General features: G+C 34.5%; 6 protein-coding genes across 7 annotated transcripts; 3 read left to right on the plus strand and 3 right to left on the minus strand.

Annotated features, from left to right (window-relative positions):
• The first annotated feature begins 14,121 nt into the window (after positions 1–14,121).
• Positions 14,122–32,150, plus strand: gucy1b2 (guanylate cyclase 1, soluble, beta 2). Its single transcript, XM_056468288.1, has 15 exons — positions 14,122–14,156; positions 14,708–14,781; positions 14,851–14,945; positions 17,044–17,204; positions 19,694–19,793; positions 19,969–20,165; positions 20,458–20,569; positions 22,260–22,363; positions 22,462–22,678; positions 24,596–24,916; positions 25,008–25,156; positions 25,811–25,957; positions 26,124–26,278; positions 26,889–27,079; positions 30,287–32,150. The coding sequence occupies exons 1-15, from the start codon at positions 14,154–14,156 to the stop codon at positions 30,532–30,534; spliced, it is 2,274 nt and encodes a 757-aa protein (XP_056324263.1). The 5' UTR covers positions 14,122–14,153; the 3' UTR covers positions 30,535–32,150.
• Positions 32,151–32,334: 184 nt separating this feature from the next.
• On the minus strand, positions 32,335–43,230 carry plekha3 (pleckstrin homology domain containing, family A (phosphoinositide binding specific) member 3). Its single transcript, XM_056468044.1, has 8 exons — positions 42,887–43,230; positions 39,274–39,390; positions 39,033–39,188; positions 37,346–37,482; positions 36,423–36,593; positions 34,851–34,894; positions 34,639–34,748; positions 32,335–33,320 (listed from the first exon to the last, which is right to left on the minus strand). Exons 1-8 carry the CDS (start codon positions 42,924–42,926, stop codon positions 33,199–33,201), a joined length of 897 nt encoding a protein of 298 aa, XP_056324019.1. The 5' UTR covers positions 42,927–43,230; the 3' UTR covers positions 32,335–33,198.
• A 2,275-nt stretch (positions 43,231–45,505) lies between these two features.
• rpgrb (retinitis pigmentosa GTPase regulator b) lies at positions 45,506–64,395 on the plus strand. Of its 2 annotated transcripts, XM_056468661.1 has the most exons (17): positions 45,506–45,602; positions 46,107–46,232; positions 46,327–46,419; positions 48,761–48,823; positions 50,000–50,158; positions 50,275–50,424; positions 52,722–52,880; positions 52,959–53,114; positions 53,224–53,348; positions 54,630–54,821; positions 55,027–55,168; positions 55,480–55,577; positions 56,309–56,368; positions 61,785–62,012; positions 62,101–62,149; positions 63,575–63,684; positions 63,806–64,395. In XM_056468661.1, the coding sequence occupies exons 1-17, from the start codon at positions 45,572–45,574 to the stop codon at positions 63,992–63,994; spliced, it is 2,130 nt and encodes a 709-aa protein (XP_056324636.1). In that variant the 5' UTR covers positions 45,506–45,571; the 3' UTR covers positions 63,995–64,395. The 2 variants fall into 2 exon arrangements, with proteins under 2 accessions (XP_056324636.1, XP_056324637.1); XM_056468662.1 differs by lacking the exons at positions 61,785–62,012; positions 62,101–62,149; positions 63,575–63,684; positions 63,806–64,395 and adding an exon at positions 57,617–60,739.
• Positions 64,396–64,736: 341 nt separating this feature from the next.
• dynlt3 (dynein light chain Tctex-type 3) lies at positions 64,737–68,244 on the plus strand. The gene is made up of 5 exons (XM_056468756.1): positions 64,737–64,858; positions 65,484–65,525; positions 65,739–65,862; positions 65,973–66,050; positions 67,448–68,244. The coding sequence occupies exons 1-5, from the start codon at positions 64,832–64,834 to the stop codon at positions 67,522–67,524; spliced, it is 348 nt and encodes a 115-aa protein (XP_056324731.1). The 5' UTR covers positions 64,737–64,831; the 3' UTR covers positions 67,525–68,244.
• A 619-nt stretch (positions 68,245–68,863) lies between these two features.
• On the minus strand, positions 68,864–88,014 carry LOC130237482 (cytochrome b-245 heavy chain). Its single transcript, XM_056468427.1, has 13 exons — positions 87,876–88,014; positions 87,658–87,750; positions 86,893–87,003; positions 85,853–85,937; positions 85,066–85,214; positions 82,085–82,266; positions 80,547–80,679; positions 80,369–80,461; positions 77,323–77,576; positions 74,662–74,824; positions 73,096–73,242; positions 70,723–70,847; positions 68,864–70,643 (listed from the first exon to the last, which is right to left on the minus strand). The coding sequence occupies exons 1-13, from the start codon at positions 87,918–87,920 to the stop codon at positions 70,526–70,528; spliced, it is 1,698 nt and encodes a 565-aa protein (XP_056324402.1). The 5' UTR covers positions 87,921–88,014; the 3' UTR covers positions 68,864–70,525.
• A 3,377-nt stretch (positions 88,015–91,391) lies between these two features.
• xk (X-linked Kx blood group (McLeod syndrome)) lies at positions 91,392–106,417 on the minus strand. Its single transcript, XM_056468836.1, has 3 exons — positions 106,068–106,417; positions 101,932–102,194; positions 91,392–92,505 (listed from the first exon to the last, which is right to left on the minus strand). The coding sequence occupies exons 1-3, from the start codon at positions 106,310–106,312 to the stop codon at positions 91,700–91,702; spliced, it is 1,314 nt and encodes a 437-aa protein (XP_056324811.1). The 5' UTR covers positions 106,313–106,417; the 3' UTR covers positions 91,392–91,699.
• Positions 106,418–117,963: the final 11,546 nt, after the last annotated feature.

The following is a 117,963-nucleotide window of genomic DNA, read 5'->3' on the forward strand; positions in this document are numbered from 1 at the left end:
TAGATTGCATAGTGAATTCAGGTTTACATTAAAGGGGAGCTGTTATGCCCCTTTTTACAAGATGTAAAATAAGTCTCTGTTGTCCCTAGAGTATGTATGTGAAGATTCAGCTCAAAATACCCTACATATAATGTTTTATTACACTTTGAAACTGCCCCTTTTAGTTTTTGGTCCTGGTTGTGCCGTTTTGGTGACTGTCACTTTCAATTCAAATGTGATTGTGCTCTTTTTTAAAAGAAGGCGGAGCTACAAATGCCTATGTGTGAGCATAGTGGCAGATTTAAAAATAAGACTAATGAGGAAGAGATCGTCACTAGTGGGTGGGGCCATACCTGTCAACCCTCCTGTTTTTCTTGGCATTCTCTCGTATTTTACACTTTTATCCCTCTATCATCCAGTAAAGGTATTTTCCCGTATTTCTCCCATATTTTCAATCTTTCCATGAAGGGTGGCAATAAACATTAAAGAGCCGATCCTCCCTATATGCAACCCATAGTACTGAACCACTAGGGGACACCCCTTAGTCTTAAATGTGAATCTGTTCAGTGCTTTCATTTTATTTAGGCATGAAAACAATTTGAAATAAATATAAAAACAGCAGAATTCCCTTCTTTTCGATTACAGTGAGTTCGTGTAGCGGTGTGTGACTGTCAGACGGGCTCCATAGTGATAAATAGAGACTGGTTCCCCAAACAGATTCTGTACACATTTGAAGCGGAGCGAAAGTGGACTCTCTGGGTTTTAGGTTTGACCGGACATATACACATAATAATGATAACATCTAAACATGTCAATCTTGGTGGGTTTTCTTTTAAACACAACAAATTTTGTCTTAAATGAGCATAAAGAGTTAGGAAAGCAATCGAATGCTTTCATTAAATATGTGTGCATTTTTAAAGGGACAGCTCTGTTATTTAATGTGATCAAATGAAAAATCTAAATGAGAGATTCATTCGCTGCTCTTTAATTCTAATTTATTTACAGCTTTTTCTAATGTATACTATTTATTCTATCCTTTGTAAATAATGATAGTGATAATAATAAAACTTAATACTGACCTTTCAACTGTTTATTTACAGTGAAACAGCTCCAGATAAACAGATTAAGTAATTTGGAGATTCTATTTTTTATAGGAAAGATATTTTATCTTTAATTGTCTAAACGTCCATGATTTTTTTTTTTTGTTATTTTTTTATCAATCAAAAATCTTGATTGATATATTTTTTGAGTTAGTTTTTTTATATAGCACATTTTTTACAACACAACGTTGCTCAAAGTGCTGAACACAATTAATACTAATTAAAATAACGAGTCATGCAGCACATACATAAGAATTAAAATATAAGACAAACCCCTCAACAATAAAAAGGCTCAAATGTCGTAGTGGTGTATCAAGTGGTGTAGTGGTTAGTGCGTCAACACAAGCACTCCAGTGCTTATGGTGACCCGAGTTCAATTTCTGCCTTGTGGTCCTATGCTGATCCTTCCCCTCTCTCTGCTCCCCACACTTTCCTGTCAATACTCTACTGTCCTATCAATTCAAGATGAAAAAATAATTATTAAAAAAAGGCTCAAATGCTAAAGAACAAAGATGCAGTTTCAGAAGGTATTTAAAAACTAGTAAAGTTGGAGCGTGTCTAATGTGAAGTGGAAGCTTGTTCCAGTATTTTGGGGCGATAACTGCAAAAGCCTGATCCCCACTTCGCTTACACCGGGACTTTGATAAAGAAAGAATAAACTGATCAGATGATATTAGTGACCTACCAGGATTATATACATGTAGGAGATGTGATAAATAAAATGGTGCAAGACCATTCAAGGATTTATAAACAAAAATTAATCATTTAAAATCAATCCGTGACCTAACAGGCAGCCAGCCCATAGAGCAGGGATGGCCAAACTTTTTTTTATGAAGGGCCAAAAACCAAACTTGATTGAGGTTAGTGGGCCAAAGGTAAATATAGCTGCCATGTGTAATTTCCTTATTTAATTAATAATATTTAAAATAGACTAGAAAATATTGCTTTATATTAATAAATACAGTATATTTTTACATTACATTTTTATAATGAAATTATTACAGTAAAACAAAGCATATAATTCACAAAAAAATGGATAAAAGGCACTTTTTGAAATAATCGTTTCCTTCGCATGCAGTGCAGGGACATATTTTGGAGTTTCATGCTTTAGATCTAGATGTATTTTACAGTGAGATCTGTATAATCTTTTGTCTCAAGGCCTCTCTGCACAGTGAAGGTCAAACACTAGGTAGCGCAGAGAGCCTTGAAGTCCTCATTGACTAAGAAAGTGTGTGCTTTGTTCTTGCACTTCTCAATGTCAGCCTGCAGGATAATCTACGCCACACTTTTCTCCCTCTTTTTTACTTGTGCTGTGTCTTCTGCTGATGTAATTACAAATAAAAGTGTGGTCCAAGGCTGCTGCAGAAACACTCATGTAAACTGTATAATTAGGCACGCTCTCTTCACATTTCATACTTTCAGTCTTGCGGTTTTCCAAAGACGCCAGCTGTACGTTTCTACTTCAATCACTTACAATGGAAATTAATAGAGTGAGTTCAATAAGATTTAAAATAATCATTGTTCTGTATGGTTGTATTGTTTTGTATTGCTTTGTTATTCATGAGGTTGTGATATGAATGTAACAATGCAAGCATTTATTTTATTTGTCAGAAAAGAAGATCATATGTAAATGCCACATCTATTTACATATTTGGCAGACACCTCCATCCAAAGGGATTTGCATTGCATTGAAGATACACATTTTTATCAGTTCTGGCTTTCCCTGGGAATCAAACCCACAACCTTGGTGAAAAATATCCTTCAACTTGTTCATGTAAACATCTAAGCATCAATATTTTTTTTTCTTGTGATGGCAAAGCTAAACTTTGAGCAACCACTACTTTAGTCTTCAAAGTCACATGATCCTTCAGAAATTATTCTAATAGGCTGGTTTTCGTGTTGATGTTGTCTTTTTAACTGGCAGTGTGTAAAGAGGTTGTGAAACTTAAAAATTGAGACCTTGGCTGAGTTATAACCATAACCTGACTTCCTTCGAAAGCCAGTCGACTGGCTGATTTCTATGTGATGTTTTATTTTTACCCAACAAAATCAAATGGATGACATTTACGAGATGTTTTATTCCGTTCTTTGACACATGAAGTGGACGCATATGTTCAATGTAATGCCAATAGAGTTTTTTTTAGTATAATGTCAAAAACAAAATATTAATTCAAGCTGTAATGGTCTGATTTGGTTAATATATTCTCGCATATACATTATAATCCAACTATCATAACAATGTAATTGTCCTCATCTGTCAACATGATGTCGGTGAACTCTTTCTTAACTGTTGCTTGTGTCGCACACAGATTTTTCATGTTCATCTAAACTTGGCTTTTAGCACTCTAGAGAGTATCTGGATGTTTGATATCAGTTTACCGTTGGTATATCTTCTATTAAAGCAAAACCTATTTTTTATTGAGTATATCAGTGGTCCTCTGATATAAAACCCTTTTATCACTGCAGACTGGACAATGCTTTGATAATTTTACCGCAGACCGGGGGGAGGGGGCATTTATTTGGGGTGGTGGTTCATGTCTATAAGATGTTGGATTTTGGTTGCCATACCTGACAAATAAATGTCAGTGTTTGACATCAATATGACGTTGGTTTAAGATGTTGGCTCAACGTTGTATTTTGGTCACTTACCTACACAACCTAAAATCAACCAAATATTGACATCATTTGACAATGTTATTGGACGTCAAAATATTGTTGTCCTTAGACGCTGGCTAGACATAAAATTTTGGTCACCTAACCTTATGAGCTTAATCTAACCAAATATAAAAATTTTATGACTTGTGTGCCTGCTGGGTCTATTGACAACACAAAAAAAAATAAGCTTGGCTCTTGGAAAAACTAACACTCCCATTAACAGGTGTCCTTAAATCATCTTTGCTGAATAAAAGTGAAAAACTAATACTAGAACAAAATGTGCAACACCCTGATGAACGGTAGCATTGAAAGTGTTTTGCAAAAGTATAGGCTTTACGTTTCTGCTTTTAAAATTCCTCAAATTATCCACATTCACTTCCATTGTTTAAGCCCCTCACTGAAACTTGTGACATGTTAAATCAGGTGGGCAAGATTTTGCTACAGTTTCTGGATTAAAAGATATGTTTCCTGGAAATGATGTGCAACAGAGTTTGAGAAACAGATTCTCTTGTTTGGTGGGTATGTCAAAAATGTCAGCCCAATCAGCAGCAACATGTATATATAAACCACACACTATTAAAGGGAGCTTACACAATGGGTTTAAGTAAGGTCTGTTTTTCTTTTATTCTGGACAGCAAGGGCAGTGAATGTAATGGAGTGTATTTTGCAGAATATTTATACAGATTTCATCAGGCTTCACAAAAGAATGGCCTTCTCAGCTGCCATTGTTGCAACGTCATATGAGCAGGGTGCTCAACACACCACCGATTCTGTTTGAAAAACTTTTTGCAACATTTTGTCTGGCCTTGGTCTTCCCCATTGTGTCTCAAATGCTGCCACTAGAGCTTAACTTGTATTGAAGCCAATACAGTTATTTAAAACCAATGCTGAAGTCGTGAAGAACATCAAAGCAAATCCAAAAACTGCTCAGCATTTATATATTAATGGAATATGCACAATAAGACCATGATCATTCTGGTTTCATTTACATGTTAGAGTCTTTTTTATGCACCTTTAACTTGCCTGAATTGACTAACAGAGAACAGGGTCCAAACGAGAGCTTCAGCACACTACTAAACGTGGTCTATCTCTCTCTTTTTGTCTCTGCCTGTATCTTTGAAGCATGAATCTGAGCTGTCACCTGTAATAAAACTCATTTGCTGAACTGAGGATGTGAATAAGGACAGACAAGGTCAAGGCTATCGCCGCTGGCGCAGGGGGAGCTTTGTAGCGTACAGTAACATGATTAACTGATCTGATATTACACAGTGTGCGCTAGGCCTTTATTCAAAGGCTTTTCTATATTCATATTCTCTCTCTTTCACTCTCTCATAAAAACGAAGGCATGGAAATAAACACAACGAGAGTTTTGATTAAATTCTCCTTGAAGAAAGTGCTTCTATACACGCAGCCTTGAACATACTCACATCCCTTAGGACAAACGCATTGTAGACGGACCCGGCAAACACAGAAAATTGACATTTTAAGGGAAAAACCTTTTAATGAGTCTGTTTCTCCTTTCAGGCGTGTCCAAGGCTCGATTTGATGGAAGAGAGAAAGAAAACACGGTGGTAATGAGAAGAATGAAAAGGGTGTCCTTCGGTTTGATTTGAGGTCCTCAGTCCTTGCTCTCCTCACCTTTGTGTTAATATCATCTTATGTCTCGGAAATTACTTTATGAACCTATAAAAGACACTTGGGGTTTTTTGCCAGATACCGTCTCTTGGGTCACGTCGACGGCTCAAGCGTTTCCGCTTTGAATTATTTTCTCTGTAGCCTTCGTTCCTTCATGCTGCTGGTCTTTGTGGTCTCCCTGGATTGCCAATGGAGTCCAAAGGAGATTGTGAGTGCCCCCTTGGGATCAAGGCTGGACTTTTGTGCTGGAGGATCAAAATCTTGAAGATACACTTACTGCTACCAAAGGACATACAATCTTCAAAAGCCATCAGAGAGTCTAAAACATGATGTCACACCTTGTTTTTCTGTTATTGTCATGGCTTGTTTTGTAGACCATTTGGATTTTGGCCAGTAAGCAACCAATCGAACACCCTATATGCTTATTTCACGCAGCTGCCATTTTAAAAACAAGGCTGGGGTGGGAAAAACCCGGAAGTATAGGATCAGCACTGTAAACACTGCAGATGTGGTGTAAACATCACTTTAATATCATTCAGTTCAGTTTAATTTAAACAATTACAAACATATTAGGCATCAAACAAAATCACAATCTCTTTAAGAGTAATACGCTGAAGTGTCCTCCTAGTCTTCAGTTCATGGTGAGCAATAAAACAATGCAGTCCCTCGTACCCTTGTGTTGTCTGTAATAGTGTAGTCCCGGTACTGAAGTTTTAAAAACGTCAATTTCCCGCTAACATTTAAGTGCCGCTGAGCACGTTCTTAAACAGCTGATTTGCAAATAGTACTTACCTCCTTTTGTTCCGCAACATGCCAACAATGCATCTTAACACCTCCTTTTAGTTCCGCAACATGCCAACAATGCATCTTAACACCTCCTTTTAGTTCCGCAACATGCCAACAATGCACCTTAACACACCTCCTTTTAGTTCCGCAACATGCCAACAATGCACCTTAACACACCTCCTTTTTAGAACGGAACACCCATGAGTCCAAAAAGTGGCAGAAATAGATTTGCTATTTATACAATGTGGTGCAAAGCGTGAAAATTATGGTGCCGCTGTTCTGAAAATAGCAACAAATCGCGCCAAACACGTCTTGTGCCTTAATGCGCAGGGTGTATGATAGGGCCCAGTGTGTTTTCACTTGAATTTTGAATTATCAGAAATAAACATTCATCACAACTTTTACTTTTATTTCTTAACTAAATGAAAAATCAAGTACATTTGTGTACTTTGACTCAAGTAATAAAAAAATATATATATTTTTCTGCTGGAGTAATATTTTATCAGAGTATCTATACTTTGACTATAGGTAAGGGCCTAATTTGTGTACTTCATCCACCATTGACAATCACATCGCAATTTACATGGCAACCACCACAACACTACAGCAACCACATAATAATAACATGCTAAAGTTACTCACAACAAAATAGTGAAACATGCATTGTAACCACACCAGCACCCTAGCAACCGCATAGCAACCCCCTGGTAAGTACTGGCAACACACTAGAACATCTACAAACTTTTACATCTAAACAGTGTTCTCATTTTCTTCAGTAAATATTTAAATTGATCAACTGAACCCTGGAACCTTTCAAAGTAACACATGTCTTGAATATACAGCGAGTTCCATTATAAAAAAACAACCTTGGACTTCATTATCTTTGCATCGCTCTTAAGCTTTGTACTTGTGGCAAACTTTTATCAATGGTACATAAATCCTCCGACCTCTATCAATATGTTCTTCAGCCCTCCAGAAAAGATGTAAAGCTCTCTCGTTATGAATGCTGCTTGTCTGAGCCAGACTGGTTGTGATTACTTATCCAATTATCTTTCTGCCATCATTTGATTTAATGAGAACCACACGAGAAGTTTAAAGTGACAAACTGGTTTTGTATGTAGACTAATTAGATCATGCCAGAGCGTGAGTGTGTGTGTTCGTGTGTATGTGTGTGTTTGAATCTGAGCTTTTTCAAGGCCTCAATGCAAATGATCAGAGGGGGCACTTTGTATCCCGAGTCCTTGGACCGAACAAACAAACCCCTTATGGATTGAATCTGGCATCCTCAATCCCTTTTTAATGATCTGCCATATTTTTTTACACCATCCTTGATGTGTGAATTCTAATCAATAACTTATTTTCATTTATATTTATGAAACATAGTGAACATGGCCTTTTTTTTCATTGACTTTGTCTTTAAAGAGAGAGCACGCTGTAGTGTTGGTAGATTTTAAATACAATAAAGACATTTTGGGGGGTTAAATATGCTTTTACTAGGGATGAACCGATATCAGTGGTGTAAAGTAACAAAATCCAAATACTCTACTTACTGTAATTGAGTAGTTTTTTCTCAGGAATTGTAATTTACTAAGTAGTTTAAAAAATGTGTACTTTTACTTTCCCTTGGGTACATTTTAGTGCAGTATCTGTACTTTTACTCCACTACTTTACTTCAACCTGCAGTCACTACTTTATTTTTACTTGTCTATGGGGATTAGAAAAATCAGTCTTGTGATTCCTGTCCAATCAAATCGCACATAGTAGGTAAATCGCATCATAACGAACGACCTCAAGACATGGGTGATTTATAATTGCAGCAAACTGTTTGGAAGCATTAAAAGAGTTTAAGCAGATGTCCAAAATTGTAACACACAATCACCCAGAGACTGTTTAGATGCATGTCACTTATGAGATGACAGCTGTTTACTGTATGATGACCGAAAGGCCTAAAACACCCAGCAGGCACAAGACATTAACATGACATCAGATTGACGTTGAACCCCAAAATTGTGAGGACGTTGCATTTTGTTTCGATATGAAAATCGGGTTGACATCAGAACCCAATGTCAGGCTGATGTCTAATATCCAACCTAAAATCAACCAAATATCAACGTCAAATGATGTTACAGCTTGATGTTGTGTGGATGTTACCACTATGACGTCTATCAGATTTTGGATTTTCGTTGCCTTGCCTGACAAATAAATGTCAGTATTTGACATCACTATGATGTTGGTTTAAGATGTTGGCTCGACGTTGGATTTTGGTCACTTTCCAACACAACCTAAATCAACCAAATATCAACGTCTGATGATGTTACAGCTTGAGGTTGTGTGGATGTTACCACTATGACGTCTATCAGACGTTGGATTTTGGTTGCCATACCTGATGAATAAATGTCAGTATCTGACGTCATTATGATGTTGGTTTAAGATATTGGCTCAATTGTGGCCACTTTCCAACTCACCCTAAAATCAACCAAATATCAATGTCATTTCACGTCATTATTGGACATCGAAATAATGTTGTCCTTAGACACTGACTAGACATTGAATTTTGGTCACCTGACATCACAACCTAAATCTAACCTAATTTTAACGTCTTATAATGTTGTGTGCCTGCTGGGCAATAACTAAATGCACAACAGGATGTTATGTTTACACACATCCACAAATTACATGTAAGTGCATCAGCTTTTCCCAACGTAATACTCATTACTCTGGAATACTTTTGAAAGGTCTACTTTTTAGTCATAGTTTGAGTAATATTTACAACAGATCTTTACAACATTTACAACATTCTGTAAGGAGTCTACAGATGAAAAATAGCCATTCTTGGCTAATTCTAGCACATTTTACAGTAATGTTTATTAATGTGCATTGACCGTGTAAACAAATAAACTAAACTAAACTACATACTTTTACTCTACTTGCACTTGCATGTACGTTACCTTCACTCTCTTGACATTGCATCATTATGCAAGGATCATTTTGCATGTTCGGTTTATTCTTCAGTAGCCTATAGACTCATTAATAATGACTAAGCTATTAATTTATAATACAATAATTCACACATTAAGACATTGAAGTCAAATAGGACAACAAATCACATCCATGTAGTGAAAAACTGTTGAGTGGTATCGGTGCATGGTATCGGCATTTCGTGTATGATACAAGTACCAGTATTTTAATGGATAGTATTTTGTATGTTGAATATGTTGTTATGGATGTATGTTTACAACTTCCAGTTTAAGAGGACGCTGCCGCAGTTTAGCTGCCGCTTCTTCACCAGTTTTTGCATGCTTACTCTTTTATGTCTTTTAATTTTTTATTTATGTCATTTTTATACTCTTAAGCACTTTGGGTTTGAGAAAAGCGCATTATAATTAAAATGTATTTTTATTAACCAAGTATCGACCCGATACTGGCATTGGTGTCAGTGCATCCCTAGTTTTTATTATTAAATACGTTTCATTGTTAAGCAATTGAACAGTCAGCAAGCTGCTGTTTGTTTAGATTTTATTAAAAACAATACAATATAATACAGAATATTTTACATACATATCAAACACAAATGAAATCCTGCACTTTACATTTAGCTGCAAACATATAGACAAAGCGAAAATACAGAAAACTACAGAATTCCATCACTGCATAAATGTGTTGCATTTTAACACTAGATTATGCATTCATTAATAAGCTGAAGGCCTTGTTCGTTTTTCAAACAAAGAGTGGAAGCTACAATTTGGATAGATTTTATGGTGAACAAACTATTCTAATGAATATTATTAATATTCATCAGGACTTGCCACAGCGGAATGAACCGCCAACTTATCCAGCATATGTTTTACACAGCGGATGCCCTTCCAGCTGCAACCCAGTACTGTGAAACACCCATAGACTCTTATATTCATACACATACACTATGGCCAATTTAGTTTATTCAATTCACTATATGTCTTTGGACTGAGCCAGCCGGGGCTCGAACCAGTGACCTTCCTGCCGTGAGGCGGCAGTGCTAACCACTGAGCCACCATGTCACCATAACAAATATTTTTATATCAATACACATATCTAACACAACTGGTAAGCACGTTTATAGCGTATTTTAAATTGAACTGTAAACATATAGACATACTGTATCAAAAAATTTGAAAATTACATGTTCAATACTGTATGAAACTGTTAAGACTGGATTAAACATTCATCATTAAGCCCTGAAAGGGACGTTTAAATTATGCGCAGAAGTTGATAACTGAAATTATGATTTTTTTGTTCCCCTAACAAAATACATTTGACCATCTCAAGTTATGATAACATGCTGCAAAAAGCATAATTAAGCAAACAAACAAACAAACAAACAAAAACATCTTGTCAACACTTCATGCATGCTTCATTACAGCACCAGTGACTCATTGCTGCTTTCTGGTGGACATTTAAAGGAACTGTAGATAACAGAAATCACCTGGCAAAAAAAAAAAAAAAAAAACGTAACAAACAACAGTTTTTTTTTTTTACAACAGTTCAAAAGTCCATTTTAAAAGTGCTTTCTGACACAGCAGAGTGTCTCTTCATGCTGGCGTGGAGGTCTTGAATTGCAGGAAGGTCCAGAACTGGAAGATTCTGTTCTTGACTGTGTTTTGCGGTTTACTGCTGATCCTGTGATGCTGTTTGGATGGCCTCTGATGTTCGGATATCCACCCTTCTCCACTCATACCCTCAATGTACACGGTTCTGCCCGATGCAATTTCCACCAGGCATATTGGATCTTTATTTGTCGTGTCACATTCGATGCTCCACAGAGTACTTTCACAAAACATCTAGGGAAAGAAATAATAATAAGTTATTTGCATTGCTGTTTATGCTTTCTTAATCATACTTCAGCAATAGATAAAAAATAACAATCATTAATAAACAAAACTGAATGATGAATTATTGGCACTTACATTTTTAATACCTTTAAAATAAAGTTTAAATACCAATTCCCTCTATTATCTACATCATATTATCTGTTTATTAAGATATTTGCTGTTTATTAGTACTTATACTGTAAAGTATGATCTTATTCTACATCTCTATCCTACCTCACTACCTAAACCCAACTACTACTTTAATTACTAATTATAAGCAGCTAATTGCTAGTATTGAGCTAAAAGTCTTAGTCAAATGTTTGTTGATAGCGAAAATTATTATTATTATTATTATTATAAAACATTTTGTCTAGAAATCAAGAAACCTTTAATAAATCTTATATTATTATATTGATTGTTGTTTTTATGAAATGTTTTAATGTAATATTCTGTATTAATCTCGTAACCACTGGGTGGCAATACGGTGCAAGCTAATAATAATAAGAGTATTGTTTCTTTGAGACAAATGTCAAACAGTCTGAATGATGTTTCTAGTAAATAATCGCTTACTAATATGAATGTAAGCGACTGATAGCAGAAAAATACACGGTGAATCCTTTACAAAATTGAGCATTTAATCAAATCCTTAGCCAACTTTGATTGCAATACTGTTTATTAACACATCTGAATGAAATCAATTTGACACCTTTTTCACACTTAATTTATCACATATTTAACAGTAACTTTATCAAAGTAGCTAATGATTTCAGATAGCAGGAAAACCATGGAAAAATATGGAAAAATAGTGAAAAAATTAATTTCCACTATTAAGTTTGACCTAACGTACTTAAAGAACTTTGTGGAAGTGGAAACTTTCACTACTTTCATATTTGAGGTAGGCTACAAAACAATCATATCTTACCTTAATTTCTTCTGACAGATTTCACCTCGTTCTCTTGTTCGTCAGTGTGTTGAATGGTAAAGCAATCCGACCAGAGTCAGCTTTTAAACGAGATTATATTGCTCGTCTCGGTAGATTCCATTCACAGTTAACCAATAAATGTAAAATATGGAGTGCAAAGGTCCTCTATAAACTCTTAAAAGCGACTCAATGTGTCTTCTTAAGGTACTTTCTCGAGAATATGCCCAAACTTGCAAGCGACCAAGCGCGACTTCAGGTTTTTATAGCCTTCCACCTGCGTGAGGGGTTTCCGCGAAAGTTTCCTCGAACTTCCACATAATTAAGATTCTTCTTATGCACGGTTATTTACATGCCACACAACAAACCCTCCAAGTTCAAAGATACCCCATCCTAAAATATTAGAGGCATTTGCACAGAATATTGTACAATCTGAACAGTGAAAAAATATTTGATAAAATGTATATTATATATTGTGTTTGTTACATATTACTATTGCTTACTGCAATTTTATTTATTTATTTTATTTATTATAACCATTTTTTTATTAATTGCTTTATAATTATAAAAACTATTAGATAGTTTTAATCATTTTTGGTTTGTTTTGTTCATACTAATGTTCATTTATTTATTTATGATAAAATGGTCGATCATTTATATTAATATCTCTTTTTTAATGAATTATTTATTAATTATTTGTAATTTATTTGGCATGTTTATACTTTCTCCCCTAAACATTTTCATGGACTTCATAGCAGATCTATGGACCCCAGTTTGATATTCAACTTATTTAATATCAAGATATACATTTTTAACTCTAAGGACATTTAATAATATTTTTATGCATGAAAATGTTTGTTAATGTGAACAATACCATTCTGTCTTGAACAATGTATAGACTCCAAAGACATTTCAGGTAAACATGGAATAATTCAAAATAAAACTGACCTGGTGTAGTATAAAGCATAAACTGTATTAAAAAAAATTATAATAATGATTAATAATAAATATTATTTTCTCTTGTTTTTTGCAAAGAACTCTTCAACAGTTTACATTTTAGTCTGAAGGCATTAGTATATAGGCATTAGTAGACTAAAGATAAACGAAAATAAAATAATTGACAGAACATTCATTCAGTCAGTCACTATTATATTAGAAAATAGCTAATCACATGTTAAAGATTTATTTCCACTAAATCTGCTCCATGTATATGACTCCAACATCAGTGCTAAATAGGTCAAATAAAACAAACTGCCCACATTTAGTGATTCGCTGAATTATTGGTTATAAAAGCAGTTATGCACTGTACTTTCCATACAGTACATTTAGTCATTGGAGATTAAAGTGAAAGAGAAAGCAGACTTATGAAACGATACTACGTCCGAGGTTAAGGAAGTTCATTATTACCCTCAAAACAAACAAGAAAATTAAGCATCAAAAATCTTAATATGAATATGCTTTATCGATGCATTCAACAAGCAAGTCAAGAACGTTATGTTCATTTTAAACTTAGATGAATTAAATCCAACTTTGATTTCAAACTAAAATGCACGCCTATATCCAGGGGCGTAGCAACCGGGACGGCGGGATATTTCCCCCTCACTTTTAGAGACAGAGTATTTAGAAACAGGTAATTAAGAATGTAAACTTTTGGATTTCATACAGCTGCCCCCCCCCCCCCCCCCCCCCCCCCACACACACACTTTTAAAATGTCCACTACGCCCCTGCCTATATCTTTAATGAGATCCTTACAGTGTGTGTGTGTGTGTCTACCTTATATTCATTAGGTTGTGTATGCACCTTGTATTCCTTATGTAACATTGTGTTTCTTACATTCCTTACAAGTACTGGTTTACTGGTATTTCTATACTTGTGTTTACTGGTATTTACTGGTAATTGGTAAACCGCTCATACATCACACAGGATGAAGTCTATTATTAATGTAAAAATGTAATAATTTAAAAATGCATCGTGATGGTTGGGTTTAGGTGTTGGGATATATACTATAGAGTCTGTAATGATGTAAAAACATCATTATGTCTATGGTGTATCTGTGTGCGTGTTTGTGTGTGTGTGCATTAATATGTAAGGCAGTATGGATAAGTGGGAGTGTCTATGTAGATTAATCTGTGTGATACTACATCATTTGCACACCACAATTTAATATATCTTCTACTTGGTTTGGAAGAGTATAGAGTACAACTTGGGATTACAGCAGATGGTTTGGAAAAATGGTAAGTGCAAGACTTTTTTGGGTGTGTGGTGTGTGAGTGTGTGTTTGTGTGAGTCTAAGTCAAGCATCAAAACAACAAAAATATAACAGCTTGAAATTTAGTTTGTTTACACAGACTATACTGTGGGTTAGAATGCGTCTCGTTTCATTTTATATCTTACATTTTTACAATGATTTATTTATAGAAGACAGCTATTAAAATGTCATTCAGTGTAACACCAGTTTTATGCCTTCAAAAGTCTATTGGTAACAGTAAACATTTATTTGAATAAGTAATATTTGCATATATCTGTTATGCTGAGTGACAATGTAACATTATGTGACGCACTCACACTGAATATGTTTTCTGTGAGTTTCATTTGATGCTGAAACTAGAATTTGACATGTCACCTTTGACCCATATACAGTATATGATTTATATCTGTAGTCTTGAAGTTTACATGTACAGATATTATTACATTTCAACGAAAGATTTTAATCATAATTTTTGCTAAGAAATGAGGGAATCTATTTCAGTGTTTGCCAATTACCAGTGTGTTTTCTTTCTCTCAGTACGGCTTTATTAATACTTGTCTGAAGTCACTGGTGATTGAAAGGTTTGGAGAAGAGACATGGGAAAAACTGAGGTCTGTTTACATCACATATAATATTTAAAGTCTTGCAAGTTTATTTTAAATAATCAAAATTTCTCCTAGATTAATGGCTGGGGTCCAGGAAACGTTCATGACATATGAAATCTACGATGATATCATCACTCTTCGTTTAGTCCAAGAGGCTTGCAAAATGCTGGGTGAGCATAAACAAAGGATGGCATTGTAACCGCAAGCCATTTTTGGATCTTAATGTATTTGCGTTTTGTTTAAAGGGACAGTTCACCCAAAAATGATCATATCCTCACTATTTACTCGCAGTGGTTCTAAACATGTATGCGTTTCATTCTTGTGTTGTACACAAAACAAGATATTCTGAAGAATGCTGGAGAAAAGCAGCCATTAGCTTCTATCCAAAGATGCCAATGGATGGACAAAACTGGACTATCACTATACCTGCCAACATACCTGTCTCCGAAATTCCGGAAGACCGGTGGGGGGTGGCGGTTTGTGTTTGTCTGAAAAACACAGTTGAGAACTGTACTGTGGTGTTAATAACCAGGTAAAGCAGGTTTCAGATGGCCGTCAGCCGCTTCGAATGATATCACTCGATTGAATGGGCATTATCAGTGGTTTTCAGCTGATAGATATGGGACATTAGGGGCCTTCTGCACCTACTGATGTGACCATCCAGATGGTTAATTTGAATCGGTTGCGGCCGTGGAGATCGGATACTATACCAAAGTTGGCGATCCGGGGGGGTAAAATTGCAAGAGTTTTCTGGGAGAAATAACAAAACGGGAGGGAGATGGGTCTGAAATACGGGAGACTTCCGGGAAAAACAGGAGTGTTGACTATCACATAAAACATATGTAAATAAGGTAGAGTCTTGATCCTATGAGTAAAAAAAAAAAAACTGTCACGTCCTGATAAACCAACCCAATTTGTAACTTTTGATTTAGTGGCTAATTTGTATGAATTCATACGATCTAATTTGTACAATTAGGTAAACCCAATGTCAGTTGGGTTTAGGGGCAGGATTGGGTGCCACACCACCATGCCTTTAAACTGAACTTGTATGAATTCATACGAATTAGCCACTAAACTGACATATACGTAAAATAATTACGTTTTCTCATAAGATCAGGCTGGATAAACTGACGCCAAATATAAAAACGAAAAATTAAAAACAAAATTTGCTGCGATAGAAAAAGCCACCATAGGTCTTTTTTCTTGTATAATAAATTATTTGCATCTCAGAAGATGAAACGTAATGAGCACACGGTGGCTTTTGGAGGTGCGAGACCACATTTTGGAAGTGTAGATGCTCAAAACAGTTCTGGGAGGTAATAATAATAAACCACTGAGATGACAGACTTTGGCTGAGAGATTTTACAAAGAACAAAACAATAATTCAAATTTTACAATTTGGTCGGTCTGCCATTTTGTCTACTTATGCCATCCTAATGCACCCATTTTTGTAATTATGAGATCTGCTAAAACCAAATCATATCACTATGCTGGAATTTATTTGATAAATGTGTTTCCATCATAATTTATGCATAAGGATAAGTCATCCTCCTCAGTTTTGTAAAATTTTGATAAGTTGATACGACTTTTAAGCCCATTTTCAAAATGTATGCGCATCCATTAAGCAAATATTATGCAATTTTTCAAAATGCATGTAATAATATGTAGATTGAAACATAGGTCCAGGAACAAAAAATACAATAAAAGTCAATAGCTGTTTTTTTCCCAACATTCTTCAGTATATCTACCTTTGTGTTCATTTTATTGGGTGAACTATCCCTTTAAGTGTGAATTTGCATTTGTTTACACCATATCTATTTGCATGAGGTAAGAAAACTTCTTTTAAAGGTTGATCAGGGACATGATCTAATTCATCAGGAATGTTTCACTTCTTTAAAAAGGCCTGTTTTTTTGTTCAGATCCTCTTTTAAATGTCTGTTATTTTATAAAGAGTTATGAAAAAAGACAGAGCAAGTGGACTGTGAAGGGCTCACAGTTGCCTCACATTCACCATGTCCTTGGAGACTTGCAGACATTGATCAAAGTGTCTGAGCAAGTGCTAACAATGTCCCTGTTGAGAATAGTTGCCGGGCATCAAGACGCTTGTCCTGTCCTCCAGCCTGTCCCTGAGAGCCAGTGGACAAGGACAGGTGTGAATCTCTGAGCCGGTCACACACCTGAACTCCACTCACCTGGATGCAATTCAAATTAAGCAGAAAAAGAGAATTGCAGTCTGAATGTAATTTTCTACATACATTTTCCTTCTAGATGTCTCCTCCGAGGTGGTTCTGAAGCTGTTTGGAGAGTACTTTTTCAGCTTTTGTAAGATGTCGGGATACGACACTATGCTGCGAACACTTGGAGGAAATCTGGTGGAATTCATTGAAAATCTCGATGCTCTGCACAGTTATTTGGCTTTGTCTTATGAGGTCAGAATACTTTCTCAAAATTGTATATTGTGTCTCTTAAAGGAGAAGTCAGAATTCCGTAATTTCCAACTAAATCAAATAAAACTCATTCATTCATTTCCTTCAACACATTTTTATATTTACATTTAGCCATATAGCAGATGCTTTTGTCCAAAGCGACTTACAAATGAGAAAGGCATTAAACGACTTACTGTAATGAGGCAATACACACAAGAAGTACTACTTACGCTGATCTTGTTTAGAAAAATTAAACTATGGTAAGAAAAGGAGAGAAAAATTAGGATGTACTTTTTAGGATGTAATGACACTATGCTGCGAACGCTTGGAGGAAACCTGGTGGAATTCATTAAAAATCTCGATGCTCTGCACAGTTATTTGGCATTGTCTTATGAGGTCAGAATACTTTCTCAAAATTGTATATTGTGTCTCTTAGAGGAGAAGTCAGAATTGCGTAATTTCCAACTAAATGAGATAATTTCCTTCAGCTTAGTCCCTTAATTATCAAGGGTTGCAACAGTGGAATGAACCGCCAACTATTTTGGCATATGTTTTACACAGCAGTACAGGGAAACACCCATACACTGTCACACATGCACTCACACTAGCCATTTTAGTTCATCCAATTTACTTATAGCGCATGTTTTTGGACTGTGGGGGGAAACAGAGCACCCATAGGAACACAGGGAGAACATGCAAACTCCACAATTAACTAAAAACATATGCATTTCGTTGCCTTGTACTTGTACATGTGTGATGACAATAAATTGAATCTAATCTAATCTAAAATGTTGTCATGACTAAGTGATCATTTTTACAGTGTAAGGATGCTAATTTTGATTTATGAAATGGCATTATCATATTTTAGGCTGGAACAGAAAAAGGTCAAAATATGATGCAATATAGATAAAGATTTGACTTTAAATAAAAAATATATATGTTTAGTACAATGAATAACAGATAATCACGTGTCATATTTCATTAAAAGCATCTCAATTTGGCAGAATATACTCTAGCAGTAATGGTTACATTTTACCATAAGATTGTATTAGTTAATGTTGAACAAACAAAGGACAATACGATGTTAGCTCATGTTAACTCTCAGTGCATGTTAATAAGCATGAATTAGAATTTTAAAAATGTATTTAATAGTAAACGATTACTAAATTAGTAAATAATTAATTATTAATAAATACAATGTAGTAGCATTGTTCAGTCGTAGTTCATGTTAGTAAATACATTAACTAATGAAACCTCATTGGAAAATGCGAGCGCAATAATAAAGTAATGCCAAACACATCTGTATAGCATACACATGCATATTTTGGACGAAATGCGTTGTTAAATGTTTATTTACAGTAATTCTCAAATGAACAAATTAAATGTGTTAAATTTCAGTACGTACTGCTTTTTTGGACATTCAGGGTCTACATCAAAAATGATGATGTAGTGTTTTCCAACATAATTGGAAAATACTAGAAGATTAAACTACTAACTTTATCACACTCCATCACCTTTTCGTTTTATATTGGTGGTTCAGACTAACCGCTTTTGTGGACCACATTTTTATATTTACATTTAGCCATATAGCAGATGCTTTTGTCCAAAGCGACTTACAAATGAGAAAGGCATTAAATGACTCACTGTAATGAGGCAGTACACACAAGAAGTACTACTTACACTGATCTTGTTAAGAAAATCAAACTATGGTAAGAAAAGGGAAGAAAAATTAGGATGTAGTCAAGTACTCATAGAAGAGATGAGTTGTCAGTAGGTGTTTGTACTGTATGTTACCAGTGCATCAGTAGTTTGTGTGGGATTGGGATGATTGTTCCACCAATGAGGAACAGCAAAGAAAAAGGTTCTGGAAAGTGAAGGACTTTTTTATTTTTAAAAGCTTAACTTTCTTCATTTTATAACCTGCTAGTGAGACAGACATATTCAAATATTCCAATCTGGAGAAGTTTATATTTTTGAGATGTGCATTCACAGTTATGACGTCAGGTGCATTTGGATGGTTTTCACAATTTTTTAAAAACTCTACATGTACAAAATAATGCCATTTTGAATGAATATTTCATGGAGCTCGTTCTTAATTATTTTAATAAATTTAATACAGACACTATATCCGATTTGTTTCACCCTTTATCTTAAAGAAACTCTCGAGTTTCCAGCTTAAAATTAATCTTTGTTTAAATTCTGACTTGATTTCAAACGGTCAAATGATATCCAGCTCCGATAAATGAATTCAGCAAAGTGGACCAAAACAGATTCTGTGCATCGATATTATAATGATGAAGTAAATATATAGTAGCAACTTAAATTACAAATTAACCTCAGTCCAAATGTAATTAACACAGTTTGATTTTACAATATGCTCTTGATTTTAGTGACATTTGATGTTGGCTTTGTGGTTTGTTTGCACAGTACACATGAAATAAGGAACTATAAACTTTATTGTGGTCTGTAACTTGTCACGCCTTGTTATTTAGGCCATGAATGCTCCATCATTTCGGGTGGAGCGAATGGACGATGGCCGAATTCTCCTCCACTATTACTCTGACAGAAAAGGACTTTATCACATTGTACCAGGTGAGAGTTTTAAGGTGTCATGTACCCATACAAAATACATCTTCAGACACATTTTATATTTATTCGAATAGTTCCCACAGTCCACATATTTGTTTATGTATTATATATTTATTTTGATGTCCTTATTTTAACTGGCTCATCATCGTTTGTTATTATCTTCGTACCCATCGGTCAGGTATTATCGAGGCTGTGGCAAAGGATTTCTTTGACAGTGAGGTTACGATGACCATACTGAATCAATCAGAAGAGGATGAGCGCACCGGAAAAAAGGAACATGTTGTTTTCCACATGGTGCAGAAGGAAAAGGTCACCAAAAGAAAGGCCCAAACAAGGCAGAACAACAGCGATGAGGAAATACAAGAGGAGAAAGAAGTATGTCAGACCAGACTTGCAGGAATACGTTAAAGAGTATCTTGTTGTAATTCAGATACAAGTTTAAAGTGTCTCTTTTTTTACTTGCTTTGGCACACAATAAAGGAGTATTACAATTTCGAGTAGTCTAACCTGCTCAGACATCAGACACTTTAGTCAGCTGCATGTTATATGAGAAGTATGATGAATGGCTAAATAGGTCTAGACACTGGGACTGTCTGATGTCTTTGTGTTTTTTTAAATCCTAAGTAACGTGTGAAAATATGTAACCATGACAACTGCTGTATCACAGGACAAGGAGGAGACAATGAGGAGGATGAAGGCCAGGTATGCAAACCTGCAGCTGTGTCCAAGGAAACGATCTCCATGGGAGCTTGTGAGAAGCATTGTCATGCTGGGCCAAGGTTTGACAGACATCTATTCACACTGTAGCTGCTGTTTTTGACTATGATACTACACAGCATGCTGTATCTGAATGCTTGACAAATGATTCTAAAATATATATTTATATTATGTGCTTTAATTACAATTCTAAATACATATATTCACCGGCCACTTTATTAGGTACACCTGTCCAACTGCTCGTTAACACAAATTTCTAATCAGCCAATCAAATGGCAATGCATTGAGGCATGTAGACATGGTCAAGACGATCTGCTGCAGTTCAAACCGAATCAATTCAATTCACCTTTATTTGTATAGCGCTTATACAATGTAGATTGTGTCAAAGCAGCTTCACATAAAAGGTCATAGTAAATTGGAACAGTGTAGTTCAAACCGAGCGTCAGAATGGGGAAGAAAGGTGATTTAAGTGACTTTGAACGTGGGATGGTTGTTGGTGTCACATAGGCTGGTCTGAGTATTTCAGAAACTGCTGATCCACTAGGATTTTCACACACAACCATCTCTAGGGTTTACAGAGAATGGTCTGAAAAAGAGAAAATATCCAGTGAGCGGCAGTTCTGTGGGTGCAAATGCCTTGTTGATGGCAGAGGTGAGAGGAGAATGGCTAGACTGATTTTAGCTGATAGGATAGCCACAGTAACTCAAATAATCACTTGTTACAACTGAGGTATGCAGAAGAGAATCTCTGAATGCACAACATGTCAAACCTTGAGGCGGATCAGCTACAGCAGCAGAAGACCACACTGGGTGCCACTCCTGTCAGCTAAGAACTGGAAACTGAGGCTACAATTCACAGAGGCTCACCAAAATTGGACAAAGAAGATTGGAAAAACGTTGTCTGGTTTGATGAGTCTCTATTTCTGCTGCAACATTTGGATGGTTGGATCAGAATTTGGCATCAACAACATGAAAGCATGGATCCATCCTGCCTTGTATTAACGGTTCAGGCTAGTGGTGGTGGTGTAATGGTGTGGGGAATATTTTCTTGGCACACTTTGGGCCCATTAGTACCAATTGAGCCTCGTGTCAACGCCACAGCCTGCCTTATTGAGTATTGTTGCTGACCATGTCCATCCCTTTATGATCACAGTGTACCCATCTTCTGAAGGCTACTTCCAGCAGGATAACGCACCATGTCATAAAGCACGAATCATCTCAGACTGGTTTCTTGAACATGACAATGAGCCTCCACAGTCACCAGTTCTCAATCCTGTGTGTGATGCTATTATGTCAATATGGACCAAAATCTCTGAGGAATATATCCAGTACCTTGTTGAATCTATGCCACGAAGGATTGAGGCAGTTCTGAAGGCAAAAGTGGGTCCAACCCAGTACTAATAAGGTGTACCTAATAAAGTGGCCAGTGAGTGTATACATATATTCTAAGTATATATACACAGTATTTGCCTTTACTTTGATAGGACAGTATATCTTAACAGGAAAAGTAGAGAGGGAGGGAATCAGGAAATTTTCTCGAGTTGGAATTAGAACTCAGGATAGTCATAGTAACGTAGTTGCACTATTGTCGATGCACTAATCACTAGACATAGTGCAAAAATATCATACAAAAAAAATTAAAAGTTGGCATAAATGTATATTTAAAACAGTCTAGATCACACTCTAGCAATGTACCTGTTTTGGTAGTTGTTATTAAAATAAATAAGTTTACACATTTTTGCTACTCTTTAGGTAATCTGCGGCAATCATTCACTCCCAGCTACCCAAAAACACTATGGATTGAAGAGCAGGCCTTCTGTAATGCTTTTCCATTTCACATAGTTTTTGATCATGACGTAAGGAACTTTAATTTTGGTTGATCCAATTGTTTAACATTTTCAATTTCAAAATAGTTTTTTATTTATTTATTTTTACAAATGTCCTGTCTTTCTAGCTGGAGGTAAAGCACACAGGTGTCAACATTCAGAAGTTTGTTCCAGGACTGCAGACAGCAGGAATCCGACTGGATGAGTACTTCACAATCGTTCACCCAGAGGTCATCTTCAACATCCAGAGCATCAAGAAGTTCATCAACAGCCAGTTTGTGCTGAAAACCAGGAGGGAAATGTTACCAGAGGTCCAGCAAAACCAGCCCACACTTAAATTGAGAGGTGTTTATTCCTTTAAAAAATTGTATAATTGAGATGTATCATATTTTTAGGTAAACTGGGTAAGGTAGAAAGGTTGCAAGAGTAGACAAATCCAGTCGCAGATCGAGACAAGTGAACAGAAAAATGGTGGAGTTGGAAGGTTGCATGACTATAAATACATAAAGCCACTAGTATATCTAGACACTTGGAGCAAAACATATGTACAATGTATTAGTAGCAGATCTAGACAGTTGCAGAAAAAGTAGTTAGATATAAACAGGTTGAAGGCAGCTCCAATCGGGTGGCATTTGAGCTCCAAGTGGGCCATACAAATGTTTTGGGACTTGGTACTGATTGATTTATTTAATGTCTTGTACGTAACAGAATCCAATGTTGTGTTTTATTAACATCTACACCTATCCCAACCTTAAACCTTAACCTTTATGTGCAGATTCTCAGTAGGTACTGCTCTAACCCTTCTATCCGAAACCCAACCTACTTGTGGCATAAGTCCCTTCCAGTTGTAGTTCTCCGTAAGCATGTATATAAGCATATATACTTGAAAAATACCGGACCATTGCATTAGCAGTAGATCTAGTGTTAGAGCTAAAAACAAAAAAGGTGGAACACTGCATTATTAGGCATACATAAATCAGTAGTGGACAACTGTAACTGGGGATGTGGAGGTTTGAGTACACACACATAAATCTAGGAGTTGAAATAGAAAGGTAAAGCTGGGTGAGGTGGGGGGTTTCACTGAGTGAGTGAATTTAAATAGCTAGCTGTCATTATAGACTCAAAGCTTAAGTTTCATGCTCATATTAAAAAAATGTCCAAGACTATTAAGACAAATTTAAACTGCTTTCGTATGATAAGACCATATATATCTCTTAAAGCAGCGCAATTGTTTGTGCATGCTATGATATTATCACGTATGTCTTATTGTGCAATAATTTGGGCTCAAGCTACTCAGTCAATTGTTAAACCTGTAATGTCACTTTACAAACAAACTTTAAAAGTATTGAATCAGAAACCAATGAAATGGCACCATTGTCAAATTCTTATAAAGTATAACTTGTTAAGTTTTGATGGTTTTTTAAAGTTCTTATTTTTTAAAAACTTGTTTAAGTGTATACATGGTCTTGCCCCTAAAGTAGTCTGTGAGTTGATACATAAATTCAGCAGTGATGGGGCAAACACTAGAGGGACAGTAAGTGGGAATTGTAGAATCGGCAGATGCAGAACCGCTGTGGGTCAGTCATCCTTTTCAGTAAAAGGAATGCCATGCCTGTTGATTTAAAGTTACAATCAGAACTCCCAGTTGAAATCTTTACAGCAGTGTGAACATTAAGTATTATGCTTTCAGGTTGATCAGGTTTCCATTTCCCTTTATGCAGATTGACTTATATTTTATGTTTGTGGCTCTGTATATATTGTTTGTTGTATTGTGGGTTTTTTTCTTGTTTGTTTATCTTAATTTTTTTATTGTAAAGCCTAACCAGGGACGAGGGCTGCAAATTAGCTTTATGCTATGTGCCCTATGTATGCAACATCGGTTATTTTTGTACAACAATGTCAAGTGTATTGTCCCTGTTAAATAAACAAGCAAACAAAAGTATTTAAATATAAAGCAAGCAGTCTCACTGTCTGCACAATATCAGATCCAATCAGCTTGCCATCATGTGATTACTTGCAGACTGCACCATCTAGAGCAGGGGTGCTCAACCCTGTTCCTGAAGATCTACATTCATGCAGAGCTCAGCTCCACCTCTGATCAAACACACCAATTAACACATAGGAAATGAACTTGATAATTAGAGGCAGGTGTGTTTGAAATGGGTTGCAACAGAAATCTGCAGGAAGGTAGATCTCCAGGAACAGGGTTGATCACCGTTGATCTAGAGTTGATCTAGATATGTGTTTGTTTGTATGTTTTAGGACAGATGATGTGGATGGAGTCCCTGAACTGCATGATCTATCTGTGCTCTCCAAAGCTACGAAGTCTACAGGAGCTAGAGGAACGGGGTCTTCATCTGGCTGACATCGCCCAGCATGACACCACGAGAGATCTGATCCTGCTCAACCAGCAGAGGCTGGCCGAGATTGAGCTTTCCAATCAGCTGGAAAGAAAGAAGGAGGAGTTGAGGATCCTCTCACGCAACTTGGAGATCGAGAAGCAGAAATCAGAAAAGCTCCTCTATGCCATGCTGCCGACACATGTTGCCAACCAGCTTAAAGAGGGCAAAAGAGTGGAAGCGGGTAATGAAAGCTTCAAACAGAGCACAGATCTACTATGTGTACTCATTTCTCATGCTTCCCGAAGTTCAGGCTCTTTCTGTTCTTCTTTCAGGTGAGTTCAAAGTGTGCACCATCCTCTTCAGTGACGTGGTCACATTCACTAACATCTGTGCAGCCTGCGAACCCATTCAGATAGTCAACATGCTCAACGCCATGTACTCCAGATTTGATCATCTTACAAGCATCCATAATGTTTATAAGGTATCCTATCTATCTATCTATCTATCTATCTATCTATCTATCTATCTATCTATCTATCTATCTATCTATCTATCTATCTATCTATCTATCTATCTATCTATCTATCTATCTATCTATCTATCTATCTATCTATCTATCTATCTATCTATCTATCTATCTATCTATCTATCTATCTATCTATCCATCTGTCTATCAGTCTAAACAGCAACGTTATAAAATATATACAATTTAATGCTGTGATCTACCGATTTTCAAATTACTCAAGTAAAAATATCTTAATCTGTTGATGCAGTGTTAGTTTTATACAATTATAGTGTTTAATAACATTTCGAGTTAGTTTTTTGTTACTTTTTTTGGTTTTAGATGAAGTTATTAAAATAGTTACTGAATGCTTTTGTTGTTTCTGTTTTGGCTTTAACAACTAGTACTGAGACTAGTGTTAGAATTAGTTTCAGATATTTGCCAAAGCAACATTTAAAGCAAACATTTGTCAAATAAATTTTCAGTATTTATTTTAAATTTTATCTCAGCTTCATTTTTAATAATAAAAACAAGTAAACATTAACATAAAAAACTCTTTTCTTAAAAACACATTATATTTTATCATTATTAATGCTATTAAAATGAAAAAAGAAAGATATTTTCTCCAAACAGGTGGAGACAATAGGTGATGCTTACATGGTGGTTGGCGGTGTGCCCGTTCCTACAAACACACATGCAGAGCGGGTGGCAAACTTTGCCCTCGGTATGAGAATTGCTGCGAGAGAAGTAACCAACCCTATCACAGGACAGCCCATACAGGTGTGTGTGTGTGTGTGTGTGTGTGTGTGTGTGCGTGTGTGCGTGTGTGCGTGCGTGCGTGTGTGTGTGTGTGTGTGTGCGTGTGTGTGTGTATGTGTGTAAATTAAACCTCTGTACGATCCTGTATCATAGTTTGTCAAATTAAATTGATTTATTGTCAATCTAGATTCGTGTTGGCCTGCACACCGGTCCAGTTTTGGCTGGTGTTGTAGGTGAGAAGATGCCACGATACTGTTTATTTGGAGACACTGTAAATACAGCCTCGCGAATGGAGAGCCACGGGGTGCCAGATCACATACACGTGAGCCCCTTCACTTTCAGGTAAACGCTGGTTTTAGACTTTTAATTGAAATGTAAGACTTTTGAACATCTTACTAAAACCATTATGAATGAAATTTAAGACCTATCATTTTGATTTAGATTTTTAGACTGTCGATACCTTGTCACACAGTCTTAATGGACTCTTTAAACAGTAAATATTAACATGTAACATAAAAAAGCAACAGTGACGGCATGTATAGTGTTAAACTATAATTCTATTTCAAACAAATCTTTCTGTTAAACTTTTTATGTATCAAAGAATTCTGTAAAATGTATCAGGACATCCAGAAAAATATTTAGCAGTCCATTTTTCAAAAGTTACAAATCATAACTATAATAATTTCTGAAGAATGGTTTGATTGAATTATATAAAAATTTAATATTTCCATCACAAGATTACGTTTTAAAATATGTTAAAATGCAAGTTAAAGTTTTAAATTGTAATACTATTAACACAATATTGATGTGTTCACTATATTTCATGTAAGTCAAACGAGGTCTTGTCTAAGTTCAGTCACCATTAGCACTCAAGCCACTGACATACTTGATCTCAAACCAAATCTAAGAAAAGAAACGAACAGAACTCACCCACATCACTTCCTCTCTGCAGTGTGATAAAGGACAAAGGAATCTTTGAGATGGTGGAGAGGGGTGAGATCGAGGTGAAAGGCAAAGGCCTGATGAGAACATACTTCCTGCTGAAGAACCTCCAGAAGAGCGACGAACAGATCATGGGCTTGGTTGATGGAGAGACGTGTGTGTACCAGGAAGACCTGGAGGAGGAGACGGATCACCTAAAGGGTGAGGAAACTCTTTCCCTGTCGAAACGCATCCAAATATATATATTTTCCAAGTTATATATATATTTTTTCTAATATTTTGACGTATCAGCTCTTTGTGTTTTTTGTGAAGCTATGCTTTAGGAATGTTACGTTTCTGTCCTGTTAGACAATGGGTTAGGATCTAAGGTCCTGTTTCCACCAGGAATTAGCATATGTTTTCAATGATCTGAAAACAATTGGTCAGCTGAGAGTTATTACTTTTTCCACCTGGCATTAACATGCGTTCAAATGTGTCTCTTGTGTCTCCTTTGAGACCTTTCCCTCTTATATCCTCATGCTCTACACTACTTTCTATAGCAATCGGATCAAAAAGGATTTCGATGTCAACTACAATTTCACAAGTTCTGCTGTTCATTCAGTCATGACAGATAATGGTTATCGAACTTAGCTTGCGGTCCTCAAAGGAGGCTCAGCTTGAGATATGCATTCAAACCCCCCTATGAGTGTACGTCTGAAGAGAAAGAATGCGCGATTAGGAGGATAAGGGGAGGTGGTGGGATGCTGGAAAAAAATTGTCAGCTGACACAGTGGCTGCTGCTTATATACCATAGACTGTAAGGGCATACTCACACTATGTACAGTTGACTTGAACCGGGCCGAAGCACACTTGTCCCCCCTCCTGTCTCCCCCGACGCCCCGCACTCACATTGCATTCACGCCTGAGCACGCTTCGTCATCGATGATGCACTGTTCAGTTTAAGAAGCGCTTTCGCTCAGCACAGAGGAGATTTCTTTAGTTATATCGATTTAGTTGTTTAGGATGCAGTGACAAGCAGTCAAATATTTCGCCGAACAGATCAGCCACCTTTGACGCTCCTAAACAATCATAAAGTCCTCGTGCTCTAGGAATTAGGAGGTTTGCTGAAGGTGCAGCTGTTGTACAGTGAGGGGTTTGCGTTCATTGAACAGTAAGAATGATTAATAAATTCATATGAAACAGTCCCTTAAAAGTCACGTCTCGTCTTCAGTTTCGAGCTCAGGTGCGCTTTGCACTCAAGCCCAAGTGAACTGTGCTTTGGCACACCTCTTTCAACAGGGTCAGGGCCAACCAACTAAACTGTGCCTGAGCCTGATTCAGAGCACTCACACTTCTCAAACGATCCGGGAAACGGGGCTGGGCACTGTTCGGATGGCATAGTGTGAGTACGCCCTAAAACATAATTATATTCCCATGGAACAATGAATAGCACGACTGAATGATTAGGTTCTTCCTGAACCAATGTTGTGAACTTATTTCAGTAATCTGTGTGCTTTGGTACAGATAAATGAAGTTTTGGTGCTCTTTCTAACAACAAATGTGTCCAGTATAGACAGAGAGTAGCTGTCTTTTGTGGCTGTTTGGATGCATTCATTCAGCTACATGATATGGTGACCAGATGTCCTGTATTTCAGCTCTATAGAGTGTCCAGACTCTTTAATTAACTTTTCCTATAGAAATTCTACATTGCTTAAGGCTACCAGTAGTCTTCAGTCACATTAAAATAGCCTAATCAATTGTAGCCAATGATATTTTGAAGAACAAAATGATTATCGGATCACGATTTCAAATTGATCAAGTTGTAATAAGTGATTTCATAGTGTAAATGCTCACTAACTTCAATCCAATCAAATGTGTTTTTGATTTACTTACAGTACCTACATGTGATGCACCTACCTTCTGTTTGGACAGCAATGTTTGTAGGCTTAGTGTGTCCACAGTCATATTGGAGTGGTGTGTATATATATATATATATATATATATTTTTTTTTTTAATTTATTTTTTTTTTTAAGTTCCTGACGTTAAAATAGAATCCAAATCCCAAAACTTTTTTTATCCAATGAGGAAAAAATGTCATAAGTGATGTTTTATAAACACATTTCGAGAGGATCATTTGCAGATGAATGATCACGGCTGGTCTTGCATCATCAATCATACAATCATCCAATCAGCTGAATTCCAGATGCACATAAATAGCCTAACTTGTCTTACTGTACGTTAACCAACTTCGATTTTTTAAATTATTTTTGAAACCCTTCTCCACCCCTCCTCCACCTCTTTGTTCCTAATCTAAATAAGAGACTGGGAGTTATTAGGACCAACATGAGCCAGGCCTCTTCTCTTTCTCGTCTTAAAAAGAGCTTGAGAATCCTTCGAAATTAGGGCTCTCTCCTGGGACAGCATGCCAAATCGAGCATCAGCTAAGTGTGAACTCTTGAAACTATAATGGAAACACATTTACCATTTCATCTTCTGAGGTGCAAGTAATTTAGAAGTAAGAAACAAGGCCCACAGAAGCTTCAACCGCAGCAAATTGCATTTTACTTTTTGATGATTTTGTTCTCTTTGACTCACTGGAAGAAAAGGTGCTTTATTTACAAATGCTTTATGCGATATTCCAGTTTTGAGCATAAGTTTAAGTCTCACCTCAGGATGGAAGCAAAGTTAACGGCTGTTCTTTTGTTCAACTAAAGAAAGAAATTTGTAATAGTTTAGAACCACGTGAGGAAAACAGACCGTAAACACACGTTAGACTTATCCATCAACCCATAACTGAGGTCTTCAAGCTTTCTTGAGGCCTTTTGGTTGCATTTATAGGTAGAATTTATACTTCTAGATATTTATTAGGGCCCCCAGATTTCCGGGTGCCCTAAGCAGCTGCTTACCTTGCTTATTGGTTAAATCCACCACCGGTAAGACCTTAAATAAACTTTATAATGCAAAAATAACATTACTTACGCATTGTTCTGTGTCAATTAGATCAGCTGACTGTTGAAATTTTACATTTTTAACCCACCTGGTTGAGTTAATAAATAAAGAACCAAACAAAGGCTAAAAATAGCCAAACAAAGCACCAAGTTTTTAACCCAACCCAGTTATTAATAAATAACCCAATAAAGGTTAAAAAAAACAACAACAAAGCACTAAATATTTTTAACTCAACCATTGGGTTAAATAAATAACCCAATGTTTTTTAGAGTGTAGATCACAACATTCAGTAAAAAACTGTAATCTTGTAAAAAATGATTACCACTTAAAATCAATACTTTAAATTGTAATTTATTCCTGTAATGGCAAAGCTGAATTATCAGCATTCTCATGTCATGTGATCCCCAAGAATATTCTGGTTTGCTACTTAAGAAACCTCTCTTATCTCACAATCCATGTTCACAATATCATTTGCACAGAAGTGAGTCCTGAAGACACGAATGCTCCACAGAAAGCTGAAGAGGACATGCATAAGGAAGTGGCTGAGAATGGGAATCATCACACATCACCAACATCCCCATCATCTCTCCACTCAGACAAAAGCTCCTCCGATCATTTACTTCAATTCGACATCACACCAGCGTACGACGGCCCGAATGACTTCAAACATCTACACAACGGCCATCATTCAGACGGCATTAACACAAAGTTCTGCTCCATACTTTAGTCTTGTGTTTCTCAACCATATTCCTGGAGGACCACCAGCTTTGCACATTTTCCATGTCTCCTTAAGACACCGGAGTTAGATCATCAGCGAAGACTGAAAGACCTGTAATGGGTTTGACAGACAAAGGAGACATCCAAAAAATGCAGTGTTGGTGGTCCTCCAGGAATGTGGTTGAGAAACACTGCTTTAGTCCAACAGCGGTCAATTAAGGCAAGTTTCAAGAAGAATGAATTTCAAAAACACCATTTAAAGGTCCACAAATCAACATCTGTAACCTAAAACCAGCAGCACGACACAGTCTGGAGTGTATAATGACTGTTTTTCCAGCTCTTCAGCAAACAGTAGGGAATTTCAGCTTTGTGGATGCAGATTTGTCACGTGGGAAAGGCAAGTCTCTCCATGCTGAATCCCAGCGCCAGGCTTCATTTGCACCTGCTGGTCTCCTGCTGGTGAAGGCCGGCAGAAACACCAACCCCACTGAGAAAACTCATTTCCCTCTGGAGAAATTAAACACTTATTATGAACTGTTTTGGTGTGGAAATCGGATGGCAGGCACAGATGACCAGAGGTAGGCAAACATATGGTTGCTGTTCAGCGATCAAATGTTTGTTTGTGGTCGTCTGCGCTCTGTTAGGTAACATGGGAACTAATTATTCGATGTGATTCAACACCATGCAATGTTTTTCTCTCAAAAACAAGGACTGCATGCAAATGTGTCATACGTGTTATTCATTCGCTTGCTGCTTCTGTGTTTGAGGGAAATATAATCACAGAAGATTTTGAAAGAATCTTTAAGTCTGATTTATGGATAGAATAGATTTAAATTTCATTGTACTTGTAACAATGATAATAAAGATCTATTCTATTCTAAGAAACACCCACTTGTAAATACCAATCATATGAAATCCTACTTGCAAAGAATTGATTAACAATATTATATAATATATTCTACACAATAAACTTATAAACAACATATGGTTCAGAATGAATAGTCAATAATATAATGATGCTATAATAATGTTGCATACACGCACACATGCCTATCCGAGTTTTAGGAACAACAAATAATAACTTGACTTCTAGTTGATCATTTGATATCAGAAGTGGTTTATATGAAAGGCAAAGGTCTTTAGAATTTGCTTATTTTACAAAAAATAAAATATGATCTTGCCTTGATTTTTAATTATTTAATTAGGATAGTAAGGTCTGACTTTGCCTCACACAAAAGTCTTGTCACTTAACAGAAATAACGTACAGTATAAAGTCATGGTGCAGTGAAAAAAGAATTAATATTGTGTATGACTCCCATGAGCTTGGAGGACTGCACCCATACATCTCTGCAATGACTCAAATAACTTATTAATAAAGTCATCTGGAATGGCTTTAAAGAAAGAAAGCGTTCTTGCAGGACTCCCAGAGTTCATCAAGATTCTTTGGATTCATCTTCAATGCCTCCTATTTTATCTTACCCCAGTCGTGCTCAATAATGTTTGTGTCTGGTGACTGGGCTGGCCAATCATAAAAATAATCTACCTTCTGCCACTTTTCCAAATGATCAATTAGCAGTCAAGTTATTATTTGTTGATTTTACAACTGTGATCGACAACAAGACTTTTGTCTGGTAAAGATATATATATATATATATATATATATATATATATATATATATATATATATATATATATATATATAAAAAATACAAACTCTGAATCATGATCAAAATGTCAGCGACATATAAACTTGGAAAAAGTAGAAAATTGTGAGAAATAAAAATGATCAAATAAAATGTTGCAATTTCATTTTAATTGATTTTTTTTCAGGGTGAAAACTGTCTTCCACAAATTCCTCTATGCAATTAATTAAGGCAAAAAAAACTTTTTTTTTTTTTGGTGTGAATAAATAAACATTGCACAGACACTGTATGCTGAGTGAATAAAAAAGCAAATAATCACAAACTACATTTGTATTATGAATTCCCTCTTTGCCTCTGTTTTTGAAAAGCTCCTGATTACAGAGCATAATATATATTTATATTTAAAAACCATACTTACAAAACCCACTTTGGACATAATCCTGCTATAGCTTTTTTTTAATAATTTTTTTCCCAAACATTACAATAATTATTAGATCAAATTCCTCCATGCGAAGAATTAATTAAGGCAAAAAAAACTATTTTCGGGTAAGGGGAAAACTGTAGTGACATACAAAAATAAATAAATGTATTCTGCATCATAAACTAATGAACAACATTGCATGCCGAGTGAATAAAAAAGAAAAATCATGGACGTTAATGTCAGCATGTAAGCACATCCCCTTGGCACAGTAACAAAAACCTCTCAGCAAGGTTCCCATTTAACAAAGGCATCTGCACGACACATTAGAAATCCAGTACAAACTCTTCACTGAAGGGATACGCCAATAATTATTTATCACAAAAAAAGGAAAAACATCTTAGCATCAAGGCAAACGAATATCTTAAAATACCTGGAAGAGTATAAACATTCAAATCCAACTACTGTTTTTATAAAGTGCCACCAAATTCTTCATCATCATCATCATCAGGAAATACTATGTAAAATCTGTCTCTATAATGCTGCAATCTGTGACTGCACAGCAGTACGTGTTTCGCTTTTATTCCCCGTCTCGTAAGTCGTCCTGCGTGGTTCAGAGGGAAAGGTCAGATTCCGGAGTGTCAGTTTCCGACAGGAACTTTGTGCTTGTTCCAACCTCTTCTGGGATACTCGGAGTGGAGTCGCCGTTGATGTTTGCTCTGTGAAACATCAAGCCTGAAAAATCACAAAAGACGTGCGGTGATTGCTTTTTATGGTACTGCCAGACTCCATTTGAGTCCATTTTTACTCCATAATCTACTGAGTAAATAAAATAACAACACATACTTATCATTATAAAATTAACAACACCCATTTACTCTTGATTTTGTGTCTGCCAGACTTTTTAGGAAGAAAAAAATATTAGGGCTAAATGAAATCTTTGCATTTTTTCCCCATTTTACATTCATTCATTTTCCTTCGGCTTAGTCTCTTTATTCATCAAGGGTCAACACAATGGAATGAACCACCAACTAATCCAGCATATGTTTTACACAGTGGATGGCCTTCCAGCAGCAACTCAGTACTGGGAAACATCCATACACACTCATTTACACACACACACACTACAGATAATTCAGCTCATTCTATTCACCTATAGCGCATGTCTTTGGACTGTGGGGGAAACCGGAGCACCCGGAGGAAACCCACACCAACATGGGGAGAACATGCAAACTCCACACAAAAATGCCAACTGACCCAGCCATGACTCGAACCAGTGACCTTCTTGCTGGTTGCTAACCCCTGAGCTACCGTGCCGCCTTAATATTATTATTAATTTTAGAAACATAATCTACTCTATAATAGTGTTATATTTCTGCCAAAATGTCTTTGTTAATGGGACGGTTTGAATTTACTCACTATTTACTCTCCCTTCATGTCTTAGAAACCTGTTTCAGCTTCTTTGTACTCTTCTTTCCTCTCACAAAAGAAGATATTTTGAAAAATGTTGGAAATTGATAGCCATTGACTTCCATATTGGGAAAAACAAATACTATATTAGCCAATGACTATTTGTTTTTAACATTCTTCAAAATATCTCCTTTTGTGTTTAAAAGAAGAAAAGAACTCAAAAAGGTTTGGAAAAGATGATGAATGAGTAAATAATGAAAAATGTCATTTTTGAGTGAACCGTTTTCTTAAACTAAACTTTCATTTTGACAGGTTGTTAAGAGGACAATTGAGTTTTTGTCTGAACATAACACAATAGTGATGTTTTTTATATATATAAACCAGTAAAATGCTTCTTGTGGAAGTGACTGTGAGAGCAGCGGCTGACATGATGCTAAAAACACCAAAATGTCACATGTTCAGTATAGTGTTTTATTTTATTTACTTATTTTTGCCACAATTTAGTCCACATTTTCCATATCGCAGACCAATACAATATTCATTCATCTAAAATTCAGCATTGTTTGGCACAAACCAAGTGTTTATGTGACTCAGTCATTGATCTGCATGTAGGTGGAGGTGTGTGTGAGTGTGTGTGACTCACGCTCTGTGTCGTCAGGTCCTCTGTCGCTGTGAGCTTCAGTATCGGAGCATGTCCTCGTTCTCCTCTGACTGGATTTCTGGAACGCCACACAGTCTTTTGGCAAACTCGACCTTGAAGGAAAACAGAACCTGCATTTATAGCCGCTCACAAATTAACAGCATAATCTGTCTGGACTCAAAACAAGAGGTCTGTGTTGTGGAAACACAGTGTACCTTTCGTAATTGTAGGTGCCGGGATGGCTGATGGAGCGCTTCATCTGAAAATTAAGCAAAAAAAATTAATAAATAAAAAAATTCACATCAGACCCCTGCTGTTGTTGTTGCTTATAGTGAATTATTTTTATTTTTTTGTTATTGACTGAAATGAAACTGAATTAAAATTAAATATAAAATTAATGTATTAACTGGATGGATAAATATATATAAAATTACTTTTTCTTGACAAATTAATGACGAAAAATAAGTTTATTTCAAGAAGAAAAAAATCAGAAAAGACCATAAAAAAGTGAAAATATTTAATTAAAATATGAATAAATGCTACAATATTATTTGATAATACAAAAATAATATCTTGGCAATAAATGATCTTATTAGATGAAATAAATTAGTTATATTAATTAATTATATTAGTATTAACTATATGTTATTAACAATTTGATTATTACAATTGAATATTTTCTCTTAATTCACATTACTGTGGTGCAATAGAATGTTTCATTACAATTCATTGAATAATACCACAAATAATATATATATATATATATATATATACACATGTAAACAAATTGTTTTTATATTTAGTATAAAATCTGATTAATTTTATTGAATATTTCTTTCATCAATCTCAGTTTTTCAGGCACACATTATTTAGCAACACACACAATATATATTATATACAATATATATATATATATATATATATATATATATATATATATATATATATATATATATATATATATATATATATATATATATGTATGTGTATATATATATATATATATATATATATATATATATATATATATATATATATGTATGTGTATATATATATATATATATATATATGTATGTATATATATATATATATATATATATATGTATGTATATACATATATATATATATATATATATATACATATATATATATATATGTATATATGTATATATATATATATATGTATATACATATATACACATATATATATATATATATATATATATATATATATATATATATATATATATATATATATATATATATATATATATATATATATATATATATATATATATATATCCAATATATATATGAAGTCAGAATAATTAGCTCCTCTTTGAATTTTTTTTTCTTTTTTTATATTTCCCAAATGATGTTTAACAGAGCAAGGACATTTTCACAGTATGTCTGGTAATATTTTATATATATTTTTTGACTGTCTACAGAACAAACCATTATTATACAATGATTTGCCTAATTACCCTAACCAACCTAATTAAGCTAGTTAAGCTTTTAAATGTCACTTTAAGCTGTATAGAAGTGTCTTAAAAAATATCTAGTAAAATATTATGTGCTGTCATCATGACAAAGATATGAAAGTAAATCAGTTATTAGAAATGAGTTATAAAAACTATTATGTTTAGAAATGTGTTGAAAAAAATTTAAATTGACATTTCATTAAACAGAAATTGGGGAAAATATACAGGGAAGCTAATAATTTAACGGTATATTTTTATTTATTTGTTAATAATTTTTATTTTATGGTAAACAGCTAGTGTCTTTACCCGAGACATCTGGACAGGAGACGGGGACACGGGAGACATTATGGAATCAGACGGACTGGACTGCAGCATGTCAGTCTTGAACTTAGAGTTGGCGATCTTCATACATTCTTCCAGTGTTTTGATGAAGGTCTCACAGGTGGCACTCAGTAATGAGGACGCCTCGTTCCTCGTCTGGGCAAAAGACAAACAAATACATCTCTATTAAGGATGCCAGTGATTAATGAACGATCAATTCGTTGGCTACAATCCTCGATACACCTTACTGATAAATAATTAAATAAGGACGTCATCATTTTGATGTGAGTGCAGGTTACGTGCAAAACATGTACAGCAGAGTTTATAAAAATATAATTTCATCCTTTTATAATTCTATTAGCCTTTTATTTATACTAGAAATGGTTTCTTTTGGATGAAGATTCTGGTATCTTGAGTGTGATTTGCACATCTTGTCATTGTATCATATATTTAATACTACGTGAGCAAAATAAATGGCTATTTTCATGCCAACGATTTTAATTTAATGGCAATGATGTTAATTTCATTAAAAATAAACGCAATAAAACCACAAACAAATATACACATGATAAATTAGATATGATTTTTAATGTTAATATATGATAGAAATGCTAAACCTTTTCCTGGTTAAAACTTTGCTGAGTTTATTTCATAAACAACTTCTGTATTCACTAAAAGTGGGACAATCCAATAAAAACTGTCCAATCCCATTTTGTCATGGCAGCGATAATGTGTAACTGAAGTAAACACATCTTGCATTATTCGATTTAACAATTAATCCATTAACTGATCATTCATTTAAAAGGCGATTGATTGTGGAAATTGCCATCTAATTTTGTAAAATGCTACCCTTTTGACATGGCATTGACACAGGTGTGTATTGCGTGCAGTGAGGAGTGTGGTCTGACCTCAGTGTTGGCCACCGCCGGCTCTTCGTGCTGTTCGACTGACTCCTGAATAGTGTGCACTTGCTGCATTAGTAAGTCACAATACAGACGCAGCTCCGACATCTTAGTTTTCAGTGATTCAGTGGTTTCCGTTAACTCTGCAAAAAGCCATTAAAAGAGGAAATGCAACTGTTAATGTGCCTTCATATTGCTTGGCACGCAAGACTACTGGCGTGCAACTGAGAAACATGAATTCACTAAAAAACAGCCTACTGCACTGTATAAAATATGTATAATATGAGACATTTCATTAAAAAGCATCACTATATTCTAAAATATATCATTAGTAATTTATGATTATATTCTAATATAATATAATACAAAATAATATAATATAATGTGGTATAATTTAATATAATATAATATAATATAATATAATATAAAATAATATATAATAAAATGATATAATATAGTACAATTTAATAAAATATTAAATAAAATAATATAATATAATATAATATTATATATAATATAAAATAATGTAATATAATATAGTATAATATAATATAATATAGTATAATATAATATAATATAATATAATATAATATAATATAATATAATATAATATAATATAATATATCATAATATTATATAACATATAAATATAAAGAAATGCATTTGATTAAATGGGTTAACATATTAAGTATTACATGGATTAACATCCATTTTTATTATTATTTCATTGATACATTCAGTCATATTAATAAATCAATTTTTATTTTTATTATATTTTTTTATATTTCATGGGTTAATATAAAATTGTTTCTAAATTTCAGAGGTGCATTCCATCATATATTAGGTTTTTTTTCATTATTTTATTTAAAAATAATTTTTTTTTAGTTTAGTTACTATTGTTTAAAAGGTCACGATTTGCACTTAAATAATTGCTTCGTACAGTTTTTATTTTACATTCTTCGGATGATACAAAACACAAACGTTTTGGCACAATGCCTTCCTCAGTGTGTCAGTATTTTTGTTACTAACAATTAAATAATAATTAGTCTATTATATTACCAAAAAAATTATTAGCAAGTTTTTATATTTTCGCTGTTATTTTAACCTTTATTATACATGCTCATCATTAAATACACAATTACAATGTGTGTCTGTGTGTGTAAGATCAAAAAACTTTCCAAGTGGATTGTAATTGGCATATTGTGTGTGTGTGCGTGCGCGTGTGTGTGTGTGTGTGTGTGTGTGTGTGTGTGTGTGTGTGTGTTTGCGTGTGTGTGTGTGTGTGTGTGTGTGTGTGTGTGTGTGTGTGCGTGTGTGCGTGTGTGTGTGTGTGAAAGATAAAAAAAAAAATTAAAGAATATAATCAGCATATTACATCTATTATTAAGATAAATAAGAAAATAAACATTAAAAATTATACTGCACAAATTATTTTATAAAATAAACTATGCATATAAATAATGAGTTCATAAATATCCATATTTTTATTATTTGATCAGTATTTTAAATATATAAATAAAACATCTTAGATATAAAAAAAAAGTTCAATAACATCTACACAGACATTTTATGTCTATTTGAAGTTTAGTTTAGTTGTCATCTGCTCGAGCCATTTGCTAAGCAGAGAAGGCATTTCATTAACCGCTCACAGATATGTACAGTAAATGTGAGCACCTATTAAAAGAAGACCCACCCCTTTCTTTTTTGGTTCGAGTGTCAATGAGTCCGGCTTTGGAGCTTCCCAGAGCCACCAGCCACTTCTGCCTCTCGGCCGCATTTACAGCTTTCACATAAAAATGCTGCTCTCCTGGTATGATGAGCTCCAGACGCGTGTTGTCAGTCGGGTGAACTGGAAAAACACAAGGAAGTCCAAAATGACATAAAAATAACCAGTTTTCCTTTCTTGTAAGGACAGACTAAAATAATAACCTCACCTTTGATTTCACACACTGACATCTTAATACTGCCTTTGCTTCCTTTGCACACGTCATCTTGTGAATCATAATAGGAAATAATGCCATTGTCCAGCACAAACCACCTTGGCTGCCATCCTGTCAGAAAACACACCACAAAACATTTACGTTTAATTACTTGGCACATTCTTCTTTTTTCCCAGAACAACTTACAAATGACAACAACAGATGTTATCAAAGAAGAAAGACCAAAAATATGTAAACAATTTGACAATTCCTATTTAATTTAGTATAACTGATATATTATATTTCCCAGTACTGGGTTGCAGCTGTAAAGGCACCCTCTGTAATAATAATAATAATAATAATAATAATAATAATAATAATCCTCATCCACCACCAGTGTGCAGCATCCACCTGGATGACGCAACAGCAGCCATATTGCGCCAGACCGCACACAACACATCAGCTGATTGGTGGAGAGGAGACAGAGTAATGAAACCAATTATGATATGGGGATGGTTAGGAGAACATGACGGACAGAGGCCAGTGGGCAAATTTGGCCATGATGCTGGGGTTAAACCCCGATACTTTTTCGAAGGGCATCCTGGGATTTTTAACAACCACAGAGAGTCAAAACCTCAGTTTAACGTCTTATGCAAAAGACGGCACTCACTGACAGTATAGTGACCCCTTCACTATACTGGGGCATTAGGACCTACACAGACCACAGATTGAGCGCCCCCTGCTGGTCTCAATAAAACTCTGTGTAAAACATTTGCTGGGTAAGTTGGCGGTTCATTCCGCTGTGGCGCCCCTGATGAATAAATGGACTGAGAATGAAATTAAAATAAGGAAATTATATAATAAATATTTATAACAATTCTCTATAAAGTTATAAATATATAAATTTTATACAATTTGTATATAAATTATGAGAAAGGAGATTTTGTAGTTAGAAGGTCATATTAATTTTTATAGAAAAATAGAATAGAATAGAAATAGAAAAGGGGTTGTAGGTGATCTAATATTGGTTGATGATCCAAGTAATTTTATATCAATATATATAAAGAAAGGATAACAGAGAATATATAAACCGTTGTTGTCACTAGATTAAAAGAACAGAGAATTGAATAGAAGAAAAAGAATAGAAAACAGATTAGAAACTGATTGAGAAAATAAACAGCAACACAAATTTATTTCAAATTATAGAATAGGAAATAGACAAAAACTTGATAGTGTTAGATGATCAGAACATTTTTATAGTGTCGAAAATAAATTAGAGAATATTAGTAATAGGAGAGAATATTTGAGATCATTTCTGAGAAAGATTCTGCTGACAAGTATCAAATAAAATCAACAAAAGAGGAATAATATGTCTTATGAGTCTCAGTTGGTCAAATTTTAAACAGACCAGGGGTTTAATAAAAAAAATAAGAATAGAATATATTAAGAATACAAATGTAAATGTCACGATGGCTCAGTGGTTAGCATTGTCGCCTCACAGCAAGAAGGTCGCTGGTTTGAGTCCCAGCTGGGTCAGTTGGCAAATCTGTGTGGAGTTTGCATGTTCTCCTGGTGTTATCTGTAGTGTATGTGTGTGCATGTGAGTGTATGGGTGTTTCCCAGTACTAGGTTGCAGCTGGAAGGGCATCAACTGCATAAAACATATGCTGGAATAGTTGGCGGTTCATTCCGCTGTGGCGACCCCTGATTAATAAAGGGACTAAGCCGAAAAGAAAATGAATGAATGAATGAATGAATGAATGATAAATCCATACAATCTAAAATAAATCATAAATCAAAAAAGCAAACACAATCAATTCAGCAAAAAGTGCACTTTCGGTAACTTTCTAAACTACAACACTGAGGTAATGTTGGTTTTATATTTGTACATTTGTTAAATTAACAGTCCCATATTGTTTACCACACTACTCTGAATATTTGGTCTGAAACTGCATCTAAATTATTGGAGGTAAAGTTGGTTTCATATTTGCACATTCTTTCCGTGACTATTTATTAAATGTTCCCTTATTTATCATGGTACTTTGAACATTCGGCTTGAAATCACACGCAAGTATAACTTCAAAACAACATTAAAACTATTTGTTTGACTGTGAACAATGTTGTACTTTGATAGTCGTTGGCTGCTAATATAATTGCAGAGTTTAGAATTTTCAAATAATACTTTTCTTAAATTATATTATTAAGGAGGAAGTCTGAATGTGCGAATAAACAACCAACTTTACCTCAACTACAACTTTTTTAAAACTTTTTTTTGCTTTTTTTTATTATGCGAAAAGTGAAAATATACAATCACAGTATTTTATAAAGAAAATGAAAATACATTAAAGACATCACACATTAAAGAAAAAGATTATATTATTTACAAATGTTCAATTGTTTTTAAAGCCTTTTTTGTAAAAGAGTTAGAAATAGTTTCAAAGTAATACTGCATTTCAGTAAGCATTATATAAAAAAAGGTTTTTGGTTGGTAAATTTACATTTATGTATATAAAATTTTGTTAACAAGATAAGAAGAATAAGGAAATATATTTTCTTTTATGTAAAGGTTCTGTTTTGCAATTAACAAAACATTTCCCACAGCAAGGAAAAATCTTAAATAAAATAGATACAAAAAGAGAAAAATCGCCCCAAAGCAAATTAGAATAACTGCATTGCCAAAATAAGTGAACTAGGGTCTGTTGCTTACAAAAGGAACAATTTGTATCGATATCTTTTTTGCACTTTACTAAGAGAGTATTAACATAGTATTATGTACGATGGATGATTCTAAAAGAAACTTCTGTAATCTTATTTGTAATTAAGTAGCTATTTGTGATTTGCCATATTTTTTTCCAAACAATATCAAGAACATAAGAGTTCCACAAAAAATTTACATATGGAACTGATACAATTCCGTTACAAAATAAAGAGTGTATTGATTTGTTTGAAGAGGTTGGCGAGAAACTAAATTTTTCTACCATTGTATTAGAAGAGTCTAAAGGAAGGAAAACAGAAGAATAGGGGATACCTTGGAATAACTGAGGTAAAGTTGGTTTTATATTCGTACATTCACTCATTTTGTGACGATCCCTATATTGTTTACTATGCTACTTTGAATATTTGGTCTGAAACCGCATGTAAGCATGACTTTAAAACAACTTTAGTACTATTTAATTGACTGTGAACAATGTTATACTTTGATAGTCTTGGCTGCTAATGTGATTTACCTATTTAGACTGTTCAAATAATCATTTTATGAAAATATATTATTATGAAAATGTCCAAAAGTGCGAATATTTAACCAACTTTACCTCAATCTTGGAATAACATAATAACTCCAGATGGTTTGGCCTCAGTAACTACAACTTGTCTTGCAACTTCATATAATAAAGTGTCATAACATCACATGACAGGACCAGTTTGACACATGACATTTTGTAGTTATTTTTATTTCGACAACATTCAAAAACGCCTTGAAGTCACACAGCACGTTTTAAAAGAAGCTTTGCAAAAACCACAAGAGAGCAAACCTGCATATATCAGCAAAACTGTCACAAAGAAAAGACAGAGTGAATACTTGCAGAGTCGTGTCTGACAGCAGCTCAAGTGTTCTACATGTCACTCTTACCTGTCATGTAGTTTGTCCATTTATAAAGCACTCCTTCCATTATTCTCCAAGCAGAAAACCAGGTGAAAACACCTTAAAGCAGCTTTAACGGCGCTCGCACCAGCCTGCTGCTTCTTTGCCCCCTTTACTGACCAATTAGCATGCTAGCATCCTGCAGGCTAACTCAAAGATCCCCCGGCTACTCGGCATTGTGTCAAAAGAACGGGCGGGTCGTAATGTAACGAGAAAACGATATAAGTTTTGACGGTCATTTCTGTGGCGACGGAGTGCTGCACATGCTGGCAGATGCAGCCGATGGCAGACGCAGGCAGACGGAGAGAGATTAGCGATGAGATCACTGTTTACAGCCTCAACCGGAAGAGGCGTTCTACGCGGAGATTCTTTGCAGTGTAGCTGCTCCACTAGACATTAGTATCTTTTTTGATTGTCCAATATTTCAAGCAAATTTAGTCACTTCTAGGTGCTCTTATATTTGATTCTGCCTATAAAAGACATTATTTTTATTATAATAACTCAATAGATAAACCCCTGGAACACATTATAATATTTTTCTATTTTATATAGCAAATTTTTCATTCACAAACAGAAATTGGCAAATAATTATCCATCCTTTGCTCATTCTAGAATAGAATTCAACTCACTCCTAAAACCACTTTATCTTCATTTATTTATTCATTTATTATTTTCTTTTCGGCTGAGTCAGGGGTTGCCACAGCGGAATGAACCGCCAACTTATCCAGCATATGTTTTACGCAGCGTAAATATATGTTTTGATGCCCCCAAATAAATACCTAGTATAAAATGATACTACAATTTATATATAACATTGTTTTCTATCATATTTTGTACGTAGAGGGTCTAAAATTTTTCATTTGAATGTAATGTAGCAGTCAAATCAGAAAAGATTTAGTTTTAAAAATAAAATAGTTCATTTATTATGTTAAGTTGTGAATGCAACTTAAGAAGACTAATTGTTTCTAAAGTTTTACAAGGTGCTTTACATGTTATTATTTTGCATAAAGATCAAATGTAGAAAACGAGATCGAATGATAAAAGAAAAAGCTAAATTTTTTTTTCAATTTAAAAATTTAAGTACAAAAGGTGCATTTTAAAACTTTTGGGCCCCTTGGCTGGAATTGCTTAGGGCCCCAAAGTCACTAAATCCGCCCCTGCAGATGTTTTGAAAGAAGATCCTCAATTTCTTTCCTGATGGTTATTTGTTTCATTGTAATTTAATTCATTTGTTTAATTTTGTTTGTTTAATTTAGCAATTTTATTATTATTATTATTATATTATTATTATTATTATTAATGCAATAATTATTATTATTTTCATTTTTTCCCTTTCTGTCTAATGGTATGTTATTTGTATGCGTTTGTGATTATAGCTTTTCTTATGACTATGTATACTATTTACCTTTTTTAAGATCTGTCTGTGATCTGATTGGACTTTGTTCAGATGTTCTTGTATTGTCAGTTCAAGCAATAATAATAATAATAATAATAATAATAATAATAATAATAATAATAATAATAATAACAATAATAATAATAGCTACTCTACTTCTCTGGTTCGAGCCTCGGCTCAGTTGGCGTTTCTGTGTGGAGTTTGCATGTTCTCCCCGCATTCGTGTGGGTTTTCCTCCAGGTGCTTCGGTTTCCCTCACAGTCCAAAGGCATGCAGTACAGGTGAATTGGGAAGGCTAAATTGTCCGTAGTTTATGAGTGTGTGTGGTTGTTTCCCAGAGATGGGTTGCAGCTGGAAGGGCATCTGCTGCGTAAAACAAATGCTGGATAAGTTGGCGGTTCATTCCGCGGTGGCGACCCCAGATTAATAAAGGGACTAAGCTGACAAGTGAATGAATGATTATGATTATTATTATTATTATTATTATTATTAATGATGTTGTCATAAATTATGTTTGTGCAATAGTTTTTTTTTTAATTTTGCTTAAAACTATAAAATGCATACTCATATATTATATTATATTATATTATATTATATTATATTATATTATATTATATTATATTATATTATATTATATTATATTATATTATATTATATTATATTATTATATATATTATAACTCCTGTTTAATTTAAAAATTAAAACATATTTACTTGATATGCATTTGATTTAAATGCTAATATTAGTTTTATTCTACAAAGGTCTGATAACATTTATTTTAAACGTCAAATAAAAATACTTTCATGCTGTCAAATACTTTGAGAAAATGACAGTTGATTAAAAAAATGTTTGTTTTGTGATCAGGGTTATTCCTAATTTTGTCTCTTTATGTAATAAAATGATACAACAAAAATGAATATATAGAGTAAAAACCACTTTAAAATTATTTAATTTGTTAACAATAAAAATAAATTGAAAACTATTCTACAGCATTTACTAATTTTAGTCAGTGTTATCTTTTTACAGACAATTTTTACTAATGTTAACAATGATTACTAAATGTGGGACAGTATTAATTAAATCGCTGTACACTACTAACAAGAAAATGTTTATTTTGACAAATTGTCAAAGTCATGTAGCCAATTGGACGAGCGGATCAATAACACGTGTCACTTCAACGCGGAAGAAAATCTAGAGCGGAAGGTTTCTGACATACACGAAACTTCTTGGTCACACTTCCAAGAGCCCAACGTAAATAAGCAGATTAGTCTGCGGAGATGGCTGGAGAAACAGAAGATGAAATCCCCGGTAAATTAGCATGTGCTTCATTAATGATCGATGTAAACAGTTGTGTTGTTGTTTGTTGCTACGAGTGTCTCTTTATCTGTTTATAATTAGCCATCAAGCTATAACGGTGCTACACACCGAGGTGCATATGTTAGGATGTAAACATTTGTTAACTGCGTTCATATCATAAAATATTGTCAATTGTATGATTTATAAGTTTAAATTACAGCTTGTGTGTTTTATTATATTCGCCGAACACTCTGTCCCGCTTTTTTCATTGACGCTTGTGGCTACCTGTCGTCAAGGCAACCACGCCATGTGGTCACGCCTCTGGTTTACTGTATTACATTTCTATAAAGTAAACAGTCAATTTTAGCTATCTGATTGTGTAGAACTTCGGTAACTTCAGCTTAATATTATACTAATTATTATTTATTTACAACATAGTAAAGCATTGTATTGTCATATAGCTTGTCTTTGAAAACATCAATCCTGAATGACATTTTCTGTTGCTCTGTATTTTAGAGTCCGGAGCTGTTTTCACTTTTGGAAAGAGTAAATTTGCAGAAAACGCCCCTAGTAAATTCTGGTTAAAAAATGACGTACCTTTGCGAATTTCCTGTGGAGATGAGCACACAGCACTGGTCACAGGTGTGGTTTATGATTTTACTGGTGAATATTTTGTCTCGGTGCATCATGTTACTGTATGTGTTCATCTTGTCACTATCCCTGTTGTGTTTTTTAGAGAATGGGAAGCTGTTTATGTTTGGCAGCAATAACTGGGGACAGCTGGGCCTCGGAACAAAGACCACTGTGAATAAACCTACTTGTGTAAAAGGTACAACAATACATGACAGACTGTCAGAGTGCCATCCACAGCTGATAAAAGACAGCTAAAACAGTTGACATTGCTGTGAGAAAAAGGAGATTGTTGTTAATCCCAGTCTGGAGTGGTCCATAATCTGCATTAATCTGGTTAGAGCAGGGGAAGTAGTGTGTGCCAGCCTCATACAATACTTGAGCGATTTTTTTTTTTTTTACAAATTAGCTTGTTAAATATAAAAACAAATTTAAAAAAAGTTTAAAAATAAAATTATATATATATATATATATATATATATATATATATATATATATATATATATATATATATATATATATATATATATATATATATATACACACACACACACACTCAGTTGAAGTCAGAATTATTAGCCCCCCTTTGATTTTTTTTTTTTTTTTTTTTTTTACGTTTTTAAATATTTCCCAAATTATGTTTAACAGAGCAAGGAAATTTTCACAGTATGTCTGATAATATTTTTTTCTCCTGGAGAAAGACTTATTTATTTAAATTCAGCTAGAATAAAAGCAGTTTTACATTTTTTAAAAAACGTTTTAAGGTAAAAAATTATTAGCTCCTTTAAGCTATATATTTCTTCGATAGTCTACAGAACAAACCATCATTATACAGAAACTTGGCTAATTACCCTAACCTGCCTAGTTAACCTAATTACCTGGTTAAGCCTTTAAATGTCACTTTAAGCTGTATAGAAGTGTCTTGAAAAATTATCTAGTAAAATATTATTTACTGTCATCTTGGCAAAGATAAAATAAATCAGTTATTAGAAATGAGTTATTAAAACTCTTTTGTTTAGAAATGGGTTAAAAAATCTTCTCCTTATTAAACAGAAATTAGGGAAAAAATAAATGGGGGGGCTAATAATTCAGGGGGCTACTAATTCTCAACTGCGTGTATATATATATATATATATATATATATATATATATATATATATATATATATATATATATATATATATATATATATATATATATATATATATATATATATGTATATGTATGTATGTATGTATGTGTGTGTGTGTGTACGTGTACGTATATGTAAATGTTTATTATATATATATTAACAGTGTTATTTATTAACACCAAACATTTACACATTACACAAGAATTTAGTGATGCTGTTTTGAAAACCTAGGTTTAATCAAGTGGTTATCATAGCTACTGTTGTCTTTTAATCAGTTAGAAGGGGTCTGGTTGGTCTCCTCTCATTATTAGGGAACATATTCCTCAGAGATTTTAGTACATATTGACATGATAGCTTTAAAAATGAACGTGTAAATTGATGTGCTCTTCTGCTGCTGTAGCTCATCTGCTTCAAGGTTTGATGTGTTAAGAATTCAGTGATACTGTTCTGAAAACCTAGGTTTAATCAAGTGGTTATTATAGCTACTGTTGTCTTTTAATCAGTTAGAAGGGGGCTGGTTGGTCTCCTCTCACCATTAGGGAACATATTCCTCAGAGATTTTAGTCCATATTGACATGATAGCATGGAAAATGAACACGTGTAAATTCCTAGCTGATATAAGTGTCACCAAAGTGCTCTTTTGCTGCTGTAGCTCATCTGCTTCAAGGTTTGATGTTGAGAATTTAGAGATGTTCTGAAGACTTTGGTTTAATCAAGTAGTTATTTTAGCTACTGTTGCCTTTTAATCTGTTAGAATTGGGCTGGTTGGTCTCCTCTCACCATTAGGGAACATATTCCATAGAGATTTTGGTGCATATTGACCTGATAGCATGGAAAATGAACACGTGTAAATTCCAAGCTGATTTAAATGTCACCGAAGTGCTCTTTTGCTGCTGTAGCTTATCTGCTTCAAGGTTTGATGTTAAGAATTTAGAGATGTTCTGAAGACTGGTTTAATCAAGTGGTTATTTTTGTACTGTTGCCTTTTAATCAGGTAGAATGGATCTGGTTGGTCTCCTATCATCGCTGGCCTCAACGACGCATTTTCACATGGCCTGATGCCAAACGGATATTTCAACTTTCTCAGATCATTCTCTGTAAACCTCTTGTGTGTAAAAATCCAGTCTTCTACCAGCTATGAAATTCTCATCTCAGCACCAGAAAACTTTCCATGTTTAAAGTCACTTAAATGATCATTATTGCTCATTCTGATGCTTGTTTTAAACTTAAGCAGATCATCTTGACAATATGTACATGCCTAAATGCATTGAGATACTTTCATTTGATTTTCTGAGTAGATATTTGTGTTAAAAAGCTATATTTTTGGTTGCTGTATAATTTGAATAGCTTGAATAAATTGTATTAATAATGTTTTTGACGTTCAGTAATCATATTTGTTTTCTTAAAGCTCTGAAGTCAGAGAGAGTAAAGCTGGCAGCCTGTGGAAGAACTCACACACTTGTTTTTACATGTAAGTTTATAAAGATGTAAAAGAATTGATTTTTTTCTTTTTGTAAATCTGTCCTATTTTGTGAATTTACATAATTCTTGTTTATTTACTTGTTTAGTCAAGCCAGAAGTTGACATGCTACAGCAAACCACTGAAACTAACAGAACATTGTTTTGAAAGAGCCAAAGGGCAACACAGGGGAACTTTCTGGAATTTTATAAATTTCACAGCACATTAAACTGTTGTATGAGAATGTTTACCATTGAAAAAGAATTCACATTGATTTTAAATCGAAATGGTAAATAGTAAAAATTCAAATCATTAAAAATTCTGACTATTTATATGATCAAAACTACAGTAAAACAACTGTTTTCTGTTTTGATTAATAAAAAATAAATAAATCTATTCCTGTTATGTAAAGCTGATTTTTCAGGATCATTACTCAAGTCTTTAGTGTTACATGATCCTTCAAAAAAATCATTCTGATAAGCTGATTTGCTGCTTAGAAAACATTGCTTATCGTTATTCATGCTATGCTACTTAATAGGGCTGCACAATATCATTTCAGCATTGATATCGCAATGTGATTATTCGCAATAGTCACATCGCAGGGTTTGAAATGCTCAGTCTGTATTCTAATTTATCATTTACATGTGCTTTTGAGTCCTGTGTAACGTTAGTAACTTTAATAATTTTTTTTTTTAATTATTTACATTTTTATTATTTAATTACTGTACCTGAATATTGTTAAACGCAGAAAACAATAAAACACTATTTTAATTGTAACTTTTATTTATTGTATTAATCTATTAATTTGTTTATTAGATTTAATGCAGATGCTCTCCCTTACAAAATCATCTCAATCTAAAATGATAAATTTTTTCTAAATCAATATATTCAAGCTATCTGTTGAAATTGTATTCATGTTGCAATATATATCGCAGAATAACAAAATATCGCAATGCTAAATTTTTCCAATATTGTGCAGCCCTACTGCTTAATATTAATAGTTTGAAAGAATACCATTTATTTACTGATTGATTGATTGATTGATTTAATACATCATTCTTTAATAAAAATATTTTTTAGCATTTCTTTTTAAAAATGATCTTAAATTGATATTAATTTTAAAATTGCTAAATCAGCAACAGTATAGCTCTGGCATCAAGTAAATGACATGTTTTCCTGACCGAGCAGCTCGTGGTAACCTATATGCCTGTGGAGGGAATAATGAAGGACAGCTCGGCCTTGGCGACTGTGATGATAGAACATCCTTTCACCTGGTCGAATTCTTCAACAAACAAGGACCAATCAAAATGCTTGCTGCTGGTTCCAATACATCTGCTGCCTTGACACGTAAGACTTCTGTTCTAGCCGCAAAACAGCAACAGGGATTTTACTCATATATGACATGCATAGATAGCATTGTATCAAATATAACAGTAAGGAACAACGTTTCTGTCTGATCTTAGAGGACGGCAGGCTCTACATGTGGGGTGATAACTCTGAGGGCCAGATCGGATTGGGAAAGGAGAGTAATGCACTGACTCCTCGGGAAGTTTCTGTGCGGAAACGAGTCTTCTGGGTGTCCTGTGGATATTATCATTCTGCCTTTGTTACCGGTATGTTCAGTACTGACACAATATGGCCAGAAACAAAATAAAAAAGTAACCTTTCAAGGGTAAACACATGTTAAACGCTAGACTTAAAGGGATAAATTGCTCAAAAATGTAAAGGTACCACTTTAAAATAATGGACAATTAGTTAACAAACAATTTGTTATACATTTATTATGGTACTTATTCACCTTTGTTAACATTAGTTAACGTTATTTAAGTTAAATAATGTTAGTTCATGTTAAGTCACCGTGCATTAACTAATGTTAACAAGTACAACTTTGGATTTCAATAATTCATTAGTTAATCCTTAGTTAATGTTGAACTATGATTAATAAATCCTGTACAAGATTATTGATACTTAGTTTATGTTAGTAAATGCATTAACTATTGGACCATTATTCTAAAGTGCTACCAATACAAGTTCTGTCATCATTTACTCACCCTTTACTTGTTTCAGACAGATTTGTATAAGTTTCCTTTTTCTGTTAAACACCAAAGAAGTTATTTCAAATAAAGCTGGTAACTTGCAACCATTGACTTCCATGGTAATTGTTTTTTTCTACTATGGAAGTCAATGGTTACAGATTTGTAGCTTTCTTCAAAATATCTGCTTATGGTTCAACAGAATAAAGAAACTCATAAAGGCTTGGAACGACTTGGGAGCGAGTAAATTTTCATTTTTGGGTGAACTATGTCTTTAAAATCAACATGTTGTATTTATCCTAGCACAGGGGTCACCAACTTGGTGCCCGCGGGCTACCTGGAAGATCACATGAGTTGCCTGTGGGCCTGTTCTAAAAATAGCTCACCATAGCACCACATACCAGTAAGCTGCATCTAATATTTTTTGTAGCTTTTCCTTTAAAATCACACTTGCATTGGTATAAAATTGAAAATGACATTACGTTTTATACAAAAAACTTTAAAAACTATTTCAGACAAATGTCGTGTTGCATATTAATACAGTATTTATCTGTTTCCTACCTTGTTAAATCATTGTTGACCACTATTGTGAGAAATCATTAACATAATCAGTGTCTTCACATTGATGAATATCATTAAAAGTAAATTGAGAAAATTTGTTATTTAAGAAGTGTGTATCAAACTGGTAGCCCTTCACATTAATCGGTACCCAAGAAGTAGCTCTCAGTTTCATAACGGTTGGTGACCCCTGTCCTAGCATATTTTATTACATTTATAAGATTATATTGTTGCTATACTATTTCCAAATAAAGTTTCAGGACAGTGTGAATTAAAGAATTTAATCATTGTATTAATAAAGCACGCCTCAAAAGTGACGGTAAAGATGTTTATAATTGATTAAGTGATGGTATGCTTCTCCTACCAGGTTTAATGTTTATAATGAAAAGATTAAATTTCTGTTCTTTTGAAATTCATATTATTCCATGAATCCTAAACAAATGGAGAATAAATGCTACTGTTTGCTACACTGATCTTTTTTTTGATAATATTAATAATGATAGTAATAATCATTGTTGAGCACCAAATTGTTACAATATAAAAGTATCTGAAATAATATGTGACACTAATAAATTATGACTGGTTAAAATTCTGCTTTAGCATCATGGGAATAAATTACATTTTAAAATATAAATAAAATATAGTGGTCAACATTTAAGGTGGATCCAAAAATAGCACTATTGTATACTTAATAAAAAAATATTTAATAAATTAACTAATTTTGATATTGTAAAAAAGTTGGTATTGGTCAGAACACATTTTGTTTTTGGGAAAACTTTGATGAAATTTTGTGATCCACTTAAAATATTGACTACTGTATAAATATTTCAAAAAATTTTGATTTGTATTGCTTTTTAAAATAAATATTAAGATAATACATCTATCATAAAACCTAACCAGATATTTTTAATTATTAAACATTTTTTTTATGCTATTTAACATTTTTGTACTCTAATATGTCCTCTCAAATTTGCTGTGATCTAATACACAGACATTTTGTTACAATTTATAATAAATGATGTTTAATTAATAATAATTCTAAAACTTTTTACTGGCATAATCTTACATTATTTTGTAAATAAAACCCAAATGTGCCATATTTAATAAATGTATCAGAATAATTTAAGAATTATTTTTCACTAGAAAATCTCTATCAAATTTTAAATCTCCACTTATTGACTATTCATGATGACCTTCCCGCTTCCTCTACATGATCCACAGAGCACAGTATGGTAGCGTCGAATTTATTAAATGCTCATCATTTGACCTTCTGTGAAGGCTGGCTTGTTGCTAGGTGATGCTTGTTTCATGTGTTGCAGTGGACGGGGCCTTGTACACTTTTGGTGAAAAGGACAGTGGGAAGCTGGGCTTATCGACAGAGAAGCTAGCCAACCATAAAGTGCCTCAACAGGTGACTGACATCCCTGATAGGGTGGTCCAGGTGGTCTGTGGAGGAGGGCACACGGTGGCGCTTACAGGTAGGAGAGCATCTTGCTTTATTGTCTTGTTTATTCTTCACTGTGAAGGCTAAATGTTTTGCATGTCTGTTATTGCAGAGAATGAGGTGTATTCATTTGGCCTGGGTCAGTTTGGACAACTCGGTCACGGCACCTTCATATTCGAGTCTCGATTGCCCAGAGTGGTTGAGCATTTCAGGAGGGGCAGAGTTAAACATGCGGCATGTGGAGAGAACCATACTGCGCTGATTACTGGTATAACATGCACAGAAAAACACCCAACATTTGTTTTGATACAATTTCTCTAAAATATATACCAGGTGTAGTTTGTGTATAAATCTATAATCTGGTGTGCTGGTTTCAGACAATGGCCTTTTGTACACTTTTGGTGATGGTCGTCATGGAAAACTGGGGCTTGGAGAGGAAAACTTTACCAACCAGTTCAAACCAACGCTGTGTCCAAGATTTCTTGACTACCACGTACATTCTGTTAGTATTTCTGGCCAGCTACCTTTGATTAGACAATATTATTTAAGGATATGTACACTTTGTAACCCTATTAAATGGTTTGACAGATATAATTTTCATTACCTTTTTGACTTTTGAAGGAAGAACTAAGTCATGAAAATATCAAGGCACATCGACCTTTTTGTTTTATTCCTTAAGAATTTCATTTCTCATTATAGAGATTTTTATTTTACAGCTCAGTTGTTTTACTCTCTTTTGTGTGAATAATTTTGGTTAAATATATCTATATTTTTAAAAAATCAATACTTTAACTCAAATTGAGAAGAATTGATACAAAGTGGCTGTAACAGGGTGTCTGCGGGGTCTTAAAATGTCTTAAATTTCAAAAACAGAATTTTAGGCCTTAAAAAGTCTTCAATTCACTGAAATATTGTGTTTTAGGTCTTAAATTGTTTTAAACAGGTCTTAATTTTCTTCTGTCCAAGTAAATCACTGCCCAATCACTCCAACATCCATCCAATCACCAACAATCTATCTTGATGTAAAAGCATATGTTGCTCTGTTATCATCATGAGGAACTGTGTAACTGTTTTAAGTTTACTTTCCCTGATTTTATTATCTTCCATTCATACATTATTTACAGGAGGGTCGAACCAGCGACCTTCTTGCTGTGAGGCGACAGCACTACCTACTGTGCCACTGCGTCGCCATAAATATAAATATAAATATATATATATATACAACTACAGTTTTCTTGTTTTGACACATTAAAGTGTGTCGCTAAGAAATAATTCCTTTTTTTTTTCGTGGCAAACCAGGCCATTAGAAATAATCATTACTGTTTAGAAATTTCATTTATAACGGTCTTAAAAGGGTCTTAAAAAGTCTTAAATTTAACTTGACGAAACCTGTGTAATGTTACAAAAAACCTTCTAAAGTTATAAAGGCTTAAAAATGTAAATATTAAACAGCACAACTGTTCTCAATGAATATGGTATTATTAATAAAAGTTTATGAGCATCAAAATTAGAATGATATTAAAATGACTTTTAAAGGATCATGTGACACAAAGACAGGCAGAATAAGGCTTAAAATTCATAATAAATTGCATTTTAAAATATAATCAAAAAGAAAAAACATATTGAACATTTTAATAATATTTCACAATATTACTGTTTTTATTATTAAATGTTAAGCCATGTTAAATGCTAATGGTGATCATAGACTTTTAAATAATACAGTGAACTGTATATTAATATTATGACATCTGTAAACAATCTGTAAATAGTTTGTGTTTTTCAGGTGACTTGTGGTGGGTGTCACATGCTTGTTTTGGCAAAGCCCAGACCTGAAGGACCAGAAGATTTAATCTTAGAAGAAGATGACGTCACAGAAGACTACCTCGAGAAGTCTTATACTGAATTACTGGGGGACACACACAGTCAGACCACCCTAAACAGAAGTCTCTCAGCTCGGGTCAGACGCAGAGAAAGGGTGGGTCAGTCATAATGGTTCAAAATAAATGTAGCCAATTAGAATTAATTGACTAATGGCAGTATATTCCTAGACTAATATAAATAATTAACTAGTGGCAGTGTATTTCATTTTTTAGACTAATTAAAATAAATGTAAATGTTAAGTTTAGTGCAATAACTTCATAATATACTATATACAAAAATCTGTGTTTTTTTTACTTCAGGAACGTTCACCAGATCAGTTTGGACAGATGTTTCGAACACTTCCAGCCCTAAGTGGGAATCAGAGTGCATCTCTATCTATTCCCAACCAGAATCGTCCCTCTAGCAAGCAACTTGGAAAGATTCCTCACCACAGCCTTAAAAGTACCATTATGCTTTTAAATAGTCCTCCATGGATTTGTGTTCATTGTAGTTCAAAAGTTTGGGGTCAATATGATTTTTTAAAAGAGAAAATGTCACATTAAATGGATCAAAAGGGACTGAAAAGACCTTTACATTGATACATAATATGCATCACTATAGCTTCGGTATTGATGATCATTAAAATGGTTGCTGACATTAACCATTAAATTACAAAGCATTTATTTGAAATTTTGCAATATTCCTATCTTACATTGAAGACAAATTTCAACAGTAAATATTATTCATGTTTTTATGTCTCCACTTTCAATAAGCTCCTGGAAAGAGAGAGAAGTCTTTTGATGACAGAAGCAGTGTGGAGGATAGCGAGAGTGTAAAGGACCTTGGAGAAACCACTGACTTATTAAACCTGGTAGGAGAAGCATACATCACTTATTAAAGCAATGTATTATGCTTTCATAATATCTATAGAAAGTATGTAGAGTTAGATGGTTTGTTGTCATTTGTTAATGAGAAATTGCTTCTAGTTTGAAATACAAGTGTGTTTTAAATAAAAGAGTTGTTCACAAATGATATTACTTTCTGATAGGGTCATGGACATCAGGGGGGAAAAAAACTTTGTTAAATGTACATAATAAAACCATCCATGTAATTGTTGTAGTTCCATGTAGTACTAGGTTCAGTACAAAAAAAATGCTTATTTCACCTTTGTCTTGTTTCTAATTCAAATATCTAAACAGATTTAAACTAGAAACATTTTCTAGACAATCCAAAAAATTGGCTTGTTTTCCAAATAATGAGTCAAAAATTTGTGAGATTTTCATTTAAACAAGCTAAATAATCTGCCGATAGAGTAAGCAAAATAATCTTGTATTTACTTTGAAATCAGAATATTTTGCTTACACCATTGGCAGATTATTTAGCTTGTTTTAAAAACTCACTTAATTTTAAGACAATATTTTTAACTTCTTGATTTAACAATGTTTAGATATTTGGACTAGAAACAAGACAAAAACTCTAAGTAAGAAAAGCATTTTTTTCCAGTGTTGATTTGCCATGTAAAATTTGTTTTATGCAGAAAAACTTTTGATATTGCAGATATAAAGGTTTCAAAAATTGATGCGTTAGTTTCTTTGATTTTAGACTCACATAATGAAGATGGACCCTAACGATAATACACTCACATTGTCTCCCATGGAGAAGGTAAGATCTTTTTAGAGATGTTATTCAAGTTATTTGCTTTATTCATAATCAGAAAGCGCTATATTGCCAAGTGTGCTTGCACACACAAAAATTGTCTTAGATGATAGGAGCTTCCAGTACACAAAGTCCAAACATAGTACAGAGAAACATGAAAAAATAACAATAGCATTTAAAAATAATAGAGAACAAAAATAATTTCCTGTATTCAGAGTACAATGTGCATATGTGGTAAATAGCAATTAAAGGTGGTTTAGTCGAGAAATGGTCTCAAGGAAAAACTGTTCTTGAAAACAACTCCTGCAGCGGGTAGAAAGGTTTGAAGTTTATGAAGAGCACCTCTGAATTAATATAACCTTCTTCAGAGTTGTTACATAGTTGTACCAACCTTCATTTATGTACATGAATAAACTGCCACCTCTTATTTTCCCTGTAAACACCGCTATGCAATCTGTTCTGCACAGCTGGAAGCCCAGCATACAAAATGCATTTATTGCTAGGTGAATACTAGGGAGTGCTGTTCGATAGCAATGCTGATGTAGCTTAACCAGCGAGTTTAAGGTGCACTCCATGAAAATCAATTTTTGGGCCCATATCTTGTATTGAATAATCTACTGACACAACTCTGATAAATAGTAATAAGCAGTTAAAATAATAATGATAATCTATGGATAAAAGGTCAACCAGGTGGTTATGATGGCTGTTAAAGAGTTAAAGCATTTCTGTTTGAGTACCGCAGCTTCTCTGACAAGAACATCCAACCAACCATATGAATAATCAAGTTTAAGTTCATTAAGTTCAATTTATTTATATAGCACGTTTCCAACTGCCACAAGGCTGCACAAAGTGCTTTACAGAGAAAAAAAATAAATAAATGATATGAGCATAAAAACAGTAACAGGAAGAAAACTGGAAGAAAAATGTCTAGTGTGTGTTGCTTTGTCTAATAATTTGAACCTGATAGTAAGGGAATGACTAAAGACAGAACAAAGAAAAAAGAAAAAGAATGGAAGAGCTTTTTGAACCAGGTAGCCATTAGTGGCACCATGTTGAATATATTAGTCGAGGGGAAAAACACTCTTTTAGCCCCCCCCTTTATGCTTGATTTCTCTCTTCTTTTCTTTTCATTGACTCATTCTTTTCATTTGCTTTGCAGCCTTAAAGCTCATTCTGCTCTCGTTCAGCCTGCTCTGCATGTTCATTCATTTCTCTAACACTTTCCCTCTTTTTGTCCTCTGCTTCCTGGGATAGAAGAAGGTTAAAGTTGTAAAAGAACACGGTAAGGAGAAGGGGAAGCCAAGGGATGAGCCCGCCCCTTATAGTAAGAGGGCGGAGCTTTTATCTCGCAAAGCTCTGCCCACTGAGTTACTTAGAAGCTCGAGTGGTAGCTCAGTAGTCGGGGACAGTCGTGGGTTAGAGACACCCCACAAGAGTCCTAAAAGACGTGGTCATGATAAGGAAAATGTACTTATTGCTTTGGAGGGGAGAAAGCCTGGAAGCAAAACTGGAAAGGGAATGGACATAAGCAAAACTGGATCCAAATCCTTAAAACCTAAACACACAGAGCTGATGGAGTCATCAGATGAAGTTAAAAAACAATCAACTGAAAAAACGCAACAAAATCAAGAGGTGGAAGTCCAAAGGTTCAAAGGAACCTCAAAACCAACCCAAGAGGTAACAGGTAAAGCAAAAGCCAAACATCAACCATTGGAAGTCAAAAGCCAGCTGCAAAATGTTCCAGGGAAAGGAAAAGAGGTAAAAAGCAAACCCATAATTATTGTTGAACAACATATCGACCAAGACTCAACAAGTAAGAACTCAAAAGAGGTTTTACCAAAAGTTCAGAGAGTGAAAGGACACACTAAGATAGCCGAGACTGAAAACAAAAGTTTTGTCCCACATAGCAAAAAGTCTGGATCAGAAAAAGACTTAAAAAGTAGTAAGACAACAAAAGAGACCTCCACTACTTCACAGCAGACTTCCGGTAAAGATACTTCTACAAAGACAAAGAAATCAAGAGCAGAACAAAGCCAAGTAGAGGACAAGTTTAAAAAGACAAAAAGGGTGCCTACTGTTGTCTCAGAGGCGGCATCTGTATCTGAATCTGCATTAGAATCAGAGGAAAATCAAATAAAGGAAAACCCTCTCACTAAGGTGACTTCTTTTCTTCAAGGTGTGGGAATGGGAGGCTCTGCTCTTTTAGTTGGAGAAGCAGTGGCCAGTCAGTTACTTTCCCAGTCCACACCTCAAAAGATACCAAAACCCCTTTCAAGACAGAGAACCCTTTCTGATGTTTCATCCCTGAGTGAATCCTATGAAGTTTCAGGACAAGAGGAGTCAAGAGAGGCCCAGAGGACAGCTGTCACCATCAACGTTAAGGCAGATCCAGATACTTCAGATAGGGACATGGAAAGAAGCAGATCAAAGTCCAAAACTGAGGCTCATTCTAAGATGGGAACATATAATAGAAAGGAGGAGGAAGAGGGAGAGGAAACCGATGAGGAGGAAAGTGAGGGATCGGTAAACAAAAGAGATGAAAGTGAAGATGTGGAGGAAAGTGAGGGAACGAGGAACAGAAGGGATAAAAGTGAAGAAGTGGAAGATAGTGAGAGCAAGACTCTTGACAAAGTGGGAGAAAATGATGATGATTCTGAGGGTGATAATGATGATACAATGATCAAAGATTCTAGTGAGGAAGAGGAAAGTGAAGAGGAGAAGACAGTTAATGATACAGTAACCAAAGCTTCTAGTGAGGATGAGGAAAGTAAAGAAGAGGAGAAAAGTAATAATTCTGAGATTAATGCTACAATGACCAAAGCTTCTAGTGAGGATGAAGAAGAAGAAGAGGAGAAAAGTGGTGATTCTGCCAAAGCTTCTAGTGAGGATGAAGAAGAAGAGGAGAAAAGTGATGATTCTGCCAAAGCTTCTAGTGAGGATGAAGAAGAAGAGGAGAAAAGTGATGATTCTGCCAAAGCTTCTAGTGAAGATGAAGAAGAGGAGAAAAGTGATGATTCTGCCAAAGCTTCTAGTGAGGATGAAGAAGAGGAGAAAAGTGATGATTCTGCCAAAGCTTCTAGTGAGGATGAAGAAGAGGAGAAAAGTGGTGATTCTGCCAAAGCTTCTAGTGAGAACAGTGAGGAGGATGAGGAGAAAAGTAGAAGTGAGGCAACTGAGGACTTGGAGAGTGAGGAGGAGGAGGGTAATGAAGATGATAAAGAAGAAAAAAGTGAGACAAGTGTAAACACTGAAGATGAGAGCGAAGATGATGAGGACAAAAGTGAAACAAATCAAGAGGAGGAGAGTGGAGAAGAATCTGAGGGAAAGTCAGAGAGCAGAAGTGACAGATCTGAGGAAGATGATGATGAGGAGGAGGAGGAGTCAGAGAAGGAGGAAAGTGAGTTGGAAAGTGAAGCAGAGGAAGATGAAAGTGATGAAAATAGTAGTGAAGAAGACGAGGAAGAGCAGGAAGGTTCGACTGAGGATGAAGAGAAGAGCGAAAGTGAGGCTGAGGGAGAAGAAGAGGAGAGTGAAGGAAACCAAGAAGATCAAAGTGATGAGGAAACAAGTGATAAAGATGAGGGAGAAGAAGAAGTGAGTGAAAATGAAGAGGAAGAAGAGAGCAAAGTTGAAGAGGAAGAAGAAGAAGAAAGTAATAATGAGGAAGAAAATGAAGAAGAGGAAGCAGAGGAGGAAGAACTTGAAGAGGAGACAGAAGAAGCAGAGGATGAGGAGGGAGAAGAGGAGGACACACAAGAAGAAGAGCAAGAAAATGGTGGTGAAGAGGAGGAAGAAAAAGAAAAAAACAAAAGAAAACGTGATAAAGCCCCTGCCAGACTCCAAAAGGATGCCAACAAACCAAAGTCAAGTGTGAAAACTGCAAAACCAAAAGCCAAACGAACCCGCGCACAAAGCGACCAATCGGATGACGAGTCCCATGAGTCTAAGCAGTTTTGGGATGATGTTTTACCTCAATACCTTAATTTAAAATAACCCAACAACTTCAGCTTTTCCCAGAGTATTATGTGCATGCCTTTTCATAATGCCCACTCACAGCAAGAACGATAATTAGAACAGTAACTACTTATATGTTAAGATCTCTACCAAAGCATGGTATTATTGTTTATTTTAAGTTTGGTCAGCTGGAACTTAAAATACTCACGCCCAGGATAGATTCTGATTGGCTCTTTACAACTAATCAAACAATCAAATTGGCTTTTAAGAGCAGGATGGATTGTGATTGGCCATGATGACCTTTATCTGAGCTAGAAAAAAAAACTCATTCTTAAAGTAATTCTAATGATATCATTCTCTGTGCCATTATCTTAGCTTTTATTTTAGAACTATATCTACATTGTTATAGTGCTGATCCATAGTGTGAACAACTCTGTATTTTACTAATTGCTTTGGGGTTTTTTATTTATTTAATCACAATTTCTACTATTAATGTGGTTTATTATTTATTTTGTTTACCAACATTACATTTTCATGCATAAATGTGTGCCCATGCAGTATAGCGAAGAACTTGTGATGTGCCTTAGGAAATATCTTATGGATAGCAGTGTTCAATAACTAACAAATGTGCTTGATCCAATCGATCGCTGTAACAGAATTATTCAATTCTTTCAAAGTTGCCACTTTTTAAGAAGCCTTTAAGGTCAGTACTCTTTAATTAAAGAACTATTTAAGTGGAAAAATGGCAGCTTTATGACTTTTTAAACAATAACACCCAACCTTACTCATAAATAGAATTTAGATTAAAGTTTGCACTTGTGCTTGTATTGTGAACTAAAGTTTGTTCATATGATAGTCAATAAAACCTTTCTTTTTTGTAACTGTATGCTGTTTGTTTTATATTTGTTTTCCACTTTATTTAACATTTTTATTTTTGTTATTTTTGATTTAATGTGATTAAAAAGCACAGATTATCCAAACATGAAGATCTTTTTAATGTTACAATTATGTTTGAACCAGCTATTGCGTGATAAAATGTAGTTACAAAATGTAAAATGGTAGCAGAGGATTTCAGCAGAATTTCTAGCAGCAGTAATAACCAGATTTCCATTTGACTTTATGTAAAATATTATTTTTAAATTGCAAAGCAATTGCAATCAGGCAGAATACTGAAAATCCATCGATGCACAGGTGAGGCTGTCCTCGTATGCTCCTCTCTCTGTAGAGCTGCTCATTTTCTAGTCACCCCAAAATAGATTCCACTATTATCCCAATATATCCCACTATAGAGCCCAATATTACCCACTATTTGTTGTACGTATTTATATGTGTACATTGCTTGCTAATTTTACAAAGACCACCCATCTCTCATAATCCCTCTCTGTCTTTTCTAGTGGTTATTTAGGTTTAACATTTAATCGTTAAATCACTAATTGTTTTTTCTCACTGTTTGTTTGATCGTCATCAGTCTCTACAGTTGCAGACAGATGAGATGAGGAATGGAGAAGCAGAAGAAGATGAAGAATATTTAGATGATGAAGAGGAAGAAGAAGATGAAGAAGAGGATGAAGAAGAAAAGGAAGAGCACCCAAGGGAAAAAGAGGAGGAAAAGTGTGAAGAGAGGGAAGATATTGCAGATAAGATGAGAAAAGAGACTGAAGAGCAGGAGCAAAACACTATAGATCCAGACATACAGGTGAACAAAAAATTTTCTTTCATGCTGACTTAGAATTAAGAGACCCGAATTAATTACTTTAATTAATGCATTTTTCTTACTCCTACAGACAAAGCAGATTATAAAAGAAGAATCTGTCCCTGATGGACCGATAAAAGGTATGTTTCTTTTTCTTTTTAGCACTCTTTTGTTTTTGTGTAAATCAAATGTTCTTGTGGCTTTATTAATGTCTGTTCACATGTGCATGCAGAATTATGAGAAAAGCATAAATGTAAAAAATTAAAATAGCAAAAAAAGTTTTAAGTTATAAATTCACATTTGCAAGTACAAAATTCAGAATGTGAGCTAAAAATATTAAATTACTTTTTATTATTCATTCATTTTCTTTTCGGCTTAGTCCCTTTATTAATCTGGGGTCGCCACAGCGGAATGAACCCCCAACTTATCCAGCACATGTTTTACGCAGCGGATGCCCTTCCAGCTGCAACCCATCTTTGGGAAACATCCATACACATTCATTCACACTCGCACTATGGACAATTTAGCCTACCCATTTCACCTGTACTGCATGTCTTTGGACTGTGGGGGAAACCGGAGCACCCGGAGGAAACCCACGCGAATGCAGGGAGAACATGCAAACTCCACACAAAAACGCCAACTGACCCAGCCAAGGCTCAAACCAGCGACCTTCTTGTTGTGAGGCGACAGCACTAACTACTGCGCCACTGCGTCGCCCCACTTTTTATTATATTATTTCATATTAGAATTAAGCTTACTCCTTACTCACTCAATCAATTGTGAATCAATCTCTTCAGTCAAAATTGAAATACGTTTTTTGTATCTTGAAAACAGAGCCAAAACAGTGATGACTTATCCTGTACTACAAAATAAATTGATCTTATTTAATGCTAGATTTAATTAAAATACATTGCTAGATTTTAGAAACAGTCCAAAGACCTATCTAATCTATAATTGTCCATAGTGTATGTCTATAGTGTGTGTGAATGAGAGAGTTGTGTGGATGTTCCCAGTACTGGGTTATGGCTGAAAGGGCATTCACCGCATAAAACATATGCCAGAGTAGTTGGTGGTTCATTCTGCTGTGGTGACTAAGCCAAAGGATATTAAGTGAGTGTTAGATTGTAATTAATGAACATAAATGTGAAGCACGGCCGACACGGTCACCTCACAGCAAGAAGGTCCCTGGTTCGGGTGGCTGGTTCAAGTCCTAGCTGGGTCAGTTGGCATTTCTGTGTGGAGTTTGCATGTTCTCCTCGTGTTCACGCTGGTTTCCTCTGGGTGTTCTGGTTTCCCCCACAATCTAAAGACATGCAGTATAGGATTTATTGAATAAATAGTCTGTAGTGTATGTGTGTGAATGAGTGTGTACCCAGTACTGACTTGCTGCTGAAAGGGCATCTGCTGTGTAAAACATATGCTGGATAAATTGGCAGTTCATTCCACTGTGGCGACCCCTGATAAATAAGGGACTAAGCTGAAAATAAAATAAATAAATGAATGAATGAAATGTGAAGCACATGGATTATGAAGTAGCTTTTACCCTACTTCTCTTTTTGTTTTAGTGAATTCTGTAGATTCTGACCCCGCTGCCTTCAAGAAGGAGGAGACGTGGTCCGAGAAAAATGGAGTTGCGGACAACAAACCAAAAACCCTTTTTGGCTCTAAGAACAGGGTATTTTACCCCTCAGACACTTTAATCATCATTATAAACACCAGCAAGCAACTATTTAAACTTGCCGCATTGCACACAGAAATCTGAACTTTAATCGGTTTCTTCTTTCCTACCTTTTCAGCTTTCTCTTTTCAAAAGATCTTCCACCAAAGGCAGTCAGCCAGAGAGCAGCACATCAGGCAAACCGGTATCTGATGCACCTCAAATCTCAGAGACTCGAGACCCAGAGAGTTCTAGCAGTGAAACACAGAAAGCAGACCAAACAAAAACATCCAGTCGATCGCATTCAGCCACTTGCGTTCTGCTTTGACACTTTTCAGCTGCGTCTTAAATGGAAACCTGGAAATAATGAAGCAACATTACATTAGTGTTACCGATACTGTGCCTTTGTGCTGCAATGCAGACGACAGGAAACAACTAGCTTTAACAGTAAACAACTTTAATTGGCATTTAAGTGTGTTTTTGTTTCAGCACTACATTGTATAATGTTATGTCCAATGTATATTTGCAGTGTCGGATTTTGTAAATGTTTATCAATGCATTCACACAAAAAAGTCATTACTTGGGAGTGAATTTACCAATGTGCCGTATATCTAGAAATATAATTATGTATGTACTTGTGTGTGCTTTTTATATCTATTTATTTACATTTGATGAAAGACTTTCGATGAAGCACCTGTGCACTTTATATACTTAAAATCTTGTATTATTTCAGGGTAATTTTTGTCAACATTTTTGTAAACATCTCAAAATCTTTGTATTTGATGTGAAGTAAATATTAAATCCAAATTGTGGTGGTTTCCCATTTTTGACGGACGGTTGGACGGACAGACAGACAGACAGACAGACAGACAGACAGACAGACAGACAGACAGACAGACAGATAGATAGACAGATAGACAGATAGACAGATAGATAGATAGATAGATAGATAGATAGATAGATAGATAGATAGATAGATAGATAGATAGAGAAAATAACCACAGCCGTAAGATAAAATAATATTGGTGAGTCGGAGGAGCTCCAGCAGGTGGCAGCACTCAATCGTCTCCGTGTTGCTAACATCGGTCAGTTGTCAGTGAAAGAAAAGATACAGTCATCTGAGTTTGCTGTCCAGATTTTTGGTGTTTTTTTTTAAACTGAAAAGATGGAGGAGTATCATTCTGGAGATGAAGTAAGTGTTATTTAAGACATGACACCGTTATTTTACTAACTCTTTTCAAATCCAGCAAACAACAAGCCGGTGCTTTTAATGCTAGCCTGCTAACCGCTTCATCCGGAAACAAGATTACTCTAGCGTCTATAAACCTTCATATTTTCACGTATCTACATCTTTTAGATATACAAACATCACTAAAAGTTGATTCTGATTCATATTTTACGTTATTGAGTCATAAGAATTGATATTAAATGATTCAGGGTGTGGCCAAAACAACAGCTAACGTCAGCTTGAATCACAAAGCATAACGATAATAATACTGTATAATCATATCAGCATATTTGCATTTTTAGATTTTATACTTAAGCTTACACATCTTAAACATGCTTGTGTAACCTCTTAATTAACCATAGTTTTACTACAAATAAAACAAAACCATGATTAATGTAGTTACCATGCTGACTATAAAATCAACCATGGTTTTGCTGCACTATTAATTTAAACATAATATCTGTTTCAAAACTGTAGTGTCAATGCACCAAAAACATACACTTTTACTGTAATAAACCCATGGATAATTTTTTATGGTGCTGACGCATTATTAAATCATCTATTCACCTTTCAACAATTCTCATTTCAGGTTTCTTTCAACCCAGATGATGCAAGTAATGTTGTAAAGGAGGTAATATTCACACACACACAGACACACACACACACTGACAGTAAAAATAGTAAAACACTCTTTAGTAATTGTGGTGTATCTCTGAATGAATGAATCGCATTGTTGTTGTTAGTCTCATGTCTAACCCATGCCTGCAGGACGAATGGTAGCCTATTTATTTGAGAGCAAGTATCAATCCATTAACTCTGTCTGTGTGTTTTATCGGTGGGTCAGTGCATCGAGGGGATTATTGGTGGTGTGGACTACAGCCAGAACAAAGTCAACCAGTGGACGGCCAGCATAGTCGAGCACTCTCTCACTCAGTTAGTCAAACAAGGCAAACCCTTCAAATACATTGGTATGTTTTATCTTGTATATAAATGTTTCATATGTTATACATCTGATTGTGTATTATAACAATTATGTGATTGACATTATAGTGATTGTGTATAATTGATCACTTTTCAGTCAACTGTGCTGTGATGCAGAAAAGCGGCGCAGGTCTTCACACAGCCAACTCTTGTTATTGGGACACTACCACTGACGGTAAAGATTTTAGTTTGTTAAAACAGGGTAGAGCTTCTATAGTTTTAGCTCAACATATGAATTTCATTATATAAAGCAGATATTATATGTGAAATATGGATTATTTTAATGAACATGCAGTGAATATAAATAGTATTAAAGTGTAAATGAATAAATTAAAATAAAAAAAATGTATTACAATTTACAATGTATTTTATGCTTAATTTATTTATGTCTTATTAATTATATATATTAAATTACCTTTATTGGTTTTTAAGTTCAGCTATTTTAAGCAATCTCTCAGAAAATAATAGCTACATATATCAAAGAATAATAAAAAAATTACTCAAACGTTTTGCTTTAAATTATAAAAATAAATAATATTCAAATTAAATGTATTTCAATTCATTGCATTTATAAAAAATAAGCACATTGGTCACATTTTATTATAAAAAAAAACAACTAGCATTTATAAATAAGCATTTACATAAGCATTTAATAATTTACATTTATTTTTAACATTTTAACAAAGATTAATAAAAACTAAAACAAACTTATTACTTGTATCAGACCTTGTTGTAAAGTGGTACCAAACACTATGGCAGCTAGGTGGCACTATAGTGTAATTTTGTCAGATAAGATTCTCAAATGGTAAACAAGAGGCTGTATTTACTATATATATATATATATATATATATATTAGTAAATACAGCCTCTTGTTTACCATTTGAGAATCTTATATATACTATATCTATCTATCTATATATATATATATATATATATATATATATATATATATATATATAGATAGATATATACATACACACACACACACACACACACACACACATACACAGTATATACACGGTATATACAGTTCTCAGCATAATAAAGTATAGTATAGCCGATTTTTCCATTTTGAAAATGAATATTTTTCTCCATTTCTTAGTGAATATAGTGAATATATGTATTTTGGTGCATTTGAATAGAACAGCTTTATTAAACAGATATATTTGTTAAAATAATATTTTAGTCACCAAACATATTTGTAAATTGAAAGATAATACAATTAAATTTAAGCAAAAATTTTAAGCAAAATTTACAACAAATTTTCCATTTTTGCTTCTCTTGATTTTTTTATTTTTTTATTTTCTCTTTTTTTTTTAATCTATTTAATATTTTTCTATAACATAAATTTGGCTGTACTCGTTTTTGGACCATTATCGTAAGTTATTTTGTTAGATAAGCTCCAGATTTGGCTTCAGTACTGACTAATCTACTGTATATGCACAAATATAGTAAAGCTTCCTATTTAAAATCTGAATTTAAAAGATAGATTTGTTTGGGTGTACTTGTATATGATGAGCACTGTATATTTATTTATTTATTTATTTATTTATTAATGTGTGTGTTTGCAGGAAGCTGCACAGTGAGGTGGGAGAACCGGACCATGTACTGCGTTGTCAGTGTGTTTGCAGTGGCTATTGCACTATGAGCTGAGTCCCACACATGCACACGCACACACACACACACACACACACACACACACACACTAAAGATCAAAGCCAGCTTCACTCACATGTCTATCATTAAGCTGTTTGCTTCAACACATCGGCTAAAACATCAGCCATGTTCAGCTCATGTCTGTTTGGCCTGATACAAAGTTTAGACTGAATTGCAAGCTCTTATCTACTACCATATATCTATGTTTGCTTCTCTTTTTTTTGGACCTGCAAAGGTATCATGCACCTTTGCTCTGTATAGAATGAAATGAAAATTTGTTGATGGTGATTATTAAAGTTGTCTGTTTTGGGTTTAATAATACAGTGTTATGAATTCATCTGAATGTTTATTTTTAGTTTTCAGCCACCAAAAGGGCATGCAATTTTGTTTAAGCTTGACAAAGACGTAGATACATGTCAAATTATTTACACAATGTAAGGATTTCATGTCATAATAGTTGTTCAGCATTATTTTAGGCAATTGAAAATGAGTTTTATCTCCTTCTCTCAAGTTTGAAAACAGCCAGAACACAATCATTTTGATGAAAGATTTATACAAGAAAATGACTTTTTGTTTGTTTGTCTGTTTATTTATTCAGTTAATAAACCACACATATTTCATCTACAAGAATGTTAAATAATTGAATTGCCATATCCTCTTAACATGACCAACAAATACTGCAATTAAAAGCTTTGTTGGATTCATTATTTAACTGTTTCTGCATTGATGTGCTTTATGTAACATGATCATTTAACCATTCTGGAATTAATCAGTTGAGTCCTGCCAGATTTCGTAACTCAAGATTTCATAAGCTTCCACCTACGAAAGAGGAAGCAGGGTGGTTTCACTCACTGCTAACCATTTATCTTTATTGTATATAAAAATCTATTATTTCTTCAACACAATCAGATCTAGACCAATGACAAAATGTCATAAAAGATGTACTTTTCAAAAATACTTTTCTTAATAGAATTTGCAAACTAGGGTCTTGTTTTAGTAAATAATAAAAACACATTCCAAGATATAACTATCAAAATAAAACACTTACTTATACCAGTTAAAATAGGGCTAATGTGATTGTTTATCTGCAAAATGTGTATTAAATTATTGAAATATTAGTTAAAACAGTGGATGGGGGAGGGGCTTCAATCTGATGTCTAACAAAAACTCATGACAAACTCAAAACCAATAAAAAATGCTGAGTTCCACACAGTTCCTTTATGTTGTCCCAACACAAATCAATTACGTTAAATTAATTGTTTTTACAAATTTAAACGCATTGAACATAAAACAATTAATCTCCGTCCCCCCCCCCCCCCCCCCCCCCCCGTCCCCCCAAATATGAATTGTGTTAATTCAGCTCATGAGTAGTTTAAACAAGCATGAGTAGTTTAAATATATTGAGTAAAGTTTGTAAGTCCCTAAATGACAGAAATATTAATATTTGTTAAAACAGCAATGACATCCCACCGCCAAGATCTTCTAGGTTTGAATTGGGGGCAAACTATTTAAACAGGGTATCCGCGAGGGTCTTAAAAAGTATTGAAAGTTGATAAATCAATTATGAAAAAATTAAGGCCCTTAAAAGGTATTAAAGTCTTAATCGGGTTTTTACGAGGTCTTAAATTTTGTTCAAGCGTTGTCCAAAGTGTTTCCCTCCAAAAAAGCACAAATATATTTATTTTCCTTGATCCACGTGATTGGTTTGGGCCGGGCACGTCTGGCCAAGCTCATCCATCCCTGTCAACAAACGTGGGAAGTTTTTTTTTTAACTTCCCAGATTCTGATGGTTGCAATTTCTGAATTTTCATTGCCAATCTTAAGCCAATTGTAATGGTTTGTTTTGATTCAATTTTGAATTTCCCCAACCAATCGCAGAGCTCGGGGGACCAGAGTATGTGCTCCAGCTTGGCAGCCCCTGGTCCCAAACGTGGGAAGTTGATGTGACGCGCTCTGCATGTAGCAAAACCATGGAGTGAAACAGACAGCAAAATGGGAAAATGAAATTTTGTGTACTCCTGGTTGGAGAAAGACGAGTTTAAACAGTGGCTGAAACCTGTCGCTGAAAACAACCGCGTAATTTATTCTTTCAAGCTTTGTTTCCTCCGAGCTTATCTGAGTTCTGTTGCATGGTTGTGCTCCATTGATTTATTTAGCTACAACTGTTTATTAAGTTAACGGTTTGATACTGATTAGAACTTGAAGTGGCGATGAGGTCTTAAAATATTCAGAGAAGGTCTTTACAAAGTCTTAAAAAGTGATTGAAATTACCTTTAGGATTCCTGCATGTATACCCTGTTAAATTATTTGATCATGTAATCCATAAAAAGTGAATGTAATCTGATTACTATGATTTAAATTATAAGTACTTCATATTTGAAATCTGATTGCATAATCCAGACTAGGCATGCAATGAAAACCGGTTTCAAGGTTTACAGCGGTTTACAGCAGTTTGAAAAATGAAAGGTTTTAAAATAGCAAAAATTTCTCTTTTACCGCTTCTATGGTATATGTAAGTTTTTTTTTTTTACATTTTTATTTTACTGTATATGAAAAGAAAGATATCCGAAGTTGTCTTTTCAAGTTATAATTAATATGTGTTATTGAATCTAACGAAGACAGCTGAAATTGATTTATTTGAACTATTTAGCCAGACATGTTTACTGTTCCAAAATATTTGACATGTTTCTTAAAATAAAACATATCGGGTTCAATTGGGGAAAAAGTTGTTGTTTTTTCCCCAGACATTTAATTGAAACGTATTTTATTAGCTGTAATCTAAATACCATGAAACCGTGATATTTTTATTCAAGGATATCATACTGTCAGAATCTCGTACCGGCCCAGGCCCCATCCAGACAACATGTAATCAGTTTTATATCCAGCGCTGCATAGATATAGCTCTTAGAGAACAAACCAACAAATTAAACTGTGTTCACCACATACTGTCACACACATGATTTTTCCAAGCAGTGGATGTTTCTTGCAGCACATTAGAAGTTTTCTTTGTTGAATATAAACTCAGTTCCGCCTTCAGTGTGTGAAAGGCACTGCTTGCTCAGAGCTTTTCCCAGTGCAGTAGGACCACACAGAAATACACCTACTTTTGTACTAGGAAAAGAAAAAAAAGTTACTAATGCACTGTAACTACACAAAAATACTGTGCATTTTATTTACACACTCTACTTACCCTGGGTGTTGGGATGCAATGAGACTGAACTCATTGTCCCAGTTAGGTTTACCATAGCGAGTCTTCTCCTTAAGCCCAGTGATAGGATCGTCCTCTGCTTCATATTGAACTCTGAGATGAGCCGCCTTTAGTAAACAAGAATAAATAACAAAAAAATACTACCTTTTTTACTTAATCTCTTAACTGTTTTTGATTAGTTGTGACTAATCGCATATGAAATAAAAGTTTGCATTTAGTTATTTTGTGTGTACTGTGTATATTCATTATGTGTATATAAATGCATCCATGTATGTGTATGCATTTAAAGAAAATGCTTAATCATATAAAACTAAATTATACAGTATGTGAATATTAACATATATGTCAATATTTTTTAAGTATATACATGTACAATATGTGTGTTATATAAAAGTACACATTTTTGTATATCATGTATAGAAAATGTGTATATATATAGAACAAAATTATATGTGACTATTATTATACATGTAAATATGTTTAAAGTATAGGCAATGTGGGCCATGCAGTGGCACAGTAGGTAGTACTGTCGCCTCACAGCAAGAAGATCGCTGGTTCACGCCTCGCCGGATGGCATTTCTGTGTCGAGTTTGCATGTTCTCCCCGCGTTGGCGTGGGTTTCCTCTGGGTGCTCCGGTTTCCCCCACCGTCCAAAGACATGCGCTATAGGTGAATTGGGTAAGCTACATTGTGTGTAGTGTATGTGATGGGAACACCCACACAGTCTCATTCACACACATACAGTGAATGTATGTGGATAAGTTGGTGGTTCATTCCGCTGTGGTGACCCCAGATTTATAAAGGGACTAAGCTGAAAAGGAAATGAAATTAAATGTATATGCAATGTAATGTGTATTCATATAGCGCATTTATTGTGTATGGCCGTACACCCAAAGCGCTTCACAATCATGAGAGCGGGGTCTCTCCACACAACCAGCGTTTTGCAGCATCCACTTGGATGACGCGACGGCAGGCACAGGATAACGGCGCTAGTGTGCTCACCACACACCAGCTATAGGTGGCATGGAAAGACAGGGATAGAGTCAATTTGGAGATAATAGGGAGGCCATGATAGGCACGGGCCGATGGAGTGAATTTGGCCAGGACTCCGGGGTTACACCCCTGGTCTTTACAAGAAGTGCCATGGGATTTTTAATGACCACAGAGAGTAAGGACCTCTGTTTAACGTCTCATCCGAAACATGGCGCTCACAGACATTATGGTGTTCCCTTCACTATACTGGGGTAGTAGGACTCACACAGACCGCAGGTTGAGCGCCCCCTGCTGGCCTCTCTAACACCACTTCCAGCAGCAACCTAGTTTTCCCATGTGGTCCTCCCATCCAGTTACTGACCAGGTTCATCCCTATTTAGCTTCAGTGAGTAACCGGTCTTGAGCTGGTTGATATGGCTGTGGCATTCATGTACAATATATGTGTGAATTTTTATATACATAATAAATATACACAGTATACACACATATTATCTAAATGTACTTTAGACTTATTTTGTATGCAATTATTCACAATTAATCATTATCCCTTTCTTAAATTTACTTTAATGTAATACATCATAACATAACAACAGTCCAAAAACTTGTACACCCAAAATGTATATGTTAGGGAAAAATACTAAATTACATTTTTTAAAAGAAGAAAAATCTAGAAAAAACAAAAAATATATAAAATTGTTGAAATGTTTGCTATTTATTTATTTTTCTTGAATTAAAATGCATTATTTTTGTATTTCTAAAAATATTCTGTGACTAAAATATTATCTAGATAGATAGATAGATAGATAGATAGATAGATAGATAGATAGATAGATAGATAGATAGATAGATAGATAGATAGATAGATAGATAGATAGATAGATAGATAGATAGATAGATAGATAGATAGATAGATCGATCGATCGATAGATATGTAAAATAAATTGAGAAATGGATAAAAATATACATTTTTATGCTGAGCACAAGTTCAGGTTTCGGACACACAGAAAAAAAGAAATTTGTGCTGAAAAAAGTGCCACCTGTGACAGTTAAGTGTTTAAAGTGATAGTTCAAACAAATATGAACATTTACTCACTATTTCATTTGCCCTCATCTAGAGTTCCTTCATTGAAACACCAAAGAAGATATTTTAAAGAATATTGAAGTTAATAAGCTACCAGTTTCACACATTCTTCCAAATATCTTCTTTTCGGTTCAACAGAGAGAAACTTGAATATGTTTTGATCAAAACGAGGCATAGTAAATGTGAGCAATTATTCTTTTTCGGGGTGTACTGTCACTTTAAAGGAAGTTCAAAATAGTTCACAGTGTCTGACGTTAAACATACATGTGTTGTTCACCCACCTCAGCGTCTTTCCAGCGTGTAAGATAGATGTTGTAGCTGAGGAAATCACTCATGTTTTTGTCAGACATTTGTTTTTCCAAACTCTTCAGCAGGTCAGCAAACCATTCGAAAGCCTGAGTCTCCGGACACAGCCAATAGAAATAGATCTGCAAAGGTCAGGACATAACATCAGTCATTGTTGTAAAATAGAAAATGAATTTTAGATCCCAGGGAGTCAGTAAATAATCAAAAAGTAAGCTTTTGGTGTTAACTGTACCTTTAAGAATTTATTACATTACATTAATTCTAGATGTAATTTAATTGTGAAGGTCTTTACAATGGGATTGGTTCAACATTTGCCTGATATATTTTACTAATAATGTCTGCATGAACCTGAAGTTGCTGCAGGTGTTTATTTCAGTTTGATAATGTAATTGCAACTAAAATGGAATAATGAGTAGGAGGCGGGGTTTAATTTTGTGCTCCTCCTCTTATCTTTTATTTGCAGCAAACAAACAGTTTGAGGGGTGTGGCTATGCATATTTTGCCCAATATATCTAACTGCCATTGCAGACTGGATGTAAATGGTCAGATTTTGATTAAAGACAAAGTTTTTTAGGGCAAGTTTGAATGGGGAATTATCAAATTCTCCAAAATTGCTTGCCAAGCTTATAAATAAATTTCATATAGTATAGTAGTCACCAATAAAATTTCACAGCAACTTAGTCTTAAGTTTTATTTCTAAATGTTCAAATCATGAAAAATCTGCAGAAACTCAAGTCTAGTCCGAGCCCCTACCTGGAGAATCGTAAGTCTATAGCAATCAATGATTGGCTGCTGTACTAGAAGGCGGGGCTACATTCACCATATTGATCACTGCGTTTTTCCCCATTCAAAACTATACAAGTGACATGTCTTTTGAATTCTATAGTCTTTGGCTACGACTGAAATCACATACTTTCGTACTATATAGTATGGCAAAGTACAGTATGCGAGCTGAGTAGTATGTCTGAATTCATAGAATTCTAAAAACAGTATGTGAGAAGTACCCAGATGACTTACTACTTCTGATAGATTCTGAAGTGTGCATGCGTTGCATGCTACGCTATCCCATGAACTCATGAGGGTAGATCACGTGATTATGATTATGACAAAATGGCGGATGAAGTATGTTCGAGATCCATTCATACTGCTCACATTAATACTGTATAGAACTCACGGCAGAGTAGTACATTAAAATTCAAATGCAGTACCTACTGAGTAGTAGGCGATTTGGGACGCAGCCTTTGTTAAAAATTACTAAAACAAATGTTTGTTTTTGTTTTTCAGTGGATTAACTTGCAGTGATTAATTGTTTACCTTAAGACTAACAGTGATTTCATGATCTTAAATACATTAAAAATTCATAAGTACATTAAAAAAATACTTTTCCAAGATGTACAGTGAAACACATTGATCATTTAACAAAATTAATTCTGAACATCACTTCATCCACTGTTCAGTTATTTTATTTGTTAAATTATTTTTTTACCATATCATCCATTATGTCAATTTTACTAATAGAAAAGGTATCACGGTTTTATGACCTTTTTAGTAAAGACGTTTTGGTTCTCCTGGACGTGTTTATACCAGACAGACTTTAGAACAGAAGCAAATGGCGTCACACCAATACCAGCACCAACCAGCATCACCGCTTCATAACGAAAGACATCTTCACTGGCTGTCCCAAACGGGCCGTCCACTGCCATCCTACATGGAAACAACAGATAACATGGAATACACACATACAACATTTAAAGATGTTACAGTTATTTGCATTAGGCTTCTTTCAGTCCTCAACAGTAGGAGACAGAAATGAAGAAACGCATAAGGAGAAATGGCTACCAAAATTCACAGATGATGAAATCAAAGCATTGCCAACCATCTCACACAGAAACCTCCTCTCCCAACACTTCTCTTTTTTTCAACAGCTATTGTTCACCAACATCCCCTTTTTCACACACGTATTTTCCTACTTTACACGAGAGACTTACTGGTACTATTAAAAGGCCCACAGCTGTGTTATTTGAATTGGACTTCCACATGAGAAACCTTACATTACAGAGGCAGTTCACCCTAAAATGACCATTTTGCCATGACTTTTTCACCCCTCGTGTTGTTCAGATGACTGAAGGATGTCCAAATAATGAAAATATACTTTGATGTATTCATATATTTCATTAAATGTAATAAATAAAAATCCAATGTTCAAATTTTTGTTCTGAAAATGTATGCTGTAGGCGACACGGTCGTTCTGTGGTTAGCACTGTCGCCTCACAGCAAGAAGATCGCTAGTTCAAGTCCCGGATGGGTCAGTTGGCATTTCTCTTTGGAGTTTGCATGTTCTCCCTGTGTTAGTATGGGTTTCCTCCACAGTCCAAATACATAAGGTATAGGTGAATTAAATAACCAAAATTGGCCTAAGTCTATGCGGCAATAAGTGTGTATGGATGTTTGCAGCACTGGCTTGCAGCTGGAAGTGCATCCGTTGTGTAAAACATATGCTGGATAAGTTGGCAGTTCATTCCGCTGTGTCGACCCCTCATGAATAAAGGGACTAAGCCAAAGGAAAATGAAATGAAATGAAATCTATGCTAGTTAGTGCATAATTATTTATTGAAATATGCACTAATTAGCACACATTTCCAGAACAAAAATGTGAACACTGGATTTTTATTTATTACATTCAATTAAATATATAAATGCAAGAAAATTATAGATTTTTTTTTCAAATGCACGTCATTGCAAAACTGCTGTACGTTCTTCTCCAGAATAAGATATTTTGAAAAATGTTCTAATCCATATATTAAATGTTAATGGGGTCTAAAACCATTCTGAAAGTCGAACAACAAGGGGGTTTGTACAGATGACAGTATGTTAATGTTTGGGAGAGCTTAATGAAAATGTCACTTTAATGAAAAATACCTTTATTTACCTGTTGTTTTATTCAAAACCAGTATGAATTTGAAGAATGGTTTAGTGAGTGCAATAGGACCCAATGGGGTCCAAAAACAGTGTTGAGGGTATCGCATTACAAGTACCACTATAGTTAAACACTAGCTAAATTATAGGCCTATTACCTTTCTATGCAACAAGTAAAGTAATGCATTACCTTAACAAAAATAAGTAATAATATTTGAGTTACTGTTTTAAAAATGTAATGCGAGTTACTTTTTACTTTGATTAATTAGCTTTTAAAAAATAAAATGCTGGATTAAAATGAAACACACTCATGATGCATTTTGAATGCATCAAGGAAAAGGAAACGTGGATTTTCTCAATGGATAGTGATTTTAAACAACTAATAAGACAAAGTAAGTACAAAAGTAGCAAACACACTGCATTAAGCAAGGGGTGCCCACACTTTTTCAGCATGCGAGCTGCTTATAAAATGGCCAAAAAAAGATCTACCTAATATTAAAATGCAAAACATATTTATTTATAAACATATTGAGAATTCTGTATTTGTACAATATATATTGATGTAGCTTGCATAACTATATGAACCCATATTGTGCAATAGCCAACAGCTCTGTACATGTTTTTGTCACTACCTTACTCTGATGACTTGTACTGAATAGAATCAGCCAGGGATAGTCCAGCATGGTCCGGGCAGTAGCTGCTGCAAGCCAGCCTCAAGCACACTACCAAATGATTATCAGTCATGGTCAAACGATATTTGGACTTAATTGCACCAACTTCGCTAAGTGCTGCAAAACTATAGTTATACAAATTTCAGTAAGAATGGATGATAGGCTGACGTCTATATTTTTAAATGCTATGCGATCTACCCATGCTACTTTTGCAATCGACCGGTAGATTGAGATTGACGTATTGGGCACCCCTGCTTTAAGCTTTCATTAATCTGTATAAACGGCATATATAGTTCTGGGGTCAGGAAGTTCAATAGTACTCAATATTGTAAAGCATTACTTTTAAAAAGTAACTTTCCCCAACACTGTCCCAAATAAAATGAATGTGAACTGTCCCTTAAAATAACTAATCTATCATTTTAATCCAACAAAAAAAATGTTTTATTAACATTAATTCACCATCATATACTTCCAAATATGTATGAATTTCTTTGTTTTACAGTAGAAGATAATGTCTATACCCTATACCCTGAAATTGATAGCTGTCCAATACAGTATTGAGAATGAACCAGGTTTATAGCAGCATGAGGTTAAGTTTGCGCTCGTTAATCTTACTTTGGTAGTGTCCAAGCATCCAGCACTGCAGTTTTATCACCTCCACAGGCCGAATAAAGTGCTTGCGTCCAGTCCCCTACAATTCGGATGTGCACACTGAAGTGGTCTTCCTCCGGGGCAGAGGTGAGGGTGAAAGGATGCCACTCTAATTGAGAGATTGACGGGCACTGCATGAAAATATACTGGCCCACCTCCATCTTAAAGCCCTTCTTCTTCATCTGCAGCTCAAGGGTTTTGGAAGGGTGCGTTACAACCTGTAATGGAGCAATAATATGGAGAGAAGAGGAAATCAAATGGTTGTTTGATTCTAGGGGAGTAACTGTGCCCACATACAGTACACTGTTAAAAACTGCAGGGTTCCACACAATTTAATTAAATAATTTCAGTTAACTTAACAAATTTATGTGGAATGAACATGAAACAAGGAGTTGAACAAGGAGTTCACCAGCATAGCCCATGCCACACTTTGAGCTAGACTTTACTGTAGAGATGAAAGGGATGGGGGGTCCCAGAGACTCAGAGTGGGGGTACTGTCTCTGTAATAGTTTTGCAGAGTGATTGGACCCCCCGATTCAACCTACATGTAGGAGTGAAGAGGGTTATAGGATTATGAATGGGAAGAGGGAAGGTCTTCCTTAAATAAGTTTAAGGGAGTAGGTGATTGGTTAAGCAGACAAAGTGAGGCGTGGTTTCGCCGCTGAACCTTTATTAACAGTTAACTCCATCAAAAACATTTTTTGTGTGTGTAGTCATACTGAAAATCTTTGGTACAGGGTTTTTTTTTGTATGCAAGAGAGAATAAATACAGTTTTAAGAGTTCACACTTAGCTGATGATTGATTATAAAGTGTGTTTGGCATGCTGTCCCGAGAGAGAGCCCTGAGCTCATAAGATCCTGGAGCCCATGGCTCCCTTTTGTTTGCAGGGAGAGAGAGGCGTTTGAGTTTGAGAGATATACTGCTGATTAGGAGTTCATCTATGGTGCTAATTTGGTTTTGTCAATTCACCTATGTTGCAAGTTTTTTAACTGTGGGAGGAAACCGAAGAACCCGGGGGAAACCCATACGAGCATGGGGAGAAATCCACACAGAAACATTGACTGGCCTGTTAGAGACTTGGACCAGTGACATTGTTTCTGTGAGGCAACAGTGCTAACCACTGGGCCATCAAGCTGCCCAATTGAGGAAAAGGGAGGAGGAGTAGGGGTGGAAGGGGAATTCTTCAAGACAAAGATGACTGAGGTAAGAAAATCTGGTTATTTTTAGTGAGTTAGAAATGCAGAATGAGTTAAAGGGCTTGCAAAATCACTCTGGATCCCTCACACCCAGCACACTTCCCGTTTGAACTGTTATCGTCTGGTCGGCGCTACAGAGCACCGAGCACAGAAACAGCCAGACACATCTACCTCATGGACAGTTTAATATTCCCCTACTGCGCAATAAACACATGCAATATTTTCTCATATGCATTTGTACACAGCACCTTGTATATTTACAACAAATCGGTACATACAATTCAACATCCAGAGCTTTTTGAACTGCATCTCTGTTTAATGTTTGCCGTCATTTTTCATATGTATTTTTGTCACTTGTCACTTTATGTACACAGGAAGCTTCTGTAGCCAAAACAAATTCCTTGTGTGTGTAAGCACACTTGGCAATAAAACCGTTTCTGATTCTGATCATCCGATTGGTGAATCATGCATTAGCTAACGCGGGACCAGCCGTGGTCAAACATTGGCATGTGATCCTCTTGAAATTAATTTATAAATAAACTTCTCGATGTTTATAACCAGTGCATGTGCACAACTTAATTAGAAATTTCTGTCTTTTAATGTTATTTTAATATTCGTAAATCTAAAAATCGTTTGTTCAGTTAATGTTTGAATAAAACTTCATTAGACGTTATGTAGGCATATCGCACCACCTGTACAACAATTGAACGAAGATTTGTGATTTGTTCATTTTTTTGTGATACTTTCGAAATAAATTAAGTTTTATTTTAAAAAATCCATTTCCGTTTTTTAGGAAATTCTTTTGATGAGTCTCTCTTTGATGTGGTGAGCAAATTAACACAATCATTCCTTCCTCTTTTACAGCTAGCAACTGTGCAAAACAAATATAAATGAAGATCTCACAGCTCATGTTCTTGCTCAATCTTAATAGTCATATTAATAGTAGGATAACTGATAAATGCTTATTTTTAGTTATCAATAACAGCTTGATGTAATAAAGCCAATAAATAATGCATAAATTCTGCAGGTTAAAGCACTTCTTGCGTTCTGAAATTTTGTCCTAAATCATTTATTGACTTTCTAATATAATAAATTATTTATCGGTATTGCCTCTGTATTGATAGACCCGTAGCTTCAGAAGCTGAATCACGTCAGTTAACTAGACCCTTTAGTGGGCAAAGAACCATATATATTATATGTCATGACACTGTTTACAATATATTAGAGCTGTGCAATATGACAGTATATGTAACGAATAGAAAAAATAAAAAGTCTGTTGTTTCATATTATGCTTCATTGTTTATTTCATGGTGTCAGAAAATACTGTGCTTATGCTAATACTTTTTCATAATTTATATAATCCAATTTTATATGCCATTGTGGGGATGCAGACAGAAACATGAATAACAGCATTGTGAGAAACTCGCAGTCTTGAAAGTACAATCTATGTTAACATGATGCATTTTATCTAGCTATATTTGTTATTAATACTTTAATGTTGGACCTGTCATTATTTATTTAAAAAAAAAGTGGTTTATATTTTAATAATACTATATATTTCTGTATTTTTAATCCAACATTTGCACTAAAGTTCTAAATGATGTGAGAAAAATGATCACATATAAATGAGTACATATAGATACAGTATATATCGTTGTATGAGATTTTGCCCTATAAAGAGTTAAAGACAGGGCCACATTTTGTAAACTACAGTTCAAATAAACTACAGTACTTTGCTTTTCCTCCTTGCTAAATGAAAACATACCAATCCATAACTTTTGTGTACAATTACAGCCCTTCTTGTTTCACTAACCTTAGTGATGACCACTTTTTGCTGCGAGCGGTAGAAACGCACCAGTCTTTCACAGACATACAGGAACATGGGGCCAACCACCCACTTCCATGTCTGTAAAGGGATGTATTTGTTAAAATGCAATATTTATTTGTCAAATTCAGCAAGATGTGTTTAAAATTGTATTATTATGATTTACCTTTGGTCGGTTTCCTGCAAAGATGGGTACTGGGCAGTAGGTGCCATTTTGGCCCCAGTTCTCAAACTTGCTGTGACATATAGTTGGGTCATGAGCCTGTAGATCTGCATCAGTCTGGCCTCGAACAATACGCCTATACACACACACACACACGAATAATAAATAATGCATGATAATTCTCCTGCAATCGTTATTTGCCTTTCAGAATGTATTGAATGAGACATGTCAAGATATTCAATACAGACTGCTGGAAAACCTGCCTTTGTAGGTTTAAAACTGTCAAAAATGAGTGAGTGTTTTCAATCTTCTCCCTATAGGTGTAAGGTTTAAACAGGAATTGTGGGATAGACAGTGGACTGGAGCGAGTGGTGAGTGCCAATCGCTGTGAGTGACACCTGTCAAAAACATCATCAAATCTACTGGATTCTGTGCTTAAATTACTTTTGACACATAGGCTAGACTCCAGCTAGGTTGAAATTCAGTCTCCTAAATATCTGCATTTTTGACAGAAATAATTTAAAGCTTTAACTGGAATGATAACTGAACATTTGTGATCGGTATGATTTCTTCAATGTTCTTTAAAAGCAATGTAGTAAAGGCTACATGTTTTTTATTCTAAATACAATCATTCATTTTCCTTCGACTTAGTCTCTTATTAATGAGTGAATGAACCGCCAACTATTCCGGTATATGTTTTACACAGCACATGCCACTTCCAGCCACAACATAGTACTGGGAAATACCCATACACTTTTGCATTTACACACACACACACACACACTCATACTCTATGGCCAATTTTGTTGATCCAATTTGCCTATACTGCATGTCTTTGGACTGTTAGGGAAACCAGAGCATCTGGAGGAAAGCCACACCAACACGGGGAGAACGTGCAAACTCCACACAGAAATGGCAACTAGCCCAACCGGGACTAGAACCAGGGACCTTCTTGCTGTGAGGCAACAGTGCTAACCACTGAGCTACTGTGACGAATTCTAAATACATATAAAATGGAAATAACTTTTGTTACGCTTTTAAATAAGTGTTTTCTGTATTTTACGATGCTTATTTTATTTTACAATGACTATTTTGAAAAATATATATATTTATATGTATATTTTATGTAATATTTAATATTTTATGTATATTTAAATGTATATTTTATTTATGCAAAATATTAAAATGTTTAATATTTTGTGGAAACAAACTTTAATTAACATAATTTATCTCAAACTGAACTATTTTAGAAACAATATATAAATGCCTTTGCTGTCACTTTTGACCAATTTAATGCTTTCTTGCTAAACAAAAATAATACCATTTTTTAAACTTAGTTTTATATACTTCAGTGTTCTTCAGTAATAATCTGTATATGCTACATGCATCTAGAGCATCTGAAATAGAATGTTTTTCTAAATGTGTTATTGCATTTGCTTATTTAAAATAACCAGTAATTGATTCTACTGTCAAATAAAATGTATTTTTATGGGGTATCAATTTGCAAAAAATATATTAAATAAATTGAAGCAAACCCTCACCCGATTCCATGAAGCACCAATCCAATGAAAAAGACGATGAACAAGTGATGCGTGAACCAGAAGACCTCAAAGTAAGACCTCCGGATGACCTCCATGGAGGAGGTGATGATGAGGATGAGGGCGAGGGTGATCACAACCCCTGTCAGTCCTGCTACTGTCGTGAACATCACTATGGTTGGGTTCTGGAAAATATAAAACACAATGATAATAAAACACACTTCAAAAACTGTCAAAAAAAGACACAAAAGCTGTTGATTAAAGAAACTAATGATTTGATGGAGCTGCTCTTCAGTTTATCATCCTTTAGTAGTGACATTTGAATTCTACTAAATTACTAAATACTAATAACTGTACTAAATTAGTTTTAACTAGGGCCAAATGGAATCTGCGGACGTTATTTGCTATTTCTGCGGTGAATTTTGCTAAAATTCTGCGGATTTCTGTGGAATTATTTTGGGAGTATCATAACTAAAACCTTAATATGTGAAATAAAAAATAGTATCTTTGTAACTTTTATTTAATGTTTAAAATGCAAATCCAGTTAGATTCACTTTATTTGGTAAACAAAGCAATATATCTGCTAAATGAAAATATTACTGTACAAACTGCATTGTACATAAATCAGATGGACATTTTCATATTAGTCAATAATATTACTATAATTAATTTAAAAACTGAATAAATATAGATTTACACACATTTAGTCAATTAAATAAACAATTAATGATGGGCTAAAAATCTGCAGAATTCTGCACGTGCAGATTCCGTGTTGGCCTAGATTTAACTCGACTAGAATTATACCAGCATTATACACTATACTCCTGCCTGCTTGATTTGCTAGAATGTTCCACAATATAAATTATTGTTTTGGCTTTTTATTCTCTTTTTTTATCTATGTTAAGCTGCTTTGGCATAATCGACATTGTTAAAAGCACTATAGAAATAAAGGTCTATTGAATTGAATTGTAAATCAGATGGTTTAACCATGGGATACATATTTTGTCATTAAACTACAATGCAAAATGAATCCAATTCTAATAATTGACAAATACTGATGAATAAAAAGTACAAAACTGTTGGGATATAAATGTAACGCCACGCCAGCAGAGGGAGCCCTCAGCCGACCACTGACTCAGCCCCCCTCCTCTGCGCTCACTTCCTGTTTATGCTGTATTTCAGCGAGGGCTCAGGCCATGCTTCCTTGCGAAGTATTGCCAGTTTTCCTGCCTTACCAAGCGTTGTTCCAAGTGACTTTCATGACTGCTATCCTGTGTATGACCCTGCCTGCTTTGATCACGTACGTTCTTCGTCTTTGTCCTCTTGATCTGTTTTGGACTGATTGTTGTGATATTGAACTTCTTCCTGCACTCTTACTACATCGTCTTGATTTGCCCCTGTGTTTGTTAATTGATTTGGACTGCTTACATGTTGCCGACTCTCTGGCTGTTTACTCGTTGATGTCTCTGCCTAACCCCTTTAATAAACTCCTGCATATGGATTCTAAAATAGCCAAAGCCTCCTCATTACAATTAAATAGCAGTCTCAAAATAATTCGTGTTATAAGATAAATATGTTGGTATATCCACAAAAAAGAAGAAAGATAATTCAATATATACAAAATAGCACAAATTGAAAATATAGTCAAATTCTGAGGTTCTAAAAGCACAATCCTTTAAACTTTTGAAAGTATTTCTACACACCTCAAAAGCAACAAGATAAATACAAAATATTCATTCATTTTCCTTCGGCTTAATCTCTGATTTTTTTTTTAGAGGTCACCACAGTGGAATTAACCACCAACTATTCCGGCATATGTTTTACGCAGTGGCTGCCCTTCCAGCCACAATCCAGTACTGGGAAACATCCATACACTCTTGCGTTCACACACACTCATACACTACGGCCAATTTAGCTTATTCTATTCACCTATATCATGTCTTTGGACTGTGGGGGGAAACTTGAGCACCCGAAGAAAACCCACGCAAACACAGGGAGAACATGCAAACTCCGCACAGAAATGCCAACTAGCTCAGCCGGGACTAGAACCAGTGACCTTCTTGATGTGAGGTTAAACACTCAGCCACCGTGCCGTCCTAAATACATAATAGTTAATGAAAAATATAAAAACTTCTTCTAATTAAAAGAATGAATATGTTACCTGCAGATTATTATTAGTGGAAGCAGTTTTTATTGCCACTTTTTGGTAAATTCTTGATCCTCTGTTTGACTACTTGGATTGCTTCTTTTTAGCGTATTTGCAATTTCCACGCAAGAGTACCCTTTTGCCTTTGGAGGAGATTTACTACTGATCACAGAGCTGTGCTTCCCTGACAAGATGTTCTTGACAACTACAGCATTTGCTTAATAACAATTTCGATTCCATTTCGATTTATCGAGCAAGCCTACTGCAAAGATTCAGATCTTTTTGGTAGGGTTTCAGATATTTTATTTTTGGGTTTTATGTGGTAACCAGCGTGCACTCTACAGTTAAACAATGTGCACTACGAGCTGATATTGATTAAGTTTCGCCCATATACAGTATATTTTTGCTGATAATCATTGAAATGCATTTACTGGATCATCAAGAACAACAGTTTAGCTAAAAATCTACTTTATTGTTCCACTAAAAAATGTCATGGTGAACTTACTTGTATAAATAGAGTATATCTTTTTATAGAAGACATGAGATATGAATGTTTACTGTGTTTCAACATGGCACTATTAATGTTTTAGTTACTGTATGATGATCATGGGCTTCTCCTCCATTCAGTGCACTATTGTGGTTTGTCATTGCAACAGAATCTTTTTCACAACAGAATGATGTAACTGTGGGCGGAAGTGGGAGTAAATGCTGCAGGGCTGAACTGAGATCAGCTGGAGTATTCTTGCATAATGAACATGGAATCTTCATTTTAGGGGGTATTTCTGCTAATGCTGAGATTTGGAGACTTCGAAATTAGAAATAATCTTGCAGAACTCACCGTATCATTGCTCCTGATGGGGTTCAGGTAGGATCTGTTGTCATTGTTGCCAATCTGAGAGAGCACATACGGCAGGTGACTGCTGTTGATCATCAGCTGTGAGTCCATGAATCTCTCAAAGTTAAACAGGTGGGCTATGATGTGGACAGCTAGGAGAATATGATAGATGTTAATAAGATATAGTTTGTGCAAGACATTTAACAGTGATTTTTTTAAATCACTGAATTACTATATTAAAGTTTTTACTCAAATAAATGTATAAAAACTAAACACACTTTTTAAAATTAGTTTAAAAATAAAATGTGATGAACTGACTTTACTTTAAAAAGTGTGGAAACCTGTTGTAACTTGGAATTTTTAAGTAGACTTAACTTATCATTTTGCTCATATTTAATTTACTTAATAATTACATAGTCAACTAATCTCTTTTTACAAAGCATGTAGACATTTAAAAAACAAAAAATAAAGATGACACAAACTAAAAAGCATAAGAACTTATAAGTGTTCAGCAAAAACTATGATATGTTTTTCAGGAAGATGCTTTTCTACTTAAATCATTCAATTTTATGTGATACTTGCTATTTCTGATTAGTTTTATGTGAAATAAAATAGCAGTCTAGGAATTTCTAGATTCTAAAAAGATTTAGCTGTAAAAAAATTACAATTTATATTTTTGTATTAACTTTTAAACATTTTAGTTCAAATTTTAGGTTTTAAGGCATTAAGAAAGGTCTTAAATAGGCTTGGTAAATGATTTAAAGATGGACTTAAGACTTTTTCACAGTACCTGTGTGGAAGGCAATCATGTAGGCCACCAATTTGTGGAAAGTAATGTTTCTGTCAAGCTGTCGAGCTGCAGTGCGGCTGCAGCACTGTAAACACACATTAATGAGGAGATTCAGATTCAGATTTCATTGTGGCTGTATCTGAAATTGCCCCATATACTTAGTGCACTATTTTGTAGAAGCAGCCATTTGTGGTAGTGTCCAAAACCATAGCAAATGTTCTGAAATGCACTCAATCAATCCCACAATACACTGCAATAACGAGTGTATGAACCATGTAGGCCTACTGACTCCATATAAAAGCTTTCTATGTGCATGTCCCTAGACCACAAAACAAGTTGCATTGGTAGGCTATATTTTTGGGAATAGCCAAAAATACAGGTCAGATGTATTAGTTTTACTTTAAGATTATGTGCCATAAAGACATTTTGCTAATTTTCTTCCAAAAATATATAAAAAGTTTATTTTTGATAAGTAATAACTTTTATTTAATGTTTAAATTTTTGAACCCTCATTTTACATTTTCAAACAATGTAAAAATCTTGACCAAATCCTAATAAAACATACATTAACGGAAAGTTTATCTTTCCAATGATGCATATCAATTTTCTAAAATTACCCTCTATAAACCTATTAGTTTTGTCGTCCAGGGTCTCAAAAAAATAACACATTTATCTATCCTATGCACTCAACAGTTTGCGCGCCAAATGAATTTACACGTCCGGTACACAAGTGTGCGTCCACAGGCTGAATCATATCGTGTAAACTTCTAAATTGTTAATTTAACATTTATATACATGGCAGAAAAAAACGTTGTTTCAGTACTAATAGACAGCTAACAGTTAAACTGTCACAGGGTCTAACCAATAAAATCTAAGTCTGATTTATCAACCAGCAAAGCACTTACAACGGCATCCCTTCAGGTGCTCTGCGTGCTGGAATTCACTCTCTTGTTTTTATTAACTCCTTGAAGTGGACTATACTCGTGGACTAAAGAGGGGAATAGTGAATGAACGACAGCCTACGTGAAGTACAGACAAACCTGTATGGATCCTCGGAGGAATGAGAGCAGGTTTCTGCAGACCGGCAGCAGGATCAACAGGCAGTTAAAGTTGAGACATGCAGCTGGAGCTCTGGCCCACGAGAGAGCATGCTGAGGACAGAAAAACACAGGTGGGGCTTTCATTTCCTATTTTCAGCTCTTTAAACAACAATTTCACGCAAGGCAAGCACTAATAATTGTGTGTAGAGGGAAAATGTAACACTATAGACATATAAACAATGAAAAAGGTTGGTTAAAACTAACTGCAGGACATTTCTTGAGGTAACGTTATAAATATGTATTTTTTTTATTTAAATTGAGATAAATTTATTTTTAAGTTTTAACTTAAACACTGCCACTCCAAAATGGTTGGTCAAAAGAATTACGCCATCACATTTACAACCAAAATGTAATTTTTGATTATGTTAATGCTAAATATGGGTATGAGAATACAGTAGTTGTGTCTGTTTAGCTGTACTAAAAATAATATGGTTAAATTATTAGTTAGTAAAACAAAACCATGGTTAATTCAATGAATTTTTTATTTATTTATTTATTTTTGCTAAATTGGCTAATTTTCATCTGGAAATTAAAATATTGGCTTTATAATTGCAGTAACACTAGCATGTAAGATACAAACAGTTACAAATCCTAAAGCATGCAGTAAATGGCCTACACTTATAATTTACAGTAAAATACTACAAATAGAATACAATGATCCTGATTAATCCATTAATATTGAAATATTTATTATTTGACACTTACCCCAAGAATGACTCTAGTATAGTAGTATTTATCAATCAAAAAGGCCAGGTAATAATACACAAAGAGAAACACATTGATCCCGAGCCATACCAGCTGAAATACACAAACAAAAGAAGCGAAAAAAACAGAAATATAATATTCGAAATATATAATTTGATAACAAAACCATAATTCACAACAAAACCAAAATGTAAAAAATCATAATTCCAATAGCTTACGATAACAAAAACGGATAGTCCTTCATTTGCAGCAAAGTTTCCCATGATGTTAAGCAGAGCTGAAAGAGAAGATCAGGAGATGAGATACAAGCTACAAGACAGAAAGAGGACTTGGTGTTTAAAGCATAGCAGCGAATAAGGAAATGTCACAAATTTGAACCAATCTAGCAAAGTTCCTCCAGCTAAAGAGGATGGCCATGTGAACTCTCACTTCTCTTTCTGTTGTAGAGTTAACCCTGTTTTACTCTGTTGATAAGTGTACTTTGATTTAAAACTCTCCTGCCTTTGTTACAGTCACTTTTTTTAACATGTATTGTATAACTCTAAATGGGTTATATGTTGGCCCATACAGGGAATCTACACCATGCTATCAAATATGCTGCAAAAAACAGGCAAACACATTAGTTGTGTCTGTACAGCTACTATTATTAAACATTGTTAGTAAAGCAAAACCATGGTAAATTTTTGCTTAATTGGCAAAATTTTTATGAGGAAAGTGGTTATAAAATGGGTTCTAAGTTGGGCCACATGGAATCTGCAGATTGCTGAACCGCTCATTCCATCTATTTACTTATGTATATGCATAAATATTTATATATATATATATATATATATATATATATATATATATATATATATATATATATATATATATATACACACACACACACACACACACACACACACACACACACATACATTTTTTATTTCAGATATATTCTAATTGTATAATAATTATTACATATTATTGGATATTTGATTGCTTAGATGAACTGAGTGCAATACAATTTATAAAGTAATAATTTCAGGGTTTCTAGAGAAAAGCTGTAGTTTGTTTACCAAACAAGTGGTTCAAATTAATTGAATTCGCAACTGAAACCTTACAGTTTTTCTCAGTCGCTTTGGTGCATTTCTCACAACACTATTTACATTTGCACAACAGTTAATGCATTTCTCAAAACAATTAGTCATTTGTGCACATCATAGTAGTTTCTCATTTATTCCAACAAATTTATATGCTTTTGGACATGCATCAGTTGCTTTCATACAACTCTCTGATGTTTTATAGCATTATAATTTGCTTATGTCATGTCAGTCAAAATTAACTTAACTTGTTAAATGCTGAATAGTCATTCCATATAAAACTAATAGTCCTCATTTCATTACTTGAGTCAGTACATACAAAAATGTTGAACCGGTTGTCAAGCAAATTTTATAAAAACATTTTAAATCTTTTTTTTCGTGCAACTGTCTTCTAAATTGAACAATTTCATGAATGATTTACAGACCTCTGAATGTTGTAGGTTCAGTTCCAATATGTACTGCAATATTGTTTACAGTTGTGCACAGCTCTACCCAAAGGGAGTTTATGTTTGTTGTAAATAAGGTTTTGTTTATTTTTTACACATTGCTGTGAATAAATTAGAATTGCAAAGAGCAAATGCAGTAAAAATGTGAAACATACATCTTCAGTGTCTTGTACTCAGATACCTCACTAAATGCAGTGATGTCTAACTTTACTGTAGTTTTCAAATGGCTGTGCAAATAGTATATAGTGCTGTCTTGAGTAAACTGTCATAATGAAAACAGGACAAAGCCATTTGACTATCTTGTTCATAAACAATGGTGTCAGGACTTTTCATCTTGATGACACTGACACTTTCATTGACATCAATACTTGCTTTTGAGGAATGAGCTCTCCATTTTGAGCAAGTGACACGCTTTTTAAGATTATCAACTAGGTTTTGCAGTTTAATTGTTTTGAGAAATGCATTAACTGTTGTGAAAATGTAAAATGTTTTGAGAAATGCACTAAAGTGACTAAGAAAAACTGTAAATAAAAGTTTAATAGTTTTTCTGTTTTGTATGATTTATTTGTCAGTTTTTAGCTCATAATCTCAGAATCATTCCACAGAAATAGTAAAAGTGCCTTCAGTTCTGACCTGTCCTGGTTATACTGTAAGCAAAAAAAATTTGAAAACTGAACCAACACACAGATAAGCATAAAAATGAAAATTAAATATGTGTTTGATATGAAATAGACAGACAGACAGACAGACAGACAGACATACATACAGATAGATAGATAGATAGATAGATAGATAGATAGATAGATAGATAGATAGATAGATAGATAGATAGATAGATAGATAGATAGATAGATAGATAGATAGATAGATAGGTAGATATGCAAAAGAGTAATAATAAACAATAAACTGTTCACCATCATGGACAAAATAACATTCTCCTTTATTCTGTATTATGGTTTTGCTGACAGTTGCACATTTCAAAAGCAGTGATGTGCTTTATACAGTGCTTATGGACATGTTTTGAGGGAGTTTCCAGACCCTCATCACTATTAAACTCCCCACAGGGGGGCAGCAAAGGACACAATCATCTTCTGCCCTCTATGACATGAATTAAATTTTTACTATTTGTAGGAAAAAAATTAGAATAATGTGCAAAAGAGGTCTTTACATGAGACCAATGCAAAGTAGGAGTGTAAACAAAGGAAAGGAAAAACAATCATTTAATTAAAAACTCTTTGCAGGATTTTGAAGGTCCTGGCAACCCGGCAGTAATTCTTATTATCTGTCAATTTTGAAAGCATTTTTAAGTAATCCCATGAATTTAGGCCATATGTTATTATCATATGATAGGACATTATCATATGACCAGTCAGAATTAATTCCACATTCTTACTATTTTCACTTTCCGAGTATGAACAGATTAAGACCAATTTAAACAAATAGAACATAAGACAAATTAAATGAAAAGTATTAATGAACCTGAGAGGTTGTCAAACAGTTTTCAGAAAGCAATGCCCTTAAGGTGACGGAAAAAAATCAACGAAAGCTTATAAACTGTAGCAAATACAATCTTTTAAATGATCGGCTTTAAATAATGCAGACACAGAGAGCTTAGAAGCTGTAACATTAATCAAACCAACACCAAATGGGAAACAAACAAAGCGATTCCACGTCACACGACCAAAGCAGCGGGTTCATCTCAACAGGGATTTTCACATGCATGTCAGTGTACCATGCTGGCTCATTTGCCTTGTAAACCAAACAAGAGAAAAAAGTTCCACAAACACTGCCTCTTACATTCCTGCATTAAGTATCAAAGGCAGAAATTCAACTTTTTATTTTTAATTCTTCCTTTCAATCCTTAAAGGGTACTTCATGACAATGTGTTTAAATGGACAGTTCACCCACAACTATAATTCTGTCAACATTTACTCACCCTTATGCTGATCCAAAATAGCATTACTTCATTTCTGATCACTGAAAAACAAATGATTCATTGGATTTACTCATTTTATTAAGGTAACTGGTTGCGAACAATTTATATGGGCTGAATTTAAACAAACAAATTAAGTTGAACAGTACTAAATTAATTTATTTGTTTAAAGTCAGCCCATATAAATTGTTTACAACCACTTACCTTAAAAAATGAGTAAATATAATTAATCTTTTTTCAATGTAGAGTGTCTACAACCTACAAGGTTTGCTCAAAAATATCTTAATTTATATTTTGATCATTAAGCAATATATTATGGGTTCTAATTTTAGGTGTCCCTTACTTTAAAAGGGTTAATTCACCCAAAATAAATAAAAACTGTCATCATTTTCTCACCATTCACTTGTTTCAAACACAAAAGAAGATATTTTGAAGAAAGTTGAAAACAGGTAGTCATTGATTTCCATTGTTTTTCCCAATTTTGGCACACAGTTTCCAACATTTTTCATAACATCTTCTTTTGGTGTTCAACGTTGATTTCCATGTTTTGTGCTGAACTCCCCTTTGAAGTTGTGCTTTCCTCACACGGCACCGCACAGACTCTGTGTCATGTCTCCTTTGGTAACACAGACCGGATCATCGCCGGTCTCTTTCCCTGGTGGCTTGCTCCTCATGGAACCGGGCTGAGAAAGAGTCCCACGGAGCATACAGAGAGATCCGCAACATTCCCAGAAGCCCTGCGCCGGACTGGAGGAGAACAGTTGCCTACAAGGGTGGCAGAACTGGTAAAAGAGCAACATGAAGAACACCGCTGTGCCATAACCCAACAGCAGCAATACTTCTAACACTGGTGCATCCACCCAATTGTAGAACTCAGTCTGGTGGATATACCACATCAAAGTCAGGCCTGTGTTTTCAACAAAACGAAGAGAATAATACACAGCTAACCTCCTCCAAGCCTGACCCTTGTCGATCAGATCCGGGTCGTCCAATCTGAGCTGTACGGCGGACCAGCAGAACACGTTAATGCCGGCGTACAGAAAGGTCAGCATGCAGAGGACGATGGTGGTTCCCACTCGGGTCAATGTTTTTTCAATGTTCTCTGGAAATGGAGATCGGCTGCTCCAGAAAAGGGCCCACGGGTGAAGAAAAAAGAGGATGAAGTTGGCTGACACCACCGGAAACACCCATACCTTCAGCACAGAGCTGAAGAGGACCAGGACAACCACACGAGTGGCAATCTCGAACCCACGCCACAGGAACACACACATGTACGCCAGTGGACGCACAGAGACTTCATAGTCATCGTAGCGTATCTTTATAGCGAGGATATTGCAGCGTAAGGCTCCGTATACAATGGAGAGAAGAGAGATGACCATCAGTGTGCCTGAGGGGAGAGAAAAGAGTAAACATGATCATGGTGAAGATGATACAAACATAGTTTGTGGCTAGAATAAACTGAGATTAGATTAGTGATGAGTTTAAACAGTTTACTGCATATATGGAGGGGACAAAAATCCAGGAACTAAAATGAATGACTGGATTAAATCAGTCAGTCGTTTTTTTTAAATGACTTTGTGTCATTTTTATGCTGCATTCAGAAAAAAAGTAAATAAATTAATTTAGAAAGTAAAATTAAAAAATTAGAAAAGCAAAGTGTAAAATAAAGAAAGGAAATTATCAATAAAAAAGTAATATGCAAACTAGAGATGCTATTAACTGTTTAACCATTAACCGAAAGGATGGATTTTTAACCCATTAATGATATCAGTTAAACCAGGGTTTCCCAACCCTGTTCCTGGAGGCACACCAACAGTTCATGTTTTGGATGTCTCCCTCATCTGACCCATTAACTTCAGGTTTTGGAGTCTCTTCTAATGTTCTGATGAGTTGTTTCTGGTGTGTTTGATTAGGGAGAGGATGAAAATGTGTACTGTTAGCGTGCCTTCAGGGACAGGGTTGGGAAACTCTGCATTAGAAGAGACTCCAAAACCTGAAGTTAATGGGTCAGATGAGGGAGACATCCAAAACATGAACTGTTGGTGTGCCTCCAGGAACAGGGTTGGGAAACACTGAGTTAAACAGTTAAAAATTTGTGACCCCATCTGGCAAAATAAGTTTGAGACGCACTGTTCTATTTTAAGATACAGCCTGATAAAGTGAAAAAACAATGAAAAAAACTTTTTTTTAGCTAATTTCACAGAACAGACATTCAAAAATAATTTCACAAAGTTTCGTAGTGCAGATCGTTGAGTAAAGGTATTTAAATGACTATTAAAGTTATTCTTTTTATTTAATTTTTTTTTTCTATGCTGTTGGAAACACTACAGGAGCACCAAGATTTGACTGTTCTGTTGTTAAGATGTTCTAAGCTATGAATCAATATTTTAAAACGCAATAGGCCTGTTTAATGTGTTAGACACAAAATAGACACATCAATTATTTATTTATTTATTTATTTATTTATTTATTTATTTATTTATTTATTTATCTGTTATGTTAATGGTTAATATTCGGTTAATGAGCGACGACTGTCTGTTGGGAAATTGAACCGAAATGAGCATCCCTAATGAAAGTAAATGCAGGACTAAATAAAAAAGAATGGCTTCTATTAGATGTAATAATTTTGGAAATAAATAAATATAAAAATAAATGCATCCATAAATAAAATTAATTAAATCATCCCTTATGTAATACAAATTAAAAGAAATACAGAAAAAAAATAAAGTGGAAAATAATATTCAATTTTAGTTCAAATCAATTCAATTATTATTATTATTTAGGGCTGAATGTATATATTAATAAATGTGGGACTATGTAAATAAATTAATATAAAATAAACAAAGAAATTTAAATAAAATCATCAATGGAAGATTAAACAAATAAATTAATATTGAGCTGAAATTAAATAAGGAGAAAAGTAATACACAGCTGCAAGACTACCTTTTATAATTAAATAAATGTAGGATTAAATATGAATTCAATTATCAATACAATTATCAATAAATAAAAATATCAAAATATGAAAAACATGAAAGCATACAAAAAATAACATAAAATCATCAATTAAAAATACAGAAAGAATACAAAAAATATAAATAAAAAATAGGGTCACACTTTATTTTGATGGTCCGTTTGTTGAATTTTTAAGTTACAGCGGATATTAAGCAGACAGTCTGCTAATACTCAAATGGACCATCAAAATAAAGTGCTACCAAAAATAGTTGTATTAGTTTTAGTCAATAATTTATTCCTTTGTTTATTTTCATATCACTGCATTATTTATTTTTCATTTCAGTTAGTTTGGTCCTCCTGATAACATAATGGCTATGTTGGCATATCGTTACATAATTTACTGTTTTGTTTACTTTTGTTGTTCAGTAATAAAAGATAACAAAAGCAGACACCCTGAAGGCCTGAATCCACCAGCCGTGCAAACATATGGCCTCTTTCAGCCTTCCATCTGATCTAAAGTCAGTCACCGTTTCATTAGTCTGCGCCTCGTGGTTAACAGGGTCAGACTGATTCACTGTCCATTATCATCTTCCATCTGCAATGTTGCTTTCAAGGACAGACTGCAAGGCTTCAAACACATTCCTCACGCAGAGCAGATGACAACAAATCTGCAAGGCACAGTCTATAAATCCTTCCTAATATTCAGGGCAATGATAGTTGATGGTGTGGAGAAAGAAATGGCACTAAAACAAATAACAAGCAAGTGCTTTCAGCTGCTCTCATACAGTATATTCAGTGCAAAAAAGACTGGTTTGTTGTATTATAATACACTTTTTATTTTATTTAAATTTATAATATGAAACAGGTTTTACTTTTAAATACGTTTTGAACTGTTAAAGTCCCATAATAAATATTACGACTACTAATATTATTATTAAACCCTTAACTGCACTGTAAAAAACCCTGGGTTCTACACAATCCTTTCATGTTGTCCCAACTCAAATCGATTAAGTTAACCTAATGGTTTCCCATTTCAAGTTGATTAAACATAAAACAATTAGGCTGAATAATAAAACAATAATAATTGTGTTGTTTCAGCTCATTTTAAATAAGTTGTTTGATCAAGCAGCAAACATATTTGACATATATGAGTGTGTGTACACTCTCAGAAATAAAGGTACGCGAGCTGTCACTGGGGTGGTACCTTTTCAAAAGATACAAATTTGTACCTAAAAGGTCCATATTAATACCTCAAGGACACATATTAGTACCTAAAAAGTATAAAAGTGTTCCTCTTAAAATTATTAGGTACTAATATATACTTTAAGAGTACCAATATGGACCATTTAAGTACAAATGTGTCCCTTTTGAAAAGGTACCACCCCAGTGACAGCTCGCGTACCTTTATTTCTGAGAGTGTAAGCTGAGAAAATATTAAATATTATCCCTTCTATGCTAATGAAGGACTGCTGGGACATTCCAAGCCCAGGATGAGTCTTTCTGGTGGAGTTTCTCACAGCTCCAATACACTTTTCTGCCATTTGTCTTACAGTAACCATGTGCTTCTTCTGACCATACACAATTCATCTTCTTGTGATCTTTGATTTAACATTACCATGTTTGATGTAATATGGCAGTTCACAACTTCAGCATTGTAATGATGAACCCAATAGAGATATTAATATATTTTAATGTACAATCTGTTTACGATTGTTTAGTCATGGCCTGAGGATGATAGGAGAGAAGAGTATGTTAATGTACTTCTCCCCCACTTTATGTCCTCGACTTTGCTTTCATCTTTAGCTGGTTTTGGGGGTTGGTATTTCACTCATGTTTGACAATGCTTTGCTCAGGTTATAAAGAGGAAAGGTAACTGTTGATCTGGGAGAATGCCTTTAACCCTCCTTCTCCCAGTGGGTAGCCTCATATGCTAACAAAAGCCGTTTCAAAGTAAGTTTCTCTATACAGTAGTGGGCTGCGTTTCCCAAACAACGACTCGCGGCTGAACTACAGTGAGTGTTTCCCAAAACCGTAGTTTCTCTGTTGCAGATCTGTTGTTTGAACCAGGTTAGTTATAACGTAAAATGTCCATAATGCCGCTCTAAACAGGGAGGAGTAGCAACTTCTTTAAAGAAAAACCACATTATTTTTTGAGCAAATTCTATTTTACACACACACACACACGCATTTAAAAAAATGGTTTTGATAAAAACATGCACTCGTTTTCCATATTAATTGGAATATATATAAACAGCACATATAGGGCCAATGTTTCCTTTACAAATATTATTGACAATATTCCATATTCTATGCTACAACATAAAACCACTTAGCTAACGCCTATTTTAATCTCATATTTATATCATATAAATCGTCAATGGTTGTAATTTACAGTAGGCAATTTATTAAGAAATGAAAAAATATCCTACCTAATAATAATAATAATAATAATAATAATAATAATAATAATAATAATTATTATTATTATTATTATTATTATTATTAATATTAAGTAGGATCTTGTATTTTTTTTTTTTGTAAAAGCCTTATGTGTCTGACACATTCAAACCATTGCAGAAATGTTAATGCCCATGTCGTATACAGTACAGATACATTTCTTAATAAATAACCTAAAAATTAAAAGCATTAACGTATGCTAAATATTTTTCTTTACACAAGCTTTGGAGACGTGAAGTAAATTCCGCTTTTAAATAATAGGTCACCTATAGCTTTCGTCATGAGCCACGGCTGCGTTCAAAATGGCATAAATGTTTTTAAAGCGTACTGCGAAGGGAACGCAATTGTCAATATGAAGATCGCTAAAATTAAACTATAAAAAAATACTTGGAAAGCAAATTACACGTAAGAGAGATGACTTTAATGCTTTTTTTTAAAAGCATTCCAAGTTTAAATGTTGGAAAAATGTTTTTGGAAACGCACCCCTGTATGTTAGCATGTTCCATGCTCTGTATATTTAAACAGGTTAAACAACTGTAATGGAGTCCGAAAAATTATAATAGAAACAGATAAATAATTGATTTAAACACGCCATCCAACAAGCTTTCTGGTTTCAACTATTGGTTTAGAATAGCAGCGTAAATTTTACCACGGTCACCCAAATTTTTGAGTTCACACTTGAAAACAAGATATAAGAATATTATACATAGTTTGTCATAATATAACTTTTATATTTTACTATTTAATAATAGTTTTATATTTATTAATTTTTTTAATAACTGAAAAATGTCCCATTCTTGGAAAGGTGACAGATAGAGGGTTTATAATAGTGATGATAATAATAATTATATTATTAATATTAATTAACCCACTATATATTGGCAGTATATGCTGCTTAATAGATTATATAAACTGAAATGCTTACATTTTGGTTAATTACAGGTTTAAAAATTAAACACTGATAATAAAAATCCTAAAAACTTTACTAGTTAAAATAAAATGCAGTGTACTGTAGTCTCACTTCACATTGACAGCACATGTTTATTATTTACTGTCAGTGACTTTTTTTATGCTGTGTAACATTTCTGGGTATTTAATTAAATTATTGTATCTGTGCTTCAGCTTCCACATCATTTGTCTGTTGAGCCCGACTCATATTGTCTGAAAACACGCCATCTATTTTAGCTACTGTTCTCAGAAACGGCGTGTGTCCACAAGATAACGAGAGGCCGTAGATAAGTAGAGACGCAGAAGTCATTTCAGAGGCACAAGTCGTAACTCAACCGTGTGTGTAGAATGTGCCAATGACGGGAGCCTGATAAATTTAGATGAGCGACATGAGAAGTACTTCCCATGTTTACAAGACTTACAGAAAGATTACTCTATGGAGGAAACATGGAGAATATGCTTAAACAACCACAGTTATTGGGTGGAAACGTGACATTCCTCAATTACATAAAAACTAATTGCTCTTTGACATTTAACACTTTACAGATGTGATGGAGAATGCAGGCGATAACAAAACTCATTAACAGAGGAACTTATAAGCTCATAAGCCTGCAATGCTCCACTTTGAGAGCTGTACTTCTCCAAGCAAGACAACTGAATGAAAACAAAGCATGAGACTTAGTCACGCTCTAGAAACTTTGAACTTTGATTTAAGAAGTTCATTTATAATTTTATTTTGGAAATGTTTTGTGCTAGCTCAAATCGATTCATTTTCTTCAACTTATTTAAAAAACAATCATGTTTAATAGTGGAATTTGTGCAGAAAAACTACCTATGATGCTGTACAGAACATTTTACCAATCAGAAAGTGTGCCAAAATAGCTCTTAAGCTTCACCCACTGCCATGATGCACTGTGAATGATATAAGCATGTCTGTGCTCTCAAAATACTTATATTTGTACAGTATGTACTTTGACCACAATCGCATACTTTGGTACTATATAGTAGAAACAGTATGTTAGAAAAGCAGTATGTCTAAATTTGTTTTGATTATCAGTATGACAACATGGTAGCTATATTCATACTATCCACATTAATACAATGTCATTTTTAGTGGTTGCAAAGTGACTTTCAAATGCAGCCAATGTTTCTAGATACAAGCAACTACTTTAAATTAATATGTTTATTTCTGCATAAATTTTTTATTTTACTGTGTCATTCTCTGTGCTTCGGGAGACTGTACTTAAGTTGACAAGTAGATAGTCCAAACCAAGCTCATCCTGAAAACGTACCGCTATATAAATTTCTGGAGGGTGCCAAATACATCCCAAGAGCTAAGTTTTTGTTTTGTTTTTTGCAGTTTTTGTTTTCGTGAATCCATTAGAGGCCACTGTGTACGCTTTTTCAGATCTCATATTTTTCTCACGAGTGCCATTCGCGCCTGCTGTTATCGGGTAAATTCACCAGAGGCCACTGTCGACTGACTGACTGACTGACTTCCTTCCCTAAACCCAACCAATAGTGTTTTCAAAAGCAAAGATTGACCTGCCCTCCCACTTCCCTAAACACAACCGACAGTTTGCAATAGCAATCTGTCAAAAAAGACAGTTTTTTCCCACGTTTTTATATTTTAACACATTCTCACCCTGTTAATTACTTGTTTATTTTACTTTTTGGCTTCTGTTTTTGTTTTACCTGCTTTCTGGAACCGTTCTTTGCCAGACTCGAACGCTATCATCGTGGTCAACTCCTCTCTGTGTCTCAAGTCCGCCGACATACATGTTGAGCTAACTGGACACAGCGGTAAGCACAAAAAGGAACGCCTCGTAGCGTTTGTTTTGAAGATGAAATGCCGTCATACGTACTTCTGGCTACATAATTTGCGATCTCCAGAAATGTATATAAGGCTACATATTTAAAATGAGTTTATGTTGAGATAGTCATGTCTCTTTGTGTTTTTGTCCAATTTTTATATGCTTCATTGCGTCAAATCAAAGATTTTAATTTGATGATTGACCTCTTTGTTTCAAAAAGATCTTTTTAAACCCCTATAGGAAAAATTAATAAAATACTTCCTGAACCAGCGGCACTGAACAAGTGAACAGGCACTAATGCACTCTATAAACCAAATTACACTACAGCACTAAGCTTTCTGTCTCTCTAAGAGCCTTTATCCACCAGTCGGTCGCCTAAAGCACTTTATATGAGCTGAGTCAGAATGAACTTAATATTTTGTTCATTGTGGGGATGCATGGTATTGTAAAATACTTACATTTCGATATATAGTTTGTTGATTATATATGAATACAAGTTGACCAGATGATTGAACAGCTCTTTTTTGAAAGAATTAGTAATTTTAGATTAGATTTGGGGTGGTTTTGCTAGTGACTTCTACTGTTAATATAAAATAAACAAATGACAAGGATAGATAAATACAAGAGAAGAAAATTACAAAGGCATTAAACAGTGCCTGGTGGTTTTCTGTGTAGTCTAGTAGTATTCAAGTACACAAATTGAATAAGAAATGAATAAATGATTACAGGCCATGTAATTTTTGGAAAATAACCCACACATGAGATTAGCATTGTGGCCTTTACATCTTGGGTGTGCATTGTTTTCCTATAATTTAATGGGCTGGAATCAATTATTATGTTATGGTTATGACATCCACATTGTTCATGTTGTTTTTAAAGAAATTTGTCAGTTTTGCCCTCAATCTGCTCCTGTGTGTTGGATTAGTTTTCCCATCCAAAGACTGTTGGGCAACACTTTAGAATAATTCCCCATTAGTTAATGTATTTACTAACATTAACTAAGTATGAATAATCTTGTAAGGAATTTGTTAATTATAGTTCAACATTAACCAATGCATTTTTAAAATCCAAAGTTGTGGTTGTTAACATTAGTTAATGCACAGTGAGTTAACATGAACTAACGTTATTTAACTTAAATACCATTTACTAACATTAACAAAGATGAATAAATACCGTATCGGTTGTTCAGCGTAGCGATATGGAACTGGTCAAAGCCTGCCTTTGACTACTTTAGCTGTGCATTTATCTGAAAATAATGGCACACCTTAGAATACATATTATCCAATCAGAATCTAGCATTCAACATATAGTTTTATATACATTTTACTGCACCAAACACTTTAAATCAGGATGGTGTTATTATATTAATTATACTTTAGTGCACTTATCTTGTGTTTAGTTTTTAGTTTATTAATTTGTTTACTCTTGTATTTGGTCTCTGAGAGCTACAAATTACATTTCGTTGAATCACTACAATGACAAAAATAGTTCATATCTTTTTATCTTTATTTTTTACAGCCCTGTAGTATAATCAAATGTAGGATAGCATGATCTTTTCATTGCATAAATAATGTTATTGTTAAAGCTACAAACATTATGCATAACATTTAAAAAAAAATCTTAAATACTTCAATGGATTTCAGCTTTGAAGTACTATATTTGGCTAAGCTGTCAATGGATTTCTTGGAAAGGAAAAACAAATATAGAGTCATCCTTGCTTCAAGTAAAAAAGCTATTACTAGATGCTGGTATAAACCTAATCCACCACAAACGCAATATTGGGTTGATGTTTTTTGAAACATATTCATTCTGGAGAAAATGACATACTGTGTGCATAACCAAAAAGGTACAATTGTTGACATTTGGTCTAAATGGATTGAGTGCATTACTCCCATGTCGTTTTGCTATAGCACTTGATTGAGTTTTACTGTAAATATTGCTTCCACATCCCATTTAGATGCAAAGGGATATGCTGATAATGCGAAGGGATATGTTGTTCTGTTACTGTCATGAAGACATTTGAGTTTCTTCTTTTATCCCTGATTAGAGAATTTAAACTGGAAAAGCTGTATAAATGACAAATGTTTACTGATGTTGTGAATTGTATGTCTTTGCAATAGAATAATTAAAATTTCTTGTGTCCAAATACTTTCAATTTGCTTGATGAAACACATGCAAATGATAAACCTCCATTCAATTATTGTAAACTGTGAACTGTGGTGCCTGGTCAACTATAATCACCATTTGATCACACTTTACAATAAGGTTTGATTAGTTAAGGTATTTACTAACGTGAACTAATAAAGACTTGTAAAGCAATACTTGTAAAGCATTTATTAATCATAGTTCAACATTTAATAATGCATTATTAACATCCAAATTCATGCTTGTTAACAGTAGTCAATGCACTGTGAGTTAACATGAACAAACAATTAACAACTGTATTTTCATTACCTAACATGACCGAATACTGCAATAAATGTATTGTTCATTCATGTTTGTAAATACATTAAATAACATGAACTAATACAACCTTATTGTAAAGTTCTACCCACTATTTTACACTTGCGGTGTTGCGCTGTTCATGCTGAAAGAATATACTATGCAGCCCTATTGCTCATTGTGTGTGATTTTCTCACCTCGGCCTATGGAAAGTTTTTTCTGGAGCACACAGATGTAGAGCTGCAGTGTGAGTTGAGGTGCAGAGCCCAGAAAGGCCTGTATGACAGAGGTCCTGGCGAAAGCGGCTCTGTGGGTCACTAACTTCCCCTCTGCCTGTCCCACTTCCTGCTCCACCTCCTCCGTCTGTCCTTCGCGGGGCATCTGCTTTTTACGGGTGATGGTGACATACGGCTCCTCCACCTTTCCTGCACTGCCATAGATACAGAAGGCATCCAGGCACCTACGGTAGAGAGGAATAAATCTGGCTTTAGTTATTTGAAATACATTTTTTTTGTGCCACAGATTTAAAAAATACATGTTCCTTGTTCATACACGTTTTTTAATGTGGATTATTTGTTTTATATATATATATATATATTATAGTCAAAGTAAAATTGAAGATATTACTAATTTGAATAATGAAATAGTTTCATGCCTTGTCAAATTAAATGAAACTTTATAAGACACAAAATGAGTGACACGGTGGCTCAGTGGTTATCACTGTCCCCTCACAGCAAGAAGGTCACTAGTTCGAGTCCCAGCTGGGTCAGTTGGTATTGACACATTGAGTGTGCATGTGAGAGTGTTTGGGTGTTACCCAGCACTGGGTTGTAGCTGGAAAGGCATCCACCCTGTTAAACATATGTGAGATAAGTTGGCGGTTATTTCCGCTGTAGCGAACCCTGATGAATATAGGGACTAAGCCGAGGGAAAATTAATGAATGAATGGAAAATTGACCATAGTAAACTGTATGAGTGTGAATAGGTGAGTGTGTAAGGGTGTTTCTTAGTACTGGGTTGTGGCTGGAAGGCCATTCGCTGCGTAAAACATATGCTCAAATAGTTGGCAGTTGATTCCGCTGTGGTGACCCCAGATAAATAAGGTGACCCCAGATGAATAAGGTGACCCCAGATAAAAAAGGGACTAAGCTGAAGAAAAATTAATTAATGAATTAATTAATGAATGAAAGCACAAAATATGATGAATAGAATAGTTCTATAATACAGTTGAAGATAGCAATAGTCGTAGAATTTTTTATTATTAAAAAAATTAAAAAATAAAACAGTTCTTTGAGTTTTTTTTTGTTTTTAATTAAAGAAACAACAAATAGACTCAGTTATTTTTACCATAAAATAAAAAGTTATATACATTTTAATGTAATGGATTAAATAACAGCATACTGTATATTGACTTAAAAAAACAAAATAAAAAAATTTAATATGTTATTTTTAAGTTCTTTTATACATTCTTTAAATGTTTTTTTGTTTTGTTTTTTGAAGGTAGCAACATATTTTATTTTTTTATTTTTTATTACTAACCAAAATTTAAAAAAATGAAAAATGAAATAGTTGTATAGTTTTTAAAAATAAATACAATACTTTTAAATCAAATATACATTTCCTACTTTTAAATGTAACAAAATAATATATATATATATATATATAGCTAATGAATCAAAGAAACATTGACATTCATCGTTTCTTTGCCTACTTTTAAAATTTGGATTGGGCGGGTAATAGTACACCACCTTTTTTTTAGGACTACACCACTGGTTACTGTAAATAAATTACAGCAAAAATACTGTTCTAATACAGCTTTACAGTCATTTTCACAATGCTACTTTAAAATACAGTAACGCATAACTATTCTACAGTAAAATTCAGTTCATATTACAGTTAAATACTGTAATAATTTACTAAATAATTTACAAAAATCATTAACTGTGTTCAATAGTGCCCGTCAATAAACATTCTTACCCTTATAAGCTGTCATTTTAGTAAATAGGGCTCGCTAGTTTCCCTGTAGTGTCCAATAATTGTTGAATGCCAATGATATCCATCCTCCTGGATGCAACAGACCATGCATGGGTGCTCAGCGAACTGCACTCAATCCAGTAAGAGCTCACCTGCATTATTGCAGCTCACTCGAGAACAGCTTTTGTAAGGCCTCAGTGGGCGATCTGTCCATCTCATTCATTTAAAATGCAGACGCCAGCCCTCACAGGACAAGCAGAGGTGCCACATTTTAAACAAGCATTTGCTATCCCAAACCTTGGCGACAGCCTTGCCATTTTACAGTATTAGCGTGTTGGCAACCTTGATGATAATGTGATGGACGAGAATGTGTTAAAAGAAGGCCAAGAGAGCTTTCACCGGCTATTCACACAAACTCAATGAAATAAACATCTGAATGATGTATGAATCACGCTGGGCTGGAGGTTTATCTGAATGAGCTGGCACAGGTCGCATTGCTAAACTGTACTGTTAGAGAATGCAGCATTAATGCTTCAATTATGCATACGGTCAATAAAGAAACGCAAGGACTGATAGAGCTGGAACAGTTCACTTTGAGGCCAGGAATGGAAGCTGTCGATAACAGCAATTGCGATAAATTTAGATCATTTGAGGACAAATTATTTATAAATGCCTTGTGGCATGGAAAACAAAATGGTTTAGAGTGTATTATTTTAGGAACGTAATAACATGACTGAAGTTTTTTGCACCAAATAATTACTCAGGTATAAGTATAATCATGCATTTTTAAATACTGGAGAAAATCAGGGTAATTCCAACCAAAAAAAATAATTTCTTAAAGGGATAGTTCAGCAATTGAAAATTCTGTTAAACCTGTCTGAGATTCTTTCTTCTTTTGAACACAAAGGAAGCTATTTTGAAGAAAGCTAAAAGCCTGTAACCTTTGACTTCAGTAGTATTTTGTTTGCTACTATGGATGTCAGTGGTTACCAGTTTTGAGCTTTCTTCAAAATATCTTCCTTTATGTTCAACAGAAAATAGAAACTCATAAAGTTTATAACCATCTGAGGGTGAGTAAATATTTAGTCCATTTTCATTTTTAGGCAAACTATCTCTTTAACTGCTCTGAAAAAGTAATACAAACGCAAAAATAAATCTACTAAGATTTTTAAACAAATAAAATTTTTATTTTACATTTTAAAATGTGAAATGTATTTTTGGTTACCTTTTCCATTACTGCAATTATGTATTTAAACAAAACAGATTTATTAAACAGATATATTTATTAAAATAATATTTTAGTCACTGAACATATTTAGAAATTGAAAGATAATACAATTAAATTCAATCAAAATATTGTAAAAATAAAACTACAACCAAGGAAATTTCAACTAAAATTTTCCATTATTGCTTCTCTTGATTTTTCCTCTTTTTGAAATTTGTATTTCAAATTTTTCTATAACATACTGTATAAATTTGTCTGTACTAGTTTTGGACCGTTATCGTAAGTTATTTTGTTAGATAAGCTCCAGATTTGGCTTCAGTACTGACTAAACTAATGTATATGCACAAATATAATATTGTATAAATATGAATTTAAAAGATAGATTTGTGAGGGGTGTACTTATATATGCTGAGCACTGTATATATGTATACACACACACACACACGATATGGGTTGTCTCCCAACCAACAACTTTTGGTTCCTATGATGTTATGTATCGACCCTATTACTGTTTACTAAATATAAAAGTGACATCATCCATGTGAAATCCGTCCTCCTTTTACAGTGCTGCCACTATTACTATTTACAGTAAACAACTGATTCATGATAACTGTATGCTTATATAAATAGCACCATTCAATTCTGTGTACAATGACATGGCCCATAAAAAATAAAGCTGTAATAATGAACTAAAAATGAAGCCCTTATATATAATAATTATTATTATTTTTAATTCATTATTTAATCTATTTTTTTGTCTGGTGGAATGTTACACCTGACAGACTAACACCTTAAAAACACCTTATTTTCAAAAATGAAAATGCCCCCATTTTATAGAAAGACCCGGAGACGCGAAGCAATGAACCCTGAAACCTTTGGCAAATCCCACCATAAAATCGACCAATAAATTAAACGTCACGTATCAATAATATTCATTAACAGATACAGCCCGTTTATCTTGCGCATGCGAGGAAAAAAGAAAAATAAAGCCCTTTGTTATGTGCTATTCGCTACAATGGACAGTGTTTGTGTCTACGGCAATCCGTTTTATGAAGGATGGATGGATGGATGGACGGATGGATATCTCCCATAATGATACTGTAAGTAGAAGACAGTAGCACATTAGCCACTTACCTTATTATTGGACCTAGTTGTAAGATATGAAGCAGCAGCACTAGAGGTCTGTCTCTGCTCAGGTCTCTGTGAATAAAAATGAGTGTGAGCTGCACCAGCACTGATGGCACCAGCGTAAAGAGGAGCGTGAAACCCTGCCAAATCTGATCGCCTGCGGAGCGATACGTGGAGCTCAGATACAGAGCCGCCGTCGTCTCGGCCGTAAACAAAGAGACCGACACAAGGACAGAGCTGGGCAGTCTCATCCTCACTCAACCATGCTGGTTTCCTGATCTCTGGTCTCCTGAGCCTGCATTTTGAAGTTACGGCGGACGCATAAAGCACCAGCCGCAGACTCGCACAGCTGATCAGCGCGGTGACTGGCGCTAATCCGGGTCTCACCGGTAGAGGACGCAACGAGCTCAATGTTTACAGTGGCGTCCAACATTGCTAATGTATAGTCAAGAGCGTCGCATTACGTATTTACGAATGCAAATTTATAAACGACTGACGCAGTGCTTGAGAAAGTGATTCAAATGTGCATTGGCCTCATGTCTAGTTTGGAAATAGCAAAGCGTTTCTTTCTTTTCTTGTTGATTACCATTGCCCTCCCCTCTCCTATAGCCTATTATTGACACCCTTGTTAAATAGGAGCAAAGATGGCTGTGAAAAAAATGGTTTATTGTTTAATCTGTATCTTTTGCTTTTTCCAATATTTCCAACGCAATTATTGGCACTTGTATAATTTCATGTAAGCTAAATATTTTTCAGAAATATTCTTATTTACATGATATTTTTGTACATTTTTTCGGATCATCGAAATGTTCGAACCTGGCCTTTTGTTTCACAGGACTTTACATATGAGAAAACACACTTGTCAAACTCACTAAAGAACATAGATGTGATTTGCACAACATAGTTATTGAGCTTCACTAAACACTGAAAATGCCAATTTTCACTTGTACAATAATTTGGAAAAATATAATGGACTTGTAAGAGAACTGGAGATACTTATGCAGATATATTGTTGTGAATTGGGCCAGTTGTTCATGTTCCAAATAAGCAAATGTTCACTATTAGTATACATAACCTAAATAAATTACATTAAACTTATTAAAATAATTGAATTCTTGTGAAAAAATAAGTCACATTTTACAATGAGTTTTTAATGGTTAATGTATTTAGTAAGAGCTAAAAATGGACAATACTTACACAGCATTTACCAATTCATTATTAAAATCCAAATTTATGCTTGTTGACATTAATTAATGACTGAGAGTTAACATAAACTAACAATGAACAACATTATTTACATTAACTAATGTTAACAAACAGGAAAAAATACTGTAATCGATGCATTTTTTATTAAAATGATTAATTAACAAATTATAAAATAAATAAGAAAAGGAAGAGGAAAAACCCACTGATATAATATAGATATAATTTAGATATAATCATTGATATAATATAGATGTAGCACCTCCATCATAGTATAAATTAAGTCTTTAAAACGTCTATAGGTATATTTAGGTGCCTTTTTCATTGTAGGACGTGTGTCTCTCACAAGGAAGATCTTATTCGGGGGTCAGTGTCTGACTGAAAACCCTGGCTCTGATTATAGAGGCAGTAGAAGAACACAAACAGAACAGTAATTTACTTCAATAATTAATTTTCTCATTGCTTCTCTAAATATTATGAGCTATTCAGAAAACAATTTGTTAATTGCTGCTAAAGTGTAGCCTACTATCACTAATAAGTTTCTAAAAAATTGTATTCACTTGAATTTAGGGGCATTATTATTTCTTTTTAGATAGCAACATTTTTTTTCAACGGCAATTGGATTGTTGTGTGGCTAGCTACTATTTAGGTGGCTACTCATCAACGTTAGTCATGCATACAAAATGCTTACCGACAGAGGGCGCTTTAGGCACTGACATGAACACTGAAAGACAAAACACTTGGATGAGTCATATCAAATGTGTTCTGCATGTATTGCAGCGGTATCAGTATCAAACATAGTAGAGTGTTGTGGCTAAGTGGTTAAGGCTGTGTTAATCTCTTACGATAAACTGCCGTTGTCGATTATCATCTTATGGATAAACCTGCAGGTAAATGTGTACAGTCAGCAGGCCAATGCAGCCTGGTGAAAGGAGTGGTTCTTTTTTTCTCAAAAAGTGGACCTTTTTGCAGTTATTCGCCTCATTTTCTATTTAATTATTAGATCTAAATGCTGCATTTTAGTGATATTTTAAGTACTATTTTTAGCTAGATTAGCTTGTCAGATGGTCATCATAACCACACTTTCCGATGTACCAAATACATTTCCTAAAGATTCAGAATAAAGAAACATGAAAACAATACTTATTTTTAAAATGCAAATTTATTACATCCAATATTTTTAGAAGAAAATAGTCTATTGTCATTTATTACACAAATAACAACCTGGCCAGCACCTTCAAATTTAGCCATTTGAAAACATAATAAATAATAGAGCTTCGTGGTTTTTCTAGCCTCTCTTGTAAGAAAGTTGAAAATTCATGCATAACAATGGACAAAATAGTATTCAATTTAATTTAATATAGTCTGCTTTTGGTGCTTCACAGCTTTTTATTGGTCATTTTTTTGTTTCAAGAATAAGGTCCAAGATTTTGAATAAAAGTTACTTGTATAATATTTTCTCTATTTAACAACAATTCAGTTAGTCAGTAAAGATGACGTCATTCATGTCTGATTGTTTGTTTTCTTACAAAGCTGGATGTTGGACTCATGAAAAAGAATTTTAGAATTGGTCAAAACTGATTAGCTGTAGTCACAACAGCCAACAGATAACTCCACTTGATCTTAAAGCCTCTATCAATGGGTTATTTTCACAATTTATGATGGCATAGCAGTCAAAATAGGACAAATGAGCTTATGTATGGGACAAATTCTGGACCTTTTTCAGTGAGGGGTGAGTCTTTTGAACCATCCGAATCCCCCCGTCTACGTGCCTGGTCAGTGTATGTTGCTTTGTCTTATTCTGCACAATTTATGTAGTTTCAACTCAAATATCAGATGTCCCTCCTCTTTAAACGTTGAATCATGATTAAAGCATTGTAGCTATTAAGGCAGTAAAACCAACTAAAACTCAATTCTAATTCGCCTGAATTGCTCAGCTGGAACTTTGAAGGAATCAGCCTCCTCACAGCTTTCAGGTGCAAATTGTGACTTACCTCCTTTAATTCAACAGTACAATTTGTAGTAAGCTAGTTTGTTTTCCTCTGTAATAGGTTTATTGCGCTAATGAGCACTTCATTTGTACAGCAAGTGTTTAATTACTTTTCTAAAAAGCAACCTTACTAAATGCGTGACATTTTGAAGTGTGAAACTGAAAAGCACTTAAGGTACCCAAAATTAATGTTCATTAGACTTATTACAGGGGTCTTGGACCATAATCTTATTTTAAGGTCATATTACTTCATTACAAATATTCTATTTTCAGAAAATTCCCAAACAGTTAAACAAATATTGTTCATGTTTCTCTAAAAACAGCTACTTTTAAAGGAAGTCTGTTTAGTCTGCAGCCAAATTATTAAACAGTCAATTACTTCCAAATTATGATTTGTTTTAATAATAATAATAATAATAATAATAATAATAATAAAACTTCTTTAAATTAGTATAACATACACGTAGTATAGTTAGTTTGCTTTGTATAAAAGCTCTGTCATGTTTTATTTTTAAAGCAGCACATTAAGTGTGATTATGCCTTAAGTTAACAAAACTATTTACACTTCTTGACAAAAGTCTTGTCATCAATCTCAGTTGTAAGAGCAACAAACAAACTTGACGTCTAGATGATCATTTGGAAAAGTGGCAGAAGGTAGATTTTTCTGTTGAACTGCATCCCAATCATCACAAATACTGCAGAAGACCTATTGGAACCCGCATGGACCCAAGATTCACATAGATATCAGTCAAGTTTGTTGAAGGAAAAATCAGGGTTTGGGGTTACATTCAGTAAGGGTGCATGCAAGGGATCTGCAGAGTGGATGGCAGCACCAACAACCTGAGGTATTTGATTTAGTATTTGTGCTGCCAATTACATTACAAACCACAGGAGAGGGCAAATTCTTCAGCAGGAGAGCGCTCCTTCTCGTACTTCAGCCTCCACATCAAAGTTCCTGAAAGCGAAGAAGGTCAAGGTGCTACAAGATTGGCCAACCCAGTCACCGCACATGAACGTTATTGAGCATGTCTGGAGTTAGATAAAGGATTAGGCATTGAAGATGAATCTTGAATCTTGATGAACTCTGGGAGTCCTGCAAGAACGCTTTTTTTGCCCTTCCAGATGACTTATTAATAAGTTATTTGAGTTATTGAAGAGATGTATGGATGCAGTCGTCCAAGCTCATGGGAGTCATACACAATTATTATTAATTATTATTATAAAAATAATTCTTTTTCCACTGCACCATGACTTTATATTCTATACTGTACATTATTTCTGTTAAGTGACAAGACTTTTGTATATGCAAAGTCAGACCTTACTGTCTTATTTAAATAATTAAAATTCAAGGCATGATCATATTTTATTTTAGTGAATTGAGCGGAATCTTTGCCTTTCATATGAACCACTTCTGGTACCAAATGATCAACTAGAAGTCAAGTTATTATTTGTTGTTACTAAAACTTGGATAGGCAAAAAGACTGGCCAGGTAGTCATTCATTCATTCATTCATTCATTCATTCATTTTCTTTTCGGCTTAGTCCCTTTATTAATCCTGGTCGCCACAGCAGAATAAAACACCAACTTATCCAGTACATGTTTTTTACGCAGCAGATGCCCTTCTGGCTGCAACCCATCTCTGGGAAACATCCATACACACTCATTCACTCTCATACACAACGGACAATTTAGCCTACCCAATTCACCTGCACCGCATGTCTTTGGACTGTGGGGGAAACAGGAGCACCCGGAGGAAACCCACGCGAACGCAGGGAGAACATGCAACTCCACACAGAAACGCCAACTAACCCAACCGAGGCTCGAATCAGCAACCTTCTTGCTGTGATACGACAGCACTACCTACTGCGCCACTGCGTCACCTGGCCAGGTAGTGTATATCTCAATTTTATCTATTAAAAGCTTAAATTTCACACTTAATATTTCAGTGACTACAGCTTGTTAACAGTGGGATTTCTGAATAGACTTCCATACAAACTTAGTGCATTGCCATGAATAAAAGTTTAACTAGGAAATTCTTTCACAATTATAAAAAAAAATCCACACTAGTTTTTTAGTTCTGTTAATCAAGTGCATACTCCTGGCATATGGACTATTTGAACTAAATAAATGCATAGAATGGTGCATATAAATAAACACATTAAGACAGAGCTTTGATTTTAATTACAACTTAGAAAAATAATGTTTACAGTTAAGTTTCATGCTGGTGAAAGTGTTAACAGTGCAGACTGAAAATGTTGCAGAACATCTGTCATTCCATATAATTATTGATTAATGCCTTTTCTGTCTAATCATCAGCTGTAGACTGCAGGAAAAAATCCTGAAACCATTCTGTGATGTATCCAATCCACAGTGTGAGCCCACTTAATGCTTGAGATACAGATTCCCATCGCCTTATTGATTCAGCAGGTTCTGTTTGTGTGCGTTTTTGTGTGCCAATCTATAAAATTCACCATAATAGGATACCATTCTTGGTGTAATTTGACAGCTTTTTCAGGAACATTTTTCTCAGTGATTACGAACCCCTTTCCGCTCTGCTCTGTGATATTCCTCCAGGCTCTCTGAATGCGATTAGTATTGGCGCGGGCTCAAGAAAACGTAAGATAAATTGGAAACAGAAACACAGCTTCACAAGTGAAAGATTAGAGAGGTGAAAGACAGATACTTTTCGAGACATGATTGATAGGTACTGCTGTATCTACTGAATATAGTGTTATTTTCCTGAGTCTAGTATGAAGCCACTATTGTGGATTTATAGGTCTGCATGTTCTCATATTGAGATGATGATTTCAGAATGTGTTAAAGTCAGAGAGCCTTACCATGTAAACAAATATATTTACTTCATGTCCAAACCATGCTTCCAATCAACTTTTTTCACACTTTTTTATATTTTCGCACTACATTTTTTATATTTAATTGCTAAATTGGAGTTTGTGGTTTTATTAAACTAAACTGAATGAAATTAAAGTGATGTTTACGCCACATCTGCGTTTTGAAATCGCGCCAACAGCTGGAGGTTTGTAGTCCACAGCATGTTCTGGCAATGTTTACAGTGCTGATCCTATACTTCTGGGTTTCTTCCTACCACAGCCTCGCTTTCGTGTTTTAAAATGGCGGTCGCATGAAATAAGTGTATTGTGCAGCCCTACTAAATAGTGTTCAAAATTTGATTAGAGCTAATTATTTTTTTTATATGATTTTCCCGGAAAATGTGCTTTTTTGAAAAATAGGGGCTAATTTTTGTGGTTGCATACATCTCATTTACATAAAACATATGATAAAAGCCCAATAAATCTTAATAATAATTTAATAGAGTATATTAAAAACATCAAATTCATTGCTTTAAATTCATATCAGCCCATAGCTAAATCACCAAAATGTAAAACAGTTTTCTAAAGAAGCATTTCCCTTTATTTAAACTAAGAGGCTGTTGAATGCTTAATTCCGATTGGCTGATGAACATTCTAAGGCATACAGTTATTTTCATATATAGTAAATGCACTGTTCCAGGCAGGTCTCCAGGAACTTTAAAGTACCATTTAAGAACTCTGAATGATTTCAGATATTTTACAGCATACTGTACAGCAGTCGAAAATCACATCAAAAGGCTTTGGATGGGATTAGTAAGAAACTACCCCTAGACAAACGAGTAGTTTGAAGACAAAAGCCTGACAGAATATACCATCTGTAGTGTCTTTAAATTGGGTAACCATAAGTGAAATAATTGACACTGATTTGTTGCATTATCTAAAATGATGCACACCCTTAATAATGTAGTATCAGTACTTTAGCTGTGCATTATTTTTCTAATAAATCATCTGCCCAATGTCGTTATTTCTTATTGTCTTGAATTACAGCTGCATGATATTGACAAAATCGGACATTGCAATATTTTGTTTTTCTGTGATATGAATAAAATCTCATCATCTGGCTTGAATATCTCATTATCATGGAAATAAATCATTAATTTAGATTAATTAGGTTGATTTTGTAAGGGTGTAAATCATGCATAAAGAAATAATAAACACATTGAAAGCAAAATAATTACAATAGAGCAATTTAAAAAGTCAAATAAAGAGTGCTTTGTGGTTTTCCAGAGAGTCAAACATTGTTCAGGTACAGAAACTATATAGTCTTCATTGTATTAATTAATTTTATGCTCAAATACTGTACTTTAAACTCTCCTGAAGTGCCTTTAAAACACATACAAATGATAAAGTATACTCTGTTATGCTTATACTTTGCAATGACTCTGCAAATCTCATGTATTTTCAACGGTTGTGCTGATATAATCCCAACTGAACATTGCATAGCCTGCGATGTGACTATTTCCAGACACACACTTTGTGATATCAATGCTGAAACGATATATTGTGCAGCTCTATCTTAAATCTAAGCGAGGTAATTACTATCACAAATCTGTTCAGCTTAAATAACCCTCATAAAAAATCTTGAATTTCCGCCTGGTGGCCTCAGGCGATGCATTATCTTGACCAGCGTGTGTAATAAAAACTCAGCGGTAAATCCAGTTGGAGTGGAATTGTCTACAGAAGTGCTAAAGAGAATGAGATGCTGTCAGATTTAATCAGTGTGTGATTTTGGGCTGCGATCGAGCCTGTATACCGAACAGGATGAAAACACACGTCTTTTGTAGCTGATAGCTGTGACAGTGAATAAAGCATGCCTCATTAAATTTGTGTTACTGGAAACCCCATAGAGTTCAGCTGTGTCACACTTTCTCCAATGGTTCCTGGAGGCCTAATGGTCAATTGTGGTTTAATTCCTTTTCATTCCATTATTTTTCTCATTGTTATATATAGCCATCAGAAGGGGTAATTAGGTGATTAAAAATGACCTCAAATCCTTTTAAATGTTTCAGCTGAAGTGAGTATTTTTTCATTGTCTTCTCATTTACGTATATGCAGATGCAAAGAGGAATGTTGTCAGCAGCTGGAGAAAGCTTTCAAGACGCAGAAAATAACCTAGCAGGTAAGGGATGTCCAATTTGGGATGTAGTAATGTCCAATAAGGTTTGCAATTTATTTGTTGCTTGTGGGAATATATTTTGTTTGTCAAAAACAAAGTTCATTATGAGTGGATGTCAATGAACAAAGACTTTTTGGACCTACATGTGCATTTATCCTGGTTTCTAGACAAAATCTGATCACGATTCACTCGCATTATCAATGGTAAAGAGGACAAATCTATCTATCCATCCATCCATCCATCCATCCATCCATCCATCCATCCATCCATCCATCTATCTATCTATCTATCTATCTACCTTACTGTAGATTTCAGCTGCAGGCCACATCAAATTCACCTGCCTGTAATTATCAAGTGCTGTTCAGTTCTTAATTAATTGGTTCAGGTGTGTTTGATCAGGGTTGGAGCTAAACTTTGCAAGAAGGTAGATCTCCAGGATCAGGGTTGAGCACCCCTGGTCTATATAATGTCTGTGATTCTATTGGTCTATCACTTTAACTATATATATTATGATTTAGGATCATTGCTGTGCAATTATTTTCTTTTATTTTTCCCCTTTTTTTTACTTATAGGCCTGTGTTTTCAGCATGAAGTTGTTCACTGCCTTGCTATTAGCCTTCTCCTACCACACACTGAGCCATCAATCAAAGGTAAGAATATCAATTTCCTTGACTCGAATATGCAATAAGTGGCATTCTGGCTCTTGCTCTCCTGGTTGCTTTATTCAAAAATGTAGTCCTCAATAGTCCGTCGCTCCCTAATCTTTGTGTCGTGAGTCAGAGCAGAATGAGATAATTTAGTCTAAAATGTTCAGCCAAGGCAGATGGCATGGCAAATGTTTGTGAGGATAGTCATGATCCGGTATAAGTTTCTAACTGTTTGTAATTATCATGGTAATATGATTTCTGCTCTAAAATATGTACTTTTTCAATGTCTGGGTGAAAAAACGAACTTTTGCTACTGAACACAATACGTCTTATATTTAAAATATGCATGTTTTAGGGAACTTTTTGAAACCCTAAACATGTTTGCCTTAATAATTCAAAGAAATAATTGACTTTTGCTATCTTCATTAGTTTCAAAAACACAGATTTCTTTACACCTTGAAAAGTCATCATGGATATCCTGGATATAAAGTAGGCAACTGCACTGTTCAGCTCCACGCTTAAATGTGGATGCTTTAGCAATTTGTTTCAATAGGATCTGGATGCAGCCTTTATGATGCAAGCTGAGATTGCAGCACTCGGTGATGCAATGTCAGACACAATGCACTCAATAGAAAGAGTGACATCACTGTGATGGGTAGGGTTAGGGGTGGGGTTAGGTGAGTGCATTAACAAGCATTGGATGCAGCTCAGATTGCACTGCACCAGGTCTGCATCCAGACCCCTCTCATTTATTTTCTCAAATATCTGATGGCTGAATTGTGGGCTAACCCTTAATCTTTGATGTGGATGGTCCTTTGCTGCTGGATATACTGTTGTCTTAAAAGGAAGAACAATTTACATTTTAAGTGTAATGTAAATCTGGTATTACAATTATTTACTTAAACTTTTAATTACTTTAGTCCTGTGTGTGTTGTTTTGGTTATATACTGGATTTAACAAAAGTAAGATTTTTTATTTTCACTGCACATAATATGCAACAATACATAACAACAAATTGAAAGAGGACTTATTATTCCTTTTACAAGATGGAAAATAAATATCTGATGTCTCTAGACTGTATGTGAAGTTTCAGCTCAAAACACAAAACAAATAATGTTTAATAACTCGCTGAAACTGCCTCTTTTAGGCTTTGATCCAAATTGTGTGAATTTGGTGACTGCAGCTTTAAATTCAAATGAGATTGAGCTCTTTTCAAAGGAGGGCGGAGCTACAAATGCCTATGTGTCAGCATAGTGGCAGATTCAAAAAAAGACTAATGTCCTATGCTTATGAAGGAGAGATTGTTACTAATGGATGGGATTTTCCTCCTGACACTAAGGGAAAATGTCAATCAAAGTGTTTCTGCACTGTTTTTATCTAGTGTGATTGTAAAAAGTAAAATGTATATGTTTTTGCCATTAGAAGCTGGTTATATTCACAGTCTGTTGCCACACAACTGCTTAAACTCCTTATAAAAGTGATTTTTGTGTAATAGGTCTCCTTTAAGTGATTAATTTCTGCAAATCACGGTAAACCTTGAAACCGGTTATCATCCCATCCCTTTAAGGGCACACTGTACATTCACCACTTGGTACAATTTTTGTTACTAGTGTGAATATGTTTAAATCTTCTTACATTTTTATACAAAGTTACTGCTAGTGTGAATGAGACATTAAGGTAATTCCTGGCAACAGCCTTACTTTTTTCAGTTTTTCTCATTTGCACGTTTGGTCTTAACATTCTCTAAGCTGTGAATGTTTGCTGGAACTTTATTGCATGTCTGCCAAATGTAGTTACTCACCCAAAACATTGCATTTGTGCTTCAAAACCTAGTTTCCATGTCAGTAAATTGGCCAAGGCCACCAAAATATAAAGTATTTTTTGTAATCGAACCACACTGGTCAAAATTGTTAGTTGTTTTTTCACCATGACAGTCAACAATGGAACTTAAGGTTTTATAAACAAAAAGAAAAAAATAAACTGATATTTGTTGAGAACTGTCAATATTAGTTCAAAGAAAAAAAGTTTTGAAAAGTTTTTGCTTTTCCACAAGCATGAGTTCAGTGTGGCGGAAGTCTTACATTTTCAGAAAAACTGTGATTGTGCCATTGCAATTACAGGTCATTTGTCCATTTAGCAGACATTAAAAAAACAAATTGTTTCTTTTTTTAAAATGTCAATATCAAGTTTTAATAACTGTGTCAAAATCACTACCGTTCTGATCCTTGTAGATCGCTGGTAAACACGCAGATCGCTAATGGACCACAAATCCGCCATTACAGTACATGGACTACAAATACTGTCATGCACCACACACACACACACCTGTTCCTATTCTCCTGTGATTACACACACACTTAGCTGGAGCTGCTCATGTACTGATTACCCCACACTTATATACGATTCACTTTGACACCCTCATTGCTGAGTCTTGTTTAACTGCTTTTGTGAACTTTACGATGCAGTTTTTTTCTTTCCTTGCCTTGCTTTGGCCCTCGCTTTGTTTTGTTTGTTTATGACGCTTGCTTCCTGCCTTTTGACCATCCGCCTGTTTTATGACCACAACTCTGGATTGCCCATATACATCTGTTTGTGCCTGTTGAATGTTGCCTGCCTGACCATTCTGATGGCTTACATGATGAAAAACTTGTGAAGAGTTTGATAGTTCAAGTGAGAATCAACTTGTTGCACAAACCACAGACAGTTGTACTTTCTGTTTGCTTACTTGTTTGGTCAGATCAGTAAGAAATTCCACTCTGATGTGAACAAGAAGTTCAGAAATCGGAACTTTTTCTTTCGAAAAAACTTAAATTGAGCCAAAACGAAATAGAAAAACTTGAAATCAACTCCTGACATGGTAAAAATCTCATTCTCAGCATTTAATAATGCAATTCAGAATAACAATACACACCTGAATGCTTTCAATCAGCAGGAAAAAAGTAATTCTTGCAAAAAATGCATAGAAATATGGGCTCTGGTAGTTATAACTCTGATAACACAGCAGTGTGTTTCTGTGGTTATCGCTTTACTTGATAAGAAGCAAAGGTCTCAGCTGGAC

This window comes from Danio aesculapii, chromosome 11 (assembly GCF_903798145.1).
Source record: "Danio aesculapii chromosome 11, fDanAes4.1, whole genome shotgun sequence".
NCBI classification, from domain to species: domain Eukaryota; kingdom Metazoa; phylum Chordata; class Actinopteri; order Cypriniformes; family Danionidae; genus Danio; species Danio aesculapii.

Coding starts and splice junctions, on each gene's coding strand:
- plekha3 (XM_056468044.1), bottom strand. CDS start 42,926: ATGGAAGGAGTGCTTTATAAATGGACAAACTACATGACAG. Junction 34,895..36,422: donor CTCCTGTCCAGATGTCTCGG/GTAAAGACACTA, acceptor CTTAATTTTCAG/ATGAAGCGCTCCATCAGCCA. Junction 33,321..34,638: donor AGGACCTGACGACACAGAGC/GTGAGTCACACA, acceptor GTGATTTTTCAG/GCTTGATGTTTCACAGAGCA.
- LOC130237482 (XM_056468427.1), bottom strand. CDS start 87,920: ATGGGAAACTTTGCTGCAAATGAAGGACTATCCGTTTTTGTTATC. Junction 87,004..87,657: donor ATACTAGAGTCATTCTTGGG/GTAAGTGTCAAA, acceptor TTCTGTCCTCAG/CATGCTCTCTCGTGGGCCAG. Junction 80,680..82,084: donor TTGGTGCTTCATGGAATCGG/GTGAGGGTTTGC, acceptor GTGTGTGTATAG/GCGTATTGTTCGAGGCCAGA.
- xk (XM_056468836.1), bottom strand. CDS start 106,312: ATGAGACTGCCCAGCTCTGTCCTTGTGTCGGTCTCTTTGTTTACGGCC. Junction 102,195..106,067: donor CAACTAGGTCCAATAATAAG/GTAAGTGGCTAA, acceptor TCTCTACCGTAG/GTGCCTGGATGCCTTCTGTA. Junction 92,506..101,931: donor AAAACTTTCCATAGGCCGAG/GTGAGAAAATCA, acceptor CTCTCCCCTCAG/GCACACTGATGGTCATCTCT.
- rpgrb (XM_056468662.1), top strand. CDS start 45,572: ATGGCTGGAGAAACAGAAGATGAAATCCCCG. Junction 48,824..49,999: donor TCACACACTTGTTTTTACAT/GTAAGTTTATAA, acceptor CTGACCGAGCAG/CTCGTGGTAACCTATATGCC. Junction 55,578..56,308: donor CCACTGACTTATTAAACCTG/GTAGGAGAAGCA, acceptor CTTTGATTTTAG/ACTCACATAATGAAGATGGA.
- dynlt3 (XM_056468756.1), top strand. CDS start 64,832: ATGGAGGAGTATCATTCTGGAGATGAA. Junction 64,859..65,483: donor AGTATCATTCTGGAGATGAA/GTAAGTGTTATT, acceptor TTCTCATTTCAG/GTTTCTTTCAACCCAGATGA. Junction 65,526..65,738: donor CAAGTAATGTTGTAAAGGAG/GTAATATTCACA, acceptor TCGGTGGGTCAG/TGCATCGAGGGGATTATTGG.
- gucy1b2 (XM_056468288.1), top strand. Junction 20,166..20,457: donor AAATACAAGAGGAGAAAGAA/GTATGTCAGACC, acceptor GCTGTATCACAG/GACAAGGAGGAGACAATGAG. Junction 22,364..22,461: donor ACATAGTTTTTGATCATGAC/GTAAGGAACTTT, acceptor CTGTCTTTCTAG/CTGGAGGTAAAGCACACAGG.